This window comes from Anser brachyrhynchus (assembly GCF_964034855.1).
Source record: "Anser brachyrhynchus genome assembly, chromosome: 1".
Taxonomy (NCBI): Eukaryota; Metazoa; Chordata; class Aves; order Anseriformes; family Anatidae; genus Anser; species Anser brachyrhynchus.
In genome coordinates this window covers 190,227,405-190,343,984 of record NC_137694.1, presented here as the reverse complement: position 1 = coordinate 190,343,984, position 116,580 = coordinate 190,227,405, and the positions used below count along the sequence as shown (strand labels likewise).

The 116,580-nt window shown below is 43.0% G+C and overlaps 2 protein-coding genes across 4 annotated transcripts; one reads left to right on the top strand and one right to left on the bottom strand.

The window, feature by feature from the left end:
• Window positions 1-28,181: 28,181 nt before the first annotated feature.
• LNX2 (ligand of numb-protein X 2) lies at window positions 28,182-88,175 on the bottom strand. Of its 3 annotated transcripts, none has more exons than XM_080557067.1 (10): window positions 87,949-88,175; window positions 54,137-54,634; window positions 45,747-45,982; window positions 44,530-44,729; window positions 40,887-41,264; window positions 39,197-39,343; window positions 36,906-37,083; window positions 35,052-35,283; window positions 33,248-33,406; window positions 28,182-30,583 (listed from the first exon to the last, which is right to left on the bottom strand). In XM_080557067.1, exons 2-10 carry the CDS (start codon window positions 54,535-54,537, stop codon window positions 30,448-30,450), a joined length of 2,067 nt encoding a protein of 688 aa, XP_080413193.1. In that variant the 5' UTR covers window positions 54,538-54,634; window positions 87,949-88,175; the 3' UTR covers window positions 28,182-30,447. The 3 variants fall into 3 exon arrangements, with proteins under 3 accessions (XP_080413193.1, XP_080413194.1, XP_080413195.1); XM_080557068.1 differs by lacking the exon at window positions 87,949-88,175 and adding an exon at window positions 87,029-87,157; XM_080557069.1 differs by lacking the exon at window positions 87,949-88,175 and adding an exon at window positions 64,138-67,002.
• Window positions 88,176-88,202: 27 nt separating this feature from the next.
• On the top strand, window positions 88,203-105,980 carry POLR1D (RNA polymerase I and III subunit D). The gene is made up of 3 exons (XM_080557095.1): window positions 88,203-88,361; window positions 96,381-96,455; window positions 104,614-105,980. The coding sequence occupies exons 1-3, from the start codon at window positions 88,333-88,335 to the stop codon at window positions 104,897-104,899; spliced, it is 390 nt and encodes a 129-aa protein (XP_080413221.1). The 5' UTR covers window positions 88,203-88,332; the 3' UTR covers window positions 104,900-105,980.
• The last annotated feature ends 10,600 nt before the right edge of the window (window positions 105,981-116,580 follow it).

The window sequence follows — 116,580 nt, the reverse complement described above, 5'->3', positions numbered from 1 at the left end:
TCTCAATAAAACACCTTGTCTGCAGTAATGTCCATGGAAACCTGCCATTAACCAAGTTACCTGCATAGGTGGTAGTTGGTGTTAACAGCCGGGCTGAGACCTGTAGGTTTGCTTGTGCTGTGCAAATGGTTCCTGCTTTTTCCATCCTTCAGTTCATTTCTTGATTTTGTTCAGACTTTATGCCTTTACAATGGTGAGCATTTTGGGAACAGGGATTGCTATCCAGTATAGCAGTAGAGCGTCTAACAAAAACAGATCCCGGTTTGATGCTCTTGAAACAAATAATTGAAATTATTTAGTATCCAGTTGTGGAGAGTGTAAAATTCCACAATAAGGAGGGAAAAAAGAAAGTTTTGTGTGGCTCTTTTGTTGGTCTGGAAATCAAGTGTGGTATTTGAATGACCGTGAGGGGAAGTTTTGGCAGATCCGAATCCTGGAGATGCTATTTTTTATCTTCAGACTCTGCAATACGCCTTGGAGGGGAGCTGTTAGCTCCTGTTGCCTCTCTGAGAACCGTCCCCACAAGACAGATAATTTTCAGCAATGTTAGTGGGAGCAATAAAGTTAATAATCCTCCTCACTGTGATAAAAACTACCTGCATGATGGCAAGATATTTCAGAGCAGAGTATTTGCATTCCTTCTTTCTGCCCTTTATTTAATTCTGTTAAGTTTAAGCTTGATGTTTGTTTTACTTCATGCCTTTCTAATTAAATTTCGTCTGTCAAGAAATAGTGCAGCCTTCTCATGCTGTTTGTTCTCAATTAACTTGATCTTTCTGGGGGCTTATTGTACTCGCTCTCCTTGTCCTTTGTCTCGTCTGTTTACCCTGTAGTAGTCCAGGGGCTGTGTTTTTATACAGTGCCTATCACAGTTGGGACTGCAGTCTTAATTATCTGAAAGACACTATCAGAATAAGTTCATTAAATAATAACTTTCTTCTTTCTATTTTGTCTGATGCACATCATCCTCTGCCTACCCCAACAAGATTCTTAGTCATTTATTTACTTGTGGATTTTTTTTTTCCTTCTTAAATCTGCATCTGGCTTTTTTTTTTTTTTTTTTTTTTTTTTTCCCATTTGACATTTAGTTTCCCAAGCTAGTTAGCAAAGTCACTTTAATTTCTTTTGTGCCAAATCAAGGCCTGTTCTGGTCATCCTTATGCCAAACCACAGATAATTCATGCCACAGAGAATTCAAAGTGGAAGTGTATGAGAAGGAGGAAGGGTGGTGGAGGGAGGGATTGCTTGCTCTTGTACATGAACAGCACCAGCACAGGTGTTATCAACATGCTCTTGCAACACTCACGATGCTACTGGGAAGCTTCCTTCATACCCACAACTGATCTCTCGGGGACTGAGGCTTTGACTGTCCCCTGAGGATCTTCAGTCCCCTTCAGTCTTTTGGGCGGGTCTGGCCCTATTGCCATTTGCTCAGCGTACAGTTAGCTGTTAGTGATGGCCAGCAGTGAGAATGCCCTTAGCTGAATAACAGTGCTCACCTGGACACTCAAGGCTCTGGTACTTATTTCCACTGAAACTCCGTCGTTCATTTTGGCAAGGAAGCAGTGAGCTGCTGGAGCACCGTGCGTCTGCAGGGGGCTCATACCTGCTGGCTCTGAGCAGAGGACAGATCTTGCAGTGGCACACAGTGAGCATCTTGCTGCTTTCTAGACTGGAGCTTTCGTTCTTAATACATTCGTCCAAAACATTTCAAGTGCCAAACAAGATCATCAGGAATTTATTATTGATATTGCTAGTTTTATGCGAAGCCTGGGGCTCTTGATCATGGAGCAGTTCCAGAGGGTGGGACAGCAGTTTTTCCAAAGCTGTATTACTAAATCTGTGATTAGCCTCTTGCACAGCTGTGCCTGCCAAAATACCACGCATTTGCACCCTACGCACCTCTGTTTTCCTGTTTTTCTGCATAATTCCCTCCTCCACAGGGTATTTTGGTGGGAAAGCTTTGGGAAACTCCGAGAAGGTGTCTTTCTTCTCCTCTGTCCTGCTCTCCAGCATCAGCTTGCACAGCTTGTCTCCACCTTCCTGCTTCGCTACAACCACGACCACATGGCTCTGCAGCCCTGTTTTGCAGAGGGGCTGTACCTGCTCCTATGTGCTCCTTAGTATATATTTTCCTGTTAGTGTTCATAAAAGACTTTCTCACATAGCTTAGATGAAAAACTCCCTTGTGCTGAGCTGAGCCCTGCCTTATGCTGCAGAACACGTTGGAGTAAATGCATATTTAAAGGACACAGAAATTCTGGGTAAGTCGCAGGTACAGATTCCTGGGTTCTGCAGGAGCTCATTTACTCCTTTTTGATGCCCAGCTTTTGAAAGCTGTTTAATACGCACACTTCTCTATTTTGATTCTTACAAGAGACAGCAAAAAAATTAAAGCAAAACCAAAAATTGGGTAGAATCATAAATGGTCACTGCTAACTGAGCCCTGTGCAGGATAGCCGAAAGAGCTGAAGTTTTGTTTGGTTTCAGAAATCCGCCTCTGTTATGTGAATTAAAATAAATCTTTTGAAGATGTGTGCTCTGACATTAAATTGCTAAGACTGATTAACTGAAGCCAGGCAAGGAACTGTTTTTTTTTTCTCCCTGAAAAGGAAGGCTGACTGAATTTATTAAAATGGTAATCATAAAGCAAGCCTGGGTGTCCCTGTGGCGAGATACAATTAAAGTTAAAACTTCCCAGTGTAGCAAGTTTTTTAAATGCCTAGTTTTACATCTTGACTGTAGGGAGAGGAGTTTCCACTGTACATCTAAGACATTGTTCTGCAGCCTTTGCAAGTTGCTGGGTTCAGCTGCGAAGATTTTAAAAGCTGCTTTTGTTGGCAGCCTAGGACACATCCGTGACCTTATTAAAGTGGAAGTGAAAGCTCTTTTTTTTTTTTTTTTTTTTTTTTGCAACAGTAAATCTACTAATTTTACAGTCAGTTGAACAGCAATAGATTAATTTGTTTAAAGTCTGCATTCACAAAGAAAACGTGAACTTCGCTGCCTTGAATACCCGAAACTACAGTGCGATATTTAAAGGGTAGAAACTATTACAACTTGCCCTAGAATGGTCCAAGCAGTTCCCTGTCACCTGCTTCTCAGCACAGGTGCTGACCTCCCCGTCTATTCTATCCCTCCTGACAGACTAGCAGCGAGGCTGGGTCTTTGTGTGCAACAGAGAGCGCTTTTCCAAGGACTGGGCCAGTTTTCTTCAGCAACCACAGGAAGCAGAATAAAGAAAAGGTTAAGGGCCACTGCAAGGGTCAGAATGGGTTAAATTTAGTTAACATCAGAGGTTATAGCTTTTAACAAGAGCATGAAGGAAACTTATTCGAAGATGCAATTTGTTTCTTCTTTGTCAACCATTATTTTTTTTTTACTCTATTGATGGTGACAGCTTAACAAAGTTTTTATATGCCCGGGTTTTCATCCTTTAGAGGATAAAGAACTGTGATGCAAAAAAGAGATGCAGGTGGAAGACTTTATAAAGCCTCCATGATTTTCAAATTGAGGGTTGAAAGTAGGCTCCCTGCCTGGCTAAGTCAAAAATAATTTGTAAATGTTAAAAAAATGCACATTACGGACAGAGGAGCTGCTGCTGCTTTTTTTTTTTTTTTCTTTGATGTAACTTGCCAAGAGTTGCTTTATCAGAAACACTACAATAGACTGTTTTTTTTTTTTTTTTTTTTTTCCCCCAAGGTAATCTTGTTTTCTTTTTTATCTCCCTCTAAAGATGATAAAAGTCAAATGCCCTTTAGAACAGTCTTGATCATCTCCCTTCAAGATATTTTAGTGTATAGCACATCATGATAGTTCTTTGAGTTCTGTGGGGTTTTTTTTTTCTCCAATTTAGTAAACAAGCACAAACTACAAAATGCACTTGGTGGATAGCTCCATCAGGAAGTCCTCGTTCAGCTTCTTGGAGTACAAAGAGGAGGAAAGTTGAAATCTTTCTGAAAACTGGAAGAAAACTAGAAAGAATAAATGCAGTAGGGTGTTTCACATGTTTATACATAATAGCTTATCTTCGGCCAATCTAACTTTTCTTCAAAATTAATTCATAAGATCACTGCAATTTTTTGTTTTATCTTGCTACAAAGTAAAGAACTGACATCTGAAGACAGAATATAATTAAATCTGATAAGAATTCTTAAGTACAAACTATGCATTTTTTCTTTTCTTCGTAATATGTTAGTCTAAAGGAAAAAAGCTTATGTGATCATCATATCTGCCTGTCCATTTGTTTTTTCTACAAGTTCACTCAGTACAATTTTAATCTCCTGGACACTTCTGCCCAGTTTGCTGAAGAGATGGTGGCCCCTCAGAGCTACTGTACACTTACAATAAGTATAAATATACATTTCTAACAAGTTTTGTGAAAATTGGTGATTAAACAGAGGAAAGACCCTCAAACTAACGTCTTACTCTGGCAAGAAACTTCATCCAGTTGACCAGGCGGAGTGTGTATATGGACTGCCCAGTTATCCCACACGGCTCTGCAGAAGTATTTAGGCTGGAAGGGACCTCTGGAGGTCACCTGGTCCAACCTAGCTCTCATCAGATCAACCACGGTCCAAGAGTGCCCCTTGCCTTGCTGGCTGGCCAGAAGGCTGTGTAGGGGCTGTGAAGGGATGAGAGAGTGCTGCAGTGGGGGATTTAGAGATAGGAGAAGAAACTGCTGGAACCAGGACATTTCAAGGACAAGGGAGAGGGGACCCGCTAGGGGGTATCGATATTTTTTACATTGATGTTCAATATTGTGTGGTTTATTGTAAGAGATAGGAGGAACAGTGGGACTGGTTACAGTGGGAACTGAGAGACAACATCCAGTGTAGGCTGAATTCTTCTGGAGAACGTCTGTTCAGCTCACAGACACTAGTATTCATATTAGCATGACACCAGTGGGTGGTGCTTTGTCCCAAAGGAGGACTTCAGAGGCATACTGTAGAGACTAGCAAAGGAATAGGGAAGAAGAGAAGAAGGGGAATAGGGGCCTTCTCTGTCCCCAAAGCTGGGGGCGAGGACATGATCTGGCTCAGATGGCTGAGGCCTGTGTACCTTCTCTCTTTGGTCCACCCATGAACGAGGCCAGCCTCCACTGAGGAGGTGACTTCCTCATGACCTGCCTGCAGCAAACAAAACAAAACAAAACAAAACAAAATGAAGAAAGCAAAACAAAAACAAACAAACAAACAAACAAAACGAACAAGAAAAGGTATTACTTGCAACAACCCAGACAAACCGGCCTGGAAAAACACACAAACTCCCACTTACTATTCTGCTCACGGGCTGTGGCCCAAACTCAGCTGTGAGCTGAATAAGAACATCTTTTTAAAAATGTTAAAATGCCATTTTTTTTTTCTTCTGAGGTGCTCCTCCAGGCTTTAAAGCAATAATTTCAAAAGCTGCACGAAAACAGCAGGCATCAGATGGCCCAGAGTGAGAGGAAGCTTGGAGAGGAGAACTACAAAGAAAGTTGTGTGGATGAAGGCTGCAGACACACCAAAGCAAGGTTATTTGCTCATTGTGAGTCACCGATCGTGGCTTTTTATTAATGCTGGAGCAATGCTGGGAGGAAGAGTTAGAGTGGCCCAAAGAGCTCTGATCCATACGGCCTAAATTTCCCCTACATGCTTTGCCTCGTGTTCTTGTTGGCTGGGTGACTCTTGGCTTGGGGGTGAGGGGACGTGAGCTTTGGTTGCGGTTCTGCCACTGCCGTGGCCTGTGGACTTGGATAAACCATTTCATCTCCGTGCCGCGCCTCTCATCTTTTCACCCACTTAAAATCTCTTTGTTGCAGGGTCTTTCCCTAATTACATGCCTGCACCATGCCGAGCACAATGGAGCTGTGCTCTCAGGTTAGGTGCTGCTATAATCTAAACGAACAATAAAGAAATACTGCACCGAGCACTTCACCAGGGCTCTCCTGTTATCTCAGGGCTGGCAGCCTTAATAAAATAAATGTCCTTCAAAAGATTGAGAGTTCTTGCCTGATGCTCAATTGCTTGCTTTTTATGTAGCATCTGGAACATGGAAAAGTATCAATTATGATAACTGACTTGTCAGAAAATAATGATTTACAGTATTTTATTCTTTCTGAATTATTGGTACCAAGTTTTTCTTCCCGAAATCTCAGTGGTAGCTTCAACACTTCACTGTGCATTATCTTCTGTCAAACTGAATTCTAAAACAACATGCAGCTTTATATCTTACTCATTTTGATATGTTTTCCTTAACTTTGCTCTTTTGCGTAGGTGCAATTTGTGCATCTGAAATTAGGGACAAAGCCTCCGTCTGAATTCATTGTGCATAGTGCAGATGCTCCTCTAACAGGTCCAAGATGTCAGCATCTTAAAAAATAAATAAAATAAAATAAAATAACTATATCTTAAGGGGAAAAAAAAAAAAGTTGACATCCTTCAACAACAAAGCGTTCATACCAATCCACACATTCCTTTACATCTCCTGTTCCAACCAGAATTCAGACTGGATTCTTCTAGGAGATACATATGGAAAACTCATCATCCAGAGTTTTGCATTTCACCCATTCCTACAATTCTCTGTCTTTTGTCTTTAATCAGATTTACCCTCAGCAGGCATATACAACAAACCTCTCACAGCTAGGCCAAATCTCAGTGTCCCGTGTAAATTGAGTGTTCCCAGACTTGGTACTTTGGTGACTTCCAGAACCTACAGTGGTTCAGATCAAATTCTATCAAATTCTTGTTTAATTCCAATAGTCTTTCTTCCCCTTCCCTTCTGTCCTCCCTCCACATGCTCTAGGGTTATAGGAATAAGTTTTTAGCTCCAGAAGGGACAGCTGTCTGAGAGAATTTACTACTTTGTGATAGAAGTGTAGAATCACAGCTTAAGTCAGGTTGGAATGGAACTCAGGGGGTCATCTACTCCAATGGCATATCCAGAATTTTGCATTATGACCTCAACTTGGATGAAAAACCCTTATTTTCCTGTGAATAACTTCAGAAATCAGCAGGACTTTAATGATTTTCAGGTTCTGCTCTTTTGCATTCTGATGCAGGATTGGGGTTTTTATGTTTACATTTTCTTCAAGCAATTACAGTCCTAACAAGCTCAGTCCATTTGAAATTCAAAGAACTATTACATATTCGAGTGGCAGTCTAAGAATTTATTTGTTAGTAATTTTAAAACACTATAATTGTGCTGAGACATCTTTACATTCTAAGCAATTTTTGTATTTATTTGGATTTATATACCAGTTATATTTACATGGTATCAGACCATAAGTTATTTACGTAAATTAAACCCAGATGCTGGAACCACAAGAAATGAATCTTTTTTTTTTTTTTTTTTCTATCAAGGGCAGCCGGAGGTAATTGTTTTTGATGAGAAATTCAGAAACCAGCTCTGCATGAACACATAGAATTCTACTCAGACATGGACTGAATTATTCCCACATTCACTATGATCAGGTAACTCACAAGTCTAAGTAGTATTAGAGAGACTGAATAGAATTTTTTCATACTGCAAAAGCTCAGATGCATTCATTATATCTAAGATTGTCAAAAAGTATTCTGCAAAATGTTCTAATGAGAAGTTTGGTAAGTATTACTGAACATAACACCATCTTTAAAAAAAAATAATTTACTAATCTGCAGCTCTGTAGTGTTTTTCCATGTTCAAAGCAGTATGAAATTTGTGTCTGATCCTAACAAGTAAGGCAGTTAGCATACCTGCAGGAACTCAAGCTTCTTGTTTGTCTACTTGTTTAGAAGGAAACAGAACAACAGAGGTGGAATAATTTTTTAACATCCGAATCTCATACTTATTCATCTCAACCAATAAGTTTCAACGTTCTGTTGGAAAAGATAAGAGTTATAGTTAGCTGTTTTGTGTCTGTGTGAAAATGAAGTGGAAAAATTGCAGTATCTTTTATTAAAAGGCCAAAAAAGGGGAAAAAAAATAAAAGTAGGCCTAAAACCAGGCCAGTTTGTGCTTTATTTAGTAGTTATTTTTCCATTAGCTCACCCTGTTTTTGTAAACTTTGAAGAGGAATGTTGTGTTATAACAGTAACATTTGCTTTGCTTTTACAGTTACATGTGTGGGTAATGAAAAACAACTGTACTTTGTAAGCTTGAAATATAATTAACTGATGCTCTAAAAGGTAAATGGTTTGTTCTAATTATGTCTAAAAACATTCATAAGCCAAGCAAAGTGTTGTATATAGAACAACTCTAAAAAATACCTAAGTATATAGAGGCAATCCCACGGTTTCCGTCTATTGTTTTTATAAGTTTTTATTGTAGACCCTTTGGAAAATTTTCGTTTTAATGAAAATTGAATTTTGGAAAAAATGTAGCATTTCACTGAAGCCAAAAGCTTTACTGTGGGATGCTGGCTCAAGAGGAGGGAAAGGCAGGTCCAAGTCTTCTCTGCATTAACTTCATATCAAAATTTGTCATCTCACATCACTCCAGATCCTAGTTTTCCATATTCCCATACAGGCCTCCCCAGTCTTTTATAAACTGACCACAGGACAGACAAATCTGGATATTTTCAACGAAATTAAGTTATTAGCTTTTCATTGGCAGTCGAGATATTTTTTGCTTAGTGAACAAAGCTACTGATATTTCCCTTGGCTTTTTAAAATGATTTCATCAACTTTTAGGCCTGAATGCTTGTACCTGGACGTGCCCTGAGGTGATTCCTACATTCATTGCCCTCTCAGGCTGGATTTTCTAGGCACAGTGCATTTCACAAAGTGCACAAATTACGGATGTTAGTAAGCTGTGCCTCAGAAGTTAAGCTGAGCCCAGGGAAGGATCCTGGTGAGCATTCAGGCTGCCATACCCTGTTTGAAAAGTGCTTTGCTTGGAACCCAGCTCACTGGGATGAGAGGGGCAGAATATTCCACAGGCAGAAGACATCCTCTCAGAAACACTGAAAAGCTGTTCAGTTTTAAATGGAGGCCTTCGACAAGAACACTTTCAGTGGAAAAAATCTGGACAAAGCTGTAAATAATGAGCACTGCTCAAGTTAGCCAGTTAAAAGGGCAGAACAGCACCGTTCATTTGCCAGGTAAAGCCCTTACCTTTGTTGAAGCATCTATGGGTTGGCAATGCCTCCTTTACGCTGAACAAGTCTTTGGTCGGTGGTAGATCAGTCGCTAAAATTGCATGATGCCATTTGCATAATCACTCCCATACCAGTAACTACCTGATAACTCTGCAGGTGCAGTGGTAGTTTTGTGGAATGCAGAAAAGAGGAATTACAGAACCTGCTTTTCCTCCCCTCTTGGCTCTCCGTTGATATGGAAGGGTCCTGTTATGTGGGGCAGGCACACGGGGATGTGCACTTCAACAACGGGTTACGGGCCACGTTCATTATATGCAAATTTGACAGAGCATTAATCTGCTAGGCATTAACATAATATCAATCGGTGCGTCAGGGTGATTCTCATCTGATCTAAAACATTCCCCATGTAAGCAAAACAGTTGAGCCACAGGGAGAAATGATGAGCTCATCCACTCTGGATCTAACCGTATCAAAATCAGCAAATACGAACCAGAGCTGAACAACATCTGATGGTGTCTGTAAAAACCAGTGCCTCACAGGCAGTTTATTCATTTAAATAACCAAATTAAACAAGATAGTCCTAAATGCATCTTACTTAACTTGATTATTTAAATAAGCAGCCATCCGCTATGAGTGACAGAGATGAAGTTTTTCTTTAATTTTTTCTCCTTTTCATTTTTAACATCAGAACTGCTTCACATCCTGTGCCTATTTCATGTTACGTCTCTGCTAGAGTATCTTTATGAGGGAACTGGGGGCAGAAGTTAATAGAAATTATAATACAAATACAATCTGAACTCTCAGTCTCCCCAACTTGATACTAATCAGATAAAGGGAGCATTAGCATCCCTATTTATACAATTATTTTAGCCACAGGAGAATCCATTTGTTGCTAGAGGAATACAGCTGAAATCTATCAAAATTAACAGGCAAGGAAGGATATGATAAAAAAAAAACTAAGTAAAAACCTTAGCAAGTTGAAATAACCCATTTTTTTATTTGAGGTCGTTAAAAGTATTTTTGTCTTTTTGAGCAGGGAACACTTTTTATTATTCCTCATTAAATAGAGAATGCCTTCGGGATTACAAAGCATTACTTAAGGTCTGGTTCTGAAGGCGTGTGTGTGTAAGAGCTGCTCTACACATGGGGACTGTCCTACTGACTTTGAAAGGATAAAAGGCTGCAGAAAAGTTATATATGCAGTAGAGTACCAAAGAATTGGGGCTGTAGATGTGATCACTGTTAAGTATCTGTGTACTGTTGCTTGGAGCTTTGGATAATTATAGTTACAAGGCTTGTACTACAGTAGAATTAGTAGAAGCAAATCACATTTAATTGAGATGGGATGTTTTTCACAATGACCTTGTGTAGAGTCTCTCACTTACAAAATGTGTCCTGTGCTCTGCAGTATCTGGAGAAGAGAGGACCCTTGGTTTTGAGACTGGTGTAATACATCTGCCCAAGTAGATGCTCGGCTGAGGGTAATTGTACATGCTGGCAAGGTGACTTAGTGAGGAGCTAAGATTCCTGGATTTACTTCCTCCTACCCTAAGATATCTAAAAGTAATTTCATTTTTTCTGTGCTGCCATTTCCCCTCCCACCTGTTATTTTCATGGGGTAGCCAGCAGGCTCCCTGTGGAGCTTTCACTGTGTTTCACTCCATGTTCATTCAGTGATGTTGGTCCTTGGGTTATGGTTAGGGTGGTGTGAAAAAGGACTGTCCATCAACGGAGCCTCAGGCACTGGCTGAGCAGCTGCTTCCGACCTATGGGATGCACAAGGAAAGCGTGTTAACATAAACCTCAATGCAAAAGGCTCAAGTTAATGCAGTTTGTTGGGTTGGCATGTCAAAAGCTTATGGCATCCACCCTGGCCCACCTCACCGAAGAAACAGGGCAGGTCAAGATAACTCAGTGCATTCAAACCCTCCTGTCCAGCCAAGGTCTGTAGGTGCTGCTGTCATACAAGTCAGTAAGAAAATATCCTGAGCAAAGAAAGAGTAGAAAAGGAACTGAGCAGTATTGCTATACAAATGCATTTTTCTTTTACTAGGTCAAAATATACCTAGCATCACATAATTACATAGGTAGCAGCATGCAGCTGTGGCTATTATAACTTCCATCAGCTTCAGATTTCTGTCATATTTTAAATATATTTTTCCTCCAGCAATAAAAGACCCAATATGGGAGAAAAATAACATGGCAAGTTTATCTCAGTACAAAGTTATTCTGACTTTGTCTAATTGATTTAATGTAAATGTAAGAATATTATATCTTTTATTATGTTAAAATAACCTTTCCTCCTTCCCAACCCTCACATACACACACCTCTAGTACTGCTAGTTGTAGTAATTAGCTCAATGTGCTAATGAGAGTTTCCAGGGAAAATGCTGACAGGATTAATTAATGGGTGAATTTCACTTTAATAAATGTATAGGCAATTTTCTAAATGCAGATGGCACAGTCCACCCGGATAGGGGCTCTGCCTAGAGCTACTTAATATGGTAAGTGTCTGGGGAAAGTGGTTAATTTGTAAAATGCTTCATGATACTGATTAGAAGAGAAATAATGCTTATGTTTGCTTCCCAATGCATTATTCATTTCTCGACGATTTGAAAATGTGGCGTCCTTTTATATGCTCACTGTTCCTAGCCCAGTCCATTGAATCACGAGGCAGGAATGAACGCACGGTGCCATTAGAGCAGGTCCACACGTGTGCGCCCCGCACGCCTGCTCCTTCCGTTTATTGTGAAAAGCGAAGGATAGCAGCAGGACCCTCGGTTTGGTTGTAACACAAGCTAAGGAGCATGACATTAAAACAGTGGGTCGCAAGCACCCATCCTGCCCTTGCATGTAGGATCCGAGCAGTGCAGCTGGGCTGGAGAAGGAGGGCTGTGCTGTGCTGGGCTGGGCCATGTCACTGACTCTTGAGGCAGTCAGGGTCTTGCAGTCCTGGAAAAGTGAAATGTTTGCTATTTTCTTCAAGTTAGACATCATAACAGGATGGCTGGACTCAAAGCATTCACATAGGATGCATAAGAAGTAGCGTACATCAGCAGCTCCTCCATAGCTCCATAGCTCCTCCAGCAGCTTACCAACACAAGCTCCTCCATAAACATGGTATTTAATATTTTTTTTCTCATGCCACATTCCCAATCTTAATACAAGGATCGGAGGAAAAAAAAAAAGTTCTTACATGTGAAAAAATTTCAGGATTTTGCAATTTAGTTCCCTTCTGACAGAGTGATGTGAACTGTGGATTACATTTTTAACCCTGCCTTTCTTTCTGCACACAGATGCCATTCTTTGAAGAGATGCTTACACGCTCGTGCATCTTCTCTTCCTGAAAGCTCAAGCCAGCTGTCAGCAGCCCAACACCAGGTACCGGAGGTGTGTGGAGCATCAGCTCCAGCTGGGGACCTGAAAGCAGAGACCTGTGCTCAGCATCTGTGGCAGCGATCCTAAAAGGAGGTGATGGGCATGTGAGTGGGTCTTAGGACAGTCTTCGGAGAGACTGGCAGTGGCTAGTGGTGGGTGAACACTGGATGAACAGAGCAAGTAGAGCTGTTCTTCCTTGTTGTACTCTTCTGGCTTAGGAATAGTGTTTGTGTGCATTCTTGCACATGTTTACATTTATATATCCATTCCTGTTTATATGCTCATGCTTAAACATGATTTTTCATTTTTCCCATTGGAAAAATGCCCACATTTCCAATGCAACCTTAAGCTGGAGGTTGCACTACCCTCTTTGTTTTTGACTTTTTTTAATGTTATTTGTATCTAATCCCTACTTGAGCTCACCTGTACCTTTGTATCTCTCATACACTGTGGAAGTCGTTATCACAAGATAAGTAAAAAAAAGTACCTTTCTGTTTCATTTAAAACTTACGCGCACCTAACTGGTCTTTGAGAAATAGCAAATAACCATTCTTTTTTGTTGTTGTTTTCTAAATGCCGTTCATAATTTACCAGTTCACTGTATTCCCCTTCAATCTTTCTTTCTGCAAACTTCAGTGTCCTCGTTTTTGCAGTTACTTCCCCTAAAAAGTCTCTCCATTCCTTTACTCCCCTCCCCTCACTGTTTGTCAGCTCTAGCACATGCTTTCAAGACAGGGGACCAGAACTGTGTACAGTATTCAAGGTTTGAGTACATCTGTATTATGGCATAATGGTGTTTTCTATTTTGCTCTCTGTTCTTTTCCTAATAACTCCTGACATCCTATTTACCTTCTTGACCACCACTGAGTAATGAGCTGGTATTTCAGAGAGCTATTCAAAGATCTCTTCCCTAGTGATAATAGCTAATTTAGAGCCCATCACCGAGCATACATAGTTAGGATTGTTTCCCCCATGCACATTACTTAGCATTTATCAACGTTGAATTTCATCTTACATTTTATCCTCAAAGTCACTCCAACAGCCTAAAATCCTCCTGCAGCTCCTCAGAGCCAGTTGTCATTGTTACTCCCCGACAATTTTGCAGCATCAGCAAACTTTTTCACCTCGCTATTCGCCCCTCGTCCAAATCACTTATGAAGACGTTGGCCAGCGCAGCACCCCGGTGGTTATCTCCTTCATCGTGAAAAATGGTCTCAGCTTCTCCATCCTTTGTTTCATATCTTTTAACCACTTTGGATTAGTTATTAATCCTTAAAGGAGGATTTTTCATGACAGCTCCATTTCCGCAACAGCCTTCATGAGGGGCCTGATTGAGAGCTTTTTGGAAACTGGAAAAGAGGTAACAGCACAAAGGAGGAAAAGATCCTTATGAAGGCGGGCAAAGTTCCTACTGACCTTGTTGTAAGTGTGCTAAAACCTGAAGGTAAGATGCAAGCAAAGGTGACATGAAATATCTAAGGCAACTCTTTGGATTGAAAGACCCTTCGGGAGCAGGGGTGTTCTCCAGGTGGCCCAGGAGGCTGGGGAATCCCAGTCCTTGGAGAGCTTCAGACTCTGGCTGGAGAAGGCACTAAGAAACTTGATTCAGCTTTGATGTTGGTCCTGATTTGGGCAGAGGTTTGGATTGCATGGACTAGTGCTCCAGAGGTCTCATACCATACCAGTTTTTCTATGATCCTAAGTTTGTAAGCACATACAAGGGAGTGTTTGTACACATACATGTGTTTGTACACAGTATTGTAGGCACTATGTCTAGACATAACTTTTGATTTATGAATAGAGTCCACTTTTGACTTCCAGCAAACAAACAAAGGAAATTTGTGCCTGCATTCCGTGGAAACAATTGGATGGGTGGAAAAGAGCTGAAGTGTTTCTCTATTGCACGTTCTGTTCATACAACGATTTTTGTATCCATTCCAGATAGCTCCCACCCCAGTAAAAAAGCGTGTAAATTGTAAATCATGCTTTCAGTGCAAAGTCCCAGACTTCTATCCACAGCGACCGCAACCCCAGATATTTTATTTGTCAAGTTCTCCTGTTACTCTCCTGACCAAAGACCACGACAGTTGGTGTAACCTTCTGTGACAGCCCCCATGTGCAACCCAAATCATGCCTTTAAGCAGCACCTGGGTACAAAACCATTTCACGTCCCTCATTTTAGACAGCAAATTGTCTTTGTCCCAGACGAACCTGATATTAATAGTCATTTATGACCGCAAATTATTGTAATTAGAGACGGTTTGCTATTAATGGGCTGTAAAAAAAAGTGAATCACCGTTTAATTCAAGCTGCCATTTCATGATTTAGTCATGACTTGCCTGTGTCCTTCAGGCCAGCGGGAAAGGTGAAGCATGAGCTGCGCTGTCTAGAGAATGCAGTTGGCTCCCTGGGAGGAACTGGGGCTCTGGGGTGCAGTTCCTCACCCCGGTACGCTTGGTAATGGAGAAGGTGATTTACTCCTTGCCTGAAAGGGCACAGCAATGTGAGCAGATAGCCCACCGAGGAAAGAGCTTCGGCTCTTCTCTGATGGATTCTCTGTGCTCCCTGCATACCCTCCGTGACAATAACTCCCCGTCGTGCAGTGCAAGAGCCCGAGCCAAGCTCAGGCAGCCATGAACTGTGCTCCCCCCTTCCTGCTCCTCCCTGGGGTCCTCTGCTTTGCTGCAGAGTCAGGGCTTTGCTCGCACTTCCAAGACCTGGAGTCTCAGGGGATAAAAATATATCCGTATTCATCACGTTCTTCAAATAACTAAAATGCTCACTTATAGAATTTCATTTGCAGCATTTGTTTTATTATTTATAGAGCTTAATTTACTTGGAGATAAAGGACCACCACATCACAGAATTATTTATATGCCATTTTTATCTCTTTGGTTTTCATCACAGAGGAAAGCATGACAATGTACATGGCATATTTCATACCAACATTAAAAGAAACCCAAATCCTTTAAGAAGTCATCTTACATCATTGGCAGTTCAACATAAATTGCACTGCTTAAGCTTAAAGGGAGGGTTGAGAAAGGTTGCAGTTATTGTTGTGAAGTCTTCTGTGGACACCTTGGTCCCGACTCACATTGCTCAGTGATGTTACCTCTCCGAGCAGCCTCAGCAGCTGTTTGCCTTGTTCCAGCCCGTGCTGCATCACGCCACCCCTCCAACTGTGCAGGAGCCGCGTCTGAGCTGCGAATCGTCAGTGACAATCTGATCTGGTTTAAAAATAAATATTCTGCAGGTGTTTTGGAGGTGAGAACAAGCACCCCGACCTGACTCGCCGTGTGGCTCCAGGGTGGCTGCCCCAGAGCCAAGACACGGCACAGGACCGGGCACACGAAGCAACGCGCTGCAGGAGCGAGGGGGAGGAGAGGCATTGCTGCTTTGCTGCTCTCCAAAAACCACAGCCTTGTTTGGAGGCAGTTCTCCATCAGTCACTGCTCTCGTCTCTGTTCCCTGCCCTCTGTTCCCACCCACCATGCTACCACCTGTGCTGTACTGGCACGAGCAGCTCTGTGACGGCGTGGAGCCAGGGAGCTGGCGGAACTGAGAGACGACTTTGCAGAAAGGTGGGCTGTTTTTCCTCCAGGTAGGCACGGTGGTCCTGCTCGCCATATGTTGCACAAATGACTGCTGGCACAACGGGAGGGCAGAATGGAGCAGGAGCGATGCTGGAGATGGGGTTGGGAGGAAATACAGGTTGGCTGCCTTGTGTAGTGTACTACACAAGTGTAGTGCACTGCCTTGGCAGTGTAGAAGGGTATGCAGTACAGGTATATTTGAAACACACAGTGCTGGAGCCAGTCTCTGTGCTTTCTGTGTCCCCCATGGTCCTACCAGACACCCCACCTCCAGACAGAGGTCCTTCGCACAGCGTTGCCCCACGATCACTCAGATAACGCCCCAGATGTGGGCAGGTGTTCATGGTAGCGAACATTTGTGATCATAGTAACTCCTTTCCCTCTGGTCTTCAGCTAAAAGCCCTTTCTTTCTAAGACAAACGACACAAGCCAGAGCCAGTGTGGCTTAGCAGGTTTCCGTGTCAGCAATTCATGTGTCTATGTGTGTGTGTAGCTTTCCTCTCCTCGCTCTGGGCCAAAAAAAGCCAATGCTCCTGCCCTGCCCCGCTCAGGGCACTCACATAGCAGGTAAGTTGGGCTGGGCTGGTGCCCCATGACCACCCCCGAGCCCTTGGTAAGGCGACCATCCTCATGCAATCCCCATCTCACCCAGCACTGCCCTGAGAGTCTCTGGGACCAAATAATTTCGCTGGGGAAGAGGCTGGGTCTCTGCGTCCAGCCTGGAGAATGACATGGTAAGCAGCTGGTAGCATCCAGCTCTGCACCAGCATCCTGCGTCCTGCACCCCGTTAATGGAAAAATCCTTAAAAATCCCCGTTTCTTAAAATGGAGAGATTTGACGGAATTCTTCTGCCCATAAATATGTAATGTGATGAGTTCAGTGTGATTTGATTTGCCAGCACACCAATATGTTTATCTCTACGCTCACAAGCTTCCACTTCCAGCAGGCTGCAGGTTGATTGCTTTGGGTTTTGCTTTGCTGCTTCCCAAACCACCGTGGGAGCCCGCACCTTGGAGCAGCTTGTTTCAGGCTGCCTGCGATCTCAGGGCAGTCTCATTGCCCAGATCTTAACGTGCTCACACCGGGGCTGAAAGCTCTCTCTGCAAGCGGGGGGAAAAGGAGAAAACCTGGGGGGGAAAGTGGGGATTTCTTCATCACTCCCCCAGCGCCCTGCCGTGGTGATGCTGCTGCCCCACATCTCCTGGTAAAGGGTGAAGAAATGGGAAAAAGCTCTGTCCTGTCTTTCTTTGTGCCCTCACCAGTGTGCCTGTGGCTTTTCCACCATCTGCCCGTCTGTCTCTTCCCTTAACACACAAACACAGATAAAAGCAGTTTTGGCAAGAGGCGGATGAAGCCTCTAAAAGGCACGTCCCTTTCCCTGCTTGGGTTTCTCCTTGCAAAACCAAAGTGTTAATTTTGTATGAATATTGCATAAAATAAATACCAAGGAGCATCCGTGGAAGAGGGAAAAAACAGCAGAAAGGCCTGTGGCAGAGCAGATGCGGTGCTAGACGTGGGTCTGGTCGCCTGAGGAGCGGCTGGCACTTTGTGGCTGGAGCTGCCGATCTGCAGCAAGGGCAGCAGCCAGCTCTCCCGTGATTTCCAGAGCTGGAGCTAACCTGGCACTGCCTTCACCGGGGACAAAGACGAGCATGGGTACCTGTGGGTTTTCCTCTGTTATGGCATGAGAAGGGTCGAGTCTGAGGATGTAACCGGCTCCCATGGTAAGGCTGTCTGCTCCTGTGCACGCAGAATACCTCGCCAGCAATCCTGCTTTCTCCAAAATTTTGCAGCATATCCTTTACTTACAAAGCAGGATGCACTAAAATGGTCTGGAAAAAAAATATTCAAAGTTGTTATTTAAGTATTTTCCCCATCACATTTTTTTTTTGATGCATATCCTAGGTGTGTGCTCAGGTTGGCTCCCCACCGATCTCCCTCGTCAGCCTGCAGGTCCCTGTAATAAACTCAGGGGATTTAAGGCAGATGGGAAGCTGGAACCGCCCGGGCAGACTGCCTGGCTATCACAGGCTATTACATTTCATTTGCTTACCTCTGTCTGGAGCCCAATTGCTTGTGTGGGAACAGAGGCATCCGCCCTTGGGCTGGAGATCTCTGTTTCCTTTGGCGCTGGGGGCTCGGGGTTAGGTTCCCTGGCTGGGGAAGGTCTGTGCTTCGTTTCCAAGCCGAATCTGGGTGGCTGCAGCCTCGCTCCTTAGTTCTGGCTGTGACTTTCTCCTCTGCATTGTGCAGTCCTCTTGCTGCCCCTGTTTCCTCTCTGAACGAGTCCTTACAAATGGTAGCAAGGTCAGCTCTCGGTACTGAAATGCTTTCCTGTTTTTCTATATTTTTAAAATATTTAATGCTTTGTAAAACTGCAGAGGCCAGAAGTGGTTGTAGGATTCGTGTCCCTGATGTGACAGCTTCCCAGACCGATGAACACGCTCAGTCCATCGTAAGGACACCGAGCCCAACTCCCACCGATGCAAACAGATGCAGCTCCTATTAAACTCAGTGCGAAAACCAGAGGTGTAAGCCAGAGCTGAATTTCAGCTGGAGTCTCTTTATTCTGTAATAAATTACTAAATGGATTGTCAGATTTGATATTCGCTCATGAATGTCTAATTAAGGAAAAAGCAAACCTCTGCTTCATAAAATCTCTGACTGATAGTCCTAATAAAACGTCATAAATGCAATGAATGTTGTGATAATGCTTTTAGAGACTAATTGCCTTTCATTATCATTAGCACAGAACTGATCAGCACCCGGGCTGCGATACCACCGTGCTGCGGTGGCATCGGTGGTCCAGGATTGGGGCCGGCCAGGAGGAGGAGGAGGAGGAGGAGGAGAGGAAGGATGCGGGGTGCTCCTGTTTGCCACTTTCCCTGGGGCCTGTCCCTGCTCCAGAGGCCACCGCGTGTCCCCAGAGCTGGGACCCCAAGGGGACATGGGGCACAACGTGGGTCAGGGGACTGTGGCTGCTGCCGGTGAGGCTTGTCCCCGTCCCCAGGGACTTCACCCTGGGTTGTCCCATGCAAAGCCTCGTTTTCCTGACACCCCTGTGCAGCACCAGCACATCCCGGCCATGCAGGGGTTCGAGGCGGTGTGGGAATGATGTGTGAGCATGCAAATTATTCCATTACGTGGCTGGCACCGAGTGCCAGAGAGGATGAAAGCTTGGCAGCCAGGGAAGCGCTCGGTGCCGTTGGGGGAAGGCGAAGGGGAGTCAGGCAGGGCGGCGAGCATCCCTTCCTCTTCTTGCCCTCCGTGGGAGCTGCCCAAGGGAAAAACCAGGCTGAGACCCCCTCCAAATTCCCCCAGCTGCCTGCGTGGCGTCTGCCATTATTCTCATAGCAAGGAGAAAGTTTGGACGGGACGTGAATCAGCCTTCCCGGGGCAGATGCTTTCCCAGCTCCCCCGGATGGGATGCCCACCATCCACCCCCAGGACCCCTCCTCAGCCCTCACCCTCGGGCCCCCGTGGCCTTGCCCATCAATGGGACCATTTAATAACCCAATAACCCCCTCCTTCCCTTCAGCTCCGAGTAAAGCCTTCTCCTTGGCTTTATTTATCACCTTGCTTTGTATTCCTTTAAACTCCAACAACACAAATCGAGGCAGCGCTGCTATTGTTACCTCTAAAATGTTTACTCCTGGCTCTCTTTAGGACCTAAAAGGCTGAAAACTGCATCCTAATTGCCCAATTAGTCCTAATGCTGCGTAGTGTTGACTGTTTAGTTACCATATATTGTGTACAGAACTAATTGTGGTGAAAGTAAATGAATGTGAAGGAAACAAACAAGCTACTAGAAAATAATTACTTGGAGTGTTTCTTTTTAGTACCTGTACAGCAGATTTCATTATAGTCAACAGCTTCTAAAGCTGCTTGAAATAGCGGTATTTGTCATTTTCATAGAAACTTGATAATGACATTAATTTATCTTAATGGTCTGTTCTATTGTTATAAATAGTAAAATTAGCTTAAATTGTCTTGCTTTTGCTGGTTTTGGATGGCTCCAAAGGGCCCCACAACAGCAGATGAGTAGATAATTTGGTGTGCTTGACAGATTTCCAATAATTTGTTATGTGGAACATGAGGTAATGCTAGTACCATTAATGTTCATTTTCCTCTAAATTCATTACTGCCCTTTTCCCTTTTATCTTTTTTAATGTCTGGGCCATTTTTCTATATTTCAAGTGGAGCTACAAAGCCTATTCATATTCAGCTATAGTAGCTATTAACATTCTGCACATAGAGAACATCATGTAGAAAAACAACTCTTTATGAAATGATGAGGCTGGTGGCTATTTGTGCTGGAAAGTAGGCAAAATGGGTTGTTTGCTGGTATTAGGGATTGGCTGTAATTAAGTCAAATGTAATTTTAAAGAAATTTAAATGTTTTCATTTTTATAGCAAAGGTAAAACACAATTCAGGGAGATTCTAAGAAGGTGTAAATGCATTAATAAAAACTATTTTTCCCTTTTTCTGCCACTCCTGTTTAAACTTCACAGAGGGCTGTGTGCAGGGCTGTTTGTTCGCACAATATTTTCTGCCCAATTTGAACCTAATTACTCTTGGGAGTGTATTAAAATTAACAGTACTTTCACGCGGGTTTGCTGATATGGTAGTGATCTGAGCAAACAGGAGAGCTTCCCATCAGCGAGGAAATATTTTGGTTGATTTTTCTTTCCTTTCTTTTTAACTTTTCTATCTACCCAACACTCGCATCCTTGCCCCTCTTCTGCCCAGGTGCAGGGACACAGAGGGATGGAAAGAGGGCGAGTTGTCCCCTTGGTGCCATATCTCACCAGCCCTGGGGAGATATCTCATCAGTCTGGAGCAACTTCTTCTGGGCACACGTGGGCAGAAGACCACTGTGCCCAAGTCCATGCCTCAGCTCATCATCCCAGGCTCCTTTTCAAGACAGGGGAAAGAAATAGCTACATCTACAGCGTGAGTCATCTGATTTATTTTCAACAGCTACATTAGGATGAGATGAACAGCACCTAAAAGTGTCAATTTCTCTCCATTAACTGGAAGGACAGCCTGAGCTCCCTGGTGCAAACATTAGGGATCAACATGACGGATGTCTGCCTGGGCAGGGCATCAGTGCCTAAAATCAGGGCTGGCAGAGGGAGAGATGCCCACGCCTGGCACATCGTAGGTGAATTTCTACAGGTGAAATTCTCCTTGATGTAGAAGCTCATGGACAGCTCAAAAATTGCAGAGTCACAGCTGTGATTCTACTTTGAGGTATGAAAGTACAATGTAATTAAGCATTGTGAAGCCTTTACTGGCTTCCAAAACTTGTGTTTCTTTCAATATTTAAGCTGAAGCTTAGTTGCGTTTTTCCCAGCTGTCTATTTTGCTCTTCCAGTTTTGTATAAATGAGTTTAATTTTTTAACTTTTATTTTTTAAGATGTGCTAGTCCTATTTTTAAATTCTGGGGATGTAGCTGTGCACTCTGAATTTTCAGAAAACTCCTTTTGCCTGTCATTGCTCCTGCACTGAAAAATATATTGACTTGCCTGAGCATTTATACCTAAAATACCTGATATCCAGAGCTTCCAAAAACTCACCGAATGCCAGTCAAGCACACCTAGATGAGGCTGGAAATGGGACATTTTTTCTGTTGTTTGGAAGTCTCTGTCACAACATGCCAGCTTTACTCTTTGCCTCCTGGTTACGTTTGATCAGTGTGACACTGAAAAAATCACACCAAACAAAGGGGAAATGTGCACTGCAACGATGTGTGTTTGTGCTCAGCCTTCCTGCCTCATGAGAAAGTCAATGGTTTTCATGAAAGCGTCACGTTTGATTCAAGAAGTGCAACCCCCTTGCAAGCCCAGGTGAGCTCTCCTTACTCTCCACCACAAATGAGAGACCATGGCAGAGCAACACAGAGCATGAAGGGTAGAGCTGATGAAATATTCACCCTAAAACATTGATGATGTCCATCTGGCTTTTCATTTATTAAACAATAACCAAGGAACGAGTCACCAGCCTCGCATCGTATCCAGTTTGGTTGGCTTCACTGGAGCTCATCGGGGAGCGAGCTTTTGTTTTGTTTCAAAGAAGAGCAAACTTGAATTCCCCAGCCATGATAAGCAGAAATAGCTGAAGAGCTGTGGCCTCTTGTGCTAACAGAGCACAACGTGAGGCGTCGTGAAGCTGTGATGGACAACCCTTGTCAATAACCTCTGCGTGGTGTAGTCACAGAGCCCACAAGAAAATAACACCTACAAAGACCTTGACATAGTCAAGACATGCAGTGCAAGAGGGCTTCCTCTTAGATTAGGTAAAAATGAGTGGAAGGAGAATTAGGAGAGAAGGAAGCAAAGAAAAAAAATTAGTTTTTCTACCCACCTGAGTGATCTACAGCCCTGCGAGGCAGCAGAGCTATGCCTTGAGGAGCTCCTGTCAGTGGGAACGAGCACATGAAATTCAGCCTGACCCAAGCTGGGCCACCCAACAGGCTGCAACCTTGTGGGCAATTATCTGTAATTTGTTACCTATAACATACAGGTAATTGTAGTAAATTATATGGGTGATTTTAATTTATGGGTAACAGATGATATATAGATCGTCGAATATATTTATTACCTATGAAATACACTAGAAAACCACCTACAGTTTTCCCGTCCCGTAGTTTTGGTTGACCACATGCCCTCCTTCCTGACTGCATCCAGTCTCGCCTGCTGGCTGGGAAGCAGGGTGATACCCAAGCCAGTCCTGGTTTAAGCAGTCATGTTGCAAGGCCTAAGAGTCCCAGGCTGGGGCTTTTGGAGCACATTGTTGGAAATCGGTGCCAAGAAACCTCAGGGCAGCTGCCCGAGGATGCTTTGGAGGGACAGCATCGTGAACATGGTCATTTTTGGGGGAGTATTTTCCTTTATGTGTGTAGGGAGAAACTTCAGGAGGTGAAAAATATTTTTCGACGCTTGATGCGTCACTACATTTCTGGCAGAAGCCTTTACACAGGCAAAAGAAAAGTGAGCATGCTTCTTACACAAGAAGCTCCCTGCAAAATTCAGTTGATTTCAACTGCAGCTCGGGTTGCTTCAGGCAGCTGAGATATGTGCCTGGAAAACGCAGCCCTTCCCGATGCTGTGGCTGTACCATGGGGCAGGAGAACAGGCACATAAGGGGGCTGACGGCTTCTCTTTCCTCAGATCCTTTGGGATCAGTTGCAGCCCACCAGCAGCACTGCAAGATCTGCTGATGGTCGTGGTTTGGCCGAGCTGAGTGCGAGATTGGGTTGCCAAAACTCAACAAGTCCGGGAATATTTGCTTTTGTGCCCTGGCATGAACTCCCACAAATACATTTTTTCGAGTTTGATGGTAAAAGCCATTTGGGCAGCTCAGGACAGGCTGTAGCTCTTTTCTGCATCATTAACCCCCTGCCTTGTTTTTCTTTTCCCGAAGTTCATCCAGGGCAGAGCAGGCGGGTCACTCCCCTGAAGGCGGCGAGGGATGGGGGCGCACGCTGAAATCCCCCGCCATAAAGTCACATCCCGGAGCTGCACACAGCCATTATTCCGCACAGATGTGGACAAAATGGTTTTGCATCGTGTGAATTATTTTCCTATTTGAAACACAGAATCTCTCTCAAATAGCTTTAAAACCCATCTCGCAGCGAAGCATCCAGTTTGTTCCATTAACTACTCACAGAGTCAACTGGAGAACCACTGTTATTAATTTCAGGGGAAAGCTAAAATGCAATTCATTTTCTGTAATTGCGGGCCCATCACCTAAAGACCCAGGAAAAGCTTTTAATCCAAGGCATTTTTAGAAGGGTATGATTACACTGCATATCTCCATAAGGTGTGTAATTACCAGGGTGTCGACTGGGAAGGAACACAAAGAGCCAAACTTTGGGGGGTCTTTACCTGATGGCACCCTCCTGGTGTTGTGGGGTGGGCAGCAGGGGCCGGCGACGCCCATGCAAGGGGCACTGCTCCCTTCCCATCCCCTGGGGCTGGATCCGCCCCCCCCCCAGCCCACTGCCATGGCTTTGCGGCTGCATTCCCTGTGTTGGTTTGGTCCCTGCGTGCGTGCTTGTGCCTGCGGGCACCCAGCAGAGGCTGGGAGAGCTGGGGCTGCTCAGCCTGGAGAAGAGGAGGCTCAGGGGGATCTCATCCGTGTCCCTAAATCCCTGAAGGGAGGGTGCAGAGAGGACAGAGCCAGGCTCTGGTCAGCGGTGCCCAGTGCCAGGACAGGAGGTCATGGGCACAGCCGGGCACCCAGGAGGCTCCCTCTGAGCACCAGGCAGCACTTCTGTGCTGGGCGGGTGACGGAGCCCTGGCACAGGCTGCCCAGAGAGGCTGTGGGGTCTCCTCCTTGGGGATCTCCGAAAGCCGCCTGGACGTGGTCCTGGGCAGCCTGCTCTGGGTGTCCCTGCTTGGGCAGGGGTGGCACCAGGGGCCTCCAGGAGGCCCTGCCAGCCTCAGCCCTTCTGTGAAATCCATCCTCCACTGAGGGGACAGCGTGGTCCCCCTGCTATTTCAGAAAGCCTGCAGTGACTTAGGCTGGGGTGGAAACCATCAGCTGTTAGGATCTGCAGGACCGACGCTTACCAGCCGCTGGGCCACTGGCTCAGGGCATGCAGCAGTGGCTGCTGCAGCCTGGGTGTCGCAGAGATGCTGGGCTCAGCAAGGTGCTGAGCCTAGTGCACGGAGTCCTAGTGCTGCAGGGCCCTTCAATTGCTTTCAAAGACAGCCAATGTGCTTGGTACCTCAGCGGATGAGGACTAAGGTGGGGAATAGGGGCGGCAGAAGTAGCTGTTTGGGAAGCAATTTCATTTAAAAAAAAAAAAGAAAAAAAGTAAGAAACAAAAAGGTCAAGCCTTGCCTCTGCTGTGCTGCATTTAATCTGCACATGGACAGAGGGCTTCAGGCTCCAGGGCTTTTTTTTTGAGCTGGCACATTTCCCCAAACACGATAACATTTTTAACTTCAGTGGATGACATTTTGTAATATGTTTAAGGATCTGTAATATTTTATGCTTGCAGCTTTTTGCGATTGTTGTTCCAATATGGCACTAATGCCAGTATTAAAGATTAATATGATTATAAAGCTCAATTGTATAACCGAGGGGTTATACTCTTTATCTATTCTAATCTGATTAAAATGCTTCTCTTCAGTAGCTTTCCGCAATCGCTTTATATCCAAACCTGGCAGCCAGGCCACCAGCAGTTGGGCTTGCCCCAGATCAAAAGAAAAAGTAAAGAGGTTCCCTACTTGTGTACTTCATTATTTAATGTGCAGACATCTCTCCAAAATGCAAACCTGGGTCTGCTTGGTGTTAGAGGAGCTGCTGGCCGAGGAGGAGCTCGTGCAATCAGTCTGATGTTGAACCACCGCCTGCATTCCCTGGGAGGATGTTTAGGTTTCGATGTATTCATGCTGTAAGGGACGAGGAACGGCGTTTTGGGGCTCGCTGCCTGGCGCCAGGGTTGCTAAGCAATGGAGTAACCGCAAGTAGTGGATGGCACCGCTGCATCTAAAACCCATCACAGCATTAAATTCATCATTGTAATTAAATTCTCCCTCTGCTTATGATACCATCTCCTGTACGTGAAGTACCTAGGTCCAGCCTAGTGGTAAACTAGTTAATGCAACAAAACACATCCAGCTCTAATTTCCACCGCCATTTAGTGCTCATATGCCACAATTTATTACAAATCTGAAGGCACAGGACACAAAGTGCACTGTAGAGAATGTGATTAGTCCACATATATAGGCAAAAGCATGAAGAAAGAGCTTGGTGTTACTAAACTCATCTCTGCTTGAGCTGTTCCTCCAGTGATGTCCAACAGCAGCGTAACAGAAAAGCTGTGTAAGACCAAATTTACCTGCTGGTGCCTTTGCACCACCACACACTAGGATTTGGGGGCAAAGCAGAGCTGCCAGATGCACCCCTAACACTGCAGAGGTTCTGTGCTCTACATTGAACGGACCCGCAGCATTGGGCAACCCCAGATCAGGGTTACACAGGGTAAGCAAACACTTACGCTTCTGATTTGATCACATAAAACCTTGCAGCTGCAGCTCAGAAGGCAGCATGGGCTGTTTTGCAGACTGCCTCTCCGAAAGGCATCCAGGGCTGAGCTATCAATGAGACCACAGCTGCTGGCTGGAAGATGAAATGTGATGAGATGTGCAGATGAAAGCTATAAAGAAATGTATGTGTGTGTGTGTACGTATAAAGAAATAGTTCAGAGCTGCTGCACGGGAAGGAGGGCGAATTGGGGCAGCCCAAAGATGCAGCATTTGCCCCTGAGATTGATAGTCCCCAACCGGGGGCTCTCCCCTCCCATCCTGTGCCCAATTCCTCCTCCTGCCTGTGATGGGAGTGGCTGGCTCTCGTTCCTCCTTTGGCAGAAGCAGATTTGCTTTCCCCGCTGCGCAGTGTGCTGTTTCTGCTTGGCTGTACTCGCAACCCACAGACTCCTCCAGCCAGCCTTTACCAGCAGAGCTTAACAACAAAAACAACCCCCAAAACCAAACGCATTCTTTCTCCTTCTCAACCACGCACCGCAGATCCCAGGGCTGATGCCGAGCAGGCTGTGCACCTTCGGCTGCACTCTCACCTCTTTGATTTCTCAGTTGAAGTTTCCCAAGCCGCTTGTATCCGTACCGCAGCGCCAACATGCAGGTGATCCATCCACACGATAAGGCAACAAACAGGACAGCATCACCATTTAGCTGTCCTACCCATATAGCATCACAGGAATTGTCATGGAAGCATGGAGTCTAAAGCTTTCCCCACCCTCTGGGCAACAACGTGTTGGGACGACGAGGTCACTGCGTATCATTTTCTGCCCCTCCCTCTGTTACAAATTTCCTTCTTCCATGTCTTGGAGGAGATCCACTTTTTAAGCAGGAAAATTTGCCTAAAAGTTGTCTGAGACAACTGGGATGAGGATGTTCATTGACCTGCCTTTGTGCTACAACATCTTGCTGGGCTGTGTGCTGTCACAGTGCAAAGTGGTGACCATGTGGGCTTACCTTTACGTTTGCCATCACTGCTGCCCTGCCTGGTCTGTTCGTTATTTCATCTCATCAGGATCTCACACTTTAGATGGGCAACAAATTTCCACCAGCTATTGAAACAGCCTGAGAAGTAAATGGTCAAGTTTCCTGACTGAGTGGGACTTGCCTTGCTTCCAATATTATCTACCACAATATATCTGAGAACCAGGCTTAAGCTTTCATGATGTCCAGCCCAAATACATCAGGGATTCTGTGAATAAAAGAACTCTAAATTCTTTTATAACACTGAATTTTCCTCCTCTGTTGTTACCGAGTCTAAAAAGAAAGTTTAGAGCAGCAAATGAACTATTATGTCTTCAGATGTTGGTTCATTGGCATGCCGTGAAGCAGAATAAACTATTTTATATTCTTTGCTGGAGATTCATACGGCTGTTTGGGGATGGTGTTCCTCCCACGAAGATACAGCTTGCATATGCTTAGGTCCACCACCCCACAAAAGAGCTCTGTGCACATTCAGCTGCAACAACAAGATCCTGGATCTGCCTGTAAATCAAAACTCTCACAGTGTGTCGCGTTACAGAAGGCTTCTTGCGCATTTTTGTACATAAGTATGTTTTTGTTTTAAAGGAATTCATCTATTCTTAACCCACTAACTACTGTAGAGAATAGGAATCTGGGCAACGTGAGTCGTAAGGCTTTATGGCAAATTATCGAGGAATTGCTTCAAGGCTCATTCCAGCTTTGCAGACATCTTAGGACGGAGCACAGTTGCCTGCAGGAGATGGAGATGGGAACCGACTACCAGCAGGCTCAAATTTCAGCTCTGGGATCCTAAAAAAGCGATGTTTCCAGCAAGACTGTCTCCTTGCATCAAATCTGCGCTGTGAAAACATCCTCAAGCTGATCAGTACCAGCTGGCATGGAGGGGAGAGGAGGAAATGCTCCTTGTGGTGAAGAACCATAAGGCATAGATCTTACCTCCTCTTTACAGACATTTCTCAGTGCTTGAATTACTATTTAAACAGCTGATACGAAACCCTGGTTGGATGAGCATGTGATTTGTGATAAACCACATGGAAAAAAAACAAACTTTAAACCGAATCTGCATTTAGGTACCCATAACTTTTGCAAAGAGTGAGAAAATACTTTGAGTTATTACAATGTGTAGAATGAACTTTTATTTTCATTCATCCTTCATTAATACCATACAATTAGATAGCAATATCTTGAAAAAAAATCTTGAAATAATTTAAAACAGAAGGCACGGAAAAACAAACTATGCAGCTACAAGAGAAAGGGGCAAAATGATTCAGGAAAGGAATTCATTCAGAAAAAAAAAATTCTCACTAAACATTCTGATCAAAAGCTACAACACACTGAAACAAAATTGCACAGTTTAAGCTAACCCATGCTTTTGTTACATACACATAGAAAAGAAAAAAAACAGATTTTTGCAGGTTTTTGAATGAAAAGTGTTACTTTAAAAATAATAATTAAAAAAAAAAGTTAAATCTAGTACATATGTCAAGATCTTCCCTAAAGTCTACAGTAAGAGACACTTTACAAAAAAAATCTGCATTAGGAGCAAAGTATCCAGTTAACCACCACTTTGGAATGGGAAGAAACTCAAATCAGCTAAAGTATTAAATCGTTTTGGTGTTTGCTTCAGAAAGTAAGATTCTCAATACAGTAATATACTGTAGAGGACATTCATTTGTATTTTAGTATTATGAAATTAAACTAATATCGTACATCATAGAGAGGAATAAAACCATTCGTATGAGATCTTTACTTTTTTTTTTTTTTTTTCCAAAAGAGTAACTTTATTTCTGTTTAAAACAAAGCTACTGGAATTAATGACATGCGATAATATGCCCCGATATTATAATGGCTAAATTTGAAAAGAAAGTTCATGCTTCACAATCGAAATATGCCATGATTCTCAAATACATTCTCTGGTAATGAATAATACAATACAGAGGTCATTCATAAAATCAGCTCAGGTTGTGAACCTGGTCTGCAAATGAAGCTCTTTTTCCAATATGCGGAACACTGACAACATACAAGTTTTGCTCCAGGTCAGCACATTCCTTTATGTGCCCCACACCTCTTTTTTTTTTTTTTTTTAAACAAATGGGTGTTTAGCCTGCAAATCTCATGGAAAGGCAAAGTCTAGAAGTTACACGTTTGTTTTTAAAAATACTAAATACAATCCAAGATAAACAGTATTATTCTTACTGACAACTTAATAGCAGGTGCTCTCTACAGGAAAAAAAAGAATCCTGAAACGCAAGACAGATTATTTCAGCATTTTATATCAAGGCATTTGCACATTTGTCAGGAGGTGACAGAGTAAGAGTGAACTTTGCAGCTTTCTCTGCAGTTGGACTTGAACGAAAAGAGCCATCCTTCTAGCCTGCCCACCTGTAAACCGTGAGTTTTCTTAATAGCTTGCTTTTTCTGCAAGTAATTCTCTCATTTACAAAGTACAAGTCAAAGCATCGCTTCCCCACGTGAATAAAGAGAGCTGACAACTACAATATAAACGGTAAAAATGATCTCAGTAAAAATGTTCATCAAAATTCTCTGACATAGCAAAACATTCATTTGTAAAGGAAAGTCTAATACTGCAAGCCATTCACTCAAAGGCGACCCTGGGCATGTGTATTCTTGCCAGCATTGCAACAGTAATTACTTCCACATTTCTGTTCATTATAGGATACAAACTCTGTAATATATTAAAGTTTCCTAACAAAGAGTCCAATTATTGCACTTTATAAAAATTCCAGTAATATCAGGCTTTTGTCCTACTTTTCTATGAACACTGATGCCCTGCAAGGAAAAATAGGGGGACTGAATAATTTCTTATGAGTACGATGGATTCCTTGAGTGAGTCTGAAATGCTGACTCGAAGGGAAAGGCTTACAAAATGGAAAGGCGTACCTTTGGAAACTGACTTTGATTCAGAGCAGCAGGTGGATGTGCCACTGCCTTACCGACACACATTCTCATCTCAGGGACGAACGGGCACGTGGCTGTTACGCTTATATATTACATAGAAATTTAGGTCTGTTCAGAGCAACCCAGAGAACCGCTAAGTTCTTCTGCCGACTGTACAAGGCTATTGCTTGACAGGGAAAGCTCAACGACAGCCTTATTGCAGTGGGAGTTTCTGTGTGAGCACGTGTGAATTTGCATTCGCCTCAGCGATGGGTGTAGCGAACAGAAATGGCTATTTCAGGATGGAAAGAGAACATACAATGAATCTGAGAGGCCCATGAAGAAAAGAACGAAGAAAGTGAGTATAGCAGTTTTGGCCCTGCTTATAACCAGCTGTATCAATAGGGGGAAAAAAAAAAAGATATTTTTGTGCCAGCTATCTAGAAAACGAAGCTGCTTGAACCGAAATGATTTCATAAATCTATATGAGGCTTCCGGGCCAGCAAATCACGGTTAAAGTTACTTTGTTCCTCTGCTCCTTCAGCATCGGAACAAGTGCAGAATGGCTCATTCCAACCGTTGATAGTCCATTTACAGCAACAATCATATCACCACACCTAAAAAACACAAGAAGAAAACCCAGAGATGAGAACTGCTCTGCAACAACCATCACACCCCAACAAAACAGCACTTGGGGCGGTAGGTTTCCATCAGGTTGGAAGTGTAGCAAAATTGAACCCCTTTCTGTTTTTTTTTAAAGTCTCTTTTACTAACGAAACTCATCTGGGAAATTCCCAAATCAATGGATTTCAACACTAATACCAAAACAGTTCTGCATTAAAAGCAGACCTGTAGGGAAACGTGAGAAGAGAGAGCTGGAAAGATCTACTGGAGTCAAGAGAAGATAATGAGATAGCATGTGTATAACAGAGCATTTATGTTTGTTTGTGTGAATTATAACATATTTACACCAAACATGTCTTTACTGTGGGAGGTGTAAGTAAAGATACTTATGGTTAACAACCACATTCCAACCAAGACCCTTGTTTTCAATGGCTTATGATTTTCTGAAATGTAACCATTTGGCTTGAAATCTCCTACAGCAGATGGTTCAACGGAGAAGCTGGAGCATCTCTGTGGTTTAAAGCAGGGAATAGAAATTTGTGAGGGTGCTTTATGCTGGCCCTGAGAAAACTGGCCTTGAAGGGTTATGCTTCAGTTTTTACAAGTTCAAGAGAAATTTCAAAAAAGCACCCATGTTCTTCCTACATTAAGTAAGCTCCGTCTTGCAGGCATCTCTTCTCCGCAACCTGAGTGTGTTTGGGATCCCCTAGTGCAGTGGAATGAGATGCTGGAGACTGAACGGGACTTTTCCTGACGCTGATCCTTCCAGCTACTGGAGGCACCAAAGTGGATAGTAAAAAAGATGCTCTCCTGAGCTCTCCCGGTGCAATTCACTGAGTGGGGTCTCACTCAGCCTTTCTGCTGAAGTCATTTTGCCTTCTACGAAATCATATCAGACAGATACTGTAGGCAGAAAACTGTCCTAACTACTGGTCTGTGAAATTATTTTCTCACTTTCTCTCTAGCCTAACAAAACATTCCGAAAATTTAAACAAAGTGGAACAGCTTCAGAAAGACCGGTCCCACGATAGCCCTTGCAGATGGAAGAGGTCCAACTCTCAGTCCACAGTCTCAGTAAATTTGAACAGAAGGTACTACATCACTATATTGCAGACAAGTATCTTTTCCATTCCTTACAAGGGGTGAGTGTGGCCACAAGCACTCTTCCCTTCTTAAGAATATATTTCCATTTCTGTTAAGACTTCTAGTTATTAATTCCCCAATCTGAAATTATTTACTTTGGGTTGAACTGAAATCTTTCATTTAATCCAAACTGTTTCATAGCTGGCCAAAAAATCTAATTTTGTGTTCAGCCAAACTATTTTTTCATTTATTTATTTAGTCATTGAACTGAAAAATCAATTACTGGCAAGGCTCTAGGCATAAGCACATTTTTTTCTCAAGTTCCTTTGTAAGTAAATCTACATGTGAAAACCATGCCATAAAACTTCAAGCCACATAACGTTCACAAACCTATGGCACATTTTTTACTCCCACCTCCACACGTGCACAAAAAAAATCAGTTTATGAACAAGAGAACCTTTAATAGGTTCCTTTAATAGGAATTGTAAGTCCTAATTCTGAAACCCTACACGAGGCTAAGATACATATATGTATACTAGACCTGGGGATTGCATCCAATGTAATGTGTAAGTAGAATAATATAATATTTAAGGCCAGAAAGGACCTCAGAAGTCTATAGTCCCACCTCCAGCTCAAGGCAAGGTCAACTATAAGCTCTGACCAGGCTGCCCAGGGCCTTCCCAGTTGGGTGTCACAAACCTCCTCTCTGCACAACCTCCCTGTGTGACCCGTGCCACGGCATCACCATCCTCATGGGGAAAGCGTTTCTCCTGACACCCAGTCTCAACCTCTTTTGCTCAGTTGTGCCTGCCATCTCTCGTCCTCTCTCCTTCACCACTGTGAAGAGCCCAGGCTCCATGTCCTCAATAACCTCCTCGCAGGAACTGGAAGGGGCTGTTAGGTGCCCCAGAGCCACTTCTGCTCCAGGCTGAGCAAGCCCAGCTCCCCCTGCCTCTCCTCTCAGGGCTCTGCTCCAGCTCTCAGGGGGTCTCCATGGAACTTGCCCCATTTATCCCTGTCTTTCCTGCCAGCTAATAACTCTCAAGGCACTGTTCCTTAACTATCACTTCAGAGGTATTGACTTTTCCACTTACTTTAACACTTTTGTATTAAAGCAGCAGCACCCATCTTTAGTACCAGTTTTCAGCAGTGGCTTTAGAAGGCTTTATGAAAGGATTGAGCAGTTTCCCCCATTTTAAAGAAAGAAGTCCTTTAATTTTTCAACACTTCTCTTGGAAGACAAATATATTACAAAGTAACCAGGCCTGCACATGGAGATATTTGCAGTATTTTATGCCTAAAAGAGTTAAATGGAGAGAAGGAAATGGTAGGGGACATCAGCACTGCAGCTGAGGTGGAGGACAGGAGATGGCAGAGGTGCCAGCACAAGCATCACCTCTGTGAGACACCCTGCCCTCCACCTAAGCAGTCTGTGCTTCCCTGCATCACACCCGGTGGGAGTGCACGAGCCCCCCAGCACCAGGTACTGCAGCATATTTCACTAAGCAATGAGCTGCACCAGCACCTAACTATTTACAAGCATTGATTATTACTGTTACTCGTGTTTTACTTACTTTAATCTTCCATCAAAGTAGGCAGGAGTTCCCAGAACAATGGTTTTAATGAAGAAAGGCTGGTTGGTGTGGTTCTCCTCGTAGCCACCGACGATGCTGAAACCCCAGCTTCCTAAATTGCTCCGCCGCAGCACTACGTCGTGGCAGCTATGTAGGCAGCTGTGGAAGGGAAGCACAGGGCAGCAAGAGAAAAAGCCGTGTATACCACATACAGACATTTCCATGCTAGGCGTAACACCTGCTCTCGCACCATCACTGCTGCAATAAGCACAGAGGAGAAGGGGAGGTATGGTAATCAGTTCTGTTCCCAGACAGGGTAATTTTGCGATATTCGAGCCAATTACCAAAAAACCTCACACTCTTGAGACAGAAACGTGTTTAAAAAGAAATAACGCAGTGCTAGAATAATGACTTAAACGCAGTTAACTCTGCACACTGACAATAATATGGCATTATAGGGATTTCACAGGTGGCAAGAATGTGGAGGAAAAATGGATATCCAATGTTTACTTTGCAAGTCAAATATACAGCGCATTTTTCTTCCCTGCCAGTTCAGGCTTTTTCTACTCAAAGAAAAGATCTGAAAGTCCATGCACCACCTTCTTTATCTCTGAACTGATGCATCACCAGTAATGAAAACATAAATGATTAACCATTGTGTTACGCAGAAGGTAAATAATGCCGATCATGTTCCACTAACTGTACTGGTGTGTATACATTAACTTCCTAAGTGAAAATTCGTTCTTGCCAGTGACATAGAGACTGTAATTAAAAAAAATAAAAGAAAAGAAAAAGAAACTAGAAATTAACTTCTGGGTAAAAATGATGCCAAATTCTTTACCAAAGCACAATACTCTTTAAAGAACAGCAGCACGATGAATAACATAACTGTAGGAGCAACAGAGGGTCTTCTGTAGCATATAAGCAGTAAACCACAGTCGTGGCATGGAAAGCCAGTACATTTACCAAAGCTGAGAGCTGTTTATTGAGATTAGGTAACTCATGGTTCTGTTATCTTCAGACGTATTCTGCCACCAAAACACTCGTTTCTTCTTGTTTTACATTTAACTACAGGCTTGTGCCTGGTAACTCTATCAAAGGAAGAGGAATTAACCTGCCCACTCTGACTGAAGTTAGCAACACTATTCACTGTAGTGGGAGCTCTTCTTGATAGCAAGCAACGCCAGAATAGGTTTATACTGAAGCCACAAGAGACTGAAAAACAGACCAGTAAAAACGAAGCATGGTGATGTCAAGCAGACTGCAGATTAGGAAAGAGGAGGGAGGGAGCTGCAAATCTTTAAGAGATTTTGTGTTTGGCAGAGATGGTAGTGGGTTCTTGAAAAAAAATACATGAGGATTTGTATCTACAGACTTGTTTGTGTGTAAGAAACCTGTGTAAAAAGTCTGAGAATGGAAAGTCTGATCCAGTATTCTAACATGATATATTTGGCTTCATAAATTTAAGTAGTAGATTAGCACAGAGACACATGGGCAAATACTTTGGGTTTTTATTAATTATCTCTCTGATTTTAGATACTCTACTGGAAATTTTGATACGGTTAAGCAATGGAAAAGATTACTTATTTCCAATGAGAAGAATCCACGTGGGCAGTTACTATGGTTTGTGAGGGAATAAACCAAGTCTCTTCATCTTTCAGTTGCCTAAGAAAACATTGCTCCTGTTCATGGTCCTCATCGTGAGCACAAGGCAAACAGAATGAGATGGTTGGGCAGGCAGATGTGCTACAATTAAAAACACCTCTGCTTTTGTAACTAATTATTGTATTAATTAATTCAGTACCTTGGAAGTCCCAGCCACATGACCCACGACGGTGACCAACTGGCATCGTATTCATTTTCACTGATGGTACTCAGTTGTTCTTCATTAGCCTGGGGTTGTTCTTCTACAATCTGGACTTCCAGTGCTTTCAGGGCGACTACTGAGGAGGCAGCACTGGCTTTGAGCATGGCCACCGCCTCGCTGTGACTGAGGTTGGTCAAATCGATGCCGTTGATGTTCAGCAACACATCGCCTGTTCAAGAGGTGCAAATAAGAACACATCAGTCTCCCAGGATTGTTCATACCCGCAGCACCTCTCTCACCAGGATTTCATCTAATACTGTATTTTTCTGAAGCTGAGACAGTCTGAACTAGCACCTTGGGAACGTGAACAGCATCATTAGTTTTTAAGCTTTACCCTGTCTGTTTAAAACTCTAATGCATAACTGTTCCCAGTGGAATATCTCAGGTCAACCCAAACTTTACAAGGGAAGGAAGAATGCTGAAAAGAACAACTCAGGCACCACAACGTAACCAAGTCTTAAAGGTAAGTGAGGCTCTACAGAGTGTTCTTTTAGCTTTTAATTTGGGAGAACAGAAAGCAATTCAAAAACTGCTGGAAAGGTTGGTGCAAAAACCAATCTACTAGAAGAAAGAAAGCATTTGTGCAAAGATAATCATCTGGAAAGAGTCCAAGACACTAAAAACAAAGCCACACTTTTTATTTTATTTCAGAATAATTTTTAAATGCCTCAGGGTGAAAACAAGCATGTAATTTACCATCCAAGCAGTAGAGTCTCCTTCACACAATGGCTCACTTATTGGTGAAAGCCAGGAATCTCAAAGCAAAAACGTGAACAATTGAGTCACCTTTGGAATGAGACTCTTTTTCTGAAAGCTTTTGCCTCCCAGGGAAAGATGAAGTTGAGGTGCAGCTTAACTCTAAATCACTTTTGTTGCTGCTGTGGCTACTTTAATATTACATAATGAAACAGCAATTGTGATTCTTCCATCAATTGTGCTTTTCACAGTAGTACAGAAAAAGAAAGACTACACATTGGTATGTGGGTGTAATTCATCTCAGAAACATATAAGGAGGTTCCTACACTGTTCTTTTTAAATTTGCAGTTTGTGAAGTTGTTTTTTTTCCCCCTAAATTTCTTAACTAAAACAATCTGAGATTCTGTGAACACTGAGTTGCAGAGATGCCATATGCAGTCTTTGCTTCACATATAGCACAGTATGTTTTAATCATCAATGCTTAGATATTGATCACTCAGGACTGTCTTCTTCATTGAGTCTAACCTCACTGAGTCTAACCTCACTGAGTCTAACCTCCACCTCCCAGTCCCCTTTATCCTTCTGTAAAGCCAAGGAACAGCTGGACAAAGGACAAGAGAGCATTCAAGTTCTACAGTCATTACAGAAGTAGCTTTGGGGGTAAACTTCACCTGGGTGAGCTACAACCTGCCATCAGGAACATCTGAGCTGTTCAGATATTATAGTGAGGACTGGAGATTCCTCCAACAGAGATGGGGCCCATCCCACCAAATTAAACACAAAAACAGGATGCGTGTACTACAGTACAAAGCACCACATCGGACCCTCAGCTCAGGGGATTACAGTTGGCTGTAAAGAATTTAGCCAGACATTTCCTGATCTCATCCACTTCCCCTGCTATCGTTCTCTAAACATCCCTTTCCTAAAAGCGTGGTAATAAATACTGTATTTCCATTATTGAAACATGAAGACAAGCACTCATCATGGCTTTGTTACATCTGTTAAAAGACATTATGGCACCACCTGATTTCAGTGAATGCACTCATCAAAAACCAATCAGAGGCCACCCGTGCCACCAGGAAAGCCAAGCCCTACCTCGTTTAATCCTGCCGTCTCTTGCCAAACACCCATGAGGCTGTACACTTGTCACGAAAATGGGCAATTCGCCACTTTTGCTGCCTCTGCCTCCTGCCACTGTCATTCCCAGAGATTCATGTGGCTCTTTTTTCACAGTAATGTGCTTTTCTTGGCATGTAACACACTGGGAGAGATCCTGTTTGACAAGAATAAATAATATTGTTAAAACTTAAACAAAACAAAAACTAATAACACAACTAAATACACCCCAAAGCTATACTTTGGCACTTGGACAAGGTTTAATAGGACTAAGTCTGTAGTGCAAATTGGCTTCAGCTTGATTTCTTCTACATCAGATCAAATAAAAAAGCCACTCATGCAAATGCTTAAGTATAGACAGAAAGTTTATAAAGGCCCTTCTTGAAAATCTCACTACAGTTTCTTTTAGCTCTTATACTGGAACAGGCTAAATTTTAGGACTGTGCTATGAAACTGTATGGTCAAAAGATTAGAAACCAAGCAGAAATAAATCTTTTGATGTCTTGGTGAATATCAGCATTATCTCATTTTTAAGTAGAATATGGCCCACAACTACAAAAAAGCTCCATAAGAAACAAAAACACATGTTTTCATGATCAAACAGAGGGGTCATTTAAAGCCCTTATGTGCCATGTTTTCTTTCACAGCTGATGTGTAGCCTCTCTCAGAGCACCGAGTAGCTAAGGCCAATCAATGCTCTAGGCTGTTAATGGATGCTTTGTGCAGACTCCCTGATGATTGTAAGGAAAGCCCAAACCTGAAGCAAGAAGAAAACACTGCATTTCATTTTCTAACACATGAATTATAAAGTTTAGCCCCTATTTAGCTTTTCCCTATCTAGAGGATTTAGACCTGAATCAAAGTGTATTTCACTCGCTCAAGCCTTTCCCCTTCAGGATATTTAGTGATACATTCAAACCACTGCACATACACCTGCACTAACATCTTAAATCAACAAAATACTTGGAAGGAATCCAAAATAACAGAAGAAAGAACCTGGAAGATTCTTCTGAATACAAACACTTCTTTATTCTCCCACTTTCTCTTAGAAAATGGAAACTTTTCTTCCACTTTCAGTGCCACATGTTCCTTCTGACTGAGTATTCTGCCTGCATATCCATGTTAATCACATAATATATGTATCATAGCTTATAAGGACAATTCCTCCTGGAGTTTTCAGGCTTTAGGACTAACTGGCTGGTGCCATGCAATTATATAAACATTTTTTTAAGCCAAAAGACTTCTAAACCAACTGTAGATTAATGATAGGGAAGCAAAGATAAAATATATAAAACATAGGACAAGTCTAGCTTGGTCATCACTTTCAGTTGCATGAGACTTGCTACTTTGAAAGAGACCACGAATGGTACTGGTATGCTAGGGAAATCAGCTCAGCCAATTAATTGGCTTTGGAATTGTAATATGAATACAAGATATATTGGTAGATGGAAAGTGGGTTCAGGCTCTGCTACAGATGAGCTGTAATTATTCTGTTGATATGGAGTATCGTTGTGGCAAGCACTAACAGCCACTAACAGTATTTGGGAGCCTCACCTTTGCCCCTTAGGAGAAAAAAAAGCTTCTTGCCTTTTTCACTAGAGCCTCATTGCACCTTTATGAAACTACCCAAACTTAAAAAAAATATATATATTTTCAACACATTTAAATTCCCCCAGCAGAATTATGACATTAAACAGTGATGCCAACAGAATGGATAGGAGAAAAGGTGGCTTGGTTGACATGGTCAACATGACAATTATTTCACACAATCTGCATGCTGAGAAGTCATTCTAACCACAGGAACACCTGAAGCACAGGCTTTATTTCTGCAGTCTTATGGATGATTTGACACTAGCTTTATGAATGTCTCTTCATTCTGCCTCTCTCTCCTACCTTGACCTTGCAGAACTCAGCAGTCTTGCAAATGGCACTGTTGGCTCATGGAAGAGATGACACATCTCCTCAATGTGTGCTTTATATATTGAATGGTGTGCACCAAATCTCCTATCCTTGCTGGTTGCAGCCAGCACAGTGGCAGAAACAAGAACACTCTTGAATGACAGCAGTCAGCAAATCCAAAAAATAGTGAAATGCAGTTGTGTATCTTTTGTTCCTACTCCAGACATGATGCAGGACTTCAGTACTTGGAAATCTTTGTTAAGCAGGTCGAAAAGAAGATGTAACCTGTTCTTCCAGTCATGCCTTAATACTCACTTAGACCATCACATGACAAAAACCGTATTTGTAACTCTTAAAAGAGAAACACCAACCTTATGCGAGTTGGGTCTGCTGTGAAACAGCTGCTGGGACTGGTGTTGGTGTGGGTTGCTGTTGTGAGTCCCAGTGTCTCGGATGATACTGACCGTCTGGGACTTTGTAGGTCTAGAGATGATCAAATTCACTCTCTCCCCGCTCGCCTGTCAAATATATAAAGCAAAATAAAGAAGTTGGTAGGATACTGATAATTAGCAGAGGGGAAGAAAATTATATGATGAAACAAGAAGACAGCAGAACTTGTCTTCCAGTTCCTGGGGGTGCCACAGATTTCTCATACTGCACAGTCCTTTACTCGATTCTTGCTGCAGTTCCCCCTAGAACAGAGAGGACACTAAGACTCCTTCTTTTCCCCTGGTGTTACCTCTGCATCACCTGGAAATTCTTTGCAAAAAGGACTAATTCTCTCTGTGTTATGAAGCTTCAATCATTAAAAACAAACAAAAAAACGTTCGCAGCCTCTACGAATTTGTGCAATGTGTTATCAATAAAAGAAGAAATGCATACATGATGGTTCCAGGATCTGCAGATTTTTGTCATAAGCTCTGAATACCTTTGGTATTTCCCAAAGAAACTTCAGAGAAAGATGTCACATATGAGCAGACCAACAAATTCTGGAGATGTGGGAATATCAGGAGACTCAGAGAACAGATGTTAAATGAAGTATCAACACTTACCGTTGATTTAAAAACATATCTCAACAGAAAAAAGTTACCCACTGTAACATTCTGACCATTTCACTGTATCCTGAAACTGGGAAACTGGCATTACAATCCCCAGGATCATTGTTATTTTCCTTTAACTGCAATGGAAGCTCTTAAAATGATACCTGAAGCATGTATTTACAACTCATTTGAATCGTGGTTCCCTATTTGGTGCTGAAACTTGGGTTAACCAAAGGCAATTGCACTGGACTGCAAGACCCTGCTACTGGTCTATTTCAACTTTACCAAAAACAGAGCATTTTTTCCCAACATCCCATCAGCGCGGAAGCAGCAACGTGCTGCAGCTGTTTCCTTACAGACCAGGAGACAGGTGTGGCATAGAGGTTTTCCTGCAGGAATAGGAAGGGGACACGTGCTTGATTGTGTAATGCTTTGGGTAATATTTGTGATCAGAGCAGAGCCAGCCATTTGGAGCAGCCCTTTCTGAACACTCAGGAAATGAATTTGCACAGGACCAATGGAAGACCGACTCTGTGGTCCTAGCTGCCACCTCTTGCTTCTATGAAGCCTGGCAAACCATTTTCCTACTCCAGCCCCCCAGTTCAATGCACAGGTAAATCAATACAAAACAATGCCCACTTTTATAGGTCTCACTAAGTGTAGACCAAAAAAAGAAAGTGCAAATCAAAACTGGATACACAAATATAATAATAGTTTTCCTTTTTTTTTTTTGGCTAAGCAGTAGGCTACATGGTACTAAGATGAGCACCTTTCTAACATTCAGGCTGCATGCTAGGGAAGACTAATGAATGCACTTTTCACTTCTAATGAGATGAACTTCATATGCAAGGTGCCAAAGCAGAGCCTGTTTTGCAGCATTATTTCCAGAACACGTATCACAGCAAACTTTTTTTGCAGGCTTTTAGGTATTGCACTCAAGCTGCTCTGTCTGGGACAGACTCGACCCCAGGCTTCGCACAAGACACAAGAACTAGGGTTTCAGGAAGGGAATGCAATTTACCTGTATAACCTGAGCAGCAAGCTCTGGCGTCCCGTGCTTCAAGTCGTGCCCGTTGATGGCAAGCACTCGGTCGTTGCTGCAGAGCCTGCCATCCTGAGCAGCCAATCCCCCTTCCAAGAGGTCAAGAATGAAGACTCCCGGCTCATCTGTCCTGCGAACGAGTTTAATGCCAAGCTGCTCGCTGGAGTCGCGTTTGTGCAGCGTGACTTGGAAGCTGTCCTCCCTCGAGGAGGAGGTGGTGGTGGTCTCGGCGTGGCCGTGCGTGCGGCTCCCGAAGCGCCTCTCTCTCAGCACGGTGAGGTGCAGCACCGTGCAAGGCTGCGACAGCACAGCTCGAGCGTGGTTGTGGGACACATTGCTGATGTCAAAGCTATTCACCTGAAAAAAAAAAAGAAAAGAAGATCAGAATGCTGTTCTTATGTGTTTAACTGTTCCTCGTTATGGACATAAAGTCCTCTTCAAACTAAATTCAGAGGTCTCTGCAAAATCCAAGAAAACCTACCCTGAGCAACCTACTTATCTGCTTGTACTGGGCTTCTGCTCTCTTCCTTCCATCCTTTTCTGCAAACCCACTTTGGCTGCTCTGTCTACAAACCTATTTCCCACAAAGGTGACAACGTTACTTGAATGGTGAACGCCCTCCACCCTCTTACTCCATGGTTTTTGTTCTCCTGGTCTCCTGTACTCCTTAGATCTTTACCTAGTTTGTTCTCCAGAACAAGAACTCATGTGTCCTTTCAGCATCATCTCATGTGTGCTTTCAGCTTTCATCACGTGTGCTTTCAGCATCAAGCTCATTATCACTTAAATCTATAAAAATAATAGCTATAAAAAGAATTCACCCAAATCTCTGAGGAAAGCTTACATCTAACAATATTCAGTACTTCCACGATGCAAAAAAAAAATTAAAAAGTTGAAATCCAGAATATTTAAATATATTCATTAAGACAGAAGATAAGGCAGTTTTAATGGTTCTGAAGCCTTAGCATGAACTTAGGAGCTTTTCCATTGACTTCAGTAGAGGTCAGAATCTCAGACTTGCAACCTGTATCACTCAAAATTCAGTTGTAAATGAAAACCAAACTAAGCTCTCCCTCCCTATCCACAAGAATTCTGTTTGTTATGTGGCCCACTGATGCAAAGATCAGTTACCCTCAGTCATCTCTTCCACTGTAAAGTTAAGGTAAAAAACGACAGTGCAATGAAGTTAGCAGAAAACAGGACCACCACAAAACCTGGCAGAAAAGCAGTATTTGCCTTCTGTGGGGTAAGGAGGGGTTCAGAGTTAACACTGAAACATTATTCTTGGCACATATTATTGTGCCCTTATGGAAGAGCCCCTGCCCACATGATTTAAGTAGAAAAAAAAATACCCAAAAGGAATGTATACTAAATTATAAAAATTGATGTCAAATATCTATACCAAAAAAAAAATCATAAAAAAACACACACAAAAAAAACCCAGCAAAAACTAGGAAGAGAAGGATCCAAAAATCTATGTACAATAACCATCACATTTACATCACACATCTGAGCTGAGGGGCTTTGGGCGGCCGATCCTGAGCAATGCAGCCGCTGCCCCCAGACCAGATGTAACCTTGAGCGGAGGGAGGGGAGGCACAGCTTGAAGAAATAACATGTAAAGCTGCCACCAGCGAAATCCACCAGGGCTCATCTGTCAGAGCCCTTAAATTAAATTTAGTTTTATTTTTAGCTGTCGCTAGCTAAAGTAAATACATAAAATATGGAAGCCTGCAAAGGGCATACAAGAATATATGCAATAAAATTTAATTCTTCTTTCTACAAGGCAGTTCATAGCTCCAGAATAAAACAGCCTTAGCATTCCTTGTGAAAACAGATTCTCATTAGAACATATTTTACATAAACTGCTGCCACAGTCCAGCATAAAAAAGGGACAATTTGTAGAGCACTTTTAGGCACCTATCTGTATATCATACACAACGTGCACTTGCTTGTAGCAGTTACTAAATGTTGCTCCCCTCAGTATTAAAAGGGGATCTTAAAAGTCAAATCTTGTTTGACTGGGCAAGAAAACGCTATGTTTCACCCCGTAGTCCTTCCTGGCTTTCTTTCAGTCCTTTACTGCTCATAAAAAGTCTTTGAAGACATTTTCAGAAATAACTGACTGAAGCTTGTACTGAGCCATGTCTAACCCTATGCCTAATTACATCTGTACAGACCAAGCCTGGTAATTTTAACACAACAGCTCAGCACCTGCACAGGCAAATCTAAAGCAACAGAGATATTGTATCTTTCAAAAACTTTTGCTTTTACCTCCCGCACCTCATCCTCACGGTGACAAAAGGACTCCGACAAGCACTTTCCTAGCATCTGACAGCTTCAGTGTCAGCACATGGATACGGAGAACACACTGCAGCTTATAAATCCTATTTATAGTCAATTTATTGCCACTTATGGCTTTGGAAACTATAATTGACACCTGCCCAAATGGCAAGAATTTCCAAAGCTTCAGGGACAAGGTCCCTATTCTGCAACCAACGAGAGCCCTTGAGTATGGGAATAAATTAGGTAGCATTCAATCAGTGTCTGCAACTGCTCGTTAAAAAGGCAACATTTTGGAAGCCCCTTGGGTTACTCTCTTGGCCAGCTACTCTCCTAACACTCAAAGAGAGGAAAAGGCACATTTCTCAAAACAGACTATTTTCTGAAGTGCAAACTGATTTTATTCTAAGTGTAACTACAATACTTAAGCTACTTCCCTCTCCTGGGTTTCAAAAAAAATGAAATGAAAAAGGCTGATACTACTTTTGGACTGATCTTAGGCTATCAGATCAAAAACAAGCATTTTTAGTGAAGTCATTTTGAAATGATGACCTGTTTCAGGTGGAATGATTCAAAAACAGAAGAAAGGTGGAGGACGATCTTTTTTATGTAGAATTCAACTACTGCTGTTCTTCAGAGTGCTGTACTTAACCCCTTCCCCCATACAAAATCAATAGAATTAGATCATTTTACATTGTTTGTGGCTACTAACTTAAAACAGTAACAAAAATACACATTTTATCATAACCAAATTAAATTCTAATAGTTTGATTTTTCAGAAAAATATTTAGAGCACTTGGCTTGAAATCATGCCAGTGAAGAACATCACTGACTCTCTCTTTTATAAATACTGAAAGATGCAGATGAGCTGCAGAGGCTTTTGGAAGGTAACATTAAAGCCAGATTAAAATAGTAATTCAGATAAAGTCAGTCTTACAACCCACAAATTGCTTTTCACATGGGACAAATCATGCCAACTTGTTACCCAGAAGTACCCTTTGGTTTCCTTGGAAAGCATGCGTAAAGTTGAAATAAAGAGCAGACCCACAACATTTAAAAACAGAAAAATATGCTCATGCTTTAAAAATTGATAAGAGATGCTAAGGAGGAAAACTAATTCTGGGGGCTGATCCCATGAACCCCACCAAGCATCACAGCCAAAAGTGCTAGAACAACAGGCTGTGCTCTGAATATTAATTGGCCTTCCAACTGATAATTGCAAAGCTAACATTTACACAACATAAGTCTGACAAGGAAAATCTCCCATCTCATTTAACAGACAGTTCTGCAACAACTGAATGGAAAGCAAGCAGACAGAATATGTAATGAGATTCCATACTTGAAGTATTTGGTCTCCAGCAAGAAGTCTTCCATCTCTGGCAATGATCCCATCCCGATAAACCTCTTGAATAACAATGTTGATCAAAGGCGTTTCATTGCCACCCACTATGCTAATTCCTAATTCAATATAAGGATTGGACCGATGAATTTCAATAGTAGTGATCTCTCCTTCAGGCAAGGTAGGTGGCTGTTGGTTTGCTGTCAATTAAAAAAAAAAGAAAAAGAAGATTAATGTCTTTTATACCGCATTCACTTTCAACAAAGCAAATCACCAGAGGACAAGACGGGCACGACACACAACAACGGTTTAATAACAAAGTAAGTAAGTGTGATTGGATTATTCCACTATTTGTTGGGACACCTATGTCATTTGAAGTAATCTACAGCATCTTAGTAGCATCCATGCTTTGTTTTTTGAAAAGGATATTCTGAACCCTTTGAGTCCTGTCCTTTATCATAAATTTCAAATGCTTTCCAATTTGATCACTTGTGGGGTACACCCTGAAGGGCATGTCTTTACCATGCTTCTTCAGTGGCTGCTGTTCCACCTGAATTAACTGTTAACAGGTGCCAAGGAGGAGCCCGTTTATGAAGCAAACGCGGAGACAACTACAGAGGAAAAAGTGGGATGCTGAGGGACAGCAAATACACAGAGAAAGGAAGGGGAAAAGACCACCTTCCTCTGCGGTAAGGCCCAGTGCTTCCTCTCTAAAATCCCAGATGCTAGAGGCATTACTGCTAGTTCGATGCAGGTGGATGCAGGAGCTACTCAGCTGCCTTTTTGTCCGAGCAGGACAGTACTCCGTGCGCAGGAAGCCTGCTGATCCAGGCAGGGGAGCCAAGAGGGGAGAGGAGAAAAGAAATCTCATCTTAGGAAACAACTTTTGTAGTTTTACAGAAAATTCACGGCTTCAGTTTTGCTGCCAGTAGATTGACATGAGCTATTGCATAGCGCATGTGTGTAGCACGCAGCACCGTGACATCTGGTGCACACACACAGACACTTCTTTCCTTCCTAACTGTGATCTTAGCCCAGCTGCATACTTGCCCATAATGGAAACCCACTAGCATTTCTCCAGGAATTGCAAGAGAAGAGAGCAGAAAATGAAGATGTGCATTTACGGTCCACACAGAGACAAGCTCTGACACCGTAACCGCTTCTACATCTGATAAAAGCAACCTGTAACAGGGTTGAGAAGATAGCTGATGACATACTGTCTGTTCCTGTGTTCTCTTCAAAAGGAGGATTGTCGATGCTGGGCTCATCTCCCCAGGTGGGAAGGGCGGGTGTGAAGTTCTGCTCAGCCGGCACCACTCCCTGATCTGCGTCCGGAGACACGCTGCTGGGCTGCTCCGTCCCACCGGGACCCGTCTCACCCTCGGCTTCTGCTTGCTGCTTGCTCGCTTTCCGTCTCTCCAGAGCCACCCTTCGATGGGAAGCCCCGGGGCACCTGTGAAGGAAACATTTACACCGCTTGTCAAGTCTGCAGCACGAAACGCCCCAGTTCTCCAGCCAGCAATATCAGTCTTCTGCAAGGCCACAGCTTTAAAGGAATCATAAAAATTGTTAAACGCACTGGATTTTACGGCCAAAATGCATGTCAGCGGACAGCACCCCAATATAAGACTGCCTTCTTCACAAAATTTCCACTACGTAGTGTTCTGGCCATGAACTAAATGTGCTGTGATGCATTCTGAGTGTGGCCTTGTTTGCTATGTATATTTCAGTTTCTGGAAGATAAATCTTTTTGAAAAGACTGGACGGGATCAGGACAAAATTCCACAGAAGAAGAGCCCTGCTCCAAAACACATTTGAGCATCCCCTGAAGCCATCACCCCTGACCTTAGTAAGCCAAGAAAGAAACATTACATTTTCTTGGAGCCACCTGGGGAAGGAAAGAGACAGATGAAAAGTTTACCTACACTGCAATCTAGGTATTAAAATACTGAAAAATGTAACACCTGACATTTGCACAAAAAGTTTAAAGTAATTAGCAGCTCTGCTCATGGTCTCTTGAATCTGCAGAGAGTCTTTCATTCTCCATCTTCCCTTTTTTTCTTCCTGACTTCACATGGAAGGTCCAGCTTTTTGCTTACCCCCAAGTAACAATCCACCATGAGGATTTTATTCTTTCCATCGTAAACTGATTTTCATGAGTTCCTATTATTCTTAAGGCTGTTTCATGCCCTACAGTATTTGACATCCTCCTTAAAGCTTCTGCTTCTGGAGCTGCTGACCACATAAAGATGCTCATACTGTAGCAATGCAAAAAAAAAAAAAGGAACCACGTTCTTGAAAGGACTCCTTGTCTAGCGTCTTGACAGATTGTTACACTCAAAGAAATTCTTTGTTTGCAACAGGAGAAGAAATGTGTTAACAGAGTAAAAGGCGCCAAAAGTCTAATGATGCCCTAACTTGTTAAACTGGAATGCTTTGAGAATCACAACATGCTGATATTCTACAAAGGGGATTTGATAATTATATGGTTAGACTGTTTTGACATGAGGGATTTTGAAGAAATGCTAACAAAGTTACTCAGCTCTGAAGAATTTCGATAAAAACACCTGTATAGATTTTGTGACCCCCTCAGCAGTTATACACACATAAAGTGAGACTGACATATATAGATGTATATATATATAATAACAATCATGATTTGTAAGTTTTGAAGAATGAAATAACCAAAATGTGCTGCGAAATGTATGTGAATACATAAATTAGTGGCAATTCACATTATGAAATGACACATTTCAGACATCATTTCTTGCGGCTTTCCCCAAGATGATGTGTTTTGCACCTGCTAGTCATCTTTAAACTTAAGAAAGTGCAGGCAGGAAAGATGAAAATTACTTGAAAGGTTTTGCTTTGTGAAAAAGTTTATCTGATTTTAATGAAGGAACACAAATGTGCTTCTTGGGCTTGCTTCGGCAATAATTACTATATAAAATCTGGCATAGAGAGACTGATCGGCCAAAAAGGGTTGAAAAAAACATAAAAAATCAGGCTGGTCTCAATTTAATCTGGTGGCCTGAGACATAAAGTTGCAGGTGAAACTCAGCAGGATTTTTTTATTGTTGACCATTTCACTATACAAACCTCAAAGCAAGAATCCCAGAAGGCCAAGAAAAGGCAAGAGGCAACCCCTCAAAGCAAATGCTTGACTTCTACACTACTTTATCTTGATGGGTTAGCCTCACGCTCCTCCAAAATCTTAGCATTGCCAACAGGAAAAAGAAGAAAAAAAAGAAATAATAAAGAAAAAACTCCAATACCACTCACATGGGAAGGGGAAAGGCTCTTGTGGAGGAAACACCTTATTTACTGAGAGCTCTGACAAGGTTAGGCCAAAGCCACCCTGCATTGCATGTCTTTGCTGTCCCTGAACTGCTCTGCTACAGGTGTGGTGATTTTAGGCTAAGAAGTGAACGAATTGCTCAAAATTAATGCTGTCAGGTGATGATGCTTCAATCCCATGGAGCCTGGAGGCCGGAGCCCAGCCTTGCTGGACTACTTCTGTGGATCAGACACTTCCTTACGCATCTTCCACCAAAACAAGGCCCGTGGATCACGGAGGAGCAGGTGTAGGTGGCTAAGCTCACCTTGCAAGCCTGTTCTGTTTGTTTGTTCATTTGTTTGTTTTTAAGCTGTAACAAAACAGGACAGAACAAAACCCATCCTCGGCGGCGTCCTGTTTCTGTCAAAGCCTTCCAGACCATAGACAGGTTCTCCCCCCGCCTCGTTCACAGAGCACATTCCCCCATCATTGTTTGGCAGCTGATTAAAGTCGTCACGCGAAATATAAATAGGTTTGAGGTTTATTTTTGCCAATGCTATTTCATTATCATTTCAAAGGCTAACAGCGAGAAATGTAAACAACCTCCTGAGCGCACCTACATAGCTCAACGGGATCCCTTTAATGCAGCACTTGACAAGACAAAAATAAAAAATAAAAAAATAAATAACTAATTCTGGTAACAGATTCGTCTCTTCTGCCCCAAATGAATCAGTAACTAACAGGCTAAGACTTTCAGCCTGGTAGAGCGGAGCTGCATGGCCAGGAAAGGAGCTGTCTGGTGGAGACATCAACTCACAGGATGCCAGTTCCCAGCTCTTTAAACATGATATTCCACCTACTGAGCAGCAAAAGATGGTATTGTTATTCAAGCACATTTATAAGAGTTTTCATTTCCTCTTGCAACATAAAAATGTATTTATTGGCAGTAGGAAGGTATTATTCACAAACGGTGAAACCATACAGCAGTTGTAACAGATAGCAAGTGCCAATAAATCTCTAAAGGTGCACAACTTCACTAACTGTTTTTACCAAATGCTTGGGATAAAGAGCATTTTTGACAAAATCTTGTAACAAGTTCTGTACACAGACGGATGTCTTGGAATCAAAGCTAGCATCAGAGATTCCTTTTATGAGTACAGAAATCCATTCTCTTACAACAAATGGCATAAAGAAGGACTTGAGACTGAAATGTCTCTTCCAGGAATGGCATTTCATATTTACCTACAAAGCCAAAATAACTTGGCTACAAGTGAGAAGAAAAGAAGGCACGTTTTTCTAAAACATGCAGAAGGTATTTCTTTCATGAATGCCTAAGAGTAGCAATGCTGAAACAACCAGCTAAAGGACCTAAGTGATATAATTTATCAGGGAACTTTAAGGGTAGGTGTTCTTGGGATGTCAAATGAGCTTCTGCTTGTATGTGTAATTTTTATCTTCAACCTCTCTTAATCCATACCAGATTGTTACTTATTTATATATGTATTTTAAAACAGCCAAGTCTGATGGTTTCTCATTTAAAAGCTGACTTCTTGGAACACCAGCAGCAATCCCTCTCTGCAGATAAAAAGAGCTTTCATACAAAATTAAGATGTAGTTTATAGTGTATTCCGTGGAATAACAGTAGGGGCTTGAAAAACACATTTGCTCACTGCCTACTGAAAAGAAAGATTTCATTGTAACTTACACCATCAGTTTCTGCCCAGTCTAGAGGTTTGATAAAAGCAAACACACCAAACAGCCTCAAACTATTTGCACTAAATCGTTTTCCAAGTACGAGCTGAATTTAAGCAAAGATTGCAGAGAAGCAGCTGAAATGCCTGTGCTATCGCTCAAAAAAACTATGCCAGCAAAGCGACCTTAAAGAGTAATTTTGGCAAGATTTACAGCTGCAATTCAGAGTAAAACATGTTGCCTCTTTGGAAAGCAAAGTGTTTGGGGTTTGTTGTTTCTTTTGCCAGGGGAAGAAAATAAAAAAATAAAGAAGCACTAGGAGTTAACTAGAGCTGGGAACCAAGAGGATTTGGGGAAAAAAAATCAAAACAAAAACATACACACACAGGGAAGAGGGCTTTTGTTCCATATTGTTTTTTACATCTAATGATTTGAGGAGCCTACAAGGGGTAGGCTCAGGGGGCTTCAGAGCAGAAACCAACCCCAGGTAGATCCTTCTCTTTTCCAGCAATGGAAAAAGTCCTTGGTGACATGGAGAAGCCCTGAATATGTTGTATAAGAAAGTATAAGAAATGTGTAAGAAAGGACAGTCCAAAAAAGGGTTAATTCTGCAGATCCTCTTCAACTCTTTTGGTGTTAAAAGCAGAAGCGTAGGGACAGTGCTTGTAGCTGGCATGAGAATGGGTGAAAGGAAAATAGCCCAGAAGCACTATAATAAACACCAAAATATGAGAGATTTCCAAACTTTTGAATGATAAGCATTTGCATTTCTACAGCTAATTTGCCTGTAGGTCTTCTAAATCTAAACCTGTACATTAAGCATGCTAATTGACACACAGTGAGTAGCTCAATAATTTCTTCATTTTCAGAAAATACAATCTTTTTTAAAGTTCAAATCTAGCCTTCCACAAAATTGGCTTGAATGTTAGCCTCAACGTTAAAACATTCGGAAAAATGTCCCCATCCAAAATAACAACTTAAACTACCAGAATAGAACATACGAGAAAATTGAAGCCTGACTCAAAAGAAATACATAAACATGATACTTAACCCTCTTATTAAAAAGTCATACAAATTTAGGAATATGGTTTTGTACAATGGAATTTGTTCAGGTCTGAATCATCTGTAAGAATTAACTGAATCAAAATCACACAGAAAAAGCCCTATGAATTTTCACAGATTTTGTTCTGATAAATTGACTTTGATATTTAGAAGTGGAATTGGCACCTACTTTACTAAACATTACCATTTTTTTTATTTCAACTGACAGAGAAAAACAGTACAACCCAACATTATTATGCATTTTTTCCTTTAAGGCAGATTATGTTCACCGTGTTCAACTTTGAAAGCCACATTTCCCAAATGAACCTGGCAAAACTGAAAGATCGATAAATCATTAATATTTTCTTTAAGCAACAAGGTACCATGAAATACAATTAGTGACCATGAAGCAATCATATTTGTGTCTCATGCCTCTTATTTCGAAAGCAGCTTGCAGTAACCTTGCACTCTGAGTTGCCTGGTGGATATTATGATATTTCTTCCAGCTTTTATGCTCAAAGGGAGCCAATTATAACAACACTGGAAAACCTGAGTGTGAATGTTTTTAAACTCCCAAAACTAACCAAACATGTTCCATTTCTTAGAAATGCAGACTAGTTATATAAATGCTTACTGAGACTCGTTTATATTAATCTATACTAAAAATTACAGTAACACTGAATTTTATATTTCTTTGCTACATTTAATAATCAGTAACAGGATTTTGCTAGATTCACTAATCCACACGAAATCAAATTCAAGCTACACAGTTAATGCCATCTTTTATGTCAGCAATGATAATTACTGGTGTTCAGATGTTTGCAAATAAACTTAATTGAAAACTGAAAATCACCCTGTACTCAAAATGCACATCCGCATCCCAAGACAAGAGAAGGAATTCAAGATGAGCAGCCTGCGACTGAAAGCTTCTTCCAGCTGACAAACAGGAAAAGCTCGCGATTCTGCTCACGCAGATTTCATAATAATCTTGTGCATTAGGTAAATGAGTATTTCACATATATCTGAAGCGAGCATACATAGTGTTCCGTGTACAAAGAAGTTATGTGTCCTTGCTGTAAAGAGCCCCTATGTCACTCAAAGAGATGCCAATAAAGAAAAATGGACTGAAAAGGTGAGGGAAATTGCAGTGAGAAACTAGAAGATGAAGTAAACATGTAGCAGGAGTCTTGCTTGCATTCTGGCTTTTACAAAAATCCATTTATTTTAATGTTGGGATTATAAACCTAACAGTTAGGCTGTCTCTCCCACCTCCTTCCAAGTGATCATACAGATCAGAAGTGATTTGCCTGGAGGAAACAAGCAAGAACCTAAGCTAACACATGGAAATGTGGAGATTTAAAAAAAAGAAAAGGGGTGGGAGAAGGAACAAGAAAGGCTGCTCATTTGTACCTGTACATCCCTAACACAGACACCACACAGGTATATGGCTCTGCTGTGGGTACAACAACCAGCAAAACCCAGGCAACTCCATGCTCACCACAGACTGCAGGGATGCTGAACATCCTGCACGTCCGTGGTCCTCGCAGCTCCTGGAAGCATCTGGGGCTTAGAGCAAGATGGAAGAGGCTGTGCTGGAAATACACACCTGAACAAGTTGTTTGAATGAGTCTGGACCGGACTGAGGGCAGGAGGAGGAGGCACACAGCTAATACTACCTGCATTTTGGGGACAGCATTATGAAAGAAAACCTCTCCCGTGTCACACTGCAGCCACTGTTATTTCTCCCTCTGGGCCTCTGGTTTGAAGCCCATGGAGATAGCTTATTGTCCAAAGAGCAGACACAGGTGGACCTACCAAGCAAGGAAGCATCCTGCATGAAACAGGCAACTTCTGAAGCTCAGCATGATTTAAAAATAATAATAATAATAAAAATTAAATAAAACAAAGCAGGTAACAACAAAGCCTGTGATGAAGTTCATGTGGAATGGAAATGAAAAGACCTCATCTCAGCCTGGTGACTGAGAAGAGAAGGGTTAGAACATGCACCTTCCCCTTTTGCCAAGAGTCACCATGCAATGTGCTTGTTTTTACCATCACAGCTGACAAATGCTCCCTTGCTGAGTTTTTTTTTCTTTAGTGCATTTTGTCTATGTATGTACAACAGATATGCACAATGCCTACTCTTCTGCTTTTGAAGCTTTTTTGCAGGGACAGGTATATGTTTTTCTGAAACCTCTTTCTGCAAAGTGAACACAGGTTTTGAAAGTTAAACATAATATGTGATCTGAATTGAAGGTACAAATAATTCTGAGTTCTAGACAGGAAATATTTTCCGATATCAGATGCAATTCACTTGAACAGAATCCTTTGAAAGCAGAGGCATTGCCTTTGAATACATTATTTCCTTCTCTACATAATTTTTCACTATTCTCCTCTTGTAATTTCTTAAATCTCTTAGCAGTTTAAAAATGTGTTACTTGGTCTAGATGTGCATAATATTTTTTAGCTCCGACTCACAATTCCATTATGTTTTAGATTTAACATAAATGGTATGCCCGATGTCAATGCTATGTCACAGCTCATGTAATAAAATAATTAAAAAAAAAACCTATTTGCTTATAAAAATATCCTCCAAACTACAGAGAAAACAAAAGCAGTAAAGTGCACCCCTCAAAACAGGTTTAACGTTTGTCCATGAGAAAAGTGACATTGCTTTCCACAGAAGGGTGAAACATGTCCATGTAGCAAAGTACCTCATGCAGTCAAGGGAGGCTTTCCTTTGTTGGAAGAACTAAGTGCACTTGTCTACACAATCTGAAGTATTACTCTATCTGAATTTGACAGGCTTTTTTCCTTTTTTCTACCACGCCCTCCTTTCAGTATTTAAATGCTTTGAGTAGGAAGGCATAAAAAAGAAGAACTTTAAATCATTAATAGTTCAGAATAAGCCCCCCCCCCCCCCCCCCCAAAAAAAAATCCTAGAAAAAAAGCATGGCATAAATACACAACATATAGTCAACCTGTGAACAGACTTTTTAAAGAAATCTTAAAACAACAACAGAAGAACAGGTCTTGCAGGAGTTTCAAGAGATACATTGTCCATTTGCCTATCTCAAGGCAGAATTAGTGCTGCCATAACTATTCCTGACAAAGGTTGGTTTAATGTGTTTGTGAACACTTCTGAAAGTGGAGGATACACAACCACCCCCTAGCAATCTACGCCAGTGCCAGACTGTTTTTGTTTTTACCTAAAATCTGAACTAAATTTCCTTTGTTCCTATTGCTTCCTCTTTGCAGACGTAGCTTGCATTTCTCTCATTCCCCTCTTGCCTCCTCCCTGTATTTATTTTCTCCTGCCTTAAATAATCCCATTTTCTTTCACCTTTTCAAGACCTCCACTGACTTGCGTTGTCCTCTCCACGTGTTCCCCACCATTCTCGCAGTGCGATGTCCAGAACTGGATCCAGTACTCTGGCTGTGCTCAGTTACGAACTGATCATTTCCTACACTGCTCTATCATAAGTTTCAAAGCCACCACAAACCCTCTTCCCCCTCTCCCCCCAGTTTATGTTACTATATGAATCCGTCTAAGTGTGTAAGTTTTCGTCTACCAACGCCATCATCTGCATGGCTCACCTGTTTTTGAGATGTGCCGCCAGGTCACATCGCTGCATGACCTCCTGGCATACTGACGAGAAGGGGCACAGAACAAATAACTTGTCTAACAGTTTATGAACAAGGATGCTGGATTTTTTGCAGAGTTTAAAATGGAGTCTTTTTCGATCCAGCGGGCAGAAATCCTTCTCCTGCAGGAAGTTCCTTAGGCACTTGTAGCAGAAAGTGTGTCCGCAGGGAGTGTCCAATGGCTGCAACAAGGGCTGAAGGCAAATGTGGCAGACCAAGTCGTCATCCACTTCGTTCTGGTAGTTGTACAGGTGGTTCTCCCTTGTCCAGTGCTGCTGGCCGCACTCGAAGCACAAGGGGTTCAAGGAGGCATTCTGCTCCACCGAAGCCATCTCGTCACCTGTAGTCCCCATCACGCAGCTAGGAACGCGGAGTGCTCCTCCTCCTCCTCCTCATAGGATGGGTTTGCTCTGAAAATGGGACTTCCCTTCTTCAGTTAAGTGTCACTTTCTGCAGCAAATAAGGAAATAAAAATCATTAGTACCAAATGAAGTATGAAAGTTCTTGTCAGAGCTATTGACTTGTTCGGGGTTTACCAAACCCACTAAGGAACAACAGATTAAGAGAACATTTTTGGTTTGTGTACATTTGTTGTGGAAAAGAGCAATGAAAAAATATGCCAGTGTGATTTGTTTTACAACAAACATTTACAGCTCTGTACCAGCTGCTCCACTGCATAGCTTTCACCTGCAAGAGGAGCAGCTTGTTGAGAGCAAGGACATCACGTTATGCAATGTCACACCAGATGCATGCGATCAGCGTCTAGCACAAAAACATTCCATTGAGGAACACTGGTTATATGACCAAGTAATTAATTGTGTTCTTTAATATGCGATTATGATTTTATTCAGCAATCTGGTCCTACTCTTCCTTCTGGATTTTGTGTATTAGTGTAGAATATTACACATTAAAGGTCTCAATATTTTGTACTAAATGTAACAGAAGTGATTGCTTACTCTGTTACTTCGATTAGTAATATTGAGTATATGCCACCACTTACCTTCAGGTTCTCTCTGTGGATTCATTCCTACACAGCTAAGAGGGGCTGATTCTATGCAGTATGACACATTTGATTTAGTACAGAGGCCAGAAGTAAAAACACAGAATAAACTGATCATATGAAGTGGTTCCAAGCAACTAAGCTGTTTTGCTGTGTATCTAACAAAATTAAAATTACGACATATTCAACATGACAATAATCACATCAGTCAAAGGACTTTGTCACTATGGAACTCATTTTTTAAACTTTAAAAGTTATTAAAATTTGTCTTAAAATAGCTCGAAGGTCAGGAAACTGTGCAGCCATCAGTCCAGAATTTCAAAATCTTTACCCCTCCCAATGTTATTTATTCTTCTCTCCTGTACAAAATCACATTGCTTGAATCTTGTAACAGGATGATTTAGAAAACAAAACAAGCTTTCTCACATTCTTAAGAGACCTGCTAATTAGTTAGTTTTGGTAAATGTTCTCATTCAAAAATAAAAAATAAAAATAAAAATTTGAGCAATGCTTATTTTGTGCCTGAATTCTTTATTACAATTCAGCCAAGCAACACTCACGAGAGAAACTGGCTGTATTCTAACAGAGTAATCGCAAGCTTACAGTGAAATGAAAACTGCTAGTTTTCCAGCAGCACAAGCCCATCATCTTCATCTTTAGCTGCTGAAACGCAGTCATAGCCACATTCCCAAATTCATGTGGAACACATGCATTTCGCTATGTTGTATATTTAAGAGAATTCCTGTTTCAGTTTTTGCCCCTTAACCTCACACAGCCAAGCAAAAGACTTAGAGCACATTTTGCAAGGATTATTATATCCTTTGACGCAAAAAGGATTAAATAGTAATTTGTAATCCAGGATTCTATTCTGCTGTGGAAATTGATGCTCTTCATTGCCCTGCCTTGTAGCAGATAACATGCACCTTCTGGAAAGGATTTCAGGAGGGAATAGCACAGCAGTTCTTTGTTACTGGAGACTAAGAATGCAAAATGAGACCCCAAAAGAGATTACTCAAAACCAGTCTTAAACGCATTATGTAAAAATTCAAAGATTGGAAAGCAGATAAGGAGCCCAGCACACAGAGCCCTCATGCACAAACTGCAGCTCTCCACCAGCATGTTCCTGCTCCCAGATAAATATGGAAGGAAGGCGACTCACCTAAATGGCTCTTCTTTATGAGATGCAAAATAAACCAGCTCGGTGTTCTAGAAAAACACTGCATAGATTCGTGACTTTACCAATTGTTTTTGCCCCGTGGAGCATTAGGCAAATCAGCACAGCCAGCCAGCATGTGGTGCCTGATGCTTTGCAGTCAGCTGCACCGGCGGCACGACCAGTGTGCAGAAGGGGCTCAGAAAGCTGGTATAAGGGTATGTTGTCCAAATGTGCGGACAATGATGTGTTACGTGTCCAAACTGCTCCTACTGCTGATGAAGACCAGGACTCTTCCTTCTCCAAGTAACCAAGATCCCAACATCCCATCCTACATCAGTGAGGCTACAGAAATGCCCCGGGACCATCCTGTGCATTCCAGTTGCAGACCCCTGAGCACTGCGAATTCACAGAATGACAGAATGGTCTGTGTTGGTAGGGACCTTAAAGCCCACCCAGTTCCACCCCCTGCCATGGGCAGGGACACCTCCCACCACACCAGGTTGCCCAAAGCCCCATCCAGCCTGGCCTTGAGCACCTCCAGGGATGGGGCATCCACAGCTTCTCTGGGCAGCCTGTGCCAGTGCCTCACCACCCTCACAGTAAAGAGCCTCTTCCTAATGTCTAATCTAAATCTACCCTCTCTTAGGAACAGTTCCTTCAAAAGGAACAGGCTTCCAGCACTTCTGTCCTGTGAGGTCCGTGTTACATTGCAGCCTTCTACAGAGTGCGACGTAGTGCTGTGCAGTAAATATACCTGCGGGATACCCGCTGTGGTAAAAGATAACCAGCACCAGTCTTTTGAGAGGCTGTAATTAAATCCTTCTGTGTGCTAAACTTTTAAAATGGTTAATACAGATTGTGAACAAAAAGTAAAATAAGAAAAGTTATTGAGACAACTGGCTTTCACCATCACATTTTCAATGTTCCCGTCGGCAATCAGGGTGTGGATGCTCTTCTGGGGGGGTGGCAGCCTGGGCTGTGGGCAGGCGTGCTCCACCAGACGTATTTCTGCGGCTGCTGACGTTGGCTCTAGCTGCTTCCCAGTGCCACTAGTGCCAACGATCAATAACGATCATATGAGCTAACCTGAGCCCTTTTTCCGCAGCTGATGACCTGAGAGCCCTTCCACAACCTCTCTGCAGGCAGAGCTGTGGTGGTGGCGGTGTCCTGCCAGAAGGGAATGACAAACAGATGGCTGTGTCTTTGACCTGTGGGACCAACTGCAAAACGAATGCGTGTTCATGGCTCAAACATGCCCTGCTTGTGTGCAGGACTGCTTCTTCTCTACTGGCAGAGCATCTTCTGAAAGAAAGACCTGTGCTGCTGGTCCTCCCCTCCTGGGAACTCCTGCTTGCCCCTGGATCTCACAGAGTATTTTCCCTTTTCTTCCCCACAACAGTTCAAACATTGCAGCAGAGCTCACTGCAAGAAATATAGTCCATTACAACTTAGAGATTAAAAAAACAAAACAATCAACAAACATACATACATACGCACGCAGCACTGAAAACCAAAAAACCCTAGGGAATTCTTCACTCCAGCACTGGTGCCTGCTTCCTGTGCTGCTGGTTGCATTTAGGACAAGCATATTCAATAACATAAAAATTATTCACTGGGATTCGTATCGATTGTACACCACAGCTGCCTAATTATCTGTTCCAAGACTTTTCAGGGGCTGTTCCCAGTGCAAAATATCAACCGATTTACCAAGCCTACACACACAGTACTTATGGTTTGAGAGACAACTGGGATAGCAAGCAGTGTCTGAACTTGCTCCATGTAGAAGCACTGTACCCCTGAAATACACAACACGAGAGCACTGCCATTTATAATACAGTGCTTCACCCCTCTTCATACATCCCTTATATCGTTCATCTCTCATATCACTGCAGATTGTCAGCTCCACAGCATGGTATCAGCTCAGGAAAGCTGTGAATGTTAAAAATAGTCTGAATTAAAATAATAATAAAAAAGAAAAGAGGGTAAAAGAGCCAGCCAGGACTGGTTATCAAGTCATGTAATTCCCTAGAAAATAATTCACCTGGGACTTCATTACGACAGCAGAACAGTGCAGGTGGTGCCCTGCTCTCAGTTTTAAATCACAATTCATTTGGGACCTGGACGAGACTGGACATCCAACTGTGCATTTTTTTTATTTATGTATTTTTTATGCAGAGCATGCATGACAGCTACTTTAGGCTGAAAGGAGTAGCCTTATTCATAGGCTTCCTCTAGGTCTCATTTATTGGTTCAACTAACATTCTTTGGAGGAATTTCACAAAGTTTTCCAAAACCATACGGTGTCAGGCTTCATACCTACATCAGATTTCATGATGTTTATTCCTTCCCTCTGGATGGGAATGATAAAAAAAAATGAAACAAAAAAACCAACATAACACATGCAAAACAGAAGTTGTATTATGTTTTTTGTTTGTTTTTCCACATAAGTCACAAATAGGTAACACCAATTTCAAGTTGGAGTTAATGGAAATATGTATTTTGCAATGAAAGCTATCAGACATTCAAGTAATTCAAGTAAATCAAATATTCAAGTAATTTCTAATCTGTCTTATTAAAATCCTGGAGATTCAGATCCCTCGATCTGACCATTCAAAATTCCACAAAAATACTGACCGTACCGCAGCAGCAATAAGGGAAAATACCCATCTTACCAACTAAATCCCTCTTAAAACTATTCTAATAAGCCAGTTTCTTGTTCTGTTTAACGTGATATCCTCAAGCAAAATCCAAGATGGGAAGAACAGCCTTTAACGAGTGCCACCCTTAACAAAGTGCTGGTGAGACAATGCCCACACATATTTCTTCTGGTTTCAAGGCCAACGTGCGCTGGCTGGTTCTTCTCATCTGGGAGGGCTTGAAATTTTGCTGCCTGCTGACAGCACAGGGATGCCCCAGCATATCCCCTTCTTATTCCCTGTAGCAGAAAAGGGTGGAAAGAAGTTATAACAACTACTATGAAATATGACCCTGAACTCGTAGAATCATAGAAAAAATAAGGTTGGAAAAGACCTCCAAGATCATCTGGTCCAACCATCCCCCTACCACCAATGTCACCCACTAAACCATGTCCCCAAGCACCACGTCCAACCTTTCCTTGAACACCCCCAGGGACGGTGACTCCACCACCTCCCTGGGCAACCCGTCCCAATGCCTGACTGCCCTTCCTGAGAAGAAATGTCTCCTCGTTTCCAACCTAAACCTCCCCTAGAGCAACTTGAGTCCATTCCTTCTAGTTCCAACACCTCATGACGGCACCCTTTCCTCTCCCGGGATGTTTATTCCTGGCAGGAGGCGTAGGTCCTGCATCCCGAGGCCCAACCGCACCCTGATGTTTCCATTTTCCCTCACTTTTACCCTCAGCCCCCTCATGATGGAGGGCAGGGGCTGCCACCCTCTTCTCCTCATAACCCCCCTGATTTAGAAACAGAGTCCTTCTGTTACAAATACGGACCTGAAGCATAGGGTGAACCATGTGACTTCCCAAAAATCTTCTAGAGAGTCTGGTTTGGGGCAAGAGGGAAGCGTGCTATGCTGATCCCATGGCAGCAGCAGTTTCTTATCTATAGGCAGCCTCTGGCACACATTCACCCCGAGCCCCGTAGATTTTGTTTCTTCCACAACTGCACGCTTCGTTCTCAGTTTCATCCTCCCCGCCATGACACATTAATGGGGAAGCATCCAGATGTCCCTAGCCCCATCCCTGTTCCCGTCCCTGTCCCCAGCCCCAAAACCCTAGGGGCTCCAGGGGCTGCAACTGGGGCAGCAGCTGAAGGTGACTGGGGCAGACCCCCCAAAATGTGCCCTTTTTTGTGTTTTGCTGAGTTTGGGCCCATTTGCTCTCAGCCCTACAGGGCTGCCCTCCGGTTCTGCTTTCTGTTGGAAGCTGCTGTCTGGCTGCAGGTGCCTAATTAGCCAGGTGCTAATGAAGTGCATGCAAACACCCTTTTGACCCCAGCACAGGCAGTGGAAGGGGTGAAGGAGCTCAGGGCTGCACAGAGCTCTCACTTGGCCCTGGCAGCAGCGAAGGGACAAAAGCAGCGGCTGGGTGCTCCTGGTAGATGCTCCCCCTGGCCTTCGTCCCCACTGGCTGCTTCTTCCTCCTGCACCCATGGCCTTCTGGACCAGGCATGTCCAAGCTGGACACGGGTGCTTGGGCTGCTTTCTGAGATCACCCATGTATCCAAGTCTGGATGCTCATGCATAGCTGAATCTGGAAGATTTTAACTTAAATTGAATGGGTGGGGTGGGAGAGCTCTGCGCGCCCTGTGGATGGCTGTGCTCACACCCATCTCTCCCCATGGATGGATGTGGTCCTCCGGAGCCTTCTGCCTGGAGGCCACCGCTCTCTGCAACCTTGGCCGCTGTGAGGTCCTGCTGGACACTGCTCCTGTGGGAGCCTCCAGCTGCGTGCTGAATGGTAATCTCCAGAGGCATGAGAGGTCTATTGCTTTATTGTGCTTAGAAATTGAGAATCAGAATAAGCAGAATCAGAAGAGGAACAAGAATTATATATGGCTATATTTTCTTGGCAGAACTTTTTGAAAAGTAAAAACAAGTTATATGAATGACAGAAAAGGGAAAAGCTTTAAAAAAAATTACAAAGCTTTTTGGAAATATCCTAAAAATGAAATAGTGAGTTACAACTTTTCTAGAAAAACACTTAAGATACAGCTAAATGTTACCAGCCTAAGATTTACTGGCAGTTTCAGATGAGCCCTGGCATGCATCTAGAAGCTATCTGAAATTATCTTTTTATTGTGCTCTTAGACACGTCCTTAGAAAGCCAAACTGTCACTTTGGCCTTACATGGAATGGCAAACGTTGTTGGACCAGATGAATTTACTGGAGATTTGTTCTTTCTTGCCTATGCTGCCAGAATAACATTAAAAATTCAAGGTGTTTTTTTTATAGAAGAATCCCCAGGCCAGCCATGAGCAAACTCAGACCAGTAGTGGAGGACATGTGACTATGTCAATGAGAAAGGCAGTCTGAGATGTTGGTGGAGAAGCTGGGGGAACAACCCGGACTGAACGTGGTCCAAGAATGGAACTGAGCTGCTGCAAGATGGTAGTCTGTCTCTGATTCCCTTTACAGGGAGGAAAAGACAATTCATCACAGAATCACAGAATTGTAGGGGTTGGAAGGGACCTCAAGAGATGATCGGGTCCAACCCCCCTGCCAAAGCAGGCTCCCTAGAGCAGGTTGCCCAGATAGGCATCCAGACAGGCCCTGAATATCTCCAGAGAAGACTCCACAACCTCTCTGGGCAGCCTGTTCCAGTGCTCCGTCACTGTCACCGTGAAGTTCTTTCGCATGTTGGTGCGAAACTTCCTGTGATCCATTATGTGGCCATTGCCCCTTGTCCTGTCCCCACAAACCACTGAAAAGAGGTTGGCCAAATCCCTGTCTCCCACACTTAAGATATTTGTAAACATTGATAAGATCCCCTCTCAGTCTTCTTTTCTCAAGGCTGCACTCATCCTCTTCTGGCCATTCAGATTTGTATTTACAAGGCAATGCCTAATTGCTCCTATGTACCCATCAGTCACTCTGAACAGCAGCATGGTCATCATCCTGGATTTCAGGGAAGGTTTTCTTAATTTATGAATGTTGCAGGATTTCTGAAGTCTGTTCCCAATCTTGCACTACATCCCCATTTCCATGGCACCCCAGCTGGAAAAGACCTCATGTTTTCTGAATTCCCCTCGTTCAAGCGCTAGGGTTGTGAACATCATCTCTTAGCAGCCAGGAGTGGATAAACACAAGCCACAGGAGAGGGAAACTAGACAGTGGTTACATTCATGGCTTAAAACCACATCATAACATGAAAAATTAGTCCTTTGTTCCCAGTCCAGCACCCTTCACAGGAATTACAGCATCAGGCTGATGATTCAGAACTGTTTTCAAAGCAGACCATAGTTCGAGTGGACTAACACAAGATAGCAGAAGCTCTGTAATAAAAAATACGAGGAGAATAAATAGCTGGCATGCGGTACTATAGAGGGGAGAAGTGTTATCCCACATCTTCCAATAAGCGTGACCTAGCTCATTAGATACAATCTGTGTTTTAATATTAAAGCCATACAGCAAACAAGTGGAGCAGAACCAGCAACTTGCACTGACTGCATAACATCCATGTTAATTATCCAGATGTCTGAGGACTTCACTGTCGTCCAGTACAAAAACCCAACTCGATTCCAGTGCAGGTCTGTGAGAAAGTAGTGCTGCTTGACTCTTGCTTATTTGAAAACACAAACAAAACTGAATGTTATGATATCAAAAGATGACATCTGGTAGCTCAAAGTCAGGAAAAAAAAAGAAAAAAACACAACAACAGAGAGATGGCATGAGTACAGGAATTAGACTAGGATGGATTTCTCTTAATGCATCAGCAACACTTTCACCGAATCCCGATTTTATTTCCTCTGTTTTTGAAGGCATTCAGCAGAATGAGTGGAATTTTTGTATTCTAGCTGAATACAGTTGTGCCTGAACACAACTGAACTGTTCGGCAGCGCTGGGCTAACAGCGAACCCATCTCCTTGCAGATTTTTCACCCCTCTGCTCAGTTTTTGTCCCACACACTGGGGCAATGCCCACGCAGCCAAAGCGCTCGCACCATGCCAGCTGCCGGCATGGCCCCACCGAGAATGAAGCCCTGCTTAAATCTGGCGAATAAGGACTATTTGGGAAAACGAAGCTGCCTGCAAGTCGGGCTCCCTGCGTTTCCACAGCAACGGGGACGATGGGTTTTAATTACGGCAGCCACTTTCGGCAGGGGTGTCTCTCCGCAGGGCACCTGCTGCATGTGTTCGTGGGCGAAACGCCTGTGCCAAAGCAGGGAAGCCAGCACAGGGAGACCCATGCAGTCCTCTGACGGAGGAGATTTCAGGGATCCGGGCATCAATCTCAGCATCGAACGAAAGGATGTCAAGGAAGGCGGAACCGCGCACGATGGGATGGGCAGGACCATCTTTCCATTAGACAGAACATGGATGACGCCCATCTCCCAAAACCATGACTCCAAAAAATACGGAACCCTGACACCAGCGGATCGTGGGACGAAATGGGAGGAAGCGGCTCTGCAAGATTAAGGAAGGAGCCAGAAGGTTGTGCTCAAAGCAGGCGAAGATCATCCAGCAGCCATTTTCTACAGCACAAATGGAATGGTTTCTATTTTGGGAGCGGGAGATTAAAATAGCTTTAGTTTAGTCAAATCAGTCTCAAACGAGACAGGGAGGATGAGGATTGTAACCATATGAAAAATCAATTCTTTATAGAAAATACAGAACTACATCAGATAAATCACCTCAAAATAGATAAAAAAGAGACAAGAACATGAATCTTTAATGAAGACACATCTACAAATCAAAAAAAAATAGAGAGATTAAACTTTGAATATTCATACTGAACAAGAGGAGCTCTGAAAAAGGAACGGAGTGAAAGGCACATCAAGCTACAGGAGGACAAACCCTTTGTTTCCTGATGGTCAAGAAATGGGGCTTTGGAAGCCCTCAGAAGGAGATAGGAATTGAGTTTGCTCCTTCCTTTGCCAGTAGGGATGGCCACCAGCAGCCCTGGGTACAAGGATTTGGTCTTCTCCGCTCCCGGATCGCACACCAGCCGTGGGCACCACAGGTTTGCACAGCTTGTAGGCCTGATCCTGCACAAAACTTCCTCCGAGCTCCTACATACATCCTTTTTGGGGTTTCACAGCGGTGAAAAATAAACAAAGAGACGCAAAGTGGAATGAAAGTGGGAATAACGCATACTTACCTGTGGTAGAGCTAAAGACAGATTTCCTTCCCAGCGTGAAGAGCATAGCAAAAGCAGTACTTCATTACCACTGCTGTACCAGGTGGGCTTTTACATCCAGTGGGAGTGAAAAAAAAATACCCCAACAGTCAAAAATTAACTGCAAGCAGTCAATAAGTGAGGCTTTCTTCTCACTAACAGAGCAGAGGAGAAATGCAAGAAAGAGCAGAACATGTGCTTACCCAACATGGTTATTTTCTGCAGTGCAATCTGTCCAACAGCCCTTGACATATGTGCCACCCTTTCTGTTTGGAGAGATGGAGGCAGCAGAAAGCTGTCGATCAAGATGCTAAACCTTCTGTAAAGCCCTCCCCTGCGCTCTTTGCCCTGAAATGAGGACTTCCACGGATGAACAGAAAACACTTAACTAGATTAAACATAGCTGGTTCCTGGCTACGCACAGATACTATTTGATTTGATTAATATAAATTTTAAGGAGCTGAGGCAATTCAAAGAAAATAAAGAAGGATGAGGAGAGCCATGTTCCCTTTTCCTGCTTATCTGTATAGCAAGCCCCAACCACTATGGATGTGAACGGAGCAAAATCAAGGAGACAGCAACGCTCTTGGATTATTCTCAGAACAGCTTTGATGACAAAGAAAAGCTGGGGGTGGATGGGAGGAAAGAAGGATAAAAGAGCTTTTGGGCTAGTTAAATCACAGGACTATCTATTTTCGGGGAGGCACAGCTCTTCCTTCAGGGGTATGCCATCTTACATGACGTGCCACATCTGGTGTCCCCTGTCAACCACAGCCCCACACTGTCAACCACAACACCACGCTGCTCCCAAGCAGTCCTTTAAGCCAACCAAATCATTCAAAAATGAAGGTGGGCCCTACTGAATGAGAGAAAAAGAAGAATTTCTCTCAAAACGAGTTTTTCCTCAGCGGGAGAGCCAAGGGCTCCCGCCCACATGGTGGGGCGTGCCAAAGGGCCTCCAGGAGACTGCAGAGCCTTTCGGAGAGCTGATGCCGAGAGGAAGCGTGTGTCAAAGGGCCTCCAGGAGCCCACAGAGCCTTTCAGATAGCCAGCACTGAGAGGAAGCAACCCATATGTCCCTGAGAAGGTGCAGAGGATTGTCTAGACAGCAGGGCCAGGGCTGCGGCCTCCAACTGCCAAGCAGAGCCCCCGCAGTCCAGCGGCATTGCTTGGAAAGCCACAGCAATCGCCGAAACTGGTCTGCCCGGCCTCCCGACAGCCCTCGTGCTCCCTAATAACAAAAAACAGAAATCACCACATCAGGATGGGGGCAGCTCTTCAAAAAAAGAAGGAAATGAATCTACCTTCTGAAGTCGGCAGTCAAAACAGCATTTATCTCAAGCTCCCTGCCTAGGCACAATTAGCCTGAGCCAGCTTCGCAGCTCAACTTACCCTCCTGCTCTCCTATATTTATTCAAAACACCCCCGTGTTGTTTTGTAGGACATCTGTCTGTCAGAAAAACAAAAAACAAAAACCCTCCCATCAAGATCTTCTGCTTAAGCTCTCTAGATGTACACGTATCGTACCTTAGACACAGACTCTGCACAGAGATACTGAAAATAAATAGCTCCGTGCATAATCAGGATTTACATAACAACAGCATGTTAGATGTAGAAGTTGTAGTCTCAAACATTACCTTAAACAAAAAAAAATCATTTAAATATTTTGTATGTAAACAGCTCTTTACATTTTGTATGTAAACAGTGTGCTAGAACCTGATCCGGGGCCTTCAGATGGGGCTCGGGGAGGGAAGTGGCTGTGGAGCTATGTGAAGTCAAGGCTGGTTATACAAATAAACTTGACAGAGACAAAGAATATGGAAGCAAAGACAACAATATATTTGTTTTTTAGTTAAACTGTAAGAATCGCATATCCTCCCCTTCAGTCCTTGTAATTCCACAGCCACAAGGACAGACTGAAGATAGCATTTTTTGAATGAAAACAAAAACCAAAACAACCACATTTTTCCTAAAGCATTTCTATAGTCCCTAACCACGTTTGCAGGATGTTTATTTCAATTACTTTCCGTATTATCTTGGCTGTGCACATTAAATATATATGCACACACACACATATATATGTATAAACAGAATTTCAGCACTGATCAAATAGAGAGCCTTTTACAGTGCATTTATGCATCTTCCTGAGGTGCAGTTTGGCTGCTGCAGCATCTCCCCTGAATCCTGTTACAGTGTTCTTGGAAAGAAACTACTTCGGTAGAACTGTCAAAATCCAGTCGTTTAAGATTCAAGTGAAAACATCAGCAAAGATGCATAGTATTAGCACCACACAGCAATGAGTGGTATGAGTGACAGGGGCTAAATATTAAGTAATCATCTTCTACCTCCCCCTTACAAAACGAATAATGTGGAGGAGTAAGCGCTGAACTGCTGTTAAAGCATTTCTGCTCACTTCCTTGGTAGTCTCATTCTTTGTTTAAACAAAGAAAATAAGATTCTTAAACAAAGGCAGACGAATCAAAATCACTACCGTCTAACAGAGTAATACAAATTATAATAAAATCAAAGGAAAAAATGACACTAAAGACACATAATAGGTGGTACCTATGCAAAACCCCAAACTGGTAGCCACATGCAGAAATTAGTGATTTATATACACAAAGAAATAAACTAGAAGACAGCTGTCCAACAGAAGTACAAGGGCTCCGAGAAGGGCGCTCATCCTACAAGCAAAGAGGGGAAGGGTCAAGAGAAGTCTGGTGGGGTGGGGACGTATCACAGCAGGACAGATTTCCAACCACAACCCTTGTCCAGCAAACAAAAGGTGTCATTAAAAAAAAAAAAAGGCCTAGAATTATGAAAGAAAAATACACTTAATTTTTCATAGACATAATCATTAATTTGCAAAACATATAGAAGGCATTTACTCACTTCAGTAGGAAACTCTGGTTCACCACATTTTGGGAAGAGAAGGGGAAAGGAGCGACACGCTTAAAAGCTCCAACAGGTTGGATGCTCCGAAGCCTAACTTCAGGCACCGGTTTTCTGTGTCCGTGGTCAAAATGGCTCCAGCAAGAGAGGCTGACAGAAGCATGCTACCTTGGGAAGGAGCCAACCTTCTCCTCCTCCTCCTCCTCCTCCTCGTCACTGCCCAATCTCTTCTCAGCACGCCGAAATTTCACATTTGAGATTCTGTGGGGGATGCTACAGTTTTCCCTTCCTCATTTATTCTATCTATTCAACCCTTAAGAACTAGCTCTTAAACTACCAGCCTCACTTTGAAGGATATTACTTCATTAGCATTGCTTTTGGAAAAAGGTCTTTAAGCGACAGACAATTCAGCCTCGGGAGTACCTATCCTCTTTGCATTCCCTAACCACAGTGCTCATTTTCCAAGCCAAGCACTTCTCAACAAGTCAGGTTAGGCTCACAGAAATAAAAAATTCAAACTCTCAGGTATTTCCATATTTTTTTTGTTGTTATTCCCAGCCCATGCTAAATGTTTTCACATATTTTATGCAAGATACTTAGATGAAACGTTTTGTAAACTTTATAAACCCTTTTTTGAATTGCTACACCATCCAAGAAACCATAACAGACAAAGCTCCTTGTGTACTAGTATCTGTAGAAATGAACCCAAAAGAGAATGCTGTCTCCATGAGATAAAGACTAACACCCACAAGGGAGATCTCTTTTCATAAAAAGAGAGCAGTCGTGTGTGTCAAGACAATGAGACCCCAGAAATGCCACACACCATCCAGCCCTGCTGTAGACACCAGCCTACTCCTCTGAACAGGAAAACCATTGGTAGCAGCTGTGTTAATAACGCCAGGTTAGCTTAATAAGACATTACAAGCATGTGATGGAGTATTTGGAAATACTCTTGAGCATTGGAACAGGCTGCCCAGCAGAGTCCCCATCCCTGGATTTATTTAAGAAACGTGTGGACATGGCACTAAGGGACATGATTTAGTAATGGGACTTGCTGATGGTTGGACTTCATGATCCTGAAGGTCTTTTCCAACCCAGATGTTTCCATGATTCAGCGAAAATAAAATTCCAGGCTTCTGTGCTCCCGTGAGCAATGGGGAACTACATAAGGTTGGGAATTAGTCAGAATTTCACCCGCAAAACACGAGTTCATAAAATTTATATCTTGTCAGAAAGGACTCCAACTTGCTACCAGGTTCAGAGCAGTATCGTGCCTCATAGAATTAGTCCAGTGGGTCAGAAGGACTAAACCCCAGGTCACCTTCATCTGCCAGTCACCAACAAGAGAAGGAATAACTAGAAAATGAGTGAGCACTTTATCCTGAGACAGGTCCTCTCTCTATTAAGCTTGTAATAAGAGAAGTGTGAGGGAATCCACGCACACACACAAAAAAGTCTGCTCTATAGTTTCCATATAGACACAGTTATGGTCAGAAAAATATCTTACATTTCTGTAAATAGCTGTTTAGTATTAAAAAAAATAAATAAAGCAACCTTGATTTTCACATGCTTTGAGAGCTAGAAGTTAAGCATTCAAATTTAAATCTAATGAACCCAAAAGTGGGCATATAGGATAATTAAAAGCCCTTTCTGCCCTTTTTATGTTCAGCTTGACAACCAGAAGTGCAGTCAAGAACATGATGAGATTTTTATTCAAAAGAGACATCTTACTGTAAAAGCAGCACTCAGCCACAGACAACAGTGCTTCTTATTATCAGTCATATGGGACGAGAAGAGAGATAAAATAAATAAATTCCAAGGCAACTAGGCTGCATTCTGGTATTGAATGAACACTGCAAATAAATAAATAAATAAAATAAGGAAAAGGGTCCTGAAGATGCCATCCAGCTGAAAGATTTTTAAGATGGAAAAGGTAAAATCCTAGAAGTTACCCTAGAAACCTACTGCAATAATGAAGCATACCTTGGCTAAGGGAAGCAATCTGCATACATTTCCCTTCAGAACTGGAAATATGTGAACTAGGATCTACTGCTTGTCCATACAAACTGGTTTAACAGAACATGAATTTTTCACTAAGTTTAAAACCTGAACTGATATTTCCTTTGTTCTTGGAGCATGTTCTGTTGCTCTGGCTTCAGTCAATGCTTAGTATTAGAAATAAATAGAAGTAAATCTGAATCTACAAGGGTTTACAAAGAGTCTTGCATTTTTCACCCATTAAGTGAAAACAAATCACTGCAAGTTTCCCATATGCTACAGAAGATAGATTTTTTTTAAAATAATGGGTTTGGAGAACTGGAGAGCTGGGATGCCAGCTAGCTGGACACCCACCTTCTCCACTGCCCTCCCTGCTCCTTTTGGACTTGGGAATGCACACAGGGATATCCTTTGCTCCAACACACTCCCATTTAGCTGCAAACTGGGGGTCAAAGCATACAATGAACTACTGTGTGTAAAACATTACACACAGTTAATTCAAAATACCTATACACTATAACTCTTAACCTTTTTTTTTTCCTATCAACACATTCTGACAGTAAACAGAATTAATAATAAAAAACCAGCATGAATGATCTTTTGTTTCTTGTTTTATATTTAAAAGTATCTTGATGCTTTTTGTTTTAAAAAAAGTCTTTACCAGGGGGACTCCTGTTTCTCAAAGTTTGCACTGCACAAAGCACAATGAAATCAGGAGTCTTCGCTGTAAGGCGGGGTTATAAGGCTAGCTGGAAGTTTAACGGGGTTTCTAGGATTTCTATGGGAAAGCCTTACGGATAACTGTACAACTATAACCACATATGTATCCTAGGAGACCAAAGAGCTTTCGCATTTAAGAGCTTATTTCCCAGCCACGCTCTCAATACCCATCTCATGCATTTATAACCGATACAAACAGCTGTGAGAAAGGAGGGAGTTGCTTTAATTTCAGCCAGAACATACACTGACCTTTGCTTACATCAGCACAAACATTTCATTTTATTTCACTTCTACGTCTTTGTCACCTTCAAACTAAAAGGATGTCATAAATCTCTTGTAATTCATGAAATGTGCTTTTAAACTTGAATTTTACAACTGAGCAAAGCTAAAATTCTTGATTCTTTAAGAAGACAATTAATATACACACATGTAAATCACCAAAAAGCACCCTAGTACAAGTGAAATTTAGATTCCTGACCACAGCATATTGTAAAACATCACCCTGTTAAACACAACATATCAGAGAAACATCCCATTTAGGAAAGAGAAATGTAAAAATAAATAAATAAACAAACAAACAGAAAGCATGAAACGGTTAATTGAAGACAGACTCACTTTACACTTTGGCTTAGAGAAGCCTACACACTCGAAACGGGCTGAATTAAGAGTATTTCCTGCGTTTCTCGTTTGTAATTCTCGCCAGAGGGTCTAGCCTGCAATTAAACCCTCTGGAGAAGAGCATCTTCCAGAAGGCAGAGCCTGGGAACACCCAGGTACGATTAATTCCTCGCCAGCCCCCCGGCTGGCAGGGAGGCAGCCGGCACCGAGGATCCGTCACAAAACCTTCGGCAGCCCCTCTCCTTCCTCGCTTTTTCTTACCCTTTCACTCCCGAATTTGGAGGAGGAGAGGAGGGAGGCCAGCATACCTGCACAGGGCACGGAGACCACACCGCTGTTCTCATGCAGGAGGAGGAGGAGGGTAGCACATGACGACAGAGAACTTCAAGGAAAAAGGTCGTCAGCACGCTGGTGTACACAGATGAATTCGCCAGCGGGCAATTAAAAAGAGGACCGGCCCCTTACAACTGCTGGAGCATCTCGCAGGGTTTGCTTTACTTACAGCAGGGAATCCATCTGCTCGCCTCCCCTCACGTGAATAGCTGGGGCCGTAGCAGCAGCCAGCATAAAAGATCCGCAGGCGTTCTCTTACGCTGTGTCCTTTTCAAATACCAAACCTAACATTAAAATTAACTGCAGGCTGAAACGCCGTCAGCAATTTCTCCCAAATGCATAATGAAACAGGGCTACTATATCTGGCGCCTTACTTTTTTTTTTTTTTTAAGCTCTCCCGGAGAGCATGTGTGGGTATCACACACACAGGAATAGTTCCAATAACTCCACGTATAGAGCAGAGCAGCTTTACGGCACACGCAGGGCATTTCAAGTCCCTGTCACGCTGTCCCTGCGCTGCAAACCGTATGCAAAGCCTACTCCAGACACAGCGCTTCCAGGAAAAAACAGCAGACTGGATTATATAATGTTATTTCCTATCTCCTCCAGAAGAAGAAAATTCTATTAAGAGAAAATTTGAAATGAAAGTTTGAAAATGTTTCCCAAACTGAGCACACTTTCTGAAAACATCTCAGTTTCTGGGATTTTATAAGTCAGTATCTCAATACCAGAGAGGCATTTGGTGCAGAAAGTGCACATCTTGAATTATTCTGCTTTTATATGTATAAAAAAAAGAATATTATTTTTTTTTCAAAGTAATTTACCTGTTTTCTTTTTGAATGCTAGATATAATGAATATTTGCAGACCCACACGCTATCAACCACTGTGCTACACAGTAGCCACTACTTCTATAAAATCCTGTGTGTACTGTGCTTCAGTAACCCCATTTTCAAACTGAATACCTAAATATTATTATCCCATTTTACTGTACCTAATAGAAATGCCATGCAGCAGTCTGCTGCCACCTAAATATGGTAACTGCCACATCCCTCACGAAAATGTCCTCTTCCTTCACTTATATTGTTCCATCAAGCGGGGAAAAAAAAAGCCCTGAACTTACAAACAAGATAGAAATTAGCAGCAGAGGAGCGTGCTCCAGATGAGAAGGGATCAGCTTGATGCCTCAATGGATGCTTCAGAAGACTTCAGGGCGGCTTTATGCCATCCTCTGTTTGAGAAAGCACGACTGCAAAGCAAATTGCATTTTGAAACTGTACCAAAACTGCTTTTCTCAACTCTTTTTGGATTGATGTGGTCTTAAACAAATGAAGGTAGATGAATAGCATAAAGAAGACTGATGTCTTCTTGGTTCATGGGAAAGAGTTGCATGGCCTAGAGGAGACGGCAGCCCCGGTGGAGCCACCAGCCCCGTGGAATAACTTGTCAATAACCCGTCAGATTAGAAGCGAGGGCCATCCTGCTCCTTCCTGTAAGATAAAACCTGCAGTGGTATTTCAAAGACCCAGGGAGTGCTACAGAAACTTTACACATCTGTTAGAGACGTTTACAGCGGCACTTAAATGACAGCCTCGCTGGTATTTACACCAGGCTAGGGGGTTTTGTTTGGTTTTGAGCATTTCACAGGAACACGCTATTTCATCCGGGGAACCAATATAAACTAATCCTGGCCAAAGCATTCAGTTGTTAGCACACCTACTTGGGGCTTCCTTTAGCACACAAGTGTCATTAACTAAAAAACCCAACAGCCATGTCTGCAAGTGATTGCTATGTTGTGTTTTTTTTTCTAGGATTTTTAGGACAGGCAGCATGGATCTTATCCATACCGTGAAACAGTCCAGCAAAACTTTGCACAACAATGCGAGTAAAACCAGGGTCCTCACCTCCATCAAGCTACATGGACAATCTATTTTTGAGCCCCAAAACTGCTTTCTGAAGCCACGAATTCAAACGAGCTGGATGGTTTAGGGGAGCACGTCCTCTCTGAGCAATGATCCTACTCCCTTCATCGACATGAAGTCGACTCATGCAGATCTACCAGTGCTTTGCACTCAGGAAAATTCAGATTTTAAGATTTGATTTCAAGCAAGCATGTAACGTGATCACAGCATTTAATGTCCCAATGAGCAGCTAATGAGATTTTAGTAAAACCAACGAACAAAACCACCCATATTATACTACTCTCAATAAAAAAATTGCTATTTCCTAAGAAAGAGGTAAACAACTTTGACCCTCATTAAAAAGTTGAGAAATGTCCACACCATCACTAAAGTATAATTAATACACATCCTTTAGAAGAGTCCAAAGGAGCAATTTAATTAACCACCCGCTGATTTCATAAATGACAAGAACACAGAAAGGTAATGGCACCTTATAATTGAAAAAGTCCCGTTGATTTAGCTAAGCAATTGTACTGCTCTGTGTTGTGCATAAATATGAGGAAAAATGCTCTCAACTCTTTACATTCTAACTTTGTAAGGTGTGAGGAAACAAGACAATGAGCATGATATAGTCACAATACATTCCACTTATTTAATGCCTTTACCTAAGAACCTCAACGTCACTGGTAACTATTAAGGTTTTAACCTTTATGAACTCTTTTGATGGGCTTTTTTACCTCAGCCTACATATGGAAATAATGAGCTCACCTGAAGTTATTTGCTTGTGGTATGTATCTCATCCTACATGAGGAGGAAATGCCAAAATATCCCCATTCCTGATTTGAAACCACCAGCCCATGCTCTCTTCAAGAACACAGAAGAGCAGGAGGGTGGAAAGAACGAACAAAACAGTTTTATTGCTATGCCACTTCGAACAAAGTATTGCCTGAAACAGGGATTTAGTTTGTATCTGTGGTTCTCCCACTTTTATACAATGGGATCCTCCTTAAGCCCCGTGAAATATTTCTGCTGAAGATCTCGTAAACTCATTTTGCAATTTCTCAACATTTTCCTTCAGGTGGGAAAAGCTTCCTTTCAACTGCTACATCCCTTATTAAGGCTGCAGAGAAACAGCTTTTATCAAGCTAGGAAAATAATGCAAGAAAATACGTGAAAGGCCTTTTCTCTTTTTTTTATTGGACTTTTCAGGGATGAAACTGAACTGAATTCATATTCCTTCTGGCGTCCACAAAACTTTGTGCTGCTACATTACAGCCATCAAAGTCTATCTGAATATGAAAGAGTAACAAGTGCATTTATAAGCTGTCCATCTCCTTACCCAACGCACGCATGGAAAGCATTCATTTATACTTGCTTCGTGGCATACATAATTAAAAAAAAAAAAAACAGACTGGGCAGATTCTTCGAGCATAGCAGTCTCCACTGAAACGCCGATCGCTAGACTAAAATACTGGACTTGGAGCACTCAGCAACGCACCACAAAATGAGCCGCAGCGGCCTGACCCCGCAGCAGCCCTGGTATGCGAGGATGGATGCAGCTGCCTCGTAAACCAGCCCCCAGCCCGCCGGTCCCACCTGTCCCTGGGATGACACGAATGACTTTACGTGGCATTGGCCCTCTGCCCGCCTGCCACGGGAAAAGCGTCCCTCAATATAAATTATGCCACTAAGTGCTGATGCCAACGGGACCGCTGTGCAATTAGTTTGCTTGCGCACATTAAATACACATTGCTGCCATTTCGCGTCTCACAGAGAAATCCTTACTGGTCGGTATTAGCTACTCATGTTTACTGTTCCTGGAGGTTTCCCATTCTTCAGCGTTTACGGTATTTGCTCAGTCTGTAGCAGACCATCACCAGGCCTACCTAGCTGCGTTTGCTGCCTGTCGGCAGCTTCCAAGCACAGCCAGATATGTAAATAGCTCTTTAAAATGATGAAAACTCCCTTTACTTTTATGCGCCATGGTTTATTTACTAGTTAGATGAGGAAAGAAGGGTTCTTAAATAAATACCATAAGGCATACCCTCTATTCATTTCTGTAACTCTTTTCTGAAGGCTTTCCAGCTTTCAAGTGTTAACTCTTCAGAAGTGTTCCCATCAAACCAGCAGCTCTGCCGGTGCCCCAGAACAGCTCCTCCGTGCTCGTTTTTGTGCTCCCTCACTCCTTTATCCTTCCTCTGAGGACTCCGTTAGGCACCTCACTGCGGAACTGAAGACGGAGCTGTTTTCCAATGGTTAATTCTGATGACTCCTGCATGTTTTCAGGATGTATTCAGCCTGTAAAAATGGTTTAGATTTTCTGCTTCTGAACGCTAGGAAGAATATATTGCTTAAATTGTAATGCATCATTCAACTGCCTGCAGCTTCCAAAATGATCTGGACTGCTCAATATTGCTGACTCGTTCCTAACATTTACTACTGCAATAAACTTTATCAGAAATGCTTGCTTTCTTCCATGACACTAATATATTTTGAAAGAAAACGATGCTCCAAAACTCCTTTAAAGAACTCCATTTGCCCATTACATTCCTCACGAACAACTGCTCTTGAGTGGTCTTCCCTGGAGTAAACTGCCATGGTACACAGATTTCACTATGCTAGGGTTAACTAGGTAACAAATACTAGAAAAGAGAGACTGACCACAGCTAGAGAAAGGCTTAACCACACAAACACTTGTTGTAAATGTCATATTCCACCGGGGAAAATTCTCAAAGATGAATGTTGTTGGTGAAAGTCATCAAAAGTCACCTGGGATGCGACAGGGAAAAAGGAAAAGCATGAGAGAGCTCTGAATCTTTCACAGAACATCAAAATTTGCCATTGAAGCGAGTGGAAATACAACTACAGATCCTGAAAATGATTCTCCTCAAAACCTTCCTGTAGGAATTCTTATACTGCTCAAGTTTTTTTTTCTTTTTAAACCAGGTAAGGGCTGCCTGTTTTCCCCAACTGATAGGCAGATTGACTTCTCCCAAGCTTCCTGCCATACAAGTTTTAAGAGCTGGAGCAGTGGTGTGTGGAGGCTTGTTTGTGCCACTTACTATCTCAATGGGCACCGTGGAGGGGAAGTCATACACAAAAGTCCTTGCTCTTGCCTCCTGGTGATCTCTGAACCCATTTCTATGGAAACAGAGGATGGATGCAAGACGATAAGTTATTAAGTCATCAAAATACATACAGAAAAATAATTAATTTTACACGTTACACAGGGGAAATAAGTATTACATGGAAAATGATTGTTTCTTCTAGATAAATTTCTGCTTCCTTTAGGTCATGGCATAGAGAAGGAACACAAATCAAGGGATTTATGACACTTTAAATGAGTTTCGCAGTGATAAAGCTCACTTAATATATTCACGTATTTAACTCACAAGAGCTACCTTTTTCACTATTTTATAAAATTAGTTTAAAAGTAAAATGTATTCATTACCGTTCCCGGTAGAGAACCTTACAGAAATTTTACAAGAGTAATGAATATCAACAATGCAATTTCATGCTGAAATACAACTTAAACCTTTAAACTTAAAACTTCTCACTTAAATTACAAATCACAGTGCTTACCACTACACAATGTCACTATTTCAATGCATTAATAGTGCCTTTTTGCCTTCCTGCACTCCCTGTCACCGAAGAACACTTAGGTTTTCATTTCTACCACTGAACAGCCCTTCCATTAGTTGGTATTTCACTGGAGAGCCCAATTTATGAAGCATCAGAGTCTTGACTTGAGCTGGAACTGAGCTTGGAACTTGAGCTGCCAAAGATCTCATCCTTACAACATTCTCTTTATATTCTCAAAATTTGGATGAATCGGAAACAAAGTAAAGTCCAAAATGGTTTTCAAGTTTTCTTTGCGTATCAACAGCCCAACTGCCTCGACACCAACTCTTCTGCACAGAATCGAGTTTCGTACAGCCCACTGAAACTCTTCAACCCAGCCACTTGTAATCTTTCAGCAAATACCTGCTACTGACTATTTGCATTTCCCAAGCTTTCCTGTAACTTTGAGTTATAAGAACAGCCTCAGGATGGCTTTTACTAGCGCTATCTCATTTCAGATTTCAGGAGACCTGGAGAGCATGCATGCTCACCCCGTCTCAGCAGAGATGCCTTCTGGCTCACAAAACCAGAACTTCTCATGCCATCTCAGACAAGCGTGACCGTCTCCCAACATCTCTACTAGTATTGCAGCTGGAGGGTTATTTTTAAAAAGTCCTACGTGTGTGTTCTCTGCTCCCTTTTTTTAATGAAATAAAAATTAGGAGAAAATTATTCAAACAAAATATGCAGACTACCTGCAATAACTGACCTGGCAAATAACCTTAGAATTTCTTAGGGACACCAGATGTCCCTAAGCTCAATTTTCTCACTTGAGAGGGACCCGCTGTACCAAGTACTTTACATAAACAACCTCTTATTTAAAAAAATTACATTAGGAGTTGGGGACAAATTTACTTCTTTCCATGACAAAACCTGCCTTCACTTTGTGGCCGTAGAAGCTTCAGGACAGTTAAACCCATGGAAACCTCTTAAATAAATAAACAGCCGAGAAAATTTTTCTTTGAGAATTACTTTGCAGTGTAACTAGAATGGTACTTCTCCTTTGCTGCAATATTATGTAGTGGTACTAACTCAAAGTTCAAACCATTTCCATTTCTTTATTACTAGTAGCAATCTAGGAAATACTGCCATCAATAGTAAATCTACATGAAGTCGCACTCCTCTGGTGCATTTTGTGCATAGCAATCAGTTCATAATGCAATCTCGTGTTGTTTAAAATTCAGTTTATTCTTCAATTACTCTGCTAGCCCAACTCTAATTTATTACATTTTCTGGTACATTTGATTTTGGATATTATGACATCTTGGCTCATGCCATTAGAGGGGAAACATAAAATGGTGACGACGTCTAGGGACAGCTGAGAATAAGATAGCAACAGCCTGGAAAATTAAGAATATCACCGTCTGTACTCAGCTAGACCTCTCCTGCGTTAGCAATAAAAGTACCTCTGGCAGTATTTCTCCAGCACAGGCGTGACATCCAGGACTCGCCTTGGGGGGCACTGTAAAACCTCAGCAGGTGCAGCGTGGCAGCCCAGGCACCTTGCTGGGCAAAGGGTTCCCTTGGTCATCAGGACTACTCAGCCAGAAATGGTCTCCTCATGTTTCTTCCCACCTTTTCTGTCCCTTTTGAAACAAACTGGGGAAGCTTGGCTTAGAGGTGATCCTTCCTTTCTGCTCAGCTTTGGTTGGGCCGCACCTGGAGTGCTGTGTCCTGTTCTGGGCCCCCCAGTACAGGAGAGGCCTGGGCACACTGGAGAGAGTCCAAAGAAGGGCCACCAAGATGGTGAAGGGGCTGAAGCATCTCTGCTATGAGCAGAGGTTGAGGGAGCTGGGGCTGCTCAGCCTGGAGAAGAGGAGGCTCAGGGGGATCCCATCCATGTCCCTAAATCCCTGAAGGGAGGGTGCAGAGAGGACGGAGCCAGGCTCTGCTCAGCGGTGCCCAGTGCCAGGACAGGAGGCCATGGGCACAGCCGGGCACCCAGGAGGCTCCCTCTGAGCACCAGGCAGCACTTCTGTGCTGGGCGGGTGACGGAGCCCTGGCACAGGCTGCCCAGAGAGGCTGTGGGGTCTCCTCCTTGGGGATCTCCAGAAGCCGCCTGGACGTGGTCCTGGGCAGCCTGCTCTGGGTGTCCCTGCTTGGGCAGGGGTGGGAACAGGGGCCTCCAGGGAGCAGAGGAGAGCTGGGGGTTGGCATGGGGGGAGGCCGAGGAATGGGGATGAAAGTGCCCAGGGTACACTTTGGCACTTTGATACCTCTTGGCCTGGCTTTCTTGCTGCTCTGAGCGCCAAGGAAATAAAATCCTAGCCCTGCTGCTGCTCAGCATGCACAAAAGAAACCAAGTCATTTCCAAACGCAACCGATACTACATCAACTAATTTTTTTTAGCCTTGCGTCCCCTTGGTCCTAGCTACCAAAGGCCGTTTCTTTCTCCCAGCATCCAAGGTGAAGCGGCAGAGGGCAGCCAGAAGCTTTCACGAAGGATGTTTCTGGAGATCACGGGCAGAAGCGAGGGCTTTGCCTCCCCGCTGGCTTGCCGGCCGAGCACGTTCACCTTCAGGGCACGGTGCCAAGCCCACCTGCTTACTCAGGATTTTGCCAGCGAAGGCAGCTCTCACCGCACTGATTTGTCCTTCGAAGACGCATCTTATTCTGCTTAGTTTTTCCTTCTCCTGCTACATCTTGCCTGCGATCCAGGGGAAGGATGGGGAGGGCAGATGCTGCTGGGGAAGAAGACCTCTGAATGTCTTTCCCCATGGCAGATTCTCACAGTTTCAGGCAAGAAAAAACAAAAACAAAACATCCCTGCACAGCTTGCACTGTCCCAAGAAATTCCACATCACACTGGGCTCTGAATAATTCATATTTACATGGAGGACTGGGATTGAGAGACCCTTCCCTTTTATTAAACCCCATCCCATGCCCCAGTGCACAGGTGCCACCGTGATGATGACAGACAACAGCTCCTCTCATTTTGGTGTACGGGTATCACGAAAAACACACCCACAAAATCTTAAAAAGCAAATGGCAACTCTGGCTCCAACCCTTTTCTCTCCTGAATTCCATACACTCATAAATAACTTGTCTATATTTATACTGCAAATCAATTCACACGCTCTGGTGCCTTAGTGCACCTGCTCTCATTACCCTATGTTGGAAGTGAACCATGAATTGAGACAGGAGACTCGATTTCACTTCCCAATGTGAGGACAATAATCATCATTAATTTACGTTAGGAAGCTGCATTTGGGGTGCTGCCTAGAGAATGCAGCGTAGACTTAAAAGTATGCACCAAGAAAAGTAGGATTTGTATACAGAATGATTTGATAATCTGAAAAATCCCTCAGTAAACAAAGGAAGTTTACAGATAATCGTATTAAAGATTAGAGTTGTTTTACAACAATGCGTGATATATTCTAGAACATCTGGGAAGAAAGCCGGTAGTTTTAAAAATCAAAACCTTGGGGAAAAACATTTTTCCCCTCAAACAGAAACAGTAATTCACTTTATTAAATCCTAATCCTCTCCAATTCATGTTTAAGGCAGAGCATTTTTCCACTGAAGAGTTTTATCAATGTACTTAAATACAATTTTATAAATAAATATTTAAACACGTTTAAGTACAGTTTTAACATCTGAATGTGACTGGTACTCACTGTTCTTGACAAAATAATTTGTTATTCCACTTTTGTTTTTGTTTGCTTCCATTTTATTTCAAATGTGAGAGGCAGGCTTATTTTAAGTCAGACAACTAAGTAACTTTATCCTTAAAAAAAAAAAAGAAAAAAAGAATTTCTGGATTACACCAAAATATATTACATGATGATAACAAAAGCAAGCTGATGTCTGTCCTTTTATGTGCACCTATGCATCAGCTGGAAAATTAGGACAATAACTCATGTGTTACCTTACAAAAGTTTATTACTTTTCCATCACTAATTTACTGTTTTCCAAATTTTTGTTGTGGCAATTTATGTGAAAATCCCCCCCAGTAAAACCCAGACATTGTTCATGACATTTTCTACAATCAATGTTGATAGCGTTTATACAGATTTTCTGTCTAAACACCACATCATTCAAGCTCCTCACCACTGTAACTGCTGATAGCACCAGAAGAATAAAGTTACTCTACAACTAACAAGTAAAAGCAAAGCTAGAGTGAACAGCAGTTAAAGTGGTAAAAACAAAACAAACAAACAAAAAATTTTAGATCAGATTTCTATAAAGTGTATTTTGCTAGAAATAAATTTAGAAAGACTTCTTAGTCAAGATCTGAAAAGAAATAAAACAGCAAAAAAGTTGAAAAGATTAAGTACTTTTTTTTCGCTTTTTTAGACTTTGTTTTATTTATAGATAGAAATTTGTTTATATGTAGAAACTTACCATATATAAAGTTACAAGTAGAATGCTAACGAGATTTGTACCAGCAGCAATTCAGCCCCAGAAAAGAAATCCCATAATGGGTGCCTTGCTCTAATCACATCATCCTAACTGTGCTGAATTCAGTTACTCCCCTGTAAGCAGAACCAGGCAGAAGGACTCTCATGCCCACAAAGGACCCCATGAAGTCACAGCTGCAGATTAAATTGTACAATCAAGTTGTAGGGATGACTGAGCAGTATTCAGCATGTGATGCACCATCTAAAAAATAGAGTATGTGGGATAGGCATATACAGGATAGCAGCTATTCCTAACACTACTGCATTGTACTGAAGTCTCTTAGCTCCTCTATTTTAATTTAACCTTAAAATTTAGCAGGTTTTCAGGTATGCGTTGCCTCACCTATTAGAATAAAACATCTTTTATCCTTACCAGAGTCAGTATCATAGCTAAAACAGAAATCTTTCCTCTCTGACCCTTTGAGGCCAGATATCACAGCATGATGTTGACGTTACTGCATCCTAACAGCACTGGAGCTCTGTGAAATGAGTTGCCTTTGCTAAACTCGAGATTGTTACTTAAAGACAAATGATAGCTGTTGCGAGATCTGTATTGTTGTAATAATTTATAGGAAATAACATGTCAAGCTGTTTCCAAAAGTTCTTTATCAACTACCCGGCACTTCATAATGTCACGACTCTTAGTGATGAACATTTCCTGGCTTCACAGCTTTCCAAACTTTTCAAAATATTATTTAGGAAAGTATTACACTTCTGTGGCATTTCTGCATTAGCACGGCACACATCCCTTACTGAAGAAAGAACTGTAACAGTTTCATTTCACAGTCCAGTAATCCAAAATTCTGCATTACCACTCACTTTAGTGTTAATTTTCCCATAGATTCTCTTTTTCTGCTTACAAGGCAAAGACAGCTCAGGTCAAGAGCACAGACAAGCTGTGCTGCTGATTCTCCTTTTTACAACTACTGATTCACCTTCACTTTTGCTTCACTGGGAAGTTATTTTCCCTGCAGAAAGCAGGAGAGCCACAGTCAATAGATAAGTCAGCAGCTATCAGTCACAATGGGTTTCAGAGGGGAAAAAACCTCCCCACAGCTAAAAATGCAAGTATTATTTATACAGAATCATGCCCACACTGTAAAAATACACCAAGACAGCTTGCTGCCCTACACACGGTGAAGCCTAATTCAGCTCGTCTCACTTCCAGCCACAGACGCATATCACAAGCTGTAGGACATAAAAGTATCAGCACTGCACAGACGTGCTGAGCCATCCAGCAGATAATAGGTACTGCACAGCGGTTATGTGGCAGACTAAGTAGAATGATACCTTTTTTTTTTTTTACAAAGTGATTCAGAAAAGAAACGCATTTGGTTGGTTGTCACTGAATTCTTACGCAGCTTTGTAGTGTGCAAGTGAAGATCCAACATACTCATCTTTGTAAGGCATTCAGATAAAATGCTTGACAGGCCCACAAGTACACAAACTTATCTGCATTTTTTAGCCCCCTATAACCTAGATGAGATCAGCTTTACTTTCAGCACTCACAAAACATCAGAATAGTTAAGAAGCAAACCGAAATTCTGAAGGCATTCAATACTGCACAAATAGCATTTCATACTCCTTTCCTATAAGGCAGGAAGCCCTGTGATTTTCAAAGCTTCAATCTTAATTAGAAGAAGCAGTGACAGATTAGTAATGGACTACTTGTAAAAACAGTGCTGGTATGGACTTTTATTCTATAATTTTTAATATAAATGGAAGATCTAGCACAAATACAGAACTGTTTTACTAATTTCTCAAGATCTCCACTGCAGATGAGCTTCATTAGCTGCTGTCAGTAACAATAAAAGGCTGAGAAAACCCCTTGTGAACAAACAAGAAAAAAAGACAGGAAAAGGAGCCTGCACACAAGGCAATCCTAATCAACCTGTTCTGGAAGAAGCTTGACTTTATTAAGAAGTTCTTAAAAGTTATTTCAATTAACAACAGGGGCAGCCCCATACCATATGAAGGGTACAGTTAAAGCTGTATGAACATAATGGAGTTTACAGCATTTAAAAATGACCAGAAAGCATATAGAAGAAATTAGGATCTACGTGGTCCTGTGGTACATCAATCAGCTATTTCAGTCTGGTTATAAACAAATTTTAAACTTTAAAGAAAAAACAGGAGAAAATGATGATGTGGTGCATGGCAAGAGATCTACTAAAAAGAGTAGAAACGCATTAAAGGGTGTGCTATTGATAAATTAACTAACTAGATAGGTAGAAATAAGTAAAAATATGGCATCCCCTGCATGAGGTTGCAATAGGTGTTAATTTTTTTCTAAAACATTGAGTCTCCAAACGTATAGAAGCAGCTTAACATCATCCTTATTTAGGGATCTGACTTATCGCAGTCCATGAGGCTCCTACGGGTAGGAGCCTCCCCAGTGCCCTCCCTGCACTTACTGACTTGCTGTGCCTGGCAGAGGTGCTACACCACGTACTGTGGCTCTGGCTGCTACTCTTCACATCTCCTCCTTGGGTGAGCAAGTCACTGCCTGGCACACCAGGTAAAAACAGGCAGAAGATGGGCTTTGAATGTGTTGCTCCGTTGTTCAGGCTGTTCCTGAAGGCAGTGAAGACCTAACTGTGTTGAAATCGAGATGCGGTTAGCTTAAGAGCTTGGGGGACTTGTGGGGTTTCTTGGCTTTGCTTTGTTTTTGCTGGTGTAGCAGGTAGCAATGTCAATTAGGGGAATGATTTCGATGACATCGCTATACCAGCAGAAAACCCCAGTATAGGTCTGTTGTACAGTCATAGGGAACATTTGCTGACACACCTCATTTCATCTGGGACTAAAACAAGGTACACAGACAAATGCACATTCACATTACAATAAAATAAAACGCATTGACTCAAGAAGGCTCAGTGATACCAGCCAACATTTTTTTTATTTTTATTTTTAAATGAAGACTTTGATCAGGAATGCCAGCCAAAACTTGATAGGCAGAAAAATCATGGCACGGCTAGGTTCTGAAATGTTGCTCGTGTATCCAAAAAAAACCCACCATGCACTGGCCCTTTCAGAACAAACACAAAATTCCTGTGGCAGAACATGCCAACTTATCCAAACACAATACAACAGCCACTGAAAAGAACTTTCCATAGACTGGTTTTGGAGTACAACTCAGCGACATTTTTAACCTCCATCTGTTAGCTCTGCCTGAATTTACAGTTCTTCTGCTACATCAGATACTGCTGCTGCCCCAGCGGTCTTTTTTTCTGTGTATGAATTCAGAAATGAGGATTAACACCCAATCTGGAGAACAAAGAAAGCCACAGGAAGGTAAGAATTTTAAACCCTCTAATATTATTTGGCCTTTCAGGGTAAAATTTTTGAAAATAATACTGCATTAGCAGAGGGTGATCTGTTGAGGATGCCTTGGGCTCAAGCAAAAATTGCATGCAAAGGAAGAAAATCTGTGGGATGAGTACAACTGAAAGGGTCAATAAAAGCGTTGACGTGTACGAACGCTGGCACAAACACTCCTGCAGTCAGTAATGATGAACCGTGCTCCTTCCTGATGATTCTCCAACCAGCCAGCCCTCAGGGATGTGTAATACCAACACCCTGACAGGTTCCACCGGGCTTGAGGAAGCTCTTAGGAGACAGTCACAAAAATGCACAATTGCAATGTTATCTCAGGGGGCTGGGATGGGGAGAGCACACTTTGAAATTGCTTCCCCCCCCGGTAAATAATTCCCCAATGCAGAAGCAGGTAGCTGGCCACTCATTTCCCCCCGTGCGCTGGCAAATATTGCTCAGCACTACGCTCCCCCAGTCAACCTGACCCAAAAGCCCTGCTTTCCCCTCTAGAGCTACTGTTCCTTTGCCCTGATGTGTGCTCCTTTAATGCACACCACTGTCAGCTGTGCTCTATTCCAGGCAGCTCAGCAGTAGGAACAAGATAAATAAGTCTGTTTCCATCCCTTTCATGATCTAAAACTACCGATTGCTGTTGTTTACAACATTTTAAAACGGGATCTCTTCGTATACTGGATATATTCCTCAGTCAGGCTGAATTTTGCTCCGCAAACAACTGTTCTTCATAACAATTCTGCACACTCCATCAAACTGTAGTTAAGCATTAGCAAATCTCTGCAAGGAAATATAAAACCACGTCTTCCTCTGTAGAACGAAGGGAGAAGAGCCTGGCAAACCCAACATCTGCCACTCCAACCTGAAGTAAACCAGCTCTACCCTTCTACAGACTGACAGGCAGAAATTAACTTAGAAAATAACATTGAGTTGACACTGTTATAACCTCACAATTACTTTATTGACTGCTTTGATCTGCTCTGCTGTAATGACAGCAAGAAAATTCGAGACATTCTTAACAAAATGCCAGAGATCCAGAGCAACATCACAACTTGTTTGCTTTAAATCAAAAAGGAGACTGCAAATACTGACCTAAGTTACTGCAAAGTTCCATTTTTTAAATAAAAATACATTCTACTAACTGGGTGAAAAAATCACAGAAATGCAAAATGTAATTTAAAATCTTCCATTTTCATAGGTTATCTGATTTTATAGCAATCTGAATACTTAGACAAGGTTTTTTTTTTCACCATATAATGCACAACTAATTGTGAGAGACTCAACTAGGGACCCCCCTTTATCAGCCTTTATCAAATTTCAAAAAGGAAACCGTCCCAAGTTATTTGTAAAACTCTCAGTAATTGAAATAAACAGCTAAGAAAATGGAAAGGACTAGTATCTAGGTAGGTCTGTACCACCAGGAATACTTGATGAATGAATGAGATGCCTGCAGCACTGCAAAGCCTGCTGCAAGGATGGAGGCAGCATCCTGGTGTGCACACGGAGATGAAGCAACCCTCAGTCCAAACCAGAAGTCATCACCTGTATCATCTCACGCAAAAGACAGCATAGTCAGGATGAAAACACACGACAGGCTTAGCCCATGAACTTTGCCAATACGAATCCTGACCCTGAGACCATTTACATGCAGGCTTAACGTTAAGCCTAAGAACAGGCCCACTAATTCCAGGAGAAATACTTGGATGTTTACAATTAAACATATGTAAGTGACAGATCTGTAGGACTGGGGCCATAAGAAGCACACACCGCAACGTCATTATTTTTACTGCTCCGTGGACATTGTGTCATAACAGTTACATCCTTAATGATATTTAAAATCATTTTCATCTTCAAAATGCTCCACAGTTCCTAAACAAACTCCATTGACCCAATAAAGCAATTAAGAAGCACACGATTCAATGATGTCATGTTAAATCGATTCTGCAAACCAAACAAACTACGGATTTTCAAATATCAGAGACAAGCCACTGACTACATCTAATCTGTAATCAGTTTCCTCTGGTGCCTTTTACACCAGGGAGCATTTTATCACTGCATGAATGCTGTTTTCTTACTAGTTATGGCCCTTAATATCTCATAGCTCTTTAAACAAGCAGCATCTTGCTGATTTATGACATTAATTTATATTAAACTGATGTCTAATACACATCATATGCTTACACATTTCCCTTCTAAAGCAATATTGTTGGTTTTGCCTCTCTTTCACAGATGCTTTCAACTATATTAAGACATTTTTTAAGAGTATAGAAAAAATGGGAGTAAAAAGGGGGGGGATATTTCACAGTATTTTCAAGCAGACAGTTTTAACTAGAAGTTAACAAACTTCTGCTGGTTTTTAGTGATTCAGGCCCATAAATATATACTGAAGTTGAGTTTCAAAGGCCATTTAGCACAGGTAAAGCCTTATGACACGAAAGTTTCACTGAGGTCATGAAGGCTTCCACAAGAGCAGATGCCAAACACGCAAAAGCTTGCTTCAGTAGGCGTGTTTTTTAAACTAACAACTGCCTCGAGAGAGCTAAACTTTTCCACGCAGTCACCTGCTTGCATTCCTCTTGCAAAGGCTCATCCTTAAATTGCAGCTTAATTTTATTTATTTATTTTTCATGGAAGGTTTAAGTCCTGTCTTGGGAAATTGAGTTGGTTTTGCCAATTGTAGACAAGAGTCCAAGGCCATGGGTTATCTCTTGTGAAGTCAGCAACCAGAGTTAGTGAGTAACAATAAGTACAGGTGGGATTTCATTATAGAAAAACTTCATTTAAAATCATGCATTTTATTTGTGTTTATTCAGAGGTTCGAGTTTTAATAATTCAGGCACTTAAAACCATGACATTTCGTACATTTTTCTTTGAAAACAACATCAAAACCCTAACTGGGCACAACAGCATTCCTCATAGTTTCCTGAATTTGAGGTTAATCATCCTGTACAGCACTGTCATCAGGAAACAGAGGGTTCCTCCCTCAACAAACCGATCATGCTAAGAGAGTAAATGCAAGAAGGACCCCATTAGGTTTCCTGGCCCTAGAAAGTCAGCTTATATACCTTGTTTCCACTCGGAGGAAATTTGTTTTAATAAAGCCGTGGCAGCATATGGTCGTAGCATGTCGATTTTCCAGGCGGTGGGGCCACTAACTGGAACCATCTGATGTTTCCCCCTAAGCCTCCTTGATCTGCTGCTGGATTGCAGCTTAGAGTAAAACACAGCGAAGCCAAAAAGAATTGGGGAGAGGAATAAAAAAAAAAAAAATCAGCAATTCAAATTGTTTATTTAACGAGAGCCTAGCTCTGAACGATTCCTCTTTTGAACCAAAGCTCAAACGCATTTGTGATTTGGGATTTATTTCCACAGACCATCAGACGTACCCCAAAGCTAAGCCGTAACAAACACTTTTACTTTGCAGACGGGGAGGAAAACAAGCCCGTGCTATCGTGTAATTAAAAAAGGAATTAAACCAAGCTCAGAAGTACTTAATAGTGGATTTCTGCAGAGGTAAACAGCCGATGCTGTGCATTAGGAACACGGTGAGAGAAGTCACAAGGGACAGGCGTGTTTGGCATTACCACAGCAATTGTTCCCTCGCGTCGTTGACTGAATACGAATACACCACGAGCACATTTCGAGCACGCCGCCTTAAAGTTGCCAGGAGGTCGGATTTTGAGCTCCCCGACCACGTTTCCAGCAGCTAAAAGCCGAGAAATGGGAAAAAGCCGGTGCCGGGGCAGGGAGGGCAGCAGCCAGCGGGCTGGAGGAGCTGCCAGCTCCCCCGGCACCGCACCAACCCCAGCCCGGAGCTCGGCTCTGCTGCACCTCCCCTCTCTCTCCCCCGTGCTTGAAGCTGCCACAGGAGCCGAGCTCAGGTGTCCCCGAGCTGCTTTGGGATCCCCCCTCCCCAAAAAACACCGCACTTGTTGCCTCCCCGGCTAGGCCCGGCCCTGCCCGGCGGGGCACCGAAGTTACTCACCGGCGGCGGCTCCTCCTGCCCGCCGGGCTGCCCCGGGCGGCCGTGCCCGCTCCGCAGGGCAGGGGACGAGCCCCGGACGGAGCTCAGGGGAGCCGGCTCGGTGCCTTCACCCCCTTCCCGGTGCCTCCCGGGGCGGCGGGGGGCGCCGCAGCCTCCGGCGAGGTCAGGCGGAGGAGGAGCGGCAGCCCTCCCGCAGCCGCCGGCGGCCCCCGGCGGGGAGTGGCGGCGGCCCCGGCTCGCACCGCCCCGGCTCCTCCCCGCCGGGGTCCTCGGCGCCGTCCTCCGCCCCGCTCCGCCCCGACGAGCCGGGCTGGGCCGGGGCATGGCGCCCGCCTTCGCCTGAGAGCAGCCGCCGGGCCGCAGCGGGGCACGGCGCCGCCCGCCATGGAGGAGGAGGACCCGGAGCTGGAGAGGTGAGGGGCGGCCTGCGCCGAGATGCCGGCCGGGCTCCCGGCGGTGCCACGCCTCAGCCCGGGGCCCGGCGGGGACAGGGCGGCCCGGGACGGCGCTGCGGAGCGGGGCCGGGCTCCGAGGCCTCGTCCCCGGCGGTGGCGGAGAGCCTGGGGTGAAGCCGGGCCCGTGGCTGGGTTTCCCCGCACACAGCGCGGGGCGAGGCCCCGAGCAGGAGGGCTCCTGTCTTCCTCCTCCTCATCTTCCTCCTCCTCCTCCTCCTCCTCCTCTGTTGTGGTTCCGGACTCGCCGTGGGGGGAACTTTCACCTGCGCGACGAAACTTTGAATCCTCAGCCAGGCAAACGCAGCCTAGGACAACTAAACCTTCCTGCGCGATAGGGAAAACGCTTTATTTAAAAAATACGCGTGCTCGGGGTGATAGCGTTTAGGGATAAGGTTGAAAAGTATCGGGTGGCTCATGGGTTATAAATGAGGGCCTAGGGTTATCTGGTAAACTGGAAAGTTCTCACAAATTTCGATCTTGCTGGGATAACGTGGTTCGTTTTGCGATCCGTACTGAATGCGGTGTCCCCAAATAAACGCCGTGGGGATCAAAATGCGTATGGAGATCAAAAGGCGGGTTGCTGCTTGAATATTCGGGTGCAGCAGGCCTTGCTGGCTTTGCTTTAGGATTAGACTTCAGGTGCTTATTTAGCAGGTTTGGGGGTTAACATTTCTATTTTATCTGTTGTACAGGCTGGGTTTTTTGTGTGCGCTAACTGGTTTGTGATGGAGTGCGCTTTTGTAGCAGCGAAGGGATAACTAGGGGCTCTCAGAACTGCTCTCCTGGTTCTGTCCCCTAACTTTTAACAAAACATATCTGAGGGTGGTTAGACAAAATCACTTGTTTCTGCTTGTATCTAGTGCATATATTAAAATGGGATAAATGTGGCACCGCTGAGGTGGTAGAAAGCATAAAGCTTTCTAAGAGGCCTTTAATTCTTGGTAAGCTACTTCTGCTCTCCGATAATCAGTTAAATTATTAAAGCTTCTTTCTATATATGCACGGATGCTATTTTTGTCAGTGCCATTCCAAACTTGAGCCTTTTTCATTCACAGCCTTTGCCACTCCTCCCTCTGTGCTGTCTTCCCCCTGGCTGCTGTTGGTATCCTGGGGATTTGGGTGCTCAGACAGCCAGCCCCCCGGGGTACAGCAGCTTGCCCACGGGTTACAGCAGACTGCTCCAGAGTCCCCTGCTGCTGCTCTCCTTTCCAGGAACCAGATTTGAAGTTTTGTCCTGCCACATAGCTTCAAGCTGATTCAGGACGTGCTATTCCTTTTTCCTGGCAGTGTGGTAGGATATGAGGATGAAACTTTGACTTACGGAGTGACACACGGTAGGGCTTAGCTGTACCATATCTTCAATCTGTGCTACTGTGTCGTGAGAGTTCAGGTGGCTCCATGCTCGCCATATAACCAGTATAGCGTACCTTATGACTATCACTTTCTGTCCTGGTTCTGCCTATCATTAGATAGTTCCTTTTTCATACCCTCAGCATTCATGACTCCTTTTTGCTAGTAGCACCCTGACTTCAATTCATGCTACATGCATTTAGATGTCGTGCTTGGGTACTTCTTGCTCTAAAATGTTTCTCCATGCAGTCTTCAAGAGTCAGGAGTAGACCTTTCTTTATCCTGTGGCTGGCAGACGTTACTCCTTAGTTTCATATCCAGCAGCTGCTACCTGTTGATCATACTCTCAGGTCAGTATCACAGCAGTGCTAGCTAGGTTTCATGATTTGTCAGCCCTTTATAATATGGCTTTAGCCTAAAAAAAATGGCAATTCTGTTCTGTAGCCACAGCGTTAACTTTGATTTACTGTTTCAAAATGTTTTTCTTTGGAGTATTTTCAGTAGTCTGTATGTGGACTTCTTATTTAATTTATGGAGGGGAGTGGTGGAAGCGTAACTGTTTTTGTGGGTGCTTTTTCGTGTGTGAATTTTGTGTCTCAGCATTCCAAACATTGATCTGCTAGGAGAAACCAGTTGTCCTACTTTTTTTTGTGATCATCTAAGGAGAGGTCTTTTCATCCTACTTGCTCTATCCTGTCCTTACTGCCGTGTTTTCCTGCTGTTATTGCATCTGACTCACGCTTAATCTTGTGTTTGATGCTTTCTTCACTTTAATAGGGGTGGTAGTCACTGCTGAAGGTGAATACGAACTTGGAAGTTACCGTGAGACTGTTACATGCTATGGATTTAAATACGCAAATAACCTAAGGCCAAGTTGGATGGGGCTTTGGGCAACTTGGCCTAGTGGGAGGTGTCCCTGCCCATGGCAGGGGGGTGGAATTAGATGGTCTTCAAGGTCCTTTCCAACCCAAACCATTCTATGATTCCAAAAAAACTGTGAAATATCACAAGTGTCTAAAATATTCCTATTTGCTACATGTGACTGAATTATTTCTTCTCTTCCATCTCTCCCAATAACCTTCGTTGGAAGTATGAACTGGCATTTTTCCCGTAAACTTGCTGGTATGTCAGTGAAGATCTAGAATGTAAGTGTGAAATACCTAGTTATTCTAAGAAAATTCTAGGGCAAACTCTTTTAGTATATAATTAATGGTGTTGGTAAGATACATGATCCAGGAGGGGGGGAGTTACAAATCATCTCCTAGGAACTGTTTCCCATGCAAGTACCTGTACTTGTTTTCCTATGTAATTTCTACTAAACATCCCCACTTTTTTATTTTCCCCTTCCTAAATTGTCTTTGTGCTTGGTGTCTTGTGTTTCAAGCACATCTCCTTTATATTCTCAGAGAAATCTTGTGTTTTACCATGTATCCAAATTCCGCCATAATCAGTTTTATCTCATCAGCTATAGATATTTCACAACCTTAAATATCACTCTTTATTAGAATTGCCTACCAAGCTTGGTTGGAGCATCATTTACTTCGAAATAAGTATTTCCTAAGGAGATACTGTACTAAATTCCAAGGAAAGCTACTACTTGGTCTTGTAACGAGAAACCTTTTGTTGAGAATTGATAACCTAATATTTTGCAGCACAGATGTCTCAGTTACACTTCTTAACAAGTAGGCTTTACCCCCTGGAGAAATTAAATGATAGCTCTCACTATTCTTACTCTTGGTTTTTAAAATCTAGGTGTCATAATAGAGTTTGTCATTCTTTCCCATTTTGATGGCAAAAAGTGGTCTGCAAGCTAAAACCATTGTTTGAACTGAGTGAGGATACCTCACTGCTCAAGCTGCTGAGAAAATCATTGCAGAAATGTCCTGGAAATAGCACTTCTGGGGCTGGCAACCAGAATATTGAAGAAGTGAGACTCTTGATCCACAAAGGATGTGAGCATTAACGTGCCTGCTATGGAGTGCCTTTCCTTTGAACACACATTTAAAAGTTTGTGGCATATCTGTGCCTTCTTTATTCTTCCTTCTTTATTCTTGCTTGCAATATTCTGGCTTAAGCTTTTCTTCTGACATCCCTTTTCATCACATTTCCTAGTAAGTGTGCACAGATGGGACAAACTAGTTCCTAGAAGTTGATTATAAATTGCACTCCTCTATTGTAGAAGGCAGTATCTTCAGACCTTTGTTTGATTGCAGGTCTTGATATTATTTGGATGTAATCAGCACGCCAACATCCGCTTCTATTGCGTGGTCAAAGTTATAGAAGTCAGCATAAAACTGCGTCGAGAAAATAGATTTTTAAGTAAACTGCTCATTTTTCGTGGGCTGGCAGCTAGGTGTCAGGACCTGGAGCCTCAGGAGGTAGGTTTCAGTGCTCAGGGGTTTGGGGAATGGCAGTGGCCAAGCAGCTTGGCCTTTCAGGTGGAGCAGTAATGGGCTGCAAGCAGTTGTTAATGCAGTGACAAGCTTTGGCAGAGGGGCATTTGACAAAATGTCCATTCTCTTACTTCGGGAGGCGCCGAATACAAATACTGCCTTCCTGCTCGTTGTTGTGTGCTTGTCGGTAGCTGATTGCGTGCTGTGAAGCAAGTCCAGTAACTCTATTGCCATCCCAGTTCTCACTGGGATCTTTAATGAGATGATGGCATGGGTGGAGGTGCAGGGTTTGTTAGGTGTGAGCTAAAAGCTCCTGGGCACACCCACGGAGGAGCTCGGAGGGACAAAGGCAGGTGGGAGAGCCCAGATAACGATCGGGTGCTGATCCAGGTCCACCCTGCGGCCATCAGCCCACCAAGGACACATCTCTCCAGGCCTATAGGAGCTCGGGAGCACCACAGTGGGCAGGAACCCAGGGCAAGGACCAGGAGGAATAGCCAGCACCTCCGGGCCCCTCCCTGGGTGCCCCAGGAGAGGCTCAGCATCCCGCTGTCACACCCATCAAGGTGAGTCAGTGCTGAGACACCGCCGGGACCTCAGGGTGCTGCTGCTGTGAGTATGGGGCACCCCAGGAGATGCAGGGGAAGGAGCATTTAGAGATTGCACAACACCTATTACGGGATGTTTAGGGGAGGGACCAAAGGCAGGGAAAGGGATGGATTTAGGTGATTTGGGGAGGAGCCAAAGTGGGAAAACAGGAGTAAGGGGATGGAAAGGGCTGGGCACCTGTGAACAGGCTGCTGGTGGGGACGTGCTTGTCTGGCCGTGCCCTGTGCCTGCTCAGCACAGGCTGTCCTATTTCTTGTTAAATTCCTTTCAAACTTTTTCTTGTCTGGGCTCTATCCTGCATTTGTTCTTTCAGAAAAATGATGGAGTCCCATCCCTGAATGAAGAAGAGAAAACAGATGCAATTTTTGCCCAACATCGGAGCCTTTAACATATTCTCCCATTCTTTAGGCACACGCACTTGTGATGCGAGTTGTTAGGGTTACGAAGTGAGACTTTTGCCTGTAACCTTGGAATATGGAGGAAGAAACCTCATCCCACAGAAGAGTAAATAAATCTTGGACCATTCTCATGAAGATAAAAAAAAAAAAATACATACACATATCTTCATGCTACTATATTTTGTTTTTCAGCAAAGCCTGATTGCTCGGAAAGGATTGCCACAGCCAGTTTTAAGTGGTGCTTGCTATCCTTGCCATGAAAGATGCCAGAATGATGACAGTGCTCTTAAATGTGCCCCTGCCCTTAATTTTCATTCCTGTTTTCCCTCTGTTTGGGTTTTTCTCATGTGAAAGTTGTGTGTTGTGTTCCCTTTGCTTATGTTGCTCTTCTTGGAACTGAATCAGGCGGCTGCAGGAATGTTTGAATTGTAACCGAGCTGTACAAATGAAGACAGCAAGGAATGCTGAGTCCCAGGAGGCCTTTAAAAGCAAATGTGACCCCGTTTGCATAGCTTTTAAGATTTTGACTGACTTGTGCAGCGAACGTAAGTTCAGTGAGTGGAAATGTGTTGTTTCAGAGATCATCTGAGCAGTTCTTCCCCTTTGTCTGTGCAAGTCAGGAGGGCTTTGTACAGATGCAGGGATTAGGAATAATGTTAAAAGACCACTATCAGGAAACAACTGCTGATAAGAAAGGAGGATTTTGACTTGCAAGGCTGCTAAGGTGGATGCCAAGTCAGCCTGATCTGTGATATAAACTTTGCAAAATAATGTCTCAAATAACTTAGGAATTATAAGCCATAAAGTTACAGAATTGATGTCACCATATTAATTTATTCTGATAGTTCCCGTAAAGCTGAACTGTAGCTGTTTAAAATGTTTTCCTGGTGTTTTATAACTCAAATCCTTTGGTTTATGTGTTTGATTATAAAATAGTGACAGATATAGTGGCTTTTAATCTGACTGCTTTACAGATTTCTTATAGCCAAATCAGAACGTCTGGTAACCACGATAGAAAAAGGTGGATTTCTTTCCTGCCTTTTGTCTGGTATTTCTGTTTGAAGGCTCAGGGCAAGTTTTCAAAAGGCTGCGTGTTCCTGCCGTGCCCTCTGCTACCTGAGCAACCCGGTCTACTTTGTGAATTCTGGGTCTGGACAGTAAAATAAGCATTGTCCCGATTTCTCCAAGACCTGTGGACGTAACATCTCCCACGTTCCGGTGACAGAGCCTGTGTTTCTGACGCTTCTTGGGGTGTTGGGGAATTGCTGTGCCACATATCCCACTGTCTGGGGAGGCAGCAGTACCTGGCTAGGTTGATAAAGCAGTGCTTAGCATCTAGATGCAGGTAACTCTAACAAATGACAGCTTACCTGTGCAGATGCTCAATTTTTGTGGATGACTGGAGATGTAAAATGTCCTGGCGTTGGGATGAATGCTTAAAAAAGGAACTGAAGTATCCCAAGCACAGCTGCTACTGAGATCATACCAATAACCTCAGAGACACTTCTTTGAGGAACCTTAAACCAATGTGCCATTAGATTAGAGAATGTAGAAATAATAATACAAGTCTTAGTGCATTTCTCTTCTGTTGTTTCTGTGGACGCTTTCTTCTTGCAGAGCCCTTCAAATGCAAACTATCAAAGAAGTTACAATCTGTGAGTATTTGCATATCTGCCTGGCATAGACTTCACTTTTTCTGGCTGGAATGGTTTCCTCTTGAAACCAAGGAATATATACACATAATATGTTCTCGTGTTAAGACCATAAACTGAAGAGGGTTGGATCTTGACTGACAGATGTAAGCTGCTGTGTAACAGCATAAAGTTCTCTCATGAGCTACTGAAGGAGATTCTGTACTGTTTATGTGCATTCCCTGTTATGCACGTGTAGTGTATGCAATTAAAGCCAAGACCCCGGTGTTTTCTGTGCAGACATAGTGACCTAAATGGTAATAAATGACTGTTGGTTGTTTAGAGCCCAGCACTATCTCCTTAGGTCTTCGCATGGGCCTGCTATATAAACTGCTTGCTTTTCTTCTTAGATCTGCTTCTTCTATTAAATGATGAGCCTTGACTTCTCTAGGCTCAGTTTTCGCTTAACACCAAAATCAATACTCAGTTGTTGTTTTTTTGTTGTTTTTTTTTTGGAATCTTGTGGCAAAGCAATAAAATCCTGCTATGCTAATAATACTATAACACAATGAGACGTGACTTCCTTCAGCTTGAGTTGAAAGTTGCCAGTTACCTTTTTGCACCGTGAAGATGCTGGCAGTCCTGCTCGCACAGCCTGAGCACCAGTAGCCGTCGTGGCACATCACAGCTGGGAGAGCAAAGCGATGCGTGCCCCCCTCTATCACCTTCTGCTTTCCATTCCTCGAGCCTTCAGTCTTACCCACATCAGTGTTGTTAGTGCTGAGCTTCGTGTCCTGGGTTTATAGCCAGGTGCAGAGCTTCCCTTTTCTGTCTTGCAATTCCTATTGCTTGATGTGTATAGTTGCTTACAGTTAACTAACCTAATTGTTAGCTTACGCGTTCAATTTATGTAATAAATGGCTCCCATTATCTGCTTATTGGTTTCCCCATTAACTTCAACCACGTACTGTAGACCGGTTATTAAAGTTTTACCTGAGATTGAAATTAATGTCTAAAGAGAACTGAAAGACCAACATTGTAGGAATTATCTACGATTTGCATAATTTACACTCTGACTTTTTAAGTGAGCATAGTTATTTAATTACTTTCATGTGAGTGTGGCTGTTTTTTCCAGAAGATCCTGGTAACGTAGTCATTTTGAATGACAGTGGTTCATCACCACAGAGATGAGCTCCTTTCTTCGACTGTTAAACCAAAGCTAGTGCAGTTTAACTACTGGTAGGTGCAGTGGTAGAAATTCTGTTAACTGACTGCTTGGTAGTTTGCTAGTGTTGTTGAACTGTGCTCAGAATAGATCTGCTGTGGTTGAAGGACTTTAGGAAGAACCTAAGTGATAGCAAGGGAGAGCATTCCCCAAAAGCACAGGGATTGTGCTTTTGGTGTAGTGTACCAGTTTTGCACGCTTTATTTCTACTCTCCAATGAAAATTAGTATTGCAATTGTATTTGCAACATTTCCTCTTTATTCCCTGTAATGAATTAAGCAATGGGCTCTCCACTTTATTTATGTAAGTGCATAAAGAGGCAAGTTCTTGTTTTCCTCAAGTGCTAACTTTTTTCCTCTTCTCATGTTTAGGAAGGCTGTGGAAGAGTTACTTAAAGAAGCAAAACGTGGGAGAACCAGAGCTGAAACAATGGGAGCTATGGGTTGGTAAGTTGTGCCAAGAGGAAATAAATACTATGACCAATGCCAAAATAAATTTTGCATTTAATGGGTAACAGAAGTCTTTGAATTTTAATTTGCATTGTGCTTAAATAATTTGTCTTCATCCAGGTATTAATGTGTCTGGGCAAAAATTTGACTCCAGATAAGAAAGAACTTGAAGAGAATTCTGCCTGCATAAAATTGCCTGACCGAATGTGTTGAAGGCAAAGCAATTGGAGAACAAACATGCTGAGAAGAGTCGTTCATCTCACAATAATGTATATGACTGATAAGAAGCATCCCAAACCCAAGGATGTTCACACAAGTAGTGCACCAATTCATTCAGATAAACTCATTTGTAGATAAGGTCTGGCTTCTTCCACCAACAGTATTACAAGATAAGCCTGTGCTGTTTAGGAAGTTCTCAGCTGATTTCTCAGCTGTGTTTGTTTTAGTAGCTCTGAAGAGATTAAACCGGTGTCTTGCTCTAAAAAGTTAATCTTATATTTTCTGAACAAGGCTTGAGGAGTCTTTTTGTGTATATTTTACCCAATATTTCTGCTAGGGATACAATTTATACCCTTTATGTGAAAATAATTAAATTGGTTTAATCTCCTGGAGTGCTTACAGCTGTACTGAATGCAGAATGCTTTTTCTCTGCAAGCCTTGCAAAATGGCCAGGTAAACCACTGCAGATAATCAGCATCATGAAGTGTTGTATGCATCCTGTTACTGAGCATTTGCAAGTTAATTCCAGGTGTGGAAACCAAAAATCTCTAATGGAAGATACCCAGGTGTCCCTGTGCAACTTCTCTGCCACTTGTGCAGTCTGGAATACTTTCCAGGAGCACGTATGGGTTTCTGCGCCCAGCTATTTCTTATTCCCTGTCTGCACAGGAGCAGTGGTCCTACTCGGCTGTCTGTGATGGTCAGCATGGGGGTAACAAGCAGTTTTCAAACACCTGAGACCTGTCAGAGGAGGGGATAGCCGAGGCTGCTCTGTTCTTCAGAACACCAGGTTGTTAGGCCAGAACGGTGGTAAAGATGTAGCAGAAGAGATGGCCAAGAAAGCTTCAGGAAGAGGAATGTTGTTGACATGGGGATTGGCACGGTGATATCCTGAACTGAGACTGATGAAGTAAGGATTCTTTTGACTGCAGAGGAACATGGGAATAGCTGTACTGGCTCAAAGGTGGGATCCATCTTTGTCTCTGTCAGTGGCCGATAGCTAGTGCCTAGGAAGTGGAGTAAGAAGAGTACAAGAAAATAGCATTACGTACTCAAGATACAATCACAGAATCATAGAATGGCTTGGATTGGAAGGGATCTGAAAGACTGTCTAGTTCCAACCCCCTGCCATGGGCGGGGACACCTCCCACCAGACCAGGTTGCCCAAAGCCCCATCCAGCCTGGCCTTGAACACCTCCAGGGATGGGGCAGCCACAGCTTCTCTGGGCAACCCATTCCAGTGCCTTACCACCAGCATAATGAAGAATTTTCTCCTAACATCTAATATAAATCTCCCCTCTTTTAGTTTAAAACCATTCTCCCTTGTCCTATCACAATCTGTATGCGTAAAAAGTCACTCCATCATTTTTATAAGCTCCCTATAAGTATTGAAAAGCTACAATGAGGTTTCCCTGTAGCCTTCTTTTCTCCAGGCTGAACATCTCCAGCTCTCTTGGTCCGTCTTCCTAGGAGAGGTGCTCCAGCCCTCTGATCATTTTCATGGCCCTCCTTTGGACCCACTCTAACAGCCCCACATCCTTCCTGTGCTGGGGGCCCCAGCCCTGGACGCAGCACTCCAGGTGGGGCCTCACAAGGGCAGAGCAGAGGGGCACAATCCCCTCCCTCCACCCGCTGCCCACCCCTCTGTTGGTGCAGCCCAGGACGCAGCTGGCCTTCCGGGCTGCAGGCACGCGCTGCTGGCTCGTGTCGAGCTTTTTGTCCAGCAAAACCCCCAAGTCCTTTTCTGCAGGGCTGCTCTTACCCAGTCTGTGCTCATGTCTGGAATTGTCCTGACCCAGGTGCAGCACCTTGCACTTGGACTTGCTGAACCTCATTAGGTTCACATGGTCCCACTTCTCCAGCCTGTCCAGGTCGCTCTGGATGGCATCCCTTCCTTCTGGTGTATCCACTGCACCATCCAGCTTGGTGTCATCTGCAAACTTGCTGAGGGTGCAGTCAGTCCCACTGTCTACATCATAGATAAAGATATTAAACAGCACTGGTCCTGGGACAGACCCTGAGGGACACCACTCATCACCGGCCTCCACCTGGGTGTAGAGCCATTGGCCACCACTCTCTGGGCATGGCCGTACGGCCAATTCTTTATCCACCGGATGGTCCGCCCTTCAAATCCATCTCTCTCCACTTTAGGGATCAGGATGTCGTGTGAGACTGTGTCAAAGGCCTTACAGAAGTCCATAGACTTGTACCTGTTCAGTTCCATCACGTGGTTCAGTCCCGCTCTTCGCATACAGCGGGAGGGGCTTTGCTCCCCCAGCCCTTGCCCAGAGGTTCGGAGCTGTGGGAGGCACGGGAAGCTGACTGCCAGTCTGACTGAGGCAATCCCAGCTTCCAGCAGTCAGCAGCTCAGGATATTCTGCACCCATAGATCATTTTTTTGGTATATGATACTTCTCCAGGAGGTTTTCCTATCTGAGTCTATCCACAGAGAGACCGATGGTAGTAATCCCATTTGTCACAAATCTGCTGCCATGGATTTTGGCTTACGCTAGTGTACAGCTGGTAGATATGTCATCACAGGGGAGGTATAAAGCCCACGATAGGCAGACTCCAAATAAGACTTTGATATCCAGTTTTGCAAGCACAGGGACAGCACACCAGATAGAAGCTGCCACTGCTCTCAGCCCTTTAAAGGAATTCATTAAATATTTTTGGTGCTCAATTGTGCTGTTTGGTCTTTCTGAACTGGCCCAGCAATTAGGTGTTGCATTGCATATATCGATGAGATAACCAGTAGAATGCTTGGAAGGAAACTATGCACAGCTGAGTGTCGTACTCTATCAAAATGCCATCAGATGTAACTGATGTTACAGTAAACAGTAAATCCTGAAGGGCTTCAGAGATTAGATCCAGGACTGACATGTAACCTTGCAACTGTAAACTACTGAAAAGAAGGTAGCTGCTGCTCCCAGCTTTGTGGATACCAAATGAAATGAGCAAAAAAGTTGGTTCATCAAAATACACATTAGGAGACCAAATTTGGGAAAGTATAAACTGGTAGAAGCCACCAGAGATCATCACCAACTTGACTAAAGCACAGTCTTAACAGGTAAAACTGAAAGCCTCCATTGATTGCCAAACTCAAAATGCATACAGGTGTGTTTCATGAGGACTTGTGGGATTTCCTCAGCCCTTTGTCAGAGGAGTGCTGGAGAGGGGAGATGCAAAAACCCTGGAAACGTCTACTGTAGGGCCATCAATCCTGCATTGGCACTGGGTAGAGGAAGTAACTCGACCTGTGAAAAAATGATTTGTTCTGACATCTTTCTTTGGGTGAGGAGAGGCAGAGGCTACTACTGCTCATACTTCACAGATTCCAGTTTTTGTTGCTCTTCAGCAGCTGTTGATGCTGCAAAATACGTCTGGAGTCAGTGGTATTTGACAGGTTAATAAAGGGAAGTATGTGGGGAGGTGTCATTCACAGGGAACTATATCGTATATGCCATTACAAAGAGTGGAGTCTCCTGGTGGGTGTTGATGGCAGCAAAACCTTCTCCAGCAAGCCTCTGAACACTGTTGTGGGACTGCTTTCAGATTCGTGCCACTGCTCCATTACTTTCCAGAGTGATTAATTCTCCATAGTTCAAGTGCACGGCTTGAAGAAGTTTCCCAAGCATCCATACCTAGCTTTTTGCAGTCCTGTTGCGTGAGATGGATAGTCAGCTGCTGTTTGAGCTTGTATTGCAAACAGAATTATCGCAGAGCTGACAGTCATGTACCGAGTGGTCATCCGTCAGCCCATGGTCTCCAAGACAGAGATTCAGGCTTGAAATATAGAACGGTGTTGGTAGTATTTTTTTTTTTCTAGTTTGGGAATGTTTTTGCCACTGTTACATTATCTTACAAGCTTGCTGTGGCTGGCACGGGTAGATGCTGCAACCTATGTGGTGCAGATGCTGGTAGAGGAAGGTCTTGTCCTAAGACTCTCTTGCCTATGGACCCATTTTGGAGCAGTTCTTGAAGAGCTGCTGCCTGTGGGCAGCCCCTGCGGGCTCAGTTTGGGAAGGACGACATCCCTTGGGAAGGACCCCACATGGAGCAGGGGCAGAGAGGGACCGTGAGGGAGCGGCGGAGACAAAGCGTCAGGGACTGACCGCAGCCCCTGTTACCCCTTCCCCTGCACCACTTGTGGGGGAGAGTTAGCAGAAGGTGGAAGGGGGGAAGGTGGTTTTAGTTTGCTTTTAGTTCTCAAGGCTCTGGTCTATTATTAGTTGGTAATAAATTAAATAAATCTTCCTTACGCTGAGTCTGCTTTGCCCGTGAAGATAATTGGTGAGTGATTTCCCTGTCCTTACATGTTTTTTTCTTCTGGTGTATAGGTCTGGTCTTCAGAGATCCTGGTAGCAAGTGAGCTAGGGCTGAACTGAACATAGTCTTTTCTGCTTTACTTTAAAAGCTTACCCAAAATAAGCTATAGAAAACAGCACATTGTAGGACAGTTTGTTCAGCTCTGCGTTGTCAGAGCAGACGAAGTTGCAAACAACAGATGAGTGTTAGAAGCATTAAATTGCTCTTAGTCCTATTTCTTTCAAAGCACTCCTAAAATTGCTCTCATGACTATAGATAGTTTTCTGTTCGGTATCAAATCTGCTGGTCAGAAGCACTGCAGAATGTGAAATAAGGAGGTTGAGGCAGAAAGCCTTGAGAGCATGGGAGCTGCGATATGCTGTCTTGTGTCTCGTCTTTGCATGGATGTTACATCGCTACGCAGAAGCTGCAGTGTGATTCCGCTTCATCTTTTTCCTTTGGATGTAAAGAGCAGGAGGAAGGAGGTACAGACAGAGATTGCAAAGCAAGTATGGCAAAGCATAGTGATCAGAGCACAGGTTTCCATGCAGTGCCCTGCCAGCCGCATCTGGCTGCCCAAACCATGCAACTTGCTTTAGCAACTCAGTTGGCAAAACAGCCTCTAGCTGCTTTTTGTGCCTTCAGCCATTATTCTGTTAAATACCCTATTTTCCGTGGCAGTTCGGAAGTGCTAGAAATGTACTTGTAAGTTCATGCATAATAAACCGTTTCCTGGAAAGATCTGATACACTCCGTGTGCCAAGGCTGACAGTGCCAACCCTGTGTGACATGCTCAAAGACTGTGGTTCGTGGCTCTGTACTCCAGCGTCTTAGCAATGTCAGTGAGTTCTTCCGATAAAAAGCCTTAACGTACGCTTCTGTGCTGAAATACAGTGCCAAACCTGACGGCAGGCATTGCTGGAGAGTAAGACGGTTGACATTTTAAGTCCACTTCTGTGCAACGCAAGTGGGTTTAAGTGTTGATTTGTGTATGCAAGAATGGTTTCTATTTATTTTCCTCGCTCAAATTGAAGAGTTGCCATTTCATCATTAGACAGCAGAGAAACTTTGGGGCGGAGGGGACCTGTGTTTGGAGGAGGATGGGTTTCTACATGGAAAAATAGCTTTTTAGTTTGTCCGAACATGCAAAACAAAGTGAACTATTACACTGAATGAAAACATTGCTACAAAACTGGAGTCAGTTTTGTAAACTGGATTGTTGTAGAGTTGCAGGTAGGCTGCTTTCTTTGGTCATGCCTGCAGTTCTGCTTCAGGCACACTTGAGTTTGAAACCTTAGTGCTCTTCTGACATGTCTTCTGAAAACAAACAAAGCATTTGCACTCTGTTGTGTGGAACTGCTCACTGGTTTGCAGATTGTGATTCACCTTGCATAGACTGAGCTTTTTTTGCAGAATTCACATTGAGGGCAGAGCTGTCATTGAATTGAACATCACAGGATCAGACCTACAGCAAGCCAAAGGCTTGTCTTCAGGGAAGTGAGCTATAGAAGTATCCTACATTTTTCTCACCATTGGAAATGCTGAAAAAGACATAAATGAATTAATAATACAGTTCGCTTTGAATCTTCACAGCTCCAGATATGCCAAATATACGTGTAAACATTATGGATTTGTGTGCGTGCATGTGTAATGTATCGTATGTGCCATACATCTCATTTCCATTTAAGACTTAAAGGCAGAATTTGCTTAGCTGAAGTCTGAAGTCAATAAAACCAAGGACTGACGTTTCTCTTCAGTGCCGTGACTTATTGCTGCTCCCTGAAAACCTGGGGGCTCATTTTTATTGCTGTGTGATAGTGAATTAATGACATCTCTTAGCTGACTCTGAAGCCCTGCATTTCTCATCAGTTTTCATTCTCAGTATAGCTCAGGCAGCGCTCGTAGTGCCAAAAAGAAATAAATACTTCAGCAAGGTGGATTTATTTAGGGCAGATTGTCTCATTCTGGTGCTATATATATAAGTGCTTAATCAATACATGAGCTTTTAAGAAAAAGCAAGAGGAAGAATACGAATGTAAAATAGTTTGTACCTGGATCCATCCTGGGGAAAGTTGTGCTCCTTGGTTGGAAGTGTTGAGGTACAACAGTTTAATGCTGGCATAAGACATGCAGAGAAATTAAATGTTGGCTGTTTTGTGTTGTCTCGAGTGCAGCCCGTGCCATGGCATTTTCATTGCCATGTTCATAGCTGGTGTAGCTTGAAATGGAAACCCCATTCTACTGACAAATGTTAGCTGTGTACTTTCACTCAGTAATACAGCTAATGCATAATGACTGCCTCCCTAGTTTACAAAAAACATCTGTACAGAACATCTACATTTTTTAATTTGATTTTTTTTAACCTGTGTTTGAGTAAAACAGTGTAGATTTATATGCAGGAAGTTTACAAACTGTAATTATGTTATAGAAATATCAAGAAATGCATAGCAGAAATAAAACAGTGTGTCTGCTTAGTGTATATTTCTAAAATGACTAATTTCTTTGAGGATTTATAACAAGAACAATTATCAGTAATAGTTAATAAGTAGATCTGAAGTAAATTCCATGCACAGTTCAATATCATGAAGTATGCTATTTTCTTCTTTTTCTGCTTAGTCTGATTATTCAGAGTTATCAAAGGTTTTAAGTGGTCAGGGTATAGTTTCTTTGCTGACACAAAATATTCCAGTAGAATAGGTGATCTAACATTGCAGTGTTAAGATCATCCATCGTTGATTCAGTACGTGGTACTGTGCTCTCCTAACATCTCTGCTTTTTTGAGTAACCCCTCCGGTCTATATTAGCAGGCAAACTCACAGTAGCTCCCACAATAAACAAAGTCTTTGGAATGATTTCTGCTTACTGAAGGAACGTATTCAAACTTCTGTTATTTTCATTCCATTCTCTAAGAGATGATAAATTGGGAGTAACTAGTACAACTGATAACAACAGGATAAATGTAACACGGAGTACTTGTTTACTAAGAGAAGCTGATAAATTACATGCAAAAGCATTAAGCTGCAAGAGGAAAAAGTCAGAAACAACAAAGAGGAGTTTAATCAAGTATCCTTTCTATTAAAGAAAAAGCATTTGATTTGGTGGTTGCTAAACATGGGTTAAAATTGGTATGCCTCCTTTGATTTATTACTACAGTTGTTTGGGTTCTTCATGCAAGTGTATCCTGAGTATCCTAGTTCATTAAATAATCTATTATGGTCAGCATTGTGGTCATGTTAACCATTCTCATATGACTCAGAATGTGTTATTAAATATTTGATTCCCGAATAGCTAAGTTAAGCACCGGCAAACTTAAAATATGTCATCACCTTACACAGAGTGAGTTAACCATGAGTCTCGCCTTATCTGCTTCTCCCTGCACACAGCCTTGTGAAAATCACATGAACTTTCACTCCATTGAAGTAAAATAATTTTTATCCTATAAAGAGTAAGGTAAAAGGAGAATGAAGACAACGTTGAGCATATCTTTCTGTACTGAGAGTTTACACTAGGTGGCATGCAAGGAAAGCCAAAAACACTAAACTGTCTTAAAATTGTTGAAGTTAAACTCTCACATTTGTTTCAGGATGTTTTTATCCCCTATTTTGATTACTTTTAAATGTCTTTACAGGTTGAAATGTCCTCTTGCTGGTGCAAATAAAAGATTTCTTATTAATACCATCAAAAACACATTACCATCTCAAAAAGAACAAGACCAAGAACGTGAGCAAAAGGAAGTCAGTAAGGAGCCGGAGCCAAACAAAAGCAGGAAAGAAGAAAAACCAAAGAAACGCAGAATTCATCCATACACACCCAGCTTTCAGTCCAGAAGGAGAGTCAGCTACTCTCCTCCTAGGCACCGAAACAGGAACCAGCACACAAAGGATAAGTATGAAAAGCGATCTAGCAAACGATGAGGAGAGATGAGTATGTGCTGTTACAAGCCAAGAACGTCATTAGACGTCGGACTGCAGGGATGTTAGTTTTTTTCCAGAAAGAGATGCTGTTCAGAATTGATTTTTGAACCGAGTTGCTTGTGTGAGAAGTAGCTAGAGGTAGTTTTATAAAACGTTTCTTCGGGACCTTTAAGAGAAAAGCAAAGTGCAGCATAAATCTTTCAGTTGTCTGAGAACAGACATTCCCTTCCCGTTGCTCCTTTCCTCACTCCCCTTCTGACTAAGCTTAGGGTCTTGGTAATGGAGCGTGATACGTGCGTCACTGTCCAATACAACTTGTTTAGTCATGTCACCCTTTTGGAAATAAATTTAACTTAAGCAGAAGTCTATTTATTGTGTAAAGTTGGCAGAACTTATTTTTGCTGCTTAACCAGTGAAGAAGTTTTGCTTGTTTGGGTTAGTTTAGTTTTACAGGATCTGGAAGAAGGGAAGACTGGTCAATGCGTGGCTAAGCACATCTATTTTGTATAGCATGTAAGAGTTTGGTTTCTTTAGTATAAAAAGAACAAATTTAAAATGGGCAATGCTAGTTTTACTTTTCAGGAGGAGCTACCAGGAAATACCGACTTTGCGTGTAGTATATTCACAATCTTGTCATAGATAACATTAAACGTTACCCCTAAAAAGCCATAACTGCAATAATTGTCTCTGTTTAGACTTCCCTCTGTAAGGAACTAGTTTGAACAGTCTGTTGTCATGGTGCTTTCAAAACAATCCTTGAAGACAATTATGATGTTTTTGTCCACTGCTATGAAGTTTCCAAGTAAATGTGTAATACTAGAAATGCAGAGGAGATATTTAAACACAATCAAATGCTCACTTCCCAAACCTATGTGACGATTTTGTAGTGGTACAGTTCTTAAACTTGTGACTTTGAGCACATATAATACACATCAGCATATTCTATGTCTTTTTTTTCTGTTTATGTTACAATAACAAACTTCTGTGTGAAAAGGTTTGTATTTCGGTGTTCTCAGAAGTAACTGTTTTGAATATAAGTTTCAGTTTTTACGTGTGTTGACAATAAAATCTGAAATGTTCATTGAAGGTGTTTTTTTTTTTTGCCCTTTTTTTTTTTTTTTTTTTACTTTTAATGGGTTTCTTATCTGAATCGGGCCTCTGTCGTCTAACAGAAAGGAGGAGTATCACTTCATGGTCCTTCAATGCTGTGTCAGGGCAAGAGTGCCACCTATAGGCACAGCTCTACCTCGTCTTGCTATACTACCTGTCGTCTCTCGTGGGAAGATCGTGTGAGCTAGGAGATGGGGAGGCCAAAGTGGAGATTGCTGTGACTGAATTTTGATGTAGCAGCTGAGAATTACTCTCCTAACAGGAAGGTAGCTAAACTGGTGTGGAGGGCAGCAGTGGCTGCTAGGCTCATTATCCAAGGAAGGGGGATACTTCCACATTTCCACTGAAGAGCATAGCTATTTTTCTCTGTTTCCCTGCAGGAACCATAGCACTATAATGGAAGTCCCACCCTCTCAGATAATTTCCAATGTTTTAAATGGGACCAAAGAAAAAGTATAATCTTCGGAAAATTTAGGGCTATCTTTGATTTAAATAAACAGGTGTCGTTTGTAGTCCTTATTTTACTGGACATTGCTTGTTTTCTCCTCAATAATTTTATCTGAAGGATTGCACTTACAGTTCCAGCCAGCTTCTGCTGCAGTGTCAGTGCTGGATATATGTGGCTTTGCAGTGGCAAATTCCTCTCCCTATTGCTTATGTGTGCATTCAAAACTAATCTGGCTAGTTGATAGACAGTGCTTCCAATACTGATCTAGAGGATTTGACATGACCTAAACCAGACAGCTGAAAAACATCTGTCTTCATCAGTGGAGGTAGGTTCAGGTGCAATTCCACATTTTTCTCATTCGGAGAACATACATGAGTCTTTCATTGGTTGACACCATATTTCAGCAATACCTTTCCTAAATGCACAAATTAAAAAAAAAAAGTGCAGCTCATGAATTGTTCTTAAGTCAAACATTGATTTATTGATCACTTTTTAAATCAAAAATTAGACTATAGGTCCAGGTTTGCATTAAGTGTCTGCTCATATTGTGTGACATGACCATTACATTTATAAGCTATGTTAAAGATAGGTTTTAAAGCCTGAAGAGTAAAGCTGAACGTGGCTTTTCAACGTCTGTAACTCTGAACGCTTGTTCCTTGTAGAAGTCCCTAGTCCTTAAAAAAATAAATAAATTTGTGTACTCATGGTCTCAGCTTCCTGTAGTAGGGCATTTCAGCCTAGTTACTCATTTTGGAGGGGAATGCACCTTACGTTAATGCTGCCGCAATTACACTTCAAAGGTGTTTCTTGTTTATCTGTGAGCTGTCAATGTTGTCTGTGTTTAGTTTCAGTGCATATTGTACAGATAACAGAGTTTATTCAGGTGAGAGTATTGCTCTTGCCATAGCCACAAGAACTGTTTAATCAGACTTCATTATTATGTTGGACAGAAATCCTCAAAAAAGGTTTATTTTCACCAAGCTGATGTTGAATGTAGATCACAAAGCAGTGTAAAAGAGGAGAAAACATTTTATGATCGAATTTTATAATGTACTTTTATTAGTTTTGACTAAGTCAGGGATATAACATGTGGCTCTTATGTTCATTGTACAACCTCATCTCCTTTGTAAGTCCAGTTTGAATTATTTACGATGAATCACGAAAGCAATGAATGTGCAAGAAAAGCCTAAGAGATTTGATGTATAAAACTTAGAAGGAAAAATAGACCCTGTTTTTAGACAGATCCAAGTTTACTTCACAGGAGTTTCTTGAGGCACGCTTTTAACAGTGTTCCTTAGTGATTATAAAATTTCTACTGAAAACTAGTTGACAAAGGAGATGTAAATGTTTTTAGATGAATGGGATAATGTAGCAGGAGGGGGTTGCTTTTCCTGCACAAACAGAACTGTTTTTTGTGTTTTGGCTGCAAGTTCATCACTGAGAAGCATGTTTCCGCTACTGTCCCATCAGAGCTCTCATTAATAATTATATGTTTTCAGTTAATTAAACTGGAACAACACGAAAGTAGACTTGCTTGAATAAGTAGCAAGAAAACATATTTGGATTATGTTTGGAGACGGACTTCATTCATTTTATCAGTAGAGTAACTGATCCACCAAATCTTTATTCATGTGAGTGATCTTTGCACTTGCAAATAATCCCGTTGTAGCTCACACTCTATGAATAAAACTCTTTTCTGCATTAATGTACAGTCTTTGTTTTATTGACTCTCGATGGGAAATAGTCAACAGTAAATGTTAAAGAGGGCATAGTTCCAATTAATAAAAAAAGCCTTAAAAATTTGCAAATTATACAGTCTCATTTTTAGGCTTCTAGAGAGGATAGTCTTAATACAGGAAAAAAATAATTTTATGCCAAATATCTAGCAGCCTCTCAGTGTCTGAAATCAATGCTGTAGATGTGTCTTTTAAAAATTTATATATCAGTTTGGTATTGCTTAGTCTTTATCACATATGGTTTTAGTAACTCTCAGGCTATTGACCTGCACCTTTTAAAATGCTTCCAGAAGGCTGTATCTGTCAAAACTGAAAGAACTGAATCTCTGCCTATACACAACGAGAATAAACTTCCGTAAGGGAGAACAAGAAGAGTATAGATTTTGCAGGATCATAAATAGCGTACACTGTGTTTCTCACTCTTCTTCAGTCCTCTCGGCTGCTCTGCAGATGGCCACCAGCCTGCCAATGTCGCCGTTTGGTGTGCAATAAGGTCCTACAGGCTTGTGCAGCCCTTTCGCCTCCAGACCAACCGCTGCCATGAGTCTGACCATGGATGTGGCAAACCACAGCGGGTTTGGCAGTGAGCAGGACAGATCCTGGGCTTAGTTTCTTCTCTGTAAATGGGGATTTGAAAGGTAAGGATACCCAGCGTAGTTACTTAGGGATGCTTTCAGAAAATTGCAACATGGCTTCATGCTGATGATCTCAGGCGTTCTGTATCACTTGTGCAGTGTGGTTATGGTCTGGGGTATGACAGGACAAATAGACTCACGTTCTTGCTGTTTCAGTGTCACTGTGGGCTGGGACATTGTCCCAAAAAGTGTGTGTTACAAGGATATGACACAGCAGTCACAAAGGCAAAAATCCTAATAAAAGCTTTGCCAGAAAGTGAAGGCAACGGTACCTTTAATGGTAGGAATGAGAAAAGACTATGGTAGAAAACCAACGTAACAGGATTTAATTGGACTCTAACGCTGAAGGTACAACCCAGAGAGCCCCCAGGTCCTGCTATTGAGCAGAAAGGTAACCCTGCTGTTGCCTGCCTCCTGCCCACCCCGCTGCCCGTTCCACCTCATGTGGGAGGAAGCCAAGTTACCACATCCCACCTGGTTCGAGCTCTCCTGGGTGGCAGGTACAGCACAAGGGGCCAGTCTTCCATGTTTCCCATCCGTCCTGACCCGTCTCAGCTCTGTGCTGAGGTGGCAAAGGCCCTTCATGTCTGTCAGCCTCGAGGCACAGGCCCTGAAACTCAGTTGTTGACTCTGACAGTTGTAGCTGGCTTAAGGTGTCCAGAATAATAAAGGAAAACTTAACGTGTGCATGTGTTCGGCAGTTTCAGTGAAGCTCACCTTCTGGAGATCCTTGGCTTGTGCCTCTGCAGTCACAACTCAAGTGGGATGGCCACAGCAGGGCTCCGGCTTGTGGAGGTTAAGTTTCCTCAAGGAGGACATGAAGGAGAAGGAAAGGACCATGGTGTGGTAGGGAGAGTGCAGGGATGTGGCCTCTTGTTTGCTGGGCAGTGGGCAGCCAGAGAAGGCCTGGTGTGGTCTCACCTCACCCTCCTCCCCAGCAGGAGTGTGCCCATTCCCCTCCAGCCCCGCGTGTCCCCGGTGTGCTGCTTGCTGTGAAACCCAAGCAGACAGAAATGGGGGAGGCTGCAGAATGCGCTGCAGGAGCAATATTACACGCAGCTTAATATTAAGTGGGTAAATGCAACAAAAGTCTGGTTTGGGGAAAGGCGGCTTGGTGTTCTGCTTCATTGTTGTCTGCGTCTTCCTAATTCTGTAGGAATTCTATATTCTTGCCCCAGAGAAGCTGTGTCGCTGGGATCTCATGGCATTGCTGGTTCAGTCTCTGATGCTCCTGCTGGTTATGAACGCGTTGAAAGGTTTATATCTATACTGTGCTTTGTAAATGTGTTCAAGAAGAGTCCCAGTCCTCCGCTGGCCTTACCAGAAGCTGTTTGATGGCATCAGCACGGTGATGAGCTGGAGCAGGGTAAAGCAGCAATACCTGCAAAAAGCCCTGTAGCCCTGCATGAAGCGTGCCGTGGTGGATGGCTCCTGGCCTCGTCTGCCCAGGACAAGACCTGACACGGGGGGATCTCTGGGTCCGTCTGTCCAGCCGGTCCCATTGGACCTGGATCCCTGCAGCCAACTCTGTGCAGCGAGGAAGAGGCTGGAAAGGCACGGCTCCACCTTTCCACAGCAGGAACTATTGCTTCCTACTAACTTTAAATGAGTTAGACCATCAATATAAGTCCACAGGGATGAATTTTACCCAAACTTCATTTTTCTTTGCTTGTTGAAAATGAATCCCCAGCTACCTCTGCTCTCGGGACAGAACAGCCATCCCCCACAGCGCTCTTGTTACCAGACCCACCTCCAGCCGCCACCAAGTATTTTTTTTCCGCCTCCTTTTAGACACTTCTCTAGGCTGAGATCTTTAATAATTTTGCCTCTCTTTCAGCCTGGGCTCCAGCCTGGGAAAAACAAACCTGCCGGCCTGGCAAAAGCCAAGCAGAGGCAGCCCAATTACTGGCTTCCCCACTGTTCCTTTGGGCCGGCCGGTGCTCTCCCGCCTTTGTCTCCTCTCCCGCTGGCTGCCTCCGAGCAGCTCCCTTTGACTCTGCGCCACGCAGCCGGGCAGAACGAGGTCTTTGCACTTAAAATGCTCGTCCCTCGTGCGTGGACACGGCAGCGGCGACGTGTCCCAGCGGAGGGGACACCAGCCAGGTCCCCAGGTCTGGAAGCGTCTCCTCGCTTCTGCACCTGAGATGTTATCATCCTGTCTTTCCTTACTGCCCTAAATTCCACTCTAAGACAAATGACATACCAGCAGCGTGGTATTTATTTAATTACTCTGACCTTGCTAGTGCTGGCTGTACTCAGTCAGGTGGGTTTCTCCTGTGGGACATCTCGGTGAGCTCATGTAAGGGTGTGAGGTGTGGGGCATCAGCTCCCTGCTCATCCCTGTTCTCCAGAGCAGGAGGTAAATGTCCTACAGCAAAGATGCCTTGGGATGCACAGTGGCTGCACGTCCTCTCTTGGAGGCAGCAACTAAAAATCTACTTTTAGGTAAGAAATGGTGTATTTTCCCCATGTGCCATTATCAGGGCTTCAGCTACAAGCGTGCTAGACCCTCTCAGAGGATTTGCAGTTTGCCAAGGGTTTGTATGCGGGGAGGGAGCTGCGAGGGGAGTGCTGGGAGAAGCTTTAGAAGTGAATTGTTTGGACATATCTCCATCTCAGCGCTCGGTTTATAAAACAAATTCTTCAGGCAGGTGCTTGAATTCACAGCCTCTTTAGAGGGAATTTATCAGCCCCAGGAATATACTGGTTAAGAAAAAAAAAAAAAAAAAGAAGAAAAAACTATCAACATCAGCTGCTAGCAGGGAAAAGCTAATCATCCAAACTTTGCTGCAGGAGAGGTGCAGCTGTCAAAGCAATAAGGTAAATGAGTCTGGGACTGAAATGGTTTTTGCGGCAGAACTCTGCTCCCTGATAAATAGGGGAGATTGAACTATAGCACCATTCCACTATTCCTTGGTAATGCACCATTTTGGGGCTGACTGGGTGGTCTTAAGTCCATTGCCACAGTGGCTATATCGCTGATACCAATCAAGGCCCCGCAGCTGAGACCCTGAGTGACCTGCTTCAGCAGCTTTTTTCAAACCCCAATTCACTCATTTGTGTGGGATGCTTTTCTGCTACTTTATTTATGGGATTACATAAATGAGCCATTAAAAATGTAAATCTTCAGAACAGTTGAATAATAAAGATTTAAACAATAAGCTCAGGGCGGTACAGTACAGAAACTTCCCCGAACCAGCAGTACTGCACCATCGTGGCTATGGCAACAATAGCGGGTTAAGGGAAAGAGAGAGCAAGCAGAAAATAAAACGTCCCAGCATTGTTACAGTCACTGGCACCACAGAAAGATTAGGGATTTTTTTTTAAGAGTATTAGAACAATAATGAAGATGTGCCATTATGCGCCACAAAGGAGCCCATGCCATCCCTCACATAGTGCAGGTGTCAAAACAATCGCTGCTCGCCACAGAATTGAGCGTAAGGGAAGTTTGTCCCACCTCACCACAAAGCGTTTAACCCTTCCCGGGCTGGATGCAGCTAAAGAAATGCCATGGCTACTGAGGGCTGTTTTCTCCTCTCTCCTGTGCCGTTAGACATCCTGTCTGAGCATCCTTCCTAAGCAGGGGCAGTGAAGCTGTGCACCGTATACCTCACCAAGGAGGAGCTGGCTGCAGGTTTTATTTTGCTTATGCTGCGCTTATATCACGTAATGTACCAGGCTATGCAATACCAGTGGAGAATTTTACTGATGTTAAGTTCCACTGCAGCCTCTCTCTGTAAAGGATAAAGTGATGGAAGTAGCTTAGACTGATATTTTGTCTTACAAATTTTGAGCTTAACTGAGTTGATTTTCCCTGTAGCAGTATTTTAGGTGTCATGTAGTAATCTTCATATGACAACTATAGTGAAAAAGACAGATTTCACCAATGTTTTAGACATGCATACCTGGATGGCAAACACAGAGCCCTGTCAGTGCCCTCCTTAGAAGTGGCTTCAGCCTGGTGTGCACTAGCTCAGTATTTCCTAGCTGTCTGTTCTGGGAAAAATGAGCAGGTGTTCCTCTAGAGCAAATCTGGGAATTTATATGGAATGGTTAAGATTGGAAGGGACCTTAAAGACCTCCCAGTTCCAACCCCCTGCCATGGGCAGGGACACCTCCCACCACACCAGGTTGCCCAAAGCCCCATCCAGCCTGGCCTTGAGCACCTCCAGGGATGGGGCAGCCACAGCTTCTCTGGGCAACCTGGTCCAAGGACTCACCACCCTCTGAGTGAAGAATTTCCTCCTAACATCTAACCTAAATATCCCCTCTTTTAGTTTAAAGCCATTCCCCCTTGTCCTATTACTACAGCCCCTAACAAAGAGTCCCTGCTCAGCTTTCCTGTAGGCCCCTTTTAGGTACTGGAAGGCCTCTGTAAGGTCTCCCCAGAGCCTTCTCTTCTCCAGGAGAGGTGCTCCAGCCCTCTGATCATCCTTGTGGCTGTCCTCTGGACTGCCGGTGTCCACTGAGCTGAGCACAGCACTCCAGGTGGGGTCTCATGAGAAAAAAGGACATATTACATCAGTAGGGATAGTGGCATATTAAGGACATAAAAAGGGACATATTACATCACTATTAATCACAACATATAAAGGACATATTGCATCACTATATCAGAGGTCACCACCCTCTGGATGTTAGTATTTCTAACCTATTTCTGAAGACAGATGTACACCCCTATCATCCCGGAAGAAGGGCAAGGCCCAGCCCCAACACCCCTTGCTGGCCAGTGAATCGTGACCTTCCTGCAGAAAGGAGAAGTGTCTCATCAAACCTGAGCCATGTTTATAGGTCTGACCATGATGAAAGCAGCTGCATTCAGGCACAACATTCAAATTTATTGGGCCTGTAAAACTTGTAAATTAAGTCCTACGTGAAAGAAAAAAAAAGTTCTTTTGCAAATAATGCCAGTAGGCATGGCATGACATGGCATGCAAGTGAAGTCTTCTACAACAATGGGTTTTCATGAATTTCTGTATTTTCCTGGCCTTTAAAAAACATTCTTATTTCAGAACTTTGGGACTTGGGCAGGATTCCCTTCCTACATCTTTGCAAATCCATAGACATCAGAAGAGTACTCTGAATTCATTCTGGTGAAAATTAGAAGTGAAGAAGTTTCATAGTCTCTCTTACCCTTAAAGTTCAATATCGTTTGTCAGTTCTTGCTATCTTTACTTTCTGAAGACTGTTTACAGTAGTGTACCAATGTCACAATGAGATTTTAGCATCATTATAATGGCCTGCATTCAACTTAGCATCAGAGAATGGCTGAAGTTGGAAGAGACCTCTGGAGGTCTCCTGGTCCAATCCCACTTTTCAAACACGGATACCTACAGCAGGTTGTCCAGAACCATGTCCAGATGTCTTTTGGGTATCTCCAAGGAGATATGAGTACCTTCAAGCTTCTTAGTGTTACATTATTATATTGTGATGATTTATTACAGTTAAAACTTGTACCGATAACAACAGGACTGATTTCACTGTATGTAGACAATGGATACCATACCAAAAATGCCAATCCTACAGTATTCTTTTACCTGCAGTAAGGGGGGAGGAAGAATCCCTGGAAATGGAAACAGAGAAACATTTAAAGAATACCATAATGTCAACTATGATAACATGATGAAGTTTATTTTCTAAATGGTGGCTCTGCCAGGGCTTGCATGTTTGGGGCAAGGAAAGGGAGAGATGAAAGGGAAAGTACTAAAAAAGTGGATAGGTCACAAGAGAGCAAAATGTATACAGATTTCTGTTAATGAGGAACGTCTGTCTCTGGCTTACATATGAGACTTATTGAGGTCACTGAATTTCTCTCAGGGCAGAATTTGGATGCTCAGATGCATAGATCCTGCCATTGGTCATAGTGGTGAGTGTGGTGGTGTTTTCAGATGTTCCTGCCTTACAGTGCAATGGGCAAGGGATGCAGGAGTGCTGCAGTCCGGCACAGACTTAGTGCAGTGCCACCCGTGAGCTTGTCATCCAGAAAGCTTCCAAGCTGCTCTACAAAACCTGTGCTGCCATAGTACTTGTAGTCCATGAGTATGCTCCTCATCTCTAGTGAAACTGAATTAACCTACTCATCATACCCACAGCAGAGAATGCTTCAAATCTGGTTGCTCTAGGACTCTTTTTTTTTTTTTTCTTTAAAATATACAATTTTGAGGAAATATTTTGGAAATATTTTGCAAAGACTTCAAAATTCTGCTGATGCTGGAAAAAGGCAGTAATTAATACATCCTGCTTGTTTCAGGGAGATAGCTGAATATTTTACTTAACCTTTACAACCTGAAAGCAGACGATTCATGGAAAGAGAGTTAAGGAGATCAGCCACTCCACCAATCTAAAGTACACATTTTTTTTTTTCCTCTTCATTCCACATCAGCTTAATTCAGGGCTGCAGGAGAAGATGGGGTTCACCCTGTGGCACATGGTGCTGTATTTCCTGGAGCTTATTTGGGTAAATAACCTCAGAGACTGTCGGCTAGTGGGTAACGTCTGTTCAGTCCAGGCATTTACACTGTCAAAAGCTCATCTGGGTGATGGCTGTGGCTGTACTCCCACCCAGTAAAGGTTGGAGCCATGTGGAAATATGGGATGTACCTACAAATCTCACAGATATAAATCTGCTCTGGAGTGGAAAAGCAAAACAAATGAGATTTCAAATCTCTTAACAACTTTACAATTGGAGGAAAAAACCCTCTTTGAACCAGCAGATTTGGTTAATGATGGCTTGGTGTATTATGTCACTGCTTCTGTTTCTATATGAAAGCAAAATATTTTATTTCATTTCCAAAGTTGATAGAAAGATATCCACAGTCTTCACTGGCTTTCTCTACATCTCACTAGTGAGAACTAGTGAACTGGATACTGAAGACATTAAGACACAGCATCGAGGAAAATCTAGTTAGTAAAAAGGGCAGTTTTACAAGGTGAGGTGCACAGTGAATGGAAAAAAAAGAATAAGAAAAAAAAAAGATAAAGAAAAACCAAGTTTCACCTCTGGCTTTATAGAAGGGAGTCTTTCCTTCCACCTTCATAATGTGCCAGATTAAGAGAACTTTAAAAGACTATTTTGGGGTATTTAAATGGAGCTGGAAGTCTTCAGGGAATGCAGAGTCCTAGGTTGGAGAGATGAGTCAAGAAAGGCCTGGGAGCCTCTGGAAACCCTGCTGGAGGAGCAGGGAAGTTGGGAGAGGAGCTGATGGGACTTGTGGGGCTTGTGCCCATGTCTTGAGTTCCTCAGGACCTCAGGGCAGCCTCAGCTTTGGGACTCACTCTGTGAGGGGTGGCAGCGAGGAGCTACGGTAGGAAAATGCAGCCTTGGTTCACTCCAATGATTCACTCCAGCCTTGCTCCTTTGCATTGTCTCAGGTGGGAGTGCAAGTGCTGTCTGACAAAAACAGGATTGTCCTGCTCTTACCAGACAGCAGAGTGAGTGCTCACCGGGGTTGAAGACCACGAGACACAGAGCTGTAGAGCTCCCTGCTTCCTCCATGTGGAAAACTCATTGCCAGGGTGAGTGTGGTCCTCGCCCTTTTACTTGCTTCAAGGGGCAGAGGAGGTGGCTGCCAAACCAGGGAAAACAGGCAGGGACCTGTAGCCGCAAGTCCTCCTTATGACCCAAAAGGAGGCAGAAACTTGCTGAACCCGAAGTCCACGGCTCCTGCTTCAGGCCCGTATGGCTTCTCCATCCCTACCTATTGGCCAGATGAAGAGCTTCCATCCTACTGACCTAGGATGCTTTCTTTGCTT

Coding starts and splice junctions, on each gene's coding strand:
- LNX2 (XM_080557067.1), bottom strand. CDS start 54,537: ATGGGGACTACAGGTGACGAGATGGCTTCGGTGGAGCAGAATGCCTCC. Junction 37,084..39,196: donor GCAGACCCAACTCGCATAAG/GTTGGTGTTTCT, acceptor CTTGTCAAACAG/GATCTCTCCCAGTGTGTTAC. Junction 33,407..35,051: donor ATGTGGCTGGGACTTCCAAG/GTACTGAATTAA, acceptor TCCCTTCCACAG/CTGCCTACATAGCTGCCACG.
- POLR1D (XM_080557095.1), top strand. CDS start 88,333: ATGGAGGAGGAGGACCCGGAGCTGGAGAG. Junction 88,362..96,380: donor GAGGACCCGGAGCTGGAGAG/GTGAGGGGCGGC, acceptor TCTCATGTTTAG/GAAGGCTGTGGAAGAGTTAC. Junction 96,456..104,613: donor ACAATGGGAGCTATGGGTTG/GTAAGTTGTGCC, acceptor ATGTCTTTACAG/GTTGAAATGTCCTCTTGCTG.